Source organism: Tauraco erythrolophus, chromosome 1 (genome assembly GCF_009769465.1).
Source record: "Tauraco erythrolophus isolate bTauEry1 chromosome 1, bTauEry1.pri, whole genome shotgun sequence".
In the NCBI taxonomy this organism is placed as follows: domain Eukaryota; kingdom Metazoa; phylum Chordata; class Aves; order Musophagiformes; family Musophagidae; genus Tauraco; species Tauraco erythrolophus.
Window position 1 is genome coordinate 47,877,753 of NC_141465.1, and position 144,179 is coordinate 48,021,931.

The window sequence follows — 144,179 nt, forward strand, 5'->3', positions numbered from 1 at the left end:
TTGGATAATGTACAAAAGGAAGGGAAGAGTAAGATTGATAGAGTAGATGATTTGGCAGGTAGCTTTTGAAGAGGCCAAGGGACAGAGGTCTGGGAGAGCACAAATCAGGAAATTGAGGTAGTAAGGTTAGATCCAAAGGAAGCTGGATAAACTGGGCTTTGCTTGTCAGTAGACTCTTTAAATCAGACCTAATTTGATAACAATAATAGAAAGGTATGTGACCCTTAAACTCCTAGGTCTGGGGAAGGAGACAGGTAGCATACACATAATGCTATGGCTTCCTCTACGCCTGGTGTGTTTTATAGCAGTGACTTGTGAAGCTGACAAGTTTGTTATTGCTATACTATCTTGCATAATATAATATCATATTCTACCTCCATCACTTTTGTATCTTTTTTTTTTTTTTTTTTTGCTAGCTTGTGTTGTATTTAATCCAGGAGAACCCTGACCCTCGGAGATGGATCCTTCTTTATACTCTACTGTTTCCTTTTTGTCTCAAAATATCTAAATCTGAAATTATGATCTGCTCCTCAATATTCCACCATAATATGGTGACAACTCGTATTCAGTATTTGATAGCAGGTTTCCATGTAAGATTTCAAAGCTCAGCAAAAGGATTCTTATACTCTGTGGTGAACAGGATAAGCTTTGTCATTCAGAAGATAAATCTGAGCTATCTGTATGTACAGAAACACTAAAATGAGAACATATGTTGGAGACAGGTATGCTGTAATGAGACCATATTTTATTGAATTCCAGATTTCCACTCAGGATGTAGAAACCACAGGCATAGTACTTCCTGCTAGTATAGCGACCACAGATAAAACTTAAGAGCAGTAATACCATCAAGCCTGATCCATTATGCTTTACTTCTTCAGTGCAATTTTATGTAAACATACATAGGTCCAGAAAAGCTAGAGTTTTAAGGAGTGAGCCAGATGCCATATCTCTAATATACATAGGATTTAGCAGTATTCTTGTTGTCGTTACCGCGTCTTCTACTACGCTTGCAGGATCAGAACTTCAAAGAAGAGCCTGCCAGAGGAAATTGTAGGAAATGTTTGCATTCCTGTACGATTCCATCATCCAGGGGCCTGTAATGGTGAAAGCACTCTTCAGCAGATGTTGTTTGAAAGGTCACGTTAAGTCTTAATATATGATAGACACTCATAGCTGTTCTTCCCTTTTTAATTATTGATTATAACTCTCTTTAACCGTGCTTCATATAGTCAGTCCTTCTGGTGTCTCTGCTATGACAACTCACACCAGCTGGAAACTTCTTGCAGCACTTTGTCTCTCTCCCCCTGGTCTTTGTCAGCTTTCCAAACATCAATAAAACCATCCTTTCAATATCCCAATGAGGTTAAGGAGATGTTCTTTACATTTGCAACTAAAGCATGGAGCAACCAGTTCTAATTAGCACTAAGGTTTCCTTAGACTACTTGGCAGGATGTATTTACACTTCTCCAATCAAGGCCTCTTCACACTTTTGAAAACATCATTAAGAAAGACTAAGTCTCCTTTAGTTGAATCTCATCTATCTTAAGTGACTGACTAAACTACACAATTGTCCTTTGTGATCCGCTAGGAATTGAATCCAGGTGTCTTGAGACTGGAGAGACTCTGCATCTACTAGCTATACAAATAAATGTATTGATTTTTTTTAACTCCTTGGGAGTTTTTTCCATGTAAATTTGGACAGTAACTTCCATGTATTTTCTTGCACATTAAATTAAAATTACACACCTCAGTACTATAGTTGTAATACTTGAAACTGAATTTCACACTTTTGGAATGCATTACCTTTTTCATGTTCTATTCATTTTAATTCAGATACTGCATTATAACTCACATCTAATACACTACTACACCTTCTGGATGAGTGTCAGCTTCTGCTCTTTGCTGGCATAAATAGTTTTCTTTGTTTTTCCCCCCTTTTATTTGTGTTTTAAAAATGCAAATTCCAGCTCTCAAATATTATTATAATATTAGCAAACTAATCCTGTTTTATACTTTAACTTATTTTTTGAGTGTGACTATGGTAATTTACTAACTCTGCCATGAATCCTGCCTCAACTGCAAAGAGTAAGTAGGTACGACTTCAAAGCTAGGCAAAATATTAGGTATCACCGACCATAAGCAAGCTTCCCCAATTTGTGGTACTCGCACATCTAGACGCCTTCTGTGTGGAATGACAGGCAAGTCCTAATAAGCTGTTATCTCCCTTTCAATAGGGTGACATTTTAGCAAGATTTGTTAGATGTGAGATCAAAAAATGGTACAGCTTGTGAAGTCCGCCTCATTCATGTGATGGCAGGTTAATGGGATTTCATACAGCACTGCACTGTCATTTCAGAGCCACATGCTATCCTTTTCCTAATGATCGTGATCAAATTTTCCAGTGCAATGCATGTAAAACATCTGTGTGGATGTACTACGATTGCAACCACTTATGCAAAGGTGAAATCAACCCCCACAACTGAGTCTGGTGAGAGACAGTTATTAGTGGTGACTACAGTCAAGTAGCAATGGCTGTGCCTAAAGGGAAAGAGGGCAAAAGGAAAGGTCTCTGCCACAGGTGAAAGCATGATCTTGTTTTGGCCTGAGACAAAAAGAATGAAAAATAGGAGCTGCTGTCTTGAGGCAAAATATCTTCAGCATCTTACCTCTCACTGGGAGGACGATCCAACTCTGAGCTTAGCAGGATCTGAGAGTCAGAATCCCCTGCATCTCCCAGAGATTAACTGGTATGTTTCTCTTCCCTGTAGAGACAATTTCCAGATGATTTTCTTGCCCTGAAGTCTGTTCTGGCATAGTAGCTCCTATTAAAATCCTGATGCAGCTTTCTCCTTTATAAAATGTAAATGTGTGGTGTGATAATACTCAAATCTCTGAGCAATGAAATGGCATACTTCTCTGTACTTCAGTGCCTGAGAAAGGGTCAGGTTTCTATTGTTTGCAGCCCTCTTACATGATAGCGCGTAAGATCTTTGCCCTTGTTTTTTCTGGATTTGTAGGAAGCATACAGGGAAGGACAAAAGATGACCAACATACAAAATTTAGAGATGCTAACTGAAATGTGACACCCACTCTCCTTCTAAAAAGAGTTTTCAATTCAAACAAGTAATTTGGAATAGGTACCTATGGCAAGAAAGGTCTAAACAACTATGAAAGGAAAACAGGAGATCATGGAAATTTTTACTTAGAGGAAGGAAGTCTTACAATATAAAGAGGGATTGCTTGAACTATGTTAAATGCAAGCTTAGGTTTATGGTTTTTTTCCTGTTGTAGTTGCCACCTTTCAGCTTGTCAGGTTCTTCTCCCTAATGACACATCTCAGATGTATGTACCTGCCTGTACAGTTGATGTAGGTACAAATGCATGAGCTTTGATAACATAAAGTGAATTATCCCTGTGAGGGAATAGAAACTGATGCTTCCAGAGGGATGGAAGGAAACATTTTTTTCATAATGGATTTTTACATGAACTCAAGGATTTTTAAAATAGTCCTGATTTGTGTGTCAAACTCATAATGTACGACTGCTGTGAATATTACTTTTCTATTCAACATTCCAGCAGCCAGTTTGAGACAGAAGTTACCTGGTACTGATCAGACCAGTAAAAAATTATTCCTTGCTATTAACATGATGCTATTAAGCATAAAGGTTGCCAAGCACTACTGAATTCTCTGTTTTCTATTACCTTGTTCTAAATCTCATACCCATAACTGGCCAGAGTTTTGAAAATTGTCCGGTTTTGAAGGAAGCAGTCCTGACCGCTCCTCAACCTTTAACTCAAAATTTGATAAGGTTGGTTGGTGGAGGGTTTTTTTGAGGAACAGAAGGTAAAAAGAGTAGAGTTAGTTTTGACATAGATCCATTCCCCGGTCTAACTCACCACGTGGAAGCACAAGCAATTGCACTTCAAAAGAGAGGCTGATACAAGGGGCAGACTGAACAGCAGTGAGCAAGGGGAGGGTACAGCTGCTTCTCCTGGCAGTGGCGATGGCTTCCAGTGATCATTCATGACCCTTTACTCCAGATAAGGAAGTCTGTAGTACCAGCTGAAGTCTGATTCATTATGAGCAACTGCCTATCCATTCCTTTGTACCTCTTTGTAGATAGGTATTTATGCTTACATGAATATAAAGTGGGATCAAAAACGCTACCAAGCAGAAACAGAAGTAGCCTGTTCATCACAGTAGTGTGTGAATGCATGCGCACACACACACACATTTAATAACTAGCACTCTTGCCATTCCTCCCACCCCCAAAAAAACCTCCACATATCTAAAGAATGTTAACTTGTATCAAGGACGGAACAAAGCATGTGACCTGTCAAAATCTAGAAATGCTTCGGGACAGTGGGGGCTGTTGAAAACGAAGTGGCCTTCTCAAACACAGTTCTGAAAAATCTGGCTTCGACAGCAAGATGTCTGACACCAGTACCCATCTTCAGTTGCTGGTCTAACGTTTCAAGGATTCTCTGCATCAGCCAAGGCATCTGACATTGCAAAAGGATGGGTGTTTATTACAGTGCTTAACATTTTAAGAGAACCATGTAAGACCGCATACATTCGTGGATCTCAGTATATATTTGTTAGCTGTTTGTGTACTAGCTAACAGCTGAGGATAAAAAGTAAAATAAGGCCTGTTTTCAGAACCTGTGGGGTTTTTTTGACAGCTTTATCTTCATGTCTCTTGGCCTGCAGAACTATGACTTTCCCGCTTCGAGGCAACTCTTACTCAAGCAGTCCAACCACTACTTAAATGGTATTGCTCTAAAAACAAATTCCTGCATCTTAATTCCTTTTGCTCTTTGCCTAACGATATTCTGCACAACGCTACTTCTTCCTCTCTGTCCTGACTCACCTCCCAGCTTCTCCATGCGCTCTTCTCTTTAGGCAAACAAACTTTTCTCCTCTCCCAACTCCTCCCAGCTCATCTGCCTGAGCAGCGGCAGCTCCGGGCCCCGGCCGGGCTTCCCAAGGCGCCTCTAACAGCCCTTTCCCGTGGGGCCGGCCTGACCGAACCTGGCAGCGGCTGCGCGGAGGGCGAAACCCCACACGGGCGGTTCGGACAACGAACCGGGCCTCGGCTGCAGCCGCCCCTCAGCCCCGCCCGGCGCTGCCCTGCACGACGCTGGGCAAAGCCGACCGAGAGCAGACAACGGCGAAGTACAGACAGGCCCCACCCCCGGGCGCCCCGGCCCCGTACCGCACCGGCCGCTTGCGGTCACCGAGCGCTTCGCCCGCCCGCTGGCCAGGGGCAGCGGCATGGCCGCCCCCGCTACTGATCCGGTCCCGCCCGGGCCTCCAGCAGTGCCGCGCTCCACCCTCTCGCCCGCGGCCAGGCTCGGCTCGGCTCCGCTGTGCGCGACCGCCGCTCCCCGCAGAGCCGGGCGTACCTCGCTGCCCCGTCCCCCGCAGCCCGGCTCAGCGGCCCACCCCTCCCCGCCTGACGGCCCGACCTGGCCCGGCACCTGCGGGCGGCGACAGTCAAGGCGGCAGCGGGCCCGCCCGGCTGTGGCGCGCGCAGGCGCCGTCGGCCGGGCAGGTACGAGCCGGGCGCCATGTTGTGAGCGGAAGCCGGGCCCGAGCGGCGGGCCGGGGGGAGGGCGGAAGCGCGGCTCCGCCTGGCAGCGGGGAGGGGGCGGGCAGAGGGACGGACGGACGGCGGCAGCGGGCAGCAGTCGCCGCAGGAGCCGCCGCTAGAGCCAGCCGGGGTGTCCCGCGCCCTCCGGAGGGCTCGTTGCCTGCCTCGCCGCCCCCGCCTCGCCGCTGCCGCCGCCGAGGTGCGGGAAAGCGGAGCGCGGAGGCTGTGGGAGCCGGGCGGGGAAGATGCCCCTGGCGCAGCTGGCGGACCCTTGGCAGAAGATGGCTGTGGAGAGCACAGCCGAGAGCAACACCGAGGTACCGGGCGGGCAGGGTGTGTGTGTGTGTGTGGGGGGGGTGTTGTGAGTAAAGTTGTGAGGAGGGGACGGGACCTGGGCTGCCGCCGCCGCCGCCTCTCAGGGGTCGGGCAGAGTTTCCTCTCGCGGGCGCTCGAGACGGGCAGCGCCGCCGCTGCGGGTGGGGGGCCGGGAGGGGGCCGGGGCGCGGCGGGGCGCCGAGCTCCCGGGCCGCCGGGGCGGGCAGTGAGGGGGGAGCGTTGGCGCCTGCCGCCTGGCCGGCCCCTGCGCGCCGCTTCCTCTGCGGGGCACAGACTCGCGGCCGGGACCGGCCGGGACTCCTCTCCCGCGCAGGAGCTCGGGCGTCTTTCACGGGACCGGGCTGCTCCCGGCTCGTTCCCTCCCCTTCCGCCCCTTTCCCCGGGAGGGAGTAACCTGCTTCTGCGGCGGCCGCCGACTCGGGCGCTTTTGTTCGAGCGCGGTGTCTGGTTACTGTCACGGCGAGTTTCCCTTCCCGGGGCGGCCCCGCCGCCTCCGCAAGCGCGGCCCGGGGCGGGGGGGGGGGGGAGCGGGAGGGCCGGGGCCTGCCCTCACCTTGCCCGGTGCCCTCGCCTTGCCGCTGCTCCCCCTGCGGCGGCCGAGGGCCGTCTCCGCCCCGGTGCCGCTGCCCCCTTATCTAAGCAGGATGGGGTTGTCTCTGCAGTTTCGCAAGCGTTTGGGAAACCGCAGGGACGTTTCGCATGGGTGAAGCTTTGTGCTCGGCGGCGTTTATGGGAACATCCCTGAGATGCAGCGCAGTGTGGTTTCCTGCTGTTGGTAGCGGGGAGTTCGTGTTGTGCTCCTGTCCTTGTTAGTCAGGACGCGTGTCAGCTTTCCTGGGCTGAGATAATGAGAGCGGCTGGAAATTAGATTCGCTTGCATCCGAGGCCATAGGGGCTTTCAGTTATTTTCATTTTTTCCTACAGTGTACTACTGTGTTGGTTTGGATCTATGTAAACATTACACCTACACAGTCAGTTGTGCTTGCTCCGTGATTCCCTAGTAGCCCACAATGCATGTGCTAGTTTGCGGCCAGACTCCCGTTTGAAAAGAGAGAGCTTCCTCTGACAGTGCAGCTTCTACTTGAATCTGCTCCAGCTGACACGCAGTCAGGCTGCTTCAAGTGATGCTGATCTTGAATGGTATGGACTCAGGCCAGCTCGCAACAATTAGTCGTAAGGTTAGGACTTATTCCTTAGTAAGCGGAGCAAAGAGAGACCGACACAAAGTTTCTGCAGTATCAGAAGTATTTGTCCTTTTGATGTTTGTCTTCTCTTCCTTCTGTTTAAAGGGACTGTATCGCTGGGGGTCAGAAGAATCTGCAGTTCTGATCTGACAGGCAGATCTGCCTTTTAAATTCCTGCCAATTACTGTAGTTACTTTTAAATTCGTGCCAGTTATTCACAGACTTCTGAAGTAGTGATCTTAGGTGATTTTTTTTTGTTTTTTAAATGGGGAGTAACTACAATAGTAGTGTGATGCTTGGGGGCGGGGGAGAAGGTGGTAGGGGAGATGTTTCTGCAAGAACACTTAGACTAATGATTTAGAGAAAAGACCTTAACTGTTACTTTAGTCTTCAGGGCTCACTGCATGTAGTCTATGTGACTTCAATAATGGCATATATGCTGCAAAGTAGCAAAATAGATTACGTTATTTGAAATGCCTGTATGTACATGATTAATTATACTTTGTTACTTGTTTTAGTATATTTCAAACATGATTTGTTTTTAAACTGCTGTCATAAATTTCTTGAAACAAGTGTATTTTACCTCTTCCTAAAAAAATCATTAAACTCTTACATCGACGTGTCTACAGCAGTTTATCACTAAAAAATTTTTTAGGACCAGAAACAAAACATGAAACATGTAACTGAACTGACAGTTTTGCATCCTGAGGCCCTAGTCTAGGATAAACACTCAGTTCTTGAAAAGGCCAGACTGCACCCGTAAAAGCTCCGATGAACCTCACATGCAAAAAGGTAGACTTAGAAAGGTTGCTTACCTGAAATGAGTTTTTTAGAAAAGATGTTTTAGTGAAAATAGGTAAGTTCAAGTCAAATACATAAACAAATGACCTAAATACATAATTTACGTTTTCAATTTGCATGAGTTGTGTTTGTCTATAGCATAGCAATATCCTAGTTACAGACCGTATCCTGCAAGAGTATCCTTGAGCAAAAATACTTTATATATCTGCCTGAAAACTCATTGTGATTTCAGTCATAGTTTGATGGCAATAATGTCTTTAGCTGTAATAGTGAGGTAAAGAGTTTCCGCTAACATCTCAAGATTTGCTGACACAGTTCTTGTAACACTGTGTTATCTAAATGGAATTACAAATTATTGAGCTTTAAAAACTCAGCTCAGACACTTTCTTTGTCTTAACAACTCTGTGAGTTTTTATATTGGATTATTTTTTTCCTTTGTTTCCCTGTGCAGTCCTGTATTTGATTTTGTAGTGGTACCACCGAGAAGGTGATTTGCTGTGATGTGTGAGCAAGTTTAGTAGGAGGAACAGAATTTCTTTAACCAGTATTACTTTGGGAGATGGTATTGTCAACCATCAACAACTGCTGTAACTCTAGGTGTACATGACAGCACATCTGTAGAACATGGTCCTTCTTAAGAAATATGCAAACGATTTTTTAGATAAAATAGGGATTTATAGCTTTCAGAGATCAGTTGCAGGACTTCTGTTTCTACAGATACAAATAGGTCAGTGATCCACCTTGCGTCTCTGACAGCTTTTTCAATGTGTGAAGTTGTTACTATATAGCCAAATTATTTTTAAAGTAGTGTATAGTGTGGTTTTGTTTTGTTCTTAAAGTTTCATGTTTTAAATCACAACACCTTTAAAGCCTGTGGAATGAAGCTGTCTTTTATTGACTCAGGGTCTACTCAAGATTTATAACAAGCATAGGTTTGTTTTTCGTGGTGAGAATGTGCTTGTTAGTTCAAGTCATCTGCTTTCAAGCAAATTAGGTATTGATGATTTGAGTTTGTATTTGAATGCCTGAATAACTAGCCTGATCCTTTGTTCTGTACACCCAACTATGCATATTAATGTCAACTGGAGGAGAATGAATGCAGTTCTGGCAGCCAAATTTGGGGCACTGGTATGTTGAAAAAGCTGGCCATCATAAGGAGATGCCATTGGCTAGACATTCTGGGAAGCACTTGTGCCATCTATCTTTAGGAGTTTTAATTTATGTGCTCTAAGTTGGCTGTAAGGAAAGTTCGGTTTTTTTCTGCTGCTCTTGACAGGGGATTTATTATTAGATGTCTTTTTAGGTGTCTAAATAGATGGTATGAGTCTCCTTTCACAGAATTCCTTGTTTTATCTTCTGCATCCAGAATTATTTGAACCTTGCATGGGACAAGGGGTACTAGCATTTAACGGTTGTGCTGATGCTTTAAAGAAACTGGTATAATGTAATTTTTGCTTTGTAATTCCATTCTGATGTCAGTGTGACATTTTCTATGTCAATGTATGCTTCTGGCATGGAATCTGAAATTTATCAGATGGCTTGCCACCTGAAGCCATGAGGCTGTGCTTGTCTCTTTACATTTTGTACTAGTCTGTGTAATCAGTGTTGTGCTTATGTTCCCCAGGAACAAATGCTATTTTTACAATCATTTCTTGTATAGCCAACACAGGTCAAGAATTCAAAGCCAAAGTGGAATCATCTAAATGGGCTGGTCCATGTGGGTTTCGAAGATCATCCATCGTCCCTCCATGATAGGCAGAGTTCTCTGCAGTGCTCTGTTATCGCTACTTGTACATATTTGCTGTCAGTACAGTGCATTCTGGAGTCTGGGTTTTTCTCAGATTTGTGGAGTGACGTTTTCTTAATGCTGGGTTAAAAATCGCAATTGGCAATTTAATTTTCGTCTAAATAAGTAGTATACTCTGTAGTCCACAAACTGCTGTGATAGAGAGACAGATAACAGATGTTATATATATCTGTAAATACTGTCTTGAGAAACATGTCATCTGCATGAAAGATGTTTAGGTGTGGGGTGGGTTTTTTTCTTCAGCTTTTTCAGATCCTTAATGGTACAGTTTTACCTGTACTGTTTTCTAGTTAACACATTCCTTCTACTTGACGTGGTACTGATGTCCTGCTGTCAGCTGGATGGGATAGGAGGGGGCAGGTGCTTTACTCTGCTGAATTCAGTATCTTCATGCAGTATTGTGCATGCTCTGCAGCTCTTGATTTCCTCATAGAAAGTGTTGAGTTTGGCTTCTTGAATTGTTTTGTTAGGATTTTTTTTTTGACATTGGCAGGTCTTAGCTTGTGATTATTTTGTTCATTATAGTGCATGTAATATTTCTCGCTAGAGCTGAAACATCCAACACAAAGTAGATGTAAGCAAACTGACATGTTTAAGGGCATGTCCATTGTCTTTGAATTATTGTGATATGTCGCACTAACTGTAGTTGTTTGTTATTTGAGATGCTTGACTTAGATTCACAATGATACATAGACTAAGGTGGGCATTTAATTATTTCTGCATGTCAAAAATATTGGCTTTATGAGTCGATTGATCTTGGCAGTTGGCAGATCTATCAACTTTAAGAGCTCATTCAAGATACTAGTTTGGGGGTTGTGGGCTTTGGTTTGGTTTTGGTGGGTTTTTTTTAATGTAATTTAAAACAGTATTCCAATAATGAAAATTTTAAGCAGTTTTTCAGACAATGATAAAACATGGCGATTGTTTTTTCAATCTTGGTGACTTCCAAGAGGGGAATAACTTAATCAGTAAAACTGGAGAAGTTAGAATGTCTTCAGGGAACTTTTTTGTTTAGATGGACTAAAGTGGTTGATTACTGCAAGTATTGTGCTTTATGTTTGCATACATATTACTGTGCTACTTATTCTCTCCTTATTCTCTGCAATGAGATTAAATGTCTCACCCCTTGGAAATAGAGGGGGGAGATGCTGTGTAACAGATGGGGAAAATGAAACTCAACAGCTTAGTGACTCCATCTAGCATAATTCACGGGGTCTGTTCCAGAGCTTGAGATGAACTTTGATTTCCAGGGACCTACTCCAGTGGCTCAACCACAAAGTTGCTGCTAGCTCCTTCTTATCAGTAACAGTTACCATATGTTCCCTTTGATGCAAGGAGCCCCCTGTGGTATGCTTAATGCTCCAGTTTAACTCTTTTTGGAGGAAATGTGCTGCTTTTTTTTGTTTGTTTTTAATAATTTATTTATTGAATGAAGCAATTCAGTTGTGTAAAAAGTAGTATGTCTTGTACATTGTTATTGTCTAGGTCTTTTCTGACACAATTTCTAAAGTTCCATTAATTAATTCAATTAATTTACATTTAATATTGATCATGAATTTATTGGAATAGTTCATGTTTAAGTGTGTACAGAAGATGTGCAGGAATGGTATTTTGTTGTGATTTTAAATGTCCAGCAAAATGTAGATTTGAAAAATAAAATCTTCTTTATCGTGCAGGCTCAAAAGGTGATGGTTTCAGGGTGTAAACAGACCATGATGAATAATATTTGTATTATAACTTACATAACATGATTGCCAAAATTAGCTGCTGTTAGACTTCCATGTTAAACAATTTTTAACATTTGTTAGGGGGTCTTTCTGTTCCTGTCTTCCAGCACTTGACATTTGTTGTATATTCACCTTCTAAATCCTGAATTTTAGGAACTACATAGCTTAGTCTCTCTTCTTAGTACAATTTATTGAAATAGCTAAATGACAAAATGAACATAAATGAAGGACAGGCAGGGCAGGTGAGGAGGAGGTGTTGTTCTCTATGTCAGTGACCAGCTGGAGTGCATGGAGCTGCAACTGAGGATGGATGAGGAGCCAACTGAGAGCTTATCGGTCAGGATTAAAGGGAGGGCAGGGACAGGGGGCATGGTGAGGATCTGCTACAGGCCACCTGACCAGGAAGACCGACTGGATGAGGCTTTCTGTAGACAGATAAGAGCAGCCTCGCATTCATGAGTCCTGGTCCTCATGGGGGACTTCAACCACCTCGGTATCTGTTGGAAGGACAACACAGCAGGGCATAGGCAATCCAGGAGGTTCCTGGAATGCATGGATAATAACTTCCTTCTCCAAGTGATAGAGGAACCAATGAGGAGAGGTGCTTTGCTGGACCTTGTTCTTACCAGCAAGGAGGGGCTGGTGGGGAATGTGATGCTCAAGGACAGCTTTGGCTGCAGTGACCATGAAATGGTAGAATTCAAGATTCTTAGGGAAGCAAGGAGGTTGCACAGCAAGCTCACTACTCTGGATTTCAGGAGAGTAGACTTTGGCCTCTTCAGAGATCTCCTTGGAAGAGTACAATGGGATAAAGCCCTGGAGGGAAGAGTGGCCCAAGAAAGCTGGATAATATTCAAGGATCACCTCCTCCAAGCTCAGGAGCGATGCATCCCAACAAAGAGGAAGTCAGGCAGGAACACCAGGAAGCCTACATGGATGAACAAGGAGCTCCTGGACCAACTCAAACACAAAAAGGAGGCCTATAGAGGATGGAAGCAAGGACAGGTAGCGTGGGAAGAATACAAAGGAATTGTCGGAGCAACCAGGGATCAGGTTAGGAAAGCTGAAGCCCTGATAGAATTAAATCTTGCCAGGGACATCAAGGGCAACAAGAAAAACTTCTATAGATATGTCAGTCATAAAAAGAGAACTAGGGAAAATGTGGGCCCTCTCCGGAAGGAAACGGGTGACCTGGCTACCCGGGATATGGAGAAGGCTGAGGTTCTCAATGACTTCTTTGCCTCAGTCTTCACTGGCATGAATTCCAGCTGCACAGCCCAAGTCACGGAAGGCAAAGGCAGGGACTGGGAGAATGAAGAACCACCCACTGTAGGAGATCAAGTCTGAGACCATCTGAGGAATCTGAAGGTGCACAAGCCTATGGGACCTGATGAGGTGCATCCATGGGTCCTGAGGGAGCTGCAGATGAAGTTGCTAAGCCTCTATCCATCATATTTGAGAAGTCATGGCAGTCTGGTGAAGTTCCCACCAACTGGAAAAGGGGAAACATAGCCCTCATCTTTAAAAAGGGAAAAAAAGAAGACGCAGAGAACTACAGGCCAGTCAGTCTCACCTCTATGCCCAGCAAGATCATGAAGCAGATCCTCCTGGTGACTATGCTAAGGCACATGGAAAGTAAAGGGGTGATTGGTGACAGCCAACATGGCTTCACTAAGGGCAAAAAATGCCTGACAAATTTGGTGGCCAACCCCCTTCTACGATGGGGTTACAGCATTGGTGGATAAGGGAAGAGCAACTGACATCGTCTACCTGGACTTGTCGAAAGCATTTGACACTGTCCCGCATGACATCCTTGTCTCTAAACTGAAGAGACACGGATTTGATGGATGGACCACTCGGTGGATAAGGAATTGGCTGGATGGTCGCACTCAGAGAGTTGTTGTCAACGGCTCGATGTCCAAGTGGAGGCCAGTGACGAGTGGTCAGTACTGGGGCTGGTGCTGTTTAACATCTTTGTTGGTGACATGGACAGTGGGATCGAGTGCACCCTCAGTAAGTTTGCAGATGATACCAAGCTGTGTGGTGTTGTGGACATGCTGGAGGGAAGGGATGCCATCCAGAGGGACCTTGACAGGCTGGAGAGGTGAGCCTGTGAGAACCTAATGAAGTTCAACAAGGCCAAGTGCCAGGTCCTGCACGTGGGTCGGGACAATCCCAAGCACAAGTACAGGCTGGGCGGAGAATGGATTGAGAGCAGCCCTGAGGAAAAGGACTTGGGAGTGCTGGTGGATGAGAAGCTCAACATGAGCAGGCAATGTGCGCTGGCAGCCCAGAAAGCAAATCGTATCCTGGGCTGTATCAAAAGAAGTGTGGCCAGCAGGTCGAGGGAGGGGATTCTGCCCCTCTGCTCTGCTCTTGTGAGACCCCACCTGGAATACTGTGTTCAGCTCTGGAGTCCCCAACAAAAGAAGGACATGGAGCTGCTGGAGCAAGTCCAGAGGAGGGCTACGAAAATGATCCAAGGGCTGGAGCACCTCTGCTATGAAGACAGGCTGAGAGAGTTGGGGCTGTTCAGCCTGGAGAAGAGAAGGCTCCGGGGTGACCTTATTGCAGCCTCCCAGTACTTAAAGGGGGCCTGCAGAATGCTGGAGAGGGACTTTTTACAAGGGTGTGTAGTGATAGGACAAGGGGCAATGGATTTAAACTGAAAGAGGGCAGATTTAGATTAGATATAAGAAAAAAAAATTTCACTCTGAGAGTGGTGAGGCACTGGAAGAGGTTGCCCAGAGAAGTTGTGGATGCCCCATCCCTGGAAGTGTTCGAGGCCAGGTTGGATGAGGCTTTGAACAATCTGGTGTAAGTGGAGGGTTTCCCTGCCTGTGGCAGGGGGTTTGGAACTAGATGATCTTTGAGGTCCCTTCCAACCCTAACCATTCTATGAATAATCCTTTAGTTGACTTCAATACATGAATTGCAGCCTTTGTCATTTATCATGCAAAGAGATTCGAAGAAACTCAGGGCTGCTTTGTAAGGAATTGCAGCATCCAGCCTTGCTGTGCCTGTTAGCTGTCCCTGACTCATGAGGTAAGGACCTGGCATGTACTCCGATGTGTGTGCCCCTGTCCCCTTTGGAAGGAGCTCAGGCACCGGGCATTTCGGTGGGCCTGGGACTGCAGGAGGCAGTGAAGGTGAAGCACACCTGCCTTTTCATGCAAATATAGGCCTGGTAATAAGATTCGTATACTCTCAGGTGCTAGAGTCACTCTTAGGACAAAATGTGTGACCAGAGAAGGAATTTATTTTATTTTCATGTGTGCAGCAATGGTTGGATATATTGAAGTAAGTGATTTCTACATGTATGTTTCTTCTTCCACTTTGGAGCAGATGGACAGAGAATAGATGGTGCGATTTTTGGTTTTGTGTTTTGTTTGTTTTTTTTTTTCTTTTACTAAGGCTGCTGAATTGATATGTTAAGTGTAATAATTTACCACCCATACAGGTAGGGAACTAAATGAAAATTTCACTTGTCTTTTTTTTTCTTTTTCTGAACAAATGAACATAGACAATTTGGAGCTTGCTTTAGCTACAGGAAGTGGTTGACCTGGACAAGGATTTTATGATACTATGTGTCCAGCATCTTGGATAATGCCACAGCATTTGCCTGACTTCAAGCTGAGTTAATTCAGAGAATTAAACTCACTGAGATCTGCAAACTATTTTTTAGCTTCCTTTTCTGACCTAACTTGACATGGGACTGGACAAATGCCAGTGCCAAGGAAGGCATCTCAGGGGAGGAAAGGGGACTGCTTTTCTGTGTTGTTAAGCTATACTCTTGAGTCATATAAGATAAGAAGGTAGTAGTGTGAAGCAGACAGGGTTTACGAAATCTCATAGTTAAAAGTCACCCAAGTATCCTAACTTAAGGAAGTTTGGCTTTGTACCTCAATGATTTGCATGTTGATTGTCTGCAGAGAGGCAAGTTTCAATGTCCTGCTGTTTCTTTTAATACTCAGCAAAGGAAGAAGTCAGTCACCTTAGTCAATAAAATTTAGAATAAATTATGTGGAATTAAGGGAACTTGAGGTAACAAAGTTTTATATAAAGAAATACTTGCAGTAATTTTATGTTTGATAAAAGTAAAGACTTGTATCTTCAGGTTTTTGTTTGATTTTTCAAAAAATTTAAGGAGTTTTTAATAGTTGCGTGTACTATTTTTAACATAGTATATGCAAAATGTATTGAATATACACTATGAGAGAACAGCTAAAGAAGTCTAAGATGATAGCTCACTTCTGCTACTTACATATAATATGCTTTAATCAGGTCAGGATTTAGGTAAGTGCTTTGGATCTGTGTGGCTTCACAGCTCAGGGTTAGAACACAAGTCATTAATTCAGATCCTATTAAAGCCTTATATTTCAGTTAAGCACTGGAATAGATTGTGAAAACTCCGTTACTGAAGATTTAAGTAGGAGTTAGACATAAACATCTTGTTAGTGATGTTGTAGGAGTAGCTGATCATGCCGTGGTGCACTGAGGTAGATTGGATGACCTCTCAAGGTCCTCTAGGTCTATTTTCAACTATTCTTCTGTGGACCTACAAATTTTTTCTCAGGGTAGCTCATTGCTGCGTAGAATAGCAAGTTTAAGCGTGTACAATTCGAAAGGCTCTTGCTGAATGTAGTTCCACGCGGCACCTTGTGTTCCTAACAGCAAATTTGTTCTGAATGTTTTGGTAGGTATGCTGTGTTCTGTGCGTCTTTGAAACAAGCCAGAAGTGTTGTTGCAGCTTTACTCGATTCAGGGATCACATGGTTGATAAGCTTTATCTGTTGAGAGTCCCTTGAAAACACCAGAGTGTAAGTGCTCAAATCTATCTGTGGTCAGTGTTTTAATAATTAAATAAAAAATAATACTGAAAGTTCTTGCATGTTTCAAAATATTTATTTTTGGTATCCTAAGCTTTGTTTCAGAAGATTTAAAGTGGGGGAAAAAACAGTTTTTATTAAATCCAATGAATTGTGTTTTGAAGTTGTTGGGTAAGCCTATAAGTTTTGGTAGATGAAGACTAGGAATAACCTGGGAGAAACTTCAGACTTATCCGGGTAATTTATTTAAATTATAATTACAAAGCATTGTTAAATCATTGCCTTTGTTACTCATTGGCATATTAAAACTTCAAGGTAATGATTTTTAAATGTTGTGATTCAGTCGTCTTATCTTGTCTGCTTATTTGTGTACTCAAAACATCATCCTGCACTGATACACAGTTCTTAATTCTTGATTTGTCCAATTGTGAAGTCTAAGAATATAACGCTTATTTATTATGTCTTAACTGGGGAGTATGGTTCTGCTAAAAGGCACCAATTAAACTTAAGAGTCAATAGTTATCTAATGTACTGAACTCTGTTAATAGTATAAAGACTAGTTACTAATTTATATGCTCAAGCCCAACATTAATAATTAGGGAATGTTGAGGCTAATGGCAGAGGAATTACACCAAAAGCTATAGCTGGTATCAATTTCATAAAGGGTTTTAAAATAACTGACAAACATAGTCGGGTAAAAAAGCTCAAAAATTGACAGAAAGGCTACTTAAACTTCTCAAAATAGTCTAGCAATAGTCTAAATGTAAAGCAGAGATGTTTTGAGGGTTGAAGATAATATTTGGTAGTGTCTAATATTGAAGAGGCTTTGGGGACAAACTTACGTCCTTCAGAAAAAAAATTATTAAACTGTAGGAAAGAGCATAAAGTTCAGCAAGGCAAGTCCAAATTAACAGAACTTTGTTTGCAGAAAGAATATGAGAATGGAGATACTAAACTATATCTAAAAACGTGCTAACTGTAATATTATTGATGAAACTAATGGAAAAATAGGAAAAAATGAGTACTATGGGAAACATAATGATTTGTCCATTTAATATTTCAATTAATATGGTTTAGATAACTATAAAAAAAACTGTGTGAAGGGAACAATGAGTGCCTGACATTATTATTAAAACCATATATTCTGCACCAAATTGGAAAGTTTAAATTGCTGTTATGGATGCAAGGTGGTGTATTTTACGTAAGAGATTACTCGTGTGGGTCCAGTGCTAATCAGAAGGACTGCAGGATCGTCAGGATAGATTGCAGTAGCATTAGATTTATTGTGCGGATGCCCAAGATAGTACAATTTTGCCAGACTTCTGAGATGAATTGGTTCTCTTGCAGTAAATGTTGGAACCATAATTGTTTAAAAAAAAAAAAAAAAGGCAGCAAGCTGCCTTTAAACTGTGTATTTGCCAGGAAAATCAAGTACTTGATTATATCCTAACAGTTCAGTGGGTTTAAGCCTGTAATTTTTGAGTGCTAGAAATATTAATGGTTGATTTCTTGTTTTGTAGTTGATTGACTTTTGTGTCAGAGGCTCTATCAGTTCATATGGGGGACATTCATATACCAGCTGCCTAATGCAGGTTCCTAGTTAGGGAACCTGTAGAATCTCTTCTGTTTTCCTGTCTGCGTGCCTTCAGGAAAACTGCTGGAACCCAGCTGTGTTTAAGTATTCATTTCTACCACTTTAGTGCAAAGCGGCAACAAGTTTAAAAGCTTTTGGGAGTGAAACAATGTGAAATGGGAGTGAAATGTTTTTGTAGCTAACTTAACATGACTGGAAATGGAAACTGGAAACATCCGCTGGAAAACGGAATAGGAAATGGAATTTGAGTGGATTGGAAGAGCATTTTGTAGGTTACCTTGATAAGGGATGTGCACCCTCTTTTCATGGCGTAAATTGATTGCTGATGCTTTTAGGTGTAAGTAGACAATTTCTGTGGACCTTTTTTGTTATTTTTCTTACAATTGTCTTGTGCTGTCATCTGAAATATATCCTACTTTCGGAGCCAGAGTACTAGAAATAACCAGATTTTTGGTCCATTCTGCTTGCATAGTGTCCCACTACAGGAGGAGAGCAGTTGAAGAATAATCAAAGTCTAGTGTCTCTATCTTCTGAATTAGACCAATCTGTACATGTGAAAGATAGAGTCAGCTTTCTCTTATTCTGCATTCATCAAACTATTCCATCTAGTCCCAATCTGTTATGTCATTGAGACGTGCCCTTGGTTCTAGTTAAATACTAGAGCGAGTCTGTGCCCAGCAAAATGGAACCTATTTCATTCGCTCGCCTCTTAAGCACGCTGCTGACCTCCTCGCTCCACAGTGCTTTATTGCCTTTTCCGATAGGAACCTTTGGGCCTTAGGTTTTAACTCGCAAGGCAGGCAGTGCGCTTTGTAGACTTTCTGAATACACAGCTGCTTTCCATTTCATAGTATCTTATACCAGCAAACCATAAATCAAATATACATATTCTTCTTTACCTTACATGGCTCAGACTGTTCTGAGAAAAACTGGTTCTACCATCCAGTGATTCCTTTAGCATAATCATTGCTTGGGTAGACCTATTTAAAAAGATCTTGCTAATCCAGTGATCTGGCTCAGATATGACCGCATGGTGCCCATGCTGATTTCTTAAGTTTGTTCCTAGTTCCAGTAGTGTGTTTGGAATGCATTTGTTGAATTCAACTGAAAAGTAACTGAAAGCAATGGAAGATTAAACAGGAAAAGCAGATGGTACAAAACAGTTCATTTGTGTTGAAAAAGTTTGCTGTGCTTTTTCTGGTAGACTTACAAAATGCTGAAAAAGTCAATGAGGTTAAAGATTAGAGCCTTTTGAAAAACAGAGGTTGATCTCTCCTTTTTATCTTGAGAGGCTTGTCTCAAGTTTCTGATGGTGTGTTCCACTTTCAATTATGTTTCAGTTGCCTTAAAATAGTAAGCATGAAATCTTATGTAGTGTGTAGTAAAATCTTACTTAATTTGCAGTTAATGTACATTGTTATTCAGTGCAATAATTGTTGTAGCAGGAATCACTATTTCTGAAAATCTGCATGTGGAGTCAGTTTAGAGCACGTGGCTTTGATACACAAATTGCCCTATTTTAGGCCCCAGAGTTTAGCCATCATTAGTTGTTAGGACATTATAGACTCCTCCTTTCCAGCTAAAGTCAATTGTCTTATTTGTTCTACTGGTTTTTGTTTCATTTTTTCCTATTGATGAGATACTTTGGATGCTATCTTGTAGCATGAACAGAATGTAGAGATGTCTAGCTAAAACACAAATATTAATTTAATTCAAATAGATGCCATAGTTTTGAGAAAAGGGAAAGTATGTGACTTGTGGCCTTGATGGTAATGATACACATATACACAATATGCTTCCTTGTAAACAGGCTTTATTAAAAACACTTGTTTCTGTTATTTAGCTAAACTGGTAGTTTTATGGTCTTCTATTTGATAATTTCAACTTTTTATGTATCTTAAAGAAGGATAGTACAATATTCATATTCACTGCTTGTAAGCTATAAGTAAAAGATGCTACAGTAGGGGAATTTAGACTTTTTAGAGCATCATCTTACCATATTACCCTTAGCTGTACAACTAGAAGGTGTAATGCTGACTGCCCTTAACTGAGACAGCTTATAAAGATTGTATTCACCTCTGCATTAACCTAAAGCATGTGAAACTGATTTCTCACTAGTTCTCCCTCATGGAAAGATGACTTCTAGAGTAGACTAGAGTTGTACTAGAAGTCTTTGGTATCTTGCTGAAGCTGGTTAAGATGAGAAAATGACAGTGTTAACCATGTGCCAGAACTCTGCACTGGAGAGACAATCAGAAGCTGAACCTTCTTCCCCTGTCCATCCCTTAAAAAAAAAAAAAAAAACAAACCCAAAAACAAACCAAAAAACCTCAAACGTGTCATATAATTCTCAGACTTTAGCTTTATCCAACTGCATCTTCTAGCAAAAAAATGCTCAGCTCTGGTAGAGAGCTGGTAATCATCGGAGATTGAACATTCAATGTATTTGCAATATTTGAAAATTAGAATTCATAAGTTGTTAAGATTTAATCTGTCACTTCATATAAAAGATTCTCCTCTAGTTATGTGCAAGCTGGAAGACTATATTAATCAGAAGTTGTTACCAAAAAATGTTAGGAAGGTTCCACACTAGAAGTCTGCTGAAAAACTTGAACAGTGGGAAGGAAGGTGTAGAACGGAGCTAAAAATCTCTGAATCTCTGAGCAGCTTTTATTATTTTTCCAACATCTAGAAAATATGTTTCCGTACACGCGTGTAACTTTAAATTAAGTTTTGAAAAAAATAGGTTAATTAGGCCTTGTGTTCTCTAGGGAAACAATGCACAAATGAAATTATTCTGCCTCCAGTGGTAATGGAAACTAACCATTTTTAATAGTTTTTGTTTCTCAAATCACATTGAATGGCTGTTAAACTTTAGGAGCAAACTAAGAACTAATTCCCCAGGTGATATCCTGTACTATAACTTAGGAAATACATACTTTTCCTTACAACTTGCTAATATTCATGCTTGTTGTGTAAGCAAGGTCATTGTTAATCTTTCTGCGAAAAATGTTTTTTAGAGATTCTCCAAGGATAGCATCACTGACAAGAAAAAGCATTTGTTGACCAACAAAGTATTTAATGTTTTGGGTTTTTTTAAATCTGTATAGCTAAACTTCAAATTCAAAAGCCTGTTCCTGTGTGGCTTTTTAGAATGACCCTTAGAAAAGTATAGAAAGTAGTAAATGCTGGCTAATAAAATTAGCATTGCATTCGTAGTTTTCATAAGGCTGTATTGTAGTTAAAAATGTTTTTGAAGTAGTCATTGTAGAGTAAGGACTGATTGTTGCTACCTAAGGTCTTGCTCTTAAAAAGAACCTGTTTATCTATTTTTTTGTTGTGGCTTTTTGCTGTTCAGTCTTCATCAGGTTTAACTCTTCCGCAGAAGTTGTAGTAGTGGAAATCATGTCTAGCTGTGTAGTGGTAAGGCTTCAAATGCCAGATTGTTTTATGTAGTTCTTATTGTGATTTCATCCGGTTGATAATACATGAGGATCAAAATGAACATGGCATTGTGTGCCAGCAATATGCAGTCTTCTGTGTTTGCTTTCAATGGTTTATTTTTTTTTTAATAGAATATGGAGAAGAGAACACTTGATCCTGTAGAGTAGCATGCCATAAAAGCACATCTGCAATATATTTATTTCTGTGCTTGCATTCAGCATTTCTAGTAACTTGCTGCGTCTGTTTTTTTACAGAATGGACAGCAAATTGTGGATGAACCTATGGCAGAAGATGATATCAACCCACAAACTGTGAGTAAAAGATGATTGTAATGAAGATAGTACAATGTTGTAGCACACTGACATCACTTAATTTACAGGCAGTTTGCCACCAATGTTTTGCTGTTTAGGCTTACTTGACATGAAATGCATCTAGGATCCTGATATTTTTGAGAAAGATTTCCTCACTAACTCGCTCTCCTACTGTTCGTTTTGAGGAACTTTTATGCTTTCTCTAGTATTTTTGTATGATGTAGAGTTTCCCTAGTATTTTTAATATGAGGTAGGCTTTCCTGTGGAAATCACAAAGATGAATATGATAGAAATTATAATTGGGCTGGGAAGTGAGAAGGTTTGATAGTAAAATGTGGCTAGTTAGAGCATTCCTGAACAGGAATGGAGATTGAGCTCCTATTTTCTTATCTTAGCAAACCTTAAAAACATGTAATTCTTCTTTACTGTCCACTTTTCCTAGTGCCAGCAAGCAAAGCACTTCTATTGGCTTCTGTTAGTCTCATCGGTGCATAGGTGAAAATATTTTACATCTATGAGTTCCAGAATATGCTTCATTAATAGGTTGTGTCACAGCAAAGGATTCTCTGAGGGTTAAATTCCACATTGATTCCGTTGTAGACACCTGCACTTCCTGTATGAAATACGAGACTTTCAGAGCAGCAGTGTACACTGTAGCTTTTCCCCTTCTAGTTTGATATGCAACATGTAACAGCAGCTCTCACCTTTGTTTTTCCATAACTGTCATAAGATTTCTCGTCAGTATCTATCTATGCCCTTTTGTTGTTAGCTTTAGTCATTTCATATTTTCCTTATTGACCTGTGTAAAACCAGATTATTTGCATAATAAATCTTCATTAACCTAGGAGATTCTTTCTGTTCCCTTTCTCTGTAAAACCAAGAAACCAAGATAAAAAGTTCTAGCTCTTCTTCCTGGACTTCCAGTTGAAAAGTTTAGAAGTGTCACATTGGAGTGCATTCAAGAATAGCAAAGCTAGTCCATGGAGGCCCAGAGGTTTCCTAAATTGCTAATCTGGCTAAATTGGAGTGGCAGAGAACTTCTATTCATTCATCCAGAGCTGACAAAGCTAAGGGCTCCAGAAGGGTTTGCTTGGAGATACTCCAAGATGATAGCTGTAGGTATCAATTTAGATGGTGACTTAAGACCCCTTCCCTGGCTCGGTTAAGTTGCTAAATGCTGAAACATACGTAGTGAAATTTTCATAATGATGGAATAGCCAAAGACACAGACTGAACTATTGACGTAGATATTGATTGTTTGCTGTAAACTGGATCTGGACAGTATTAGAGAGCTCTGAACTAATGCATTGTGAAGCGTGCATAGGTGTAGAGTGGTCACTCTGAGCTTGAACTAGCAAGTGAATACAAAAAAACAGGTATCTATCCCTTTTTTCTTCCTTCCCAATAACTTTTTTTTTTTGTTTCAGCTATCTGTAAATTCTAAAAGCCCATACCTGATATTCCTTTCTGCTTTCAGCTTTTAATAGTCTTTCAGAAGAAGATCAAGGGTGAGGAAGGACTGTGAAACTGTAGTTTCCATTGCTCTTGTAACTGAGAGGCATTAATCAAAGGAATTCTTAACCCAAGCTTCTTGAAAATAGAGTTTACTGCTAAAGGGAAGATCACAGTCAGGAAGGTTCATTGATAATTTAAGTTCTTTACCTTCATGTCTCTGGTGGTTTAACACCAGCTGGCAACTAAGCACCACCCAGGTGCTTGCTCACCTCCCCCCTGGTGAGATGGAGGAGAGAATCAGAAGGGTAAAAGTGAGAAAACTCGTGGGTTGAGATAAAGACAGTTTAATGGGTAAAGCAAAAGCTGCGCACACAAGCAAAGCAAAACAAGGAATTCATTCACTGCTTCCCATCAGCAGGCAGGTGTTCAGCCATCTCCAGGAAAGCAGAGCTCCATCACACATAACGGTTACTTGGGAAGACAAACGCCATTGCTCTGAATGTCTTCCCTCTCCTTCTTCCCCCAGCTTTGTATGCTGAGCATGACATCATATAGTATGAAATATCCCTTTGGCCAGTTGGGGTCAGCTGTCCCAACTGTGCCCCCTCCCAAGTTCTTGTGCACCCCCAGCCTACTCGCTGGTGGAGTGGTGTGAGAAACAGAAAAGGCCTTCACTCTGTGTAAGCACTGCTCAGCAGTAACAAAAACATCCTTGTATTATCAGCACTGTTTTCAGCACAAATCCAAAACATAGACCCATACTAGCTACTGTGAGGAAAATTAACTCTGTCCCACCAAAGCCAGCACAGTGTCAAACTGACAGTTTACAAAATTTCATAATGTGAAGATACCAGTGAATTCAGATTTCTTATTGTGATGCTTGTGACCTTTTCTAGACATGAAGGCAACTTTAGTGTTTACCTGTAGTTTTGTGTTAGAGACTACTAGCTGACTGTTAAGCCTGGCTGTTGTGGTTTAGGCTGATCTGGCAGCTAAACTCCTCACAGCCGCTCTCTCACCTTCCCCCACCCCCTGGGGATGACGAAGAGGATTAAAAGAGAAAAAGAAAAGAGACCCGTGGGTTGAGATAAGAACAATTTACTACTACTGCTACCAATATATATATCTATATGTACAGATATGTACCAGGATAAATATATACAAATGAGTGATGTACAGTGCAATTGCTCACCACCCCTTGGCTGAGGCCCGTCTTGTCCCGAACTAACAATCCTGAAACAGATAAATCCCGATACTGCAATCCCGGATGAGTGAGAGGCCCAAGTGACACAGAGAGAGCACTCTGAGAGTCTGAAAAGTGAGTCCCGGAAGAGCAAAGGCTATTCTTTCCGGCTGTCCCTCACTTTATACTAGGCATGACGCTGCATCATATGGAATACTAATTGGCCAGTTTGGCCATCAATCCTAAGTCTAAGTACAAATCATAAGGAGAGTTGTGGACTCCCTGTCCCAGCCATGCTCCCCCCTATCCTGTTGTGCTCCTGCACACTGGCAAGAACACGGCAGCTGAAAAGTCCTTGAGACCTCAGTGCCAACTACAAACACCAGTGCGCTGTCAGCGTTCTCAGAGCAAGTCTCAGACTAAAACCAAACCACGGAGCTCTTCTGGCTGCTAAAAAGAAGAGCTAACTGTCCCAGCTGAAACCAAGACACTGACAATATAAGGCCTTACCAATAAAACACAATTTTTGGAACGCTACATTTGGTTTCAGTCCAGGGTTCATATGATGGTATTGCATGTTGTGCAAACTTCAGTTTGTGATTAGATGGTCAAAGCTGCTTCCATCTATGCAGTATGGATATAATTGCAATGCCATAGCAGTTTCTCTGCTGAAGCTGTGGACAGAGCCGGTTTAGATAATGTGTGCAGTTGCCGTTTCCATGCTTGTTTTCAAACATACCTGTAATAGATGTAGCTTTTAAGCCAATATGAGCCAATAGGAGATAAAAAGCCCGCACTGTATAATCACTTTTGATTCCTCCTCATGCCATGCAAGGCTCTACTGTCTTTAACACGGTGAAGAAACAAAGCAAGTGATGACAGATTACTCTAAAGTAGTGCAGTGTTAAGAGTAGGAAAGGAACAGTATTTGTGTGATTAGAAAACAACACCAGAAAGAGATCATTTGTTGTAATATTCTGCACAACATAGACTACAGTGCTTAATTGAGTTCTTGTTTGAACAAGAACATTTGTTTTTGGGAAAGTGTTCAGTTTTGGTTTGGTTTGTTAATTTATTCTGACTAGTGCCATCGCTTGATGATAATTTTTTTAAGTCTGTAACTTCACCTTCTTCCTATGAGCTTTTTTGTTTTGTGTTTATCTGCTAAAATTATATTTTTCATCTATTGTATTGGGTTTACATGACAAGGCTTTGGTAGCAGAGGGGGTAGCCTCTGTGAGAAGAGGTCAGGGGCTGCCTCACCGTGTAGGACATAGACAGTTCTTCTGGCTCCAAAATGGACCCACCACTGGCCAAAGCAGAGCCCATCAACCAGGAGATGCGGTCAGAAAGTGGCTACATGGGTGTCTGGCAGCCAGCCAAGGTTAACCCACCACAACTATCAAATTTCTCTTTCGGGATTTGATAACTGCTGGATTACTTACAAGTGGTTTCCTGTACTTTTCTTCAGACATTTCCAAACTGCTACTTTTTTTGGGGGGAAGAACCTATTTTAACACAATATCATAGGATCATTTAGGTTGGAAAAGACCCTTGAGATCATTGAGTCCAACTGTAAACCTAACACTTCTAAGTCCACCACTAAACCATGTCTTTAAGTACCACATCTGCATGTCTTTTATAAATACCTCCAGGGATGGTGACTCCACCACTTCCCTGAGCAGCCTGTTTCAGTGCTTGACAACCCTTTCGGTGAAGAAACTTTTCCTAACATCTAGTCTAAACCTCCCCGAGGCAACTTGAAGCCATTTCTTCTTGTCCTATTACTTGTTACTTGGAGAAGAGACTGATGCCCACCTCACTACAACCTCCTTTCAGATGGTGTAGAGAGTGATAAGGTTTCTCCTCAGCCTCCTCTTCTCCAGACTAAACAACTCCAGTTCCCTCAGCTGCTCCTCATAAGACTTGTGCTCCAGACCCTTCACCAGCTTCGTTGCCCTTCTTTGGACACACTCCAGAACCTCAATGTCTTTCTTGCAGTGAGGGGCCCAAAACCGAACACACCATTAGAGATGCAGCTTCACCAGTGCCAAGTACAGGGGGATGATCGCTTCGCTTATCCTGCTGACTACACTATTTCTGATACAAGCCAGGATGCTACTGTCCTTCTTGGCCACCTGGGCACTCTGCTACTCTGCTGGCTCATATTCAGCCAGTTATTGACGAACACTCCCAGGTCCTTTTCTGCTGGGCAGCTTTCCAGCCACTCTTCCCCACACCTGTAGTGTTGCATGGGGTTGTTGTGACCCAAGTGCAGGACCTGACACTCACACAGTTGGCCTCGGCCCATTGATCTAGCCTGTCCAGGTCCCTCTGTAGAGCCTTTCTACCCTCAAGCAGATCAACACTCCTGCCCAAATTGGTGTCATCTGCAAACTTACTGAGGGTGCGCTTGATCCCCTCGTCCAGATCATTGACAAAACGTTAAACAGAACTGGCCCCAATACTGAGCCCTGGGGGAACTCCACTTGTGACCAGCCACCAACTGAATTTAACTCCATTCACCACAACTCTTTGGGCCCGGCCATCCAGCCAGGTTTTTACCCAGCGAAGAGTACGCCAGTCCAAGCCGTGAGTAGCCAGTTTCTCCAGGAGAATGCTGTGAGAAGTAGTATCAAAGGTGCTACTAAAGTCCAGGCAAACAACATCCGCAGCCTTTCTGTCATCCACTAAGTGGGTCACCTTGTCATAGAAGATCAGGTTAGTCAAGCAGGACCTGCCTTTCATAAACAAACCCATGCTGACTAGGCCTCGTATGACCACTGAAAAATTGAGACATTTCTCCAATATTCTTTCTGTCATGCTTGAGTCACTTCATTAAGATTGGTTTATCTTTTTAATGCCTCAGAGCAGTATTTTAGAAATTTATTTTGCATTCATTTCTAGATTGTGGTGAGTAAAAGGTTGCCAATAGTGATATAAAATAGTCTGGATTTTTTACACAAAAAATTATTACAGCTACTCAGCGAGTTATAGCTAGAAGTTAGACTGTGCTGTCTGTCAACTACTAAAATACTACTTCACCTGGGATGTGATATTCTTTCAGTGTTTTACGTCTGTTTTGGTGCAAGATAAAGACTAATTTTAAATTACCACTGAAATTTGTTTAAGTTCCTCGGTTTAACTTTACACTGAAATGGACTTAGAGCACTTAAATGATCACTGACAATTTATGAAATTTCTCAGCTGTAACTGAGTACAGTAGAGTAAACAGGCCTAGTGTGTACGAGTACATCAGGTAAGAGACAAAATATTTTGGTAGGTGTGCAAGATATGCAAGATCAGGATAGAGAGTGAGTTGCCATAGTTCTGTGGAGATAGAAGGTGAATCCCTTTGCTGTGTTAAGTGTTTGGATAGTGTACTGATAATGCGAAACAGATAAGAAATTTAAAATAAACATTAAAACCTAACACAGTTTTGTCTACGTAGGAAGTCTCTCTAGTATTCTGTGTATCAAAAGATAAATTTCATTTTGTTACATCTCTGTTCCTTTGGTCAAAAGTAAAGTTAATTGACAGGAGAGTCGGAGTTGCATAGCTTTGATTCAAATTTGGTAGTTTGTTTAAAGAAAAGCAGGAGCTATGACAGTACGTACCTGTTTCTGAGGAGTCCAATATGCTGTATGGTTCAAAGTCTTGCTTCTCTTAAGAGGAATCATTCAGTATTCTAGTTTTATTATAGTGAATATACTGGTTATATCTGGGTTTATAGCTTGCTGTCAACATTTTTTTTATCTGATGTAGCTCATAAATGATCTGGGTCCATCAGGAAATAAATGTAAGAACAAGTGAACAACTGGCTGAGGCTTGACCTAATGTGAAAGCTTAAGTGAACATTACTGACAGACAGGAAGCTATTCAAAGCCTTTTGTTTGCTACCTTTCTCACTCTTGTGCTGTCTGTCCTTGCTTTCTGTATCTGTGTCCGTAGAGATTGAGTAAATTAACTGAGCAGATTAATTGTTTGAGCTCTTACGGTCATGATGTATGCTTTTCTACCAGCTAAAGCTAACCAGAAACTACAGCTAGTACAGCAAGTAGCTTCCTGTTTTGTATATATGTGAAGAGCATATTGCGTGTGCTGTGTTCTTTGTTCCATTCAATTTAGCTGTTAAAACACTTACTACTACTGATTATTACCATTGCACTCTACTAGTTTAAGAATAATTATTAAACATACAAAAATACTAGGTTCCAGCATTTGTGAAAAGCTGTTTTCAGTAATATTTTGTAAGTTGCAGAAAAACTCACATATATTTCATCTTGGTAACCTGCAAGGACTGAAGATTACTTTTTTTTAAGTATAGGTAGGAGTGGACCCTATTCATACTGAAACAACTGGGATGAAAAAGTAAACCCTCTCTCCAGTGGAGGTGGTTGGGTAATATTATTGCACTTCTGGTATGCTTTGGTAAAACTTAAAACAAAACACTACTTTTAAATAAGCAGAATTAAAGCATACATAGAATTAAATAGAGCTAAAGCATAAAGCAGTATAGTAAAATATGCTGATCTGCATGATGAAAAACTAAATCTGAGTAGCTGTCATCCTCTTACTAAAAATACATAAATAAGGTAACTAAGACTGTAGTTGGTAGGTAGTCAAAAGGTAGTGTAAGAAATGCTCACACATAAAAGTCAGTAGTTAAAAATGTCTTTTTCATTTAGTTTTCTCTAATAGTATTTAAATAAAACAACTGTTTGCAGTCAGGAGAGATGAAAATTATGACCTTTTTCTTGCCAATCAATGTTTTAATAGAAGAGTTTATAAGGAAAGCATCATCTTAGAAAGGCTTTAAGATAGATTAGAAAAATAATTTGAAGTATGTAGGCAGTATAGTCTCTTCATCAAAGTATTGAATTTGATCGGTCAACATCGAGATTCTATAGTCTGCATGCGTGTATACTGTAAAGTTTACCATGAATCTATAAAACACTGGAACACTGGTCAATGGAGGTGGGCGGGCGCGGGAGTGGGAGTGATGGGGAGATGTCAAGGTAAGGACAGGGAGATCGCTCACCAATTGCAGTTATGGGCAAAACAGCCTCCCATCACTCAGCCAACATTACTAAAACCAGAGTAATGTGGGATAATCTCATTTGTTGTGTCACTGTCCATCAAAATACTGAAAGATAAGAATGTTAAAATTATTTAATTTAGGAAAAAAAAAAGCGTAATTAAACTGAAAATGTTTAGATTTTAAAACATTTGAGAGAGGCTTTAACTGATTTTTAGTTTCACCTCAATTTTTAATATTATAATAACATTATACTAGTGAGAACTCTTAGTTTCAAAAACTTTGCACTTTGGCAGGTTGAAGCACTGTTTCAGGATTGTTCCAAACTTCTGGTGGATATTGCTGTTCAGGTGCTCAGTAACAGTTTCCAATGACAAGAAAAATCATGTGTGTTAACATGACTGTGACCGTATTCCTGATGATTGTTTTTATATGTTTGCTTTCCTTTTGCTGGCATAACCGTTACCTTTCGGTTTTCTCTGTGTGTATTTTTTGTCAGTATTTTGATATAAATTCTTGGCTCTATGGTAGAGGTGGTAAGACATAGTTAGAATTTCTTAAATATTACATAAATATTTGGATTCACAAGTATTCATAGACTACTGAGTTTGGGTTTTCTCACTTTTTACAGACTGATATTTAATTTTGGCTGAAACAGCTCCTCGGATAGCTTACCAGTAGTAAATGGCTAGTTAATATTTTGGTGGTTTTACTGGGAGGTGAGGAATACAGTCAAGTTACTCTTTCACATTGCTTACACGTTCTTGCATGTGTGATTACTGTCCGTTCATGTGGAAATCAAACTGAGGAAGCTTTCCTTACAGCCATAGCAATGCGATTTTTTGAAACTGTAATACTACATAATTCAATATAACACCGTGTTCGTTGTTATGAAGTAAGTTGTAGTTTCTGTTAAAGCCAGACTACAACCTGGCCATATAATGAAACAGTGTGCACCGTGTAATGCAGTGGAAGAAGCAGTCTGGGTTATGAATACTAAACTCAGACTTTAAGGTGGTCCATAATTCTTACATTCCTTCTAATGTATTTTACTAAGTATGTTTAAATGTATGTACACATGTATTTAATTCTATTTTACAATTAAATAACTTGACTCTTGGACAAATAAGTTTCCCAAGCAACCTGTTTACATCTGTAAAACTTGAATCCAGTTACTCCTTGTCCATACCCAGCTTTTCCTTTGTAAAAGGCAGAATACTGTTTTTTCCTTCTAATGTAATGAAATTGGAAGTTCATTATCTTCCAGTGCAGTGCTGTGCTGCAGCTTGGATGAATTTGGTAGAATCTTAGTGAAGTACATGAATCTTACCTTTGTAAGAATGAGCATAGTGCTCCTTCGTGTGAGAAGCTACAGCATCCTTGTAGACAGTGCAAAGGATGAGATGTTAGCTGTTAGATATAAAACCCATATAAAGAAGGCAAATCCTGGAATATTTTTTCTCCGAAGATGTCATCAGGTTTTGAGGCAAGATTACAGCAAAACTCTTTCATTGATGTCTTCTAATGGATTTTCTAAGTGGCTTATTTTGCAATTAATGTCTTAGGTGCGGCATACTTTCCGGATTTTGGTCAGAAATTTGAAGAATATGAGAGTGTAAGCAACATTAGAAGTCAAGCTGCTTACTTGTTACATGAGGAGAAAACAGATGGTAGCCCTGAAAAGCCTGTAAACTAGCAGATGGAAACTGCCACACCCCCTGATTAATAGAATATTGCTGCTATGGCTATACAAACATATTTATCATGAAGAGAAGTATGTTACTCAGCTTCTGAAAACTCCAAAAACTAGCTCTCTGTTCCTCAACTGTTGACCTTCATCAAATGAGGGCTTTTCATAGCTTACATACACTCCATCTTTGTTTTTTTCCAGATAATTGAAGGTGATTCATACTATAGAGCCTTGCTTGTCTAGCAGCATAAAGACTTGATTTGCATTATTACACTTCTCAGACTGATGGTATAGGAAGATTGTCTGTCTACCTAATGGACTACACCTAGATGAAATGCTTCAGCTTTTCCTGGTTATGTGTAAAAGTGAGCATCCCACTGTGGCATGCACATTTTATTCAGTAAAACTTAAGGATTCCCACATGTTGTGCGCTGCTTTGAGAGTTCCTCAGGCATCTTTCACATCTCCTGCTCTCTGTGGAGACTGTGAGCCCCATTCTCTTGAACGTCTGGACAGCAAGTCTGATCACATTTTCTCTTCATTTTTGTGAATTCAGAGCATCCAATTTAAAAGAAGAGGAGGGGTAAATGAGAGATGAATTCACTTTATATTTCTGTACGGGAGGACAAAATGCATTGTGCCAGTGGAGTTCTGCAATTGACAGACTTTCACTGATGGGCATAGCAAATTCCTTTTGTTTTGGAGACAGTTATGTTTCATGATAAACATATATCATACAAATCCTTATCAGAGCCTTCAAGGTAAGGGGAGCAATTTGCTGGAGTAATTTGTCCTTGTTATCACAGACTTCCCTGTTGGGGACTGCTGCCCTCTAACCTGTCTCGTTCTCATACGAAGGAGTGTTTAAAAGGGCAAGCTCTCTTCTCAGAGATTCTCAAAATGAATTATGTAGTATATATCTTAATGTTTCTGGTTGGCCAGTAGTGCTCTTTGGGAACCATGCAGGCTTTATTCTCCCAGAACACAAGAAATTTCTTCCACCTGCTGCAGACTCATGCCAGTTATAGGAGAACTATTGTTGTGAAGTAACCCCGCTGACCCCTGAACACTGTGCTTTGTACTTCACTGGGAGGTCACATAAAAGGTTTGGAAGAGCAGTAGTCAGTAATTGCACGAATGCTGCAGTTGAAATGCCTTATTCCTGTCACCCTTAGCAGATACAGCTTATCTGCAGCAGAATACACCCATACCCTTACAAGAAAAAGAGAAGAAAATGGTTATTTACCGACAGTATCTTTTCAGCTTTAAAGAACCTCCTCGATAGTGTAGGTCTTACCACTTACTCTCCATCTCTGCTTTTAGCTCTCCTTACTACCATAGAGTTTAATTTAGTGATTTGGAAATTCCTGATCACTCTCCTCTTAGCGCATTCATACATGTTCTTGACAAGGTAAGGCAGAGAGCTTGAATGGTCTCCCGTTTATTCATTGAAAATTTTTTTACGTCTTCAAAGTGTAAACAACTATATTGCTGTTAAACTGCAATTCTTGAGATATTTCAGTTTGAGGAGGAAGTAGCTGGAAGCTTAAAACAATTGAAGAGAGAAAAGCTTCAAGTAATTTTTGTACCATTTGTGAAATACTTGAAATCCTTGTGTTCAAGAAGCTTTGTTTATCCCGAAACAAATATCGAATCATTTTTCATGCTGTATTACTGCTGTTGTAGTAGAGGCTGTTTCTTCCAAAAAGGCTGTAACATGCTGAAGTGTAAGAAGTACATGGTAATTGAGGGCTCAAGGTGTAGTAGTTGTTACTGAATGCCTGTGTAATCTATCATAACAATTTTATATATTCAGTATATAAAATTTGAAAGATTCATCCTTGTAGATGTGATGTAAATAAAGACCTAGAGAACAAGAGAACACAAAATAGTTGCATTGTTCTTTGTGGGGTCTTGAGAAAGCCGTGAACGAGGGGTCTTTATTTCATCTCTGCGTTCAGACAAGAGGGTCTTCGCTCATACTAGGGAGGCATATAATCCAGGTTTTAAAGGCAAAGTTAGAAACTGATGCTGTAGACAGCCAGGATGTGATATAGTGATAGAAGCAATATGTTCTGTCACTTAAAGTAAGTAAATTACTGGCTTTGTCTTCTAAAGAGAAATTAAAATGTTAAAAAATTGCAGATATTTGTTAGAACTCGCTCAAGGGAGGTGGTTTGGAGGGTTTGTTTGTTTTAATATCTTGTGCAGGATGAAGTATAGTATTTTGCTGTGTGTTTCCTTTGGTACAGAGTCACTAAATGGAATCACCTGGATCTGTTTATAGCTGAATACTTGTATATGCCTTTGACTAAATGTAGTTACTTGCCTTTATTGCTTGAAGAAAAGCAGTCTTGCTCCATATTCTAATGGAGCATTCACTGTGTTATTCAGTGTTTTTAATAAATGTCAGAAAAGCTAAAGGTACTGTCAATATTCAGAGCAATAACTTCTATAGTAAATCTAGAGAGCGATCAATTAAAAACTTCATCTCTAACTGTTCAAAGTAATTAGATTGAATTCTAATTTTTAGAAACATTTGAAGTTTTTTTAAACATTGAAAGAAAGCTTAGGTGTTTTATTACTTTAAGAAATTTTTCACTCTCTACAGAGCAATATAATATTGGTGCATAAGTCAGACATTCGAGCTGCATGATCAAATTCAAATAATTTCTGCAATCTGTCTTGGCCTCAGCTCTATAACGTCTGTGTAGCATTTTCTATGTGCAGGATTTCAAAGGGCTATGTGCAAATAGTCCTCCAACAACTCTAGTAAATAAAAATAGTCATTAAGCATAAGCCTATTGCATTCTCTGTAATGAAGTCTAAAAAGTAGTGATATGTGATAACTTAAAATATTATGTAAAATGTAAAATTAAGTTAAAATTCATAAAAATACAATTATCACACGTAGGACTTAAAATAGTTGCTATTCTCCTTATCTAGTGAAATGTTGCATAGTAGCATGATTTCTGAAATAGATGTTGATCTTTTTTGTTCTTTTCTGGGAACCAGGAATAAATAACATCTGCAACAGCATATTGCTATCAGGCAATCTGTTTAAGTTTCCTGTTCTGATCTCTGCAGCATCAGCAACATGAGTACCACTGCTGCCCAGTTTTTCTTTACCACGGAGGAGGGGGGGAATTTAAAAAAAAAAAGTTTCTTTCTTTCTTTCTTTCTTTTATTTTTTCCTTTTTTTTTTTTTTTTTTGACCTTTTTTACCCGCTTCTCTCTCCCCACCCCCCAACTGTGTCTGACTTGCCTGACAGGAAATTTTCTAATTGCCGGAACAGCTGGTCACAGCAAAAACGCCAGGGTTGGTCTTCCCTGCTAGACTTATGATCGCTCAGTCAGAAAATCTAAACATCATGGTTTCTTAGTCATGTTTAAGTTTCTGGCTCTACGTGTTCGTTCTGTTCGGGTGAGCTTAGTTTCTTATTAAAAAGAATAAGGGGGAAAGGGGGAAATTTTATTGTAATTAAACCTCTCATTTCAAAGCAATTTTAGTCTTTCACGGCTCTGGGATCAGTGCTATTTGTATACGAAGCCTTTTGTATATTGTTTTAAAAAAATAATGTTTGTGTTGTGCTCGCATTTTGTAGAAGTTTCTAAGGTTCCTGTTGATAATTTAGCCTTATTGGGAATTTTTTACCTGTATGTAAATACTGTAAAACTTTTTTTCTCCAGAAATGTATGAGCTTAGCTGTATGTTAAGTTTTCTTGCTGAGAGTCTAGTTTTATTAAAAATGTTTGTATTTTTAAAATTAATACTTAGCGGTTGTTTTAATAGTTATGTTTTCTTGTAGTACTTTAAACTGTCAAATATAGTTATGTATGGAGTGACAATTAAAATAACTCAGGCTTACTAATATCTCAAATTTACTTCTGGAAACAGTATTAAGAATAGTGACGCTCTTGCTTAAGTTGCAGTTAATGTTATTTCAACTTTTAAGTAATAATTTAGTCATAGCAGACGTTTAATTTGTATAATTTGTCTTGTTGTTGAGCATATATTTAAACATAAGAGGCTTTTTTTAAGTTGAGAAAAATCTCTGGTGGAGAACAGTATTATCCCAAACACTGTTTCTGAACTATTTAACAATACATGGAAATATGCAACATGATAGAGCATTTTATCATTGAAACTCAAATCACTTTTCATGTTTCTCCTCCTGTAAGTCTGCGAATACTTTTCAGTGAAAAAGGAAAAACAACCAACATTCATGTGTACTGTCTTAAGATCTTAAGTGAAGCAGGTCTAGTAATTTCTAAATAAAAGAGATAGTAATTTAACACCTACTAGCCTATGTACTGGTTTAAACTTTGCAATATCTGTTACAAAATGAAATTGAATTTGCTTGCCATAACTGAAACACTAATACAAAACATGCATGTAAAACAGTAGAACATAGGCTGCATTATACCCCGCTTTTTTACTGTAAACTTTGAGTCAATAAATGTTGATTTTTACATAGTCCTAAATTATAATTCTTTTCCCCAGACAACATAAAGGTAGTTCTTAGAATTCTCTGATCAAAAAAAAGGCATTATTTTATCTTCTTATGGCAGCTTGATTACATTGTCTTTAACATTCTGTTGATTTTAAAATACTAGGTGGTGCAGCGCTTATAAATTTCAGAGTATATTTAGGATATTATCTCAAAAAAACAGGAATCATAGCTTTCATAAATTAGTGCTGAATATGCTTGTGGATTTTTTAATTGTTTAATTTTTTTTTACATGTAATTTTTTTTTTTTTAATTATGATGCTCTGAAATGTTAGTACTCACAAAGTAGGAACAAAACTTCTATCAAAGTTACTGGGAAATGAAAGTTCCACCCAATGAGTATTTTTTTCCAATGCTGACATGCACCGTCTAGTTCATGAGATAATTTCATGGTGTTTGATCAAAAGAGAATTGCATTACAAAACTGCTTTTAGTGACCAACATTGAGCTTTTAAAATGCTTACAGGAGTTCCTCAGCTTTACCTGCTAAACAACCTACTGCTCACAGTTCCTTTGAGAGGGAAGGAGTAGAGTCCTACTTCTGGCCTTTGTATTTTCATTCTGAGGAGGAAAAGCATCTTCAGAATTACCCTCCCGGCCTGGCCAGTCATATTTATCCAAAGGGCCTCATCTTTCCTTTGACTTGTTGCTCTGGGACAGGACTCATTCTTCAAACTCCTACCTTGCTTCATCTGTAACACCAAAAGAATGGGAGGAGTTCAGTCGCAGTAACCAGGTCTGCAGTCATCATTACATGAGTGAGGTGGCTACCTGGAACACAGGTGGACATAGACATCCTTCTAGATCTCAAAACTCTTGTAGTAGAAAGCCAGGAATGGGAAAGAGTAGAAGGTATAGAAAGTAAGGAATAAATACAGTGATTTTTCTTTATTATCTCTATGCGTTTTTTTTTTTTTCTTGGAGACTTAACAATTTAAGAATAAAAAACAAACCCTGAAACTAAACATTTGCAAATAGAGTTTACTTTTAGGAAATCTTATTTTCTGTCGGTTAAAGCAGGAGATGCTGTCTGGAAAAAGTAATTTGATGTCAGTTGGAAGTGTAAGTTTTTCCTTAAAAAGAAGCAAAGACATTGTGAAAACATGTATTTCTGACTTCAAATGTCCATGTTAATTAGAACTTACTTCTGCTGTATTCTTGCTTTTCTTTAGTACTAGTGTAAAACAGATAACATACACAGAATATCCTTAAGTCAGCTTCACTTAATTTTATGCATGGCAGTGCTTTGCTTTTTGTTGTATTAGGATAATTGCTACTTCAAAAGCAGCGTGTTTAATCAGCTTTTTAGAACAATTGTTTGTGTACAAGCATTTAAGTGATCATAAGTTCTATTAAGTTACTCAAATTGAATATTATTCACAAATATATATAGTAGATATATTTATTAGTATATAGTATATATATTTATATATAGTATATTTATATTAGTATATATAGTTTTATTCTGTGGTTTAGCTCACTAACATTGCTTACTGAAGTAATGGGAAATTGTGAAATGCTTGTTGGACATTGCATCTTTTTTCTTTTTGTTAAAGGCATTTTTGAATTTAAAGGTAGGAGCATAATGAGTATAGAATACATGAGTGTATATAGAATGTGTTTGAGATTTTTAAAAATACCTAGACTGATGCACTCCTCACATTTTTAACTCCTCTTTTGAACTTCATAAAGATTTCCATAAGCCCTTACACAAAAGGTAAAAGTAATTGATTTTCAATTTGTTGTCTTCTTTTACTTCAAAAAGCGTAGCTCATATGGGTTTTATTTTTTCTGGTAATACTGAAAATTCATCCTACATTCATAACGAGTTGAGCAAGTAAAAATGCATCTAGGAGACTTCCTGACTCAAGGGAGGGGAGGGGAGGAAAAGGAAATTATGTATATGAGCTGGGGAACCGTGCCAACATTGAGTCATCCTTTTAAAATCACTTGGTAGTCAATAAGCTTACTCTCCTTACAGGGCATAACTGCTTTATGTAACTTCAGCACCAAGGTTTAATATCATAGTCAATATTTCAGAAATGGTCTTTATTTGATTACAGGAATCAACATTATTCTGCTTGTGACAGTCAGAAAAATGTTTTGCGAAGTACAGCAATGTCCAGCCGAGCTCTGATAAGTGCAATGAAGGCTAGCAAAGCAGTGAAAGGAAAAGTGCAATCATGGTGGGAGCAGTGTTAAGTAACTTGCTGGGGAATCCGTTTTTCTGTTTTCAGCCTTATCTCCACTTGTACTGGATGTACATGTGCCTCAAGAACATGCATTTGTCTAGAGGAAGCAAAACATTGCTGAAAAAGAGATTGAGGGGGGTGAAAACAAAGCTGCTGCTTCTGTAAAGAAAATTGAGAAAATCTAGGTAGCTACTTACCTAATACAAATGAAAACTGATAAAAACAGTATTTTTGCTACTGCTTGACTTTCAAGTGGAAAAGAAGATTACAGTTAGCTCTCTATTCATTGGATTTGCTTTTTTGAAAATTACATGGTCAATAGTATAAACTGATACAGTGCTGAGTTTGTCAGATAAGTTAAAATTCATTAAGTGCAACTGAATGGTATTATAGGGAAGTATACTGTGAATTGTTCTTTACACTGATAGAAGTGACTGTTACCTGCCTTATAGAAAACAGGTTGCATTTTAATACTGCTTGAAGTGTTCGCATCTTTATTTCAGAAACTTAATTCTAAAGTTTATTTTGGGGCTGCCATCGTATCTTGAAAGATGGCTAATGTTTGAGGGAGGTATTCACCAGTACTGGCAATATGGATCTGACTTGGTTGTTGTGATTAAAACTAGCAGAAAGATTTATTTTTATTTCTCTTATTCTGGTTCCTGACTGTATAGAAGTTAAAATTCCAGAATTGTGAACTTTCCTAATGATGATTCTGGCTGTTTCTCAAGTGTAAATGATCATCAGATTTTAATCCAATGGAAAATATTCATGAAACAGTTCTGGAAGAGTTTTTGGTGGGATCCCACTAACATTTCTTAATGCGTTAACAGTGTCCGTTTAGAAGGAGTGTTTAAAAATACCAATACTGGCACAGTTAAATGATAACTTGTGTATTAGGAACAAAGAAACTTGCTCAATTTGGGGAGTGGCTTCGGCAGACAGTGACTCTGAAGCGACCAGCAATACCACTGAGCACTCAGCTGAACGCAGCTTCGTGGCCGGTGCCTTCGCGACTGCAATCTCTGCAGGTCAGGGCAGGAAGACTGTGGCTAGGAGAAGTGTGGGGCTGTTGGTCTGTGTGCAGCATAAAATCAGTCTGTTGTTACTATGTCCAGCAGGGATGCAAGGGCTTCCAAAATAACATTAAAAATCTAGCATTAAAAATAAAAAATTATTCAGAGAAGACCTTACAAGACTAAGAGCTGGAAGGTTGCTTTACAGTGAAAAAAACTGAAAAAGCTCTTACTTAATGGGCAAATTAACTCATGACTAAGTCTATAAGTAACTATAGGTAGGAGATCCTTCTAATTGTGCCTTCTTAACTCTTAAGAGCAGTACAGAATTACCAGATAAGATGAAACCTGAGTAACGTTGGGAGCAGGAATATCAGTATTTTAATTAATTTCTGCAGTAGTTACTTAACCTGGATTAGATATTGGAACAGATTTTAATTGTTCATTGAGATTAAAATTTGTTAATCAGTTTATCTAATGTTACCTTAAGTGAATCTCAACTCCATTTCTACAGTTTTTGGTCAGCACGTCAACAATGTTTGCTGTCCAGGAAGAGCTTTTTTTTTTTCATATAGGACCTGCCTAAGGATTTTTTGCATATGCTGGATTTCCCTCCCACTGTGTTTTGATGAACTCAAGTATGTACAGTCATGTCTGTCCTAGTCATCTGTGCCTCTTATTAGAAAAATACAGTTTATTTGAAAGCCCTACTTAGAGACAAGTTGCTTCTAAATTCCAAAACCAAACATAGTTTGTTGTTGTTGCTTTTTTTTGTCCAGAAATCATGTCATAAAATTCAGAGTTTTTGTTTTATTTAAAATGACTATGAGAGTTAATGTTTTATCCTTGTTCCTTTATGTCAGCTATTTCATAACTTCCATCTCCTTTAGATGAAGAAGGGGTTGGTATGTGGCCTTTTACCTTCTCTCACTGAGAAACCTTTTATTCAGATATTACAGGTTCGGTATTGTATTTCTTGATATATTTCATATCACCAGCAAGTGTGCAGAGAGAAAGTTCTTTGATCAGTGCTTAGTCATCTGCCAGCTGAAATTCATTGCACTTTTAAGGGGATTTTCACCTACGCCTATGTAGTATCCGTTTTGTGGGAAAGTGAGCATGCAACCTTGTTTTGCAGTCACTTCTGTCCCTTTTATTAACGTAAGTACGGATGTTGTGTGATACCTCTTCCTGATGCAAAGGACTTGAGATAGGATACAGTTATTCATCACGTCTCACACAATAAGAACTTCTGAAATTTTCTAAATCCATATATTAACTTTTTTATAAAGAGAATTTTCTCAGAAATCTGTTTCTGAATTTGTTAGAAACTTCCCAGTGAAATTCGGGTAGGGTGAAGAAGGCCTTTATTTTGTTTACCCTTTAACTGCTGTTACTGCCTTTTTTTGTCATCAAAGAACACTCATTTTCCACAATAACAGGCATCAGAGTAATCAAAAATGTAATGCCAATCCTTTTGAAGTGTTTTAGCATGTCAAAAATAAACGGAATGTTCTTTCAAAAAGCCTTAATCTGTGGGTACTCATAGCATGTACTGCAAATACTTATCTTTGCTCTTGATATTATAAAAAATAACATACCAGTTGCTGTTATTCCATGCATAGTTGACCATAAGTATATATTTTTTTAAAAACCCGCAGTGTTACAGTCAAAGAAAACCTTCCCAGCCCTCTCCAACCCTCAATCTTGTTGTGCATGAATATCTTTGTTAGAGGTCTTAACTTTGGATATCGTGATTTTTGGTTAGCTTTCTGTATTTCATGTGATTTCATTTCAATTTCAGTGAAGCTGACAGCAGACAATGCAGTTAGTCTTTCTGTTCAGGATGGGTCTAGTTTACTTTGAGTCACGTTCTATTTGACCTGAATGCTTTGGATGTCTTAAGCTGTAAATATTTCCCCGTGTTTCTTTCCTTGCCAATTTTGTGTCACTTTATTTCTTTACACCCCTTAAATGTCACCTATGTGTATGAATAATTTAAATATACCATTCCATTATTGTTATAAAACTTTACATTTTTTAGATAGCTGCTTTTTTTCCCTTTAGTGTAATCTATACATATTAAAATTTTAACTTACACTTTCAGTGTATTGGAATGTATACTCAGATATTTGTCAGTCATTATGAAGCTGATGAACTAACTGCTTTTTTGATAACTGTTACCTAAAATATGCTATCATAAAGAGTTAAGTTTTTAAAATATTTCTACTCATATTAACATCATTTTGAGTACCCAGTAAAGGAGGAATCTGCCTTCCGGGGGTACCTTTCCTAAGTAAGCATGCCATACATGACATACCAGCTTATTCTTTAATGTTGTGTTTAAGTTAATTCACACCTACTTTGAGAGTAAAGTAACTTTCTTGCTGAATTTCCCGTTTCTGTCCCAGTGTTTTGGAATTTCTTTGTCAAGCGCTTGTCATTGTATATGTTCACACTGTGCTTATGCATTTATTCAAGAACCTGAAACTGAAAATTTTAGATACGGAAGGACCCCTATGGTATTTGGATGTGCTAATGTTCCTTATTCCAGATATCCTTCCTCTTCCCGATATGAGTAAGAGCACAAATCTGATCCTGTGCCATCTATTTAGATGTTTCAGAGCTTTTTGCATGCCCTAGCAGTTCAGAGCCTAGTTTACTAGCTCTACACCAGCTTTTCAGTTGTCCCTAGAACATACTGATCAAAAAAAGGTCTGCAGATAAAAGTCATCTGTGTAACAGAGTCATTTTCAGATCGCCTACTGAAAATTCAGAAATCCAAAGGGTAAATTGCAGAAGATTCTATGTATAGATAAACTCACATTTTTCTCTTGCGTTTTTTGACTTTTTCTTAGTGCGGGAGAATACTTTACCTAGTAAGGCTCTTCTGCTTCTACTTCCTTTAGGGTTTGAAGTCCACTTTCCTTTTTAATACGTTATCTAATAGCTGTTCCTACAATGAGATCTCAGAAGCATACAGGCATTTTATGTACAGCAGTGAATTTAGTATTGCGTTAAGAAGTGAACATAAAAGAAATTTGCATAAATTTAATTGATAGAACCAAAGTGAATATTTAGTGTTCGTTAAGTATATAAAATAAGGAATTTTTCCAGCAACATGATTAGCCTATTATTTTTATAGCCTATTAATGGTTAAATACTTTTTCACTTCTTGCCCAGAAGGTATGTATCTTTTTTTTTTTTCCTCTTGACAAGCATGTTTCTTATTCTAATTTGCAGCTGATTCCTGAAGAGAAGAATGAGTCACTCTTGGTGCTGCTGAATATCTCTCTTTTTTTTTTTTTTTTAGCTTTAGCTTTTTGCTTTTAGATGTGATTTGTCTATGAAATATAGTCCATTCAATATTCTTTCCTATGTATGTGTGCATTCCTGTGCATTGACATATGTTGTGAGGTACATTACTAAGGACTTATACTGAGATACTTACTGATCGGAATAGTTCTGACTTGCAAACTGTGTCAGTACAGGAAGTTATTCTGAAATAGTGGTGTTTTCAAATCATACCCAACCTTGTTTGTCACTCACTTCCCTTATAGGCCAGTGTTGATTTAACACTGTTATACTGTTAAGGAAACTCAGAGTAATGTTACCTTCTCTGTGTTTCCTTGTATTCTATATTTAGCTTCATGATAACGGAAGCCACTAGCAACCACTTCAAGTTGACTAACACAGTATTTTTTTTTTAAGTGTGGCTTTCTGCGACAGTTTTACTTTTTAATGTGAAGAAGGCCTTAAGAGAGAGCTGTGTGGCTAGAAAAAGAAAGTTATGTCTTGGGACTTTTATTTAGACATTGCTGCAGTGTAAGGCTGGAGAAAAGGGAGCTTTCCAAGCTTATAAATAACAGAAATACATATATAGTCAGTGGAGTGTATTTATAACTGGAAAGATCCCACCATTGCAACAGTTAGATCACTGGTGAGTGAGTGTCTGTAGTGGTGTGAAAGTTGTCAGGGAATGGAATGGAGGAGAGGACAACCAGAGTCTTTTAGCACCCTATACATGATCTCATTTAATTTGAATTAATCATATGGGACACATGTTTTTTCCGAATATCGGGGAATGATCAGAGGCAGAGCTTAAGACAAATTCAGTACCAGACTGAACGACTGGCTTCTCTTCCAGCTTACCATAAGATGGCATCTAGCAACTAATGTAATTAGTGGAGTTGGCTGAGGAAGAGATCTCTTTTTACAGTGAGAAAGACTTGTATTTTAATTCAGGAAGATAGTGGATACAGTGAAGGTTGATTACTTCTGCATATAATTTGCATTTCTATAAAAGGCTTAGCTTTTGTATTTTTAACTGCATTTGCAAAATACTGTTTAGGTTAAAATAACAAACGTTCAGCAATTATGTCAGAAAAGGAAACTGCAAATTTGTGGGTAACTATTCATCATACATTGTGGTCCCAAACGTATGTTATGGACAAGCTACTAAAGTAGAATATGATCTGAGTTCCATTTCGTTTAAAATAGAATTGTATTAGGTCTGCCTTATAAGGACTGAATAGTATCTGATCCCTGAGAATCTGTGAAGACTGAAAATATTCTCTTAATATCAGGAATGTGAAGTGGTGGTTTGGGGTTTTTTTTAGAGGTACCCAAAATAACCACTGGGAAGTTGGTTGCATAATAATTGCATTAAAAAATATTTTTTGTTTGTGTATAGAGAACAAGTTAATATCTTTCCTTCTTCATTTCTTGTTTCTGTTATGTTTTGTTTTGCTTTTAAAGCAGTGTGCCCACCTGATCACTTTGTGTCCCTGAATCTGAGTAGACAACAGAAAGATTTTGAGGACGTTGTTTCACACACTTTTTTACTTTCCCAAGATTGCTAAGGGGGCTGCTAGATAAAACAGTGAAGCAGAAATGAATCAAAGTATTTGAAGTAATGTATACTTGGCAATCTGTTCAACAGTGCTATTCCCTAGAATTCTCTAAGATTGCAGTGGGTCGTTTAGGTTCTATGTAATCCAACTGATCATATACTAATTTGAAAGACGAAAATACAAATGTCCACCAACAAATAATTCCTTTTGACAAGTAGAAGGAATCAATATTTCTTTCAAACTCTGTAAAGATTCAGCCTTGAGTTGACGACAGTAGCATTTTCTTTTGAAAGGAAAAGGAATTAAGGTGTATTAGGAGTAGTACACAGCACGCGTACATGCACACGCATGCAAAACTTTCACTATCTTACAATGAAAACTGACACCTGTTCTTATTGCTCATCTGTATTTTAGAACACCCAAGACAAATGCAAGTTCTTTACATTAAAATATCTTTTTTTACATTCTAATTTTAAAAGTTGCCAGGATATTCTGTGCATTATTCCAAAGTGTGCATTGGAATCTTTAAATATATATACACACACTTTCTCACACATACATGCTTGGGATTTTTTACATGCAGTTTATTTCCAACTTTGGTTGAAATCCTTTGATAAAAAGAATCTTTTGAAAGAGAAATGTTGGTCTAGAAGAAGCATGTGTTTGAGCACAGAGGCATGTATGGACAGTGGCTGTACACTTATACACGGTACTGAAATGACCAGATGCAAAAGGATAATTTCAGCGATAATTAATGCACATAAATTTTGCTGAGTACTTGAAAAAGGTATAAATTAGTGCTGCAGAAGTACAGCTTTAGAACACTGCCTCTACTCCCTCATCACTGGTACTAGTTAGTGTATGTTTTGGCACATAGAGACAAGGGGAAAGTCTGGAGCAAAGATCATCTGCCCTTGGTGGAAAAGGGTCAGGTTAGAGAATACTGGATGTACATAAGTCTGTGAGCCCTGATAGGATATATGCATGAGTGCTGAGGGGACCTGGCAGATGTCATTGTGAGGCCACTCTTGATTATCTTCCAGCGATCACGGTGACTAGGAGAGGTGCTTGAGGACTGAAGGAAAGTAAATGTCGCTCCTGTCTTTAAAAAGGACAAGAAAGACAATCCGGGGAACTACAGGATGGTCAGCCATACCTTGGTGCCTGGGAAGGTGATGGAACAACTAGTCCTGGAAACCATTTCCATGTACCTGAAGGACAAAAAGGTTATTGGGGTTAGTCAGCATGGATTCACAAAGGTGAAATCATGTTTGACCAACCTGAAGGGAGGGTGCAAAGAGAATGGAGCCAGTTCTCACTCTTTTCAGCAGTGCCCAGTGACAGGATCAAAGGCAATGAGCACAAACTGAAACACAGGAGGTTCCCTCTGAACATCAGGAAGCACTTTTTCACTGTGAGGATGACCAAGCCCTGGCAGAGGTTGCCCAGGGAGGCTGTGGAGTCTCCATCTTTGAGGATACTCAAAAGCTGCCTGGACATGGTTCTGGGCAGCTGGCCGTAGTTGGCCCTGCTTGAGCAGGAGGTTTGGACCAGATGACCTCCAGAGGTCACTTCCAACCTCAATCAATGTGTGATTCTGTGAAATAGATCTCAGACTTCCTCATTAAATAGAGGGGAAAGTATTCTGAGATTTATTTTATTCACTATAGCCCATAGAAGGAATAGGAAGAGAATACACAAACAGTTGAAATTGCAGTTAATGTATTTGTGTTATGTGCGTTAACTTAGTGCTCCCTAGGCATTGCGTGCAATCCAGCCTAGGTAGTTCTTCAGATGACGTTGATAAGAACGCAGTGTTCTACTTCCTTTTGAACAGTTGCTTATAAGTTCTGAAATTCTTTCCTTGTGCAGCAAGCAGTCTTGCTGTTCAGGGGATTTTCAAATTCTGTGCAGAAAATACTGAATTAAGTGCAGAGTGCAAAAAGACTAGAAGGTGTACAGCCCTTTAGAGCTTTCTGGTGACTGGTTTCTCACAGAAGGGGAAAAGTTGAAGACTGAGAGCTTTTATAGAATAGGCTGTCCCTGAGAGGGGAGGCAAGGAGATTGTTTTCCTCACCAGAATTTTCTCAGTGGCAGGTGAAGAGCTTATTGCTCCTGAAGTGGGGGTAGAGGTGTGCTGCTTTGCAGGGAAATGTCTAGAGTCTTACACTGTCTTATAAAGGTGAGCATTAGCATCGCTGCAGCATAGTGGTCCTCATTCAGCTTGATACGGCGATAGGTATAGGAGTAGGCATAAGACTACATAAGACTATATTAGCTATTATTTCTATGGATAGGTATAAGAATAGGCATAAGACAGCATAAGACTCTGGGAAATACATAGCTCTGTGAAATAGCTCTGTGAATTGTTAGAAGTTATCAAATACTAATCCCTGCTTTGAAACACTAACTACCCGAAAAGAAGGCCGGTAAGAGAGACAAAATAAATGATGGCAAGGTTGTAACTCATGACCCATAGGGGGAAAAACAGACAAAGAGGAGAGATAAGGACTAACAAGAACTAACGTTTGTCTTCAAACAATAACAAGTAGGAGACAACCAGATGTCCACTCAAGGCCAGGCCAGGCTGGGAAACGGTTTGGCTCTGCAAGCCCAGCCAAAACAGGAATTTTAGGGAAGAAGTGAAAACACACAGCGAGGAAGACCTATGGCCTTCATCCCAAAGACCCCTGCTCACGACCACCAGGAGGCATGTCAAGGAGGAGCCTGAGGCGGATCCTGAGGCATGGGCTATGGAAATGATCTCCTGGGAGAGACTGCCCTTTTTGGGGGAGGGGGAGGTGATGAGTGTGTCTATATAAATACAAGAAAAACTGCTACGGCGGGTGGGCACGTCTGTGGTGGAGCGATCCCCCGTGCACCCAGCGCTGCAATAAACATACCTACTTTACAACTTTCCAAGTTGTGGAGTCTGTTTCCACACATCAAGCTGTTAAGAAGGAGGGATTTCCTAAGAGATCTGGTCTGTTTGATGCACTCTAGGTGTGCTTTAAGAGGGCTAAATTCTTAAGAAGATTGGTTTCCGTTAATGGGTTGTGAATCTGGAGCGGAGATTATGCACCAAACAATAAGCACAAAAGATTGGGAATCACTGACTTGTTATTGTCAGCTTTGTTATTGTCTGGATTCTGATACATCCCTAAAAGCTTAAGACACATAGTTACTGAACTAATACTGCCTTTTGTAACAGATATAATTTATTTTTAATGTCTTAATTATGCAAATAGTGTTTCTCAGTGGTTTTTATCTACATTTGGGAGCATGTAGTTTGTTGCATTCAGTGGCACAGGTGTTTTTCAACATACTGTGAATTTATAAATGTTTTGGAAAGATGCACCACTAACGTAAACTTATTCCACTCTTCCTCTGTCAGGAAGAAGGAAGTATCAAAGAAATTGCAATAACTCACCATGTAAAGGAAGGACATGAGAAAGCAGACCCTTCACAGTTTGAACTTCTGAAAGTACTAGGACAAGGATCCTTTGGAAAGGTTGGTAACTGAACTCTTGTGAAGCAAATTATTCAGGAATATAGCATTGAATAATGTTAGGAGTGAAATATTTAGAACAGCTACAATCTCGCTTTAAGGCAATGTTGCAGGTGAAAACTGCTTTCTAAATTAGCGTAACTAGCCACTGTAATTGTGGCAGATATTTTTAAAGCAGTACTCTAGTTTGTATGTTATGTAGGTCTAAAAGATCCATAGAAAAATTGGCTTGATATGAAATAATCAGATATTCACTGTTAAAATGGAATGTCATTTTTCTATAACTAATCTTCTCTGTTTGAGGGGATGAGAGTTGAAAGGTTTTTTTGTTAGGTACTCTCAGTTGCGAACTTGCTGATGGGAGGTTATCACTAGTACAAAAGCTATAAGCAGAATTTATTTTCGTAGCAGATGGTAATTGTAAGAACAAATTTTAGACAATAATAGGTACTGAAATAAACATGATATACCCTAGTTGCGTTCATGCTAGGCATTATCTGTCATAATTCAATTAAGCCACAATGTATTTTGATATTCGTTTGAAGCTCTGTTAAAGACTTAATGTTTCTGGCATGTAGTGATTACTGTCCACACTGAGATCTCACCAAGTGTACATGATTCATGCTTTTAATTGTCCAAATCCAACTTGGAAGCAAAACGTTAACTTCGTGTGGCAAGACAGATAATTGAAACAGAATGGAATATGCAGTATAAGACAACAGAGCCTTTACATAAATTTTCAGCCTTAATTGCAATTCTGAATGTGATGTTAAGCTCTAGCATATAATGCCAAATCCATCTTTGATATGGGGGAAAATGATGAGAATAATCGCTCCAATTCTCTCTTAGTGTTAGGAAGTTACTGTTAATGACATTGTTGGAGTAGCAGTTCCAGTTAAGCTTGGAAATCCAGATGTTTAGAAACTGTAAATTTTTTTACTCAAACTGGTAAGAATTCTCTGAGAAACCTGATTCCAAAGGTGGTTTCCTATGTTGTTTGACCTCATCCAGAATCAGTTTTTATCTGGAAATATTCATATCAGGAGAAGTAAGCGATTCGGGGGCAAGGAAATGTAACATAATAAATTATAATTTCAACAATCCCTTTTATTTTATGATATCACTAAATTCAGTGCTATAACTGCTGGGTAGGCAGGACAAGTTTTGAGAAAGCAAAAATAATTGATTGTCTAGCTGTCTCAAAGTATTGCAAAAATGCCAGTCTTGTCCTTAATTGTTTTAGCCTTTATGCAAAAAGGATTAGTATTGCAAAACCTGTAATCTCTTTTTTCCTAGTAACTTGGAAAGATGTCACTACTTCTCATTCAGTTTAAAAAGGCTAATTTGCATGCTTTTCAAGGTCTCTTGATGATGTTTTGGTAATCTCTGGATAGTGCAAAAGGATGTTAACATAATTGGGAATTGGATACAAAACCAGACATAAAACTAATTTCATATAATACGTTTAACATTCTCATATACCACAACACATCTCTGCACTTTTTCATAAATAACCAGAATGGCAGATATATTTTTTTTTCTTCAGTTCTAAATCTAAAATTTGTCTTTACTGGAATTCATTTTGTATTGCAGATATTAAAAAAATCCCACTCAAGAAATCCCATTACACTACAGAAGGAAATGAAACACACTTTAATTGAGACTGGTTGTACTTTATTGATATGTGCAAAACTCAACCAAAGCACGCCATAAAAAATATGGGTTTGTGACACAAGATGCTGGTTCTTATAATTTATAGTTTTTTTTTTTTTTTACTTGTTTTGCATTGATTCATGTAGTTTTCTGGATAAACTTTTGTACACATACTTATTTTCATATCTGACAATTGTTTTATTAGCACCTTTGCTATGCCATCTTATGAATTTTAATAAGAATAAATCTATTTAGAGATTAATACTTAAAAGTTGAATTTTATGTTTCAAATTTGTCTTAACTTCTGAGGGAATCCAAATTCATCCTTTCCTTTACTCACTGGAATCAATTAAGTTAAACCAAAATTAATTTAGCAGACTGTTTGTCTTGAATGAATCTTGTAGATTATGAAATGAAGGAATAGTAGGAAAAAATGCAAGGAAATTTTTGTTTGACTGTCCAGAATTTAAAACTGTCGAAGAACCTAATAATAATATTGGGAGGAATAATAGTGTGGAGTTTCATTTGAAATAATACTGACTACTTGAATTTTATACCAAAGTATATTGATCTGACTTGCCTTTATTTCTCTTAATAACTCTTTTTAATTTTCAATACAGGTCTTTCTTGTCAAAAAATCTCAGGATCAGATGCTAGGCAGCTTTATGCAATGAAGGTATTGAAAAAGGCCACCTTGAAAGGTAAGCACTGTTTGGGGTGAGGAGGAGGGGGAGAGGAATCCGGGACGTTATACCAAAATTTAATCTTTACACATATACTGTTGTACAGATTGTATCTTACAACTTTCTTCTATCAAACAGCAAGTAGCAGAATACACTTTCTTGCATTGTAAACCCAGAAAGATTAAGTAAACAAAGTACTATATTGGTAGTTATAAGGGAAAGTAGGTTCCTTTCCATGCAATGTTTGTTAGGTGTTGGTAGTTTAATAGAGTAGTTGTATTACATCTGCCTTCTGAGCTGTTATTTGAAACTTAATATCCTCTCTTTTTCCGTTTGCTGTGTATCACCAAGGATACAGTTAGTGCCTTTTGCTCGGTTTATAATTAGGTCATGATATTTAAAAGTGCATTATATCAGCTTATTTGTTCCAAAAGTTCTAAGCAAAGGAGTTTAAGTCTTTCTTTGAAACAGAAGTATACAGTACATTTTCCCCAAATTTTTGGCACTTGTTCTGAATGTAGGATATACTTGATAAAATCTTAAGTTAATAATCTAAGTTACTTGAGAAAAAATGGCTTGTAAATTGTCTTGTTTCTTGGATGGTTTTTGTCTTGAATGGTATCAGTAACAAAATAAATTCAAGTCTGAACAACCTCAGTTCTGTCCTGGAGAATTCCATAAGAAAAAAGAAATAATGTATTTTTCACTGTAGATTATTAACCAGAATGTATATTTGTTGCTTTATGCTATTGTTTAATAGTTCTGCCTATTTGTAGTTCTTCTAACTCATGGCTGCACTGAAATTGCCATGATAATTTTGGGATATTTCCAATAACCTGTAGTACATCACATATGTTATTGATTATATTGATTTGCAATTTTAACATACAGTTTCATCTGAAAATATTCATAGAATGATGGAGGGAACAAAAACTTATACTGAATTTTGAACTTCTGCTAAAACGTTGAGCCTGAAATTTTTCTGCTTAAGATCTAGTGCTGAATATCTCTCTCTCAAATCTCATTATATATCACTTTCACTAAGAACTATTACAGAGAGTGTGTTTTTGAAGTTTCCTATGTTTTGATTCCTCTCTGTTTTCTGGCACATGTTATTATTTACTTCCTATTTTTCTGAAATTGATTTCCACTTGTTTAAAGTACTTGATATCCTCAATAGCCTTTCATTCCCCAGCCTGTTAATAGCTCAGAACTGGAGTCAAGAGTCATGCAGCAGTTGCTTTTTTAAGGCGTTAGAGGACTTCTCTCCATCACCTTTTGATTGTGGTTTAACCTTAAGTGTAAAAATTACAGTGCAAGCTGTGGATCTAGTTTTGCCTACAGATGACAGAGACTGATAAATACTGAAATTGGAAGCTTGGCTTTTGGTTGGAAAAGACGACTCATTGAGGCATTAAGAATTCAAGGATGCGAAAGGCTTGAGCAGAAAAGTGACACAAGCAGGAGGACACTTTGTATCTGAATTTTCAGATGATTTTGAGTGTCTTTTGGTTCAGATACATGTTTTAGGAAGAGCGGAGATGCAAGCAAACGAAGGCTACTGCTGAAATCTTAACATTAAATTAACCTACTAATTCTTTTTTTCCATAATTGCAATGTTTTTTGAGATCTAATATTGTAACTTTAAATAATACGCTGTATTACTTGATTTGTCTAAGGTTCTGTAACTCTTTCAAATCTATTTCATAAAGTTATTTTTGTGTTCTAAAATTAAAGATAAAAATGCCCTTTAGGACCACTTCATAATCAAAGGTGGTGTGCACGATTCACAAATCATATTTAGAGGTAGTATTTTCACAGGAATGCAACTATATTAGCCAGAACATGTTGATGTAACTATACAGTCTGACCTTTTAATGTTTAGAGCAAATCTGAGATTATACCCATACAACTTTGTTTAGTGCAGAGCCTAGTTTATTAATACACTGGGATAGAAGATATCGTCTTTCAGTGCCCCTTTATGATGGTGAGAGAGAGAAACAGCACCAGATCATTGCTAGAGTAGGAAAAATCAGTACTTCCAGCAGTACACATTTGGAAACTATGGTCAGCAAAAGTCAGATTTTAAGTCAAATTATGGCTAATACTGATGTCTGAAATGAGCTCAATTCCTAATACTTTTTTTTGGTTGCAGTTTTGTAAATCTGGTCTTCCTCTAGCTTTTCAGATATAAGGCTTGCTATCTGTGTAGTTGTTGCATAGCTATAGACACTTAAAAGTCTTTTGAATTTTTCTCTCAACTGAATCTGCCTAAAAGAAGACTATTCTGAATTTCAGTTTTGTAATTCAGATGAGCCCTTGGAACAGTGAAATCACGTAACTGTCTTGAGACATTTTCATTACTTTAGATGTAAAGCTCAAAATTCAAATGTGATTTTGCTCTGTTCTGCAAGGAGTTGGAAACTTGATAGTTTTATTCATTCATGAAAAGGTATCTATGTAACTGTATTTCACAAGTACCTATATTTAAGTCCTGTTTCTAGGAAAATATAGCTGAACTTCTAAAAGACCCTTTTGCTTCTAGCCTTTCTTCCCTGCCTTATTATGTGTTAGTGTCTGAGAACTCTGGCTTGATAGCTGTACAAGAAATGCCAGCAACTTAAACTTTGGACTGGACTTCATTGCTCTGGGGTGCTTCCTTCAAGAATTTGTAACATTTGGGAAAAGGGCAGTAACAAAACATAGAATAAAGGAAAGAAAGAGAAAGGCAACATCTTAAACTACTGTAGCAAACTTTGCTAGCTGTCATCAGTAAGAGTTTTGAATTTTATCTGTGTCCTGGCAGACTTGGAGCTTCTGATGGGAACGAGGCACTGACTGGAGTGGCAGGGGAGTTGCCTAGGACAGCTGAAGTAGGTGCCGTGCTCAGCTGACTGTCCTGCCTGTCTTCATGGATTGCCAGCCCTGTATGCGGGGCATCTGCACGTGGTCCTCAGTTAGTTTAACCTGTAGTGGCAGATACGTGCACCATTCTGAGCCACCACGGTGGGACAGCACAGGTAGCTTGAGCAGTACCTGCTTCTGATGTCCAGTATACTGCTCCATGCACACTTTTACTCTCAGTAAACCTTATTAAAATCAAAAAGATTCTCTGAAATACACACTACATTGAATGTATGTTCTTTTTATTTTAAGTTGATAATAAAGGAAACAAAAAAAAAAAAAAATTCCTTTCCAAATTGTGGAGGCACTTAGTATCTTAATAGTGCAGGTTATTTGAATGAGTTAAACCAATATAAGCATCTTCATGATAGCGTCATGTTTCTAAGTTTGTTTTGCTGTGATTTAGCTCTCCCTACTTTTCAACAGTGGAGAAAATGGCTGTGCTTTCTATACATAGCTGTGGCAGTTTTGCTCTACTGTTTAAGAAGCTAACTAAGTATAGGCCAGATTGAAGAGTGGTTATGTTTTCTCTTGTTCTTTTGTTAAGTTTATTTACCAGGGTCAGATTTTGCCAATAGCGGAAACTGAAACAAATTTAAATGCATAAAGAGATCTATCAGAAAACCCTGCGCTGTGAAATAAATTCTCTCTTGTCTCTTCTGTGTATAGTGACCTGCAGACGATTGTAGTACTTCACCTTGTACCCCATGGTATATCAGGAAACGTAGGAGAAATACTGATTCACAATGTAAATTTTTTTTTAAATCTTGCATATGTTCTGTTGTAGTTCGAGATAGAGTTCGGACAAAAATGGAACGTGACATCCTAGTAGAAGTTAACCATCCATTCATTGTCAAGTTACATTATGGTGAGTTGCAGAAAAATTGATTTTTAGATCATAAAAGTGAGTGCTTGTCAAGATAGTACCTAATATTTGCTTTGTGGTTCAGAGAATCATAGGAAATTAGTGTGCTATCTAAATCCTGACCGTGCAAAGACTTGCTGTGTAGTAATTCTCATGCAAAGTAAGCATATGGCTAACTTCATGCATCGTATTAAAGCTTTATGGGACTGAGAGTCTTGTAGTCCTTTGCTTTATTAAAAAGCAATTATCTATTTATGTCTAGCCATTCTTTTCCAAAACCTCTTATGTTTTGTATATGTCATTCACTTATTTAAAATTATTTCTTATCCTTACTTTATTTACACTATAGAAAACAAATGTAATGGCATTATTTTTAAGTTAGATCAAAATCGGTGGGAATATGCCTTTCAATTTTAATAGTATGGACAGCCATAAAAAACTGTTCATGTGGAGAAAGGGAGGAAATCAGTACTCTTAACATGTCATGCAGAAATAAACTGAAAAAATTTTCTTTTGTTCATTTTTTCAGTTTGTGTTTTTTCTTCTAGATCCATTTTTTCTTATAGTTCAAACCTCAGATCTCTATCACTCTCTGATGTGGCTTAAATAATGTAACTTTCACTATTTTACTTGTCACTCTTGCAAACTAGATGAGACCTCCGTGTTAAGCTGAGTTTCCAGAGGTTTTAGAATATGTGCAGTAGTTACTAATTTGCCCTTGTAAATCTAGACTTTTTCTTTCCAAAATCTGGAATGAAATGCTGACTAACCTAAGTATAGCTTATTTTTTTATTGATGACTTGCTTTGCATTCACATGGCATGAGAGTTACTTGGTGCATGATAAAGGCACAGTTACTTAATTAATTTAAATAAATTTTTCCATAAAGCAAAAAGAAGAACAATTAATTTGATAATGAAAATAAGGGTGAATTATTTGGTGGTATTCTTCTGATCATGGGTAAAACTAAATGATGTTTAATTTTTTTCAATTTATCTTTTCAGCTTTTCAAACAGAAGGGAAGCTATATCTTATTTTGGATTTTCTCAGGGAGGAGACTTGTTTACACGTTTATCCAAAGAGGTAAACTTTTTAATTTGAAAATTGCGTGTTGATAAAGTTTGACTATAAATTGCCTATATTAGGAAAGTTTCCTTTTTAATTTAGTTTTCATTGAATGACATTTTGAATTATTTTTTTTTAAACAGTTAGGTTTTTTGTTTGCTTGGGTTTTTTGCACAAAGTAGTCACTTCATGAAAATGCTGTTGGTAATTTACATTGTTTCTGAAAAAAAGGCATAGACAAACAGTCTGTGCTGCTTTTTACACCTTGCAAAATTTTCTTCTTCTAATTGTTACTGTGTTTAAAGATGAGTCTTAAAGCATGGATTTATGTAAAGTAGTTGGACTCAGATTAGCTGATTTGTGTCTGGGTTTAATATCCACAATTTAGTGTCAGATTTTTTTTAATGATTGCATAAACATAACCGGAATATGGAGAAAGCTGAGGTACTCAATGACTTTTTTGCCTCAGTCTTCACTGACATGTGCTCTGGCTGTACCGCCCAAGTTGCAGAAGGCCAAGGCAGGGACTGGGAGAATGAAGAACCGCCCACTGTAGAAGATCAGGTTCGAGACCATCTAAGGAACCTGAAGGTGCACAAGTCCATGGGACCTGATGAGATGCATCCGCGGGTCCCGAGGGAACTGTCAGATAAAGTTGCCAAGCTGCTCTCCATCAAATTTGAGAAGTCATGGCAGTCCAGTGAAATTTCCACTAACTGCCAAAGGGGAATCGTAGCCTCCATTTTATAAAGGGAAAAAGGAAGACCAGGGAACTACACTCCAGTCAGTCTCACCTCTGCGCCTGGCAAGATCATGGAGCAGATTCTCTTGGCAACTGTGCTAAGACACATGGAAGAAAAGGAGGTGATTGGTGACAGCCAGCATGGCTTACTAAGAGTAAATTGTGCCTTACAAATTTGGTGGCCTTCTATGATGGGGTTACAGCATTGGTGGATAAGGGAAGAGCAACTGACACCGTCTACCTGGACTTGTCCAAAGCATTGACACTGTCTCGCACTGAATTGGGAGAGACATGGATCTGATTGATGGACCACTTAGTGGCTGATGACACCAACTGTGTGGTGTGGTCAACATACTGGAGGGAAGGGATTCCATCCAGAGGGACCTTGACAGGCTTGAGAGGTGGGCCTGTGAGAACTAATGAAGTTCAACAAGGCCAAGTGCAAGGTCCTGCACATGGATTGGGGCAGTCCCAAGCACAAATACAGAATGGGCGGTGAATGGATTGACAGCAGCCTAAGGAGAAGGACTTGGGGGACCACCTGTTTCAAGTTGCTTATTTTAGTTTGTTTTGCCACAGATAAGTAGAAAGGTACTCTAAAATTGAGATATTTTTTCTTAAAATCCGTAGTTCTTTCTTCATTCCCAAGAAAGAATGTATATTGCTTTCCTACTGATGACTTTTTCGTCTTAAGCCACTCAAATTTTAAAAGATTTAATATGGTTAGATAAGAAATGTTCATTATAGGTACATGAATCTAAGCCAAGTGTTCATAACTAATGGTGTAAAATGTGTATGTTGAGTGCAATTGTCAGCCTCATATCAATTCATGTGATTTTAAAATAGATGAATTGCAGCCTAAAAGTTCCTGCTTTTCCCCCTTTGACTACCAAAGGAAAAGTGACTAATTCAGAGCTAGATGTCTACACTGCAGATGTTTAAGACTAGGAGAGATGAACTCCATGCAATGTTTTTTAAGAACATAATGTGAGTGTATTATCATCCTTATGGGATCTTTCATTATTCAGGATTTTAAATGTTTCTTATAGAGATTTCCCTTCTTGAATGTGCCTGTACTAAATATTGGCTCTTTTGTAGAAGTAACACCACCAACAATCTTTTGTACAAACTTTGATATCACCTTCTCATTTTAAACTACTAAGGGGAAAATATGTAGTATTCTGCATGTGTAACACTTACTTAAAATAATGTTCATCTGTGCTCACCGTTGCCGTTTTTTCCAGGTCCAGATGAAGCATCTACAGATATTAGTCTTAAATTCTTAAAAACAAAACAACAAACAAACAAAAAAAAACACACAAACAAACAAAAAACCCCAAAAACAAACCCACAAATTGAGATACAATTAAATTTTCAGAGAATTTAGAAAAAGATGATTTGATTCTAATGTTTTCTGTTAGTGGATCACAACAGTTGTTGATACAATTGGGACAATATCTTCATTTCATTGAATATAAACAGTATTTAGTTTATCTTACTAATATATAATAAAAATAGAATCATAGAATGGTTTGGAGTTAGAAAGGACCTTAAAGATCATCTAGTTCCAACCCCCCTGCCGCAGGCAGGGACACCTTCCACTAGACCAGGTTGCTCAAAGCCTCATCCAACCTGGGCTTGAACACCTCCAGGGATGGGGCATCCACAGCTTCTCTGGGCAACCTGTTCCAGTGTTTCACCACTCTCATTGTAAAAAAATTAGTTCCTTAGATGTAATCTGGATCTAAATCTACCCTCTTTCAGTTTCAAGCCATTGCCCTTTGTCCTGTCACTAGAAATGTGGAATTGCTGTCCGAGGCCTTACCTGTGATCTTACATAGGCTGTTTCCTTAGTGCGTTCTTTGATCTACCTCTTCTGCGGCTGCATCTCAGGCTACGTCTTGAGGTTTTTACCATCACTGTCACTTCTTTCTCATAGTGCTTAGAGACAATCTGCTCAGAAACAAGATGCGTTTGCTTTTCTTCTCTCTGACTTTATAGATGAAATTCAGGCATTTAGACTTCAGTCCGTTTGTTGTCTAGAAATGAAGTGGTCACATCCAATAAAGTAGTAGTCACATTCTTTAAACGTTTCCCAAAGTTTTTCAGTCCCACTACAATGTGTGTGTCTGTTCTTGAACAATCACATAATCTCAGTTTTGCAGTTTTCAAGTATGTACTGTGAAATAGTGTTGATTATAAAATGCTGGGTTTTGTCTAGCCAAGAAATTTGATTTCTAAGAGTTTGTATAGAAATGAAATCGAGTGTTATGAAGAACCGTTCTGTACATGTAAAATACATGTAAAATACATTGTTTTGCATTTTCAGGTGATGTTCACAGAAGACGATGTTAAATTTTACCTGCAGAATTAGCCCTTGCTTTAGACCATCTACATAGTCTTGGAATAATATACCGGGACCTAAAACCAGAGAAGTAAGACACCTCTGCAGCAAATGCAGTGTATTAATTTGATTTGTATAGCATTTCTACCTACGTGCTTCTCTTTCCAGCTTTTAAACTTCAGTAATTTCTTTATAAACTGAACAGGGAGGGAGGTGGGGGAAGCTTGTGGGCTATTTTAATTAAAAAGATTGGATTTCATTTCTACTTGAACATGAGCATCTAGTTTCAGAGTGATATGCCAAGTATTATAATCCATGTTACTTTAAGTAAAGAGTATACTGCAATGTTCCTACCTTTCATTTTCCAGGTGTTTTAGAGTGTACAATGGAGAAAAGGTCTTCTCAGCCTTTTTTTTGTCATTGTTGTAGAATTTCTGGACTAGAGATAAACTTAGAACAAATGTTACAAAATACAAAGTTGCAGTTCAATGTTGTGTCGTTGCATTTGAAAGCCTAACAGCAAACATTTTTCCAACTCTGATTTTTAAATCCACTGCAGTAAGAGCAGAATAGAGTTTACATTTTAAAGTAAAATATGAGAATAGTAAGTCACACGCTGTATTTAACATATTGACAATCACATAATTACACTGCAAAAATAAGCTTGCCAGTTACAATTCTGGTATGATGTTGTGTCTCAATGTGTTAGTCATCTGTGCTTCATTCAAATGACTGAATTCTGTCTCCTGTTTGTCTTGCCTCCAGTAATTTTTTTAGTTTTAGAAGACGTAAAGAAGAAAATGTCAGTGCTATCATCTGAAACGTTTGAGCCTTTCAGATATAAATATATGCTGTAGCGTTACACTCTACCCAGAGAGGAATCTAAGTGACAATATAATGCGTGTATCTCCTCTGTTGTGCTTAATTAGATAGTTAACATACTCTGCCTCACTGCAAGGAAATCTATATTAACTCTGAAGTCCTGATGTCCTTTGGTGACCCCACTTTTCTGTTATGGCTATATGGAGAACCTGAAAAGTCTGTGTGAGATAACTGTCTCGTGTAAAATCCTAGTGGAAAAGAGCAAAAATGAGTAACAAGTATCACAGAACCTGGCTGTTACGTGGAGCTTCCATTAAGATAGCTTGTTCTTTTGTGCATCTCCTGGAAAAAAGACACAGATTTAAAAATCTTTAGCCCTGACTGACAAGAGGGAAAGATTCTTGGGCAAATCAGATATTTGGAGACTTTTGGCATGGGGTTGCACTTGCAAATGAACAGGGAATTAATTATTTTTGAACTTCGAGAGTGTTCTGTTAACTATTCTGAAGTGAGGAAAAATAAGCTGAACAAGTGGAAAAACATTTTAGAAGGCAAAGCAAGAGAACTGCAGTTATTTTGCTAACATTTACTTCCAAGAGGAAAAGAACGAAATAGTAGTTGTTAGAAGACTAAATAGCTACAGCCTCAAACAGACTTTTTAAAAAAAAAAAATTGAAATTATATGTGTCTCTACCTATTGAAAAGCCTTGGTTTTAAGACTGGGATTTATCTGATTAAAAAACCTTGCCAGTTATCAAGCTATGGATGAGTAACTCTCACAGGCTGTATCTATACTGTGGGGCTGTTGCCCACCATGGAAACTGCAAGGAGGAAAAGGGAAGGACCAGGGGAATGATCAAGTCATGTGTACCTGGGTCATGTCTCATCCCCAGGATGAAACGCTGCTCCCTATAGGAGAAGCTGAAGGAACTAAGTCCACTGTGTAGGTGATGTTATAGATCCCAGTTCTTGAATACTTTGCATGCTTTGAATTGCCATTATATTCAGTGCTGGTTAAGGATAGTTGGCATCTCAGAGAAGCATGACCTTTTTTGTGATTGAAATGAACAGACAGAAGCACAAGTCCTGCTCTAAGTGTAGGGCCCATGGGTTGTGTCCTTTGGTACAACGCAAGAATATTTGTTACTTGATGTTATTTGAAGTGCTCAATACGCTTTGAAACAGTAATTGCAAGTGAATAACTATTTGTATGCATATGCAAACATACATTGTGTTAACAGGTCTTGCTCAGTTTAAGAGAAATAGAACTATATCTCTATTTTTAACAATTGTCGTAATGACACACGCTGCAGATGGCCAAAACTGAAAATTCAAGATAAATGTTACTACTGAATTTAATTTACTGTGCTGAATTTAACCAAATAGTTAGTTAAAACTGATACACTGATTATGTTTCAAATTTAAAAAGAAAAGAAGAGTTGAAGGAAAATAAATTTATCTTCTATACATCTTATACATGTTCAATTTTGCTTATCTTTGTGTATGCTGTTATGTTTATTCTTAAACAGTGTCAGTACCTTGTCTGAAACAACAGTTAAAAGATATTTCAATTAGTTTATCTTATTCTTTTTATTGTTTTTTAGCATCCTGCTTGATGAGGAAGGACATATCAAATTGACAGGTGAATAAAGGGAAATTGCAACACCTGGATCTTTTCTGTTCATAATAAAATCTTTGCATTTCCTTTTTTTGGTGAAGTAATATGGTAAAGTAAGTAACTTTAACTGGTAGATACTTTTGCTGTGGAGCAAATAGTGTAATTAATTTGAAATAAATGAAATATATGAGGATATAAATAAGATACCTGCTTGCAAGTGTATCTGATGTTATGGACCTGTGATAATGCAACGAAGGGAGGAGAATTCTGTAGTTCCCATATGTGTATTTGAGTGTATATACAAGTGATATAAGCATCACATTTCACGTTATGGTGGAAGTATTAACCTCACATGAGTGATTAAAAAAAAAAAAACTTAGAACTATTATTTTTTCTTCCAGATTTTGGCTTAAGTAAGGAGTCAATTGATCACGAAAAAAAAGCCTACTCTTTCTGTGGAACAGTGGAATACATGGCACCAGAAGTGGTTATAGACGAGGCCATACACAAAGTGCAGACTGGTGGTCTTTTGGTGTTTTAATGGTAGGTTTCTGGTAAATGTAAATAATGGCAAACTGTGCTTTGCAAGGTTTGGTGAAACAAATGAAACATTAACTGTAAGGTGAGCTTTAATGAATTCTAACTACTAAAAAAGTCTAAATTATAGAATTAATAACAACACCATAGAGTTTGGGTCAAGAACATGGAGGTTTCATGTCAACACCAACAGTATGCTATATTTTTTATTGTTGAATTGAAATACTGTTCATCTATTGTAGTTTGAATGTTACAGAGACTAATAGGAATACTAAAGTATACAGGAAAAATATTGTCTCTTCCAAGACAAGGAAGACATTTAAATCCAAATTTTAAGTTTTAATTTATTCTCAAGTGGAAAAAAAAAAGTGATAACTTTCTAATTATTCTCCAGTGTAATTACAACTTAGTGGAATAATGACAGCTGTTGCTTTTACTCATCAAAATAATCTAATGACACTGAGCTGATAGGGATATAGTTGCTCAGTGCTTGTGGTGTCCTGCAAGGAGTTAACATGTGAAGCTGCAGGGTTGGGGAAATGATGTGTGTATCAAATATGGCTTTGGAAAAGAAAAATAGATCATGATTGATATTTTAGAAACACTGAATAGCTTTTAATATTTACAATCTTTGCATTTTTGACATACAAGATTAAATAATTATATTTTTTAAAAGAATTGATTTTTTTCTTACTGCTTCTGCTACATATGACTGTAACAGTACAACTAACGTGTGTGCTTTGTAGTACAAGAAGGACGTTTGTGTCTGAAAATAAGTCATCCTATCACCTTTAATCATCTAGAATGCTGTTGTGATCTGAAAACTGACTATGTAAAAGTAGCACCTGATACTAAACTCTCTCCAGACAGACAAGCACGCACACCCCTCTCACAAATGCACATTTTATCCGTAAGAACACAGTCATTTAAAAGATAGTTACAGTGTAGTTGCAGAATATTTGTTATTGACAATGCCAACATAGTTAAACTTCTGGCTTTACCTATAAAGCCGAAAAACACATCTTTTGTGCTTATATAGTGCATATGTTAAAATTGAAAAGTGCTGAAAGATGTTAGACGTGACTGGTGTAGCTTTCACAGTCTAAGTGCGTTGCATTTTAAACACTTTGGCTTCTACTTTGAAGACAAGAATATGACCTTAAGAAGCAAGTTCTCTAAATTAGTATATGGAATACCACACAGTTTTCGCTGAGATATTTTTGTTACTTGCCTTCTAGTTTGCATGGTAATTTTCATAGACAATCTGTATGTATCCACTCTTAAATGATTCTTAGTTAGAATCTATGTTGATTGAGAATTCAAGTGGTTGTTGGTGTGATATGAGTATGCAGTATCTAGATGGAACAGAAGTTATAGCATAGAAATGGAGACTAGAAAGATATCTCAATTCTCAACAAATCATTTGGCCTCTTTTCTGCTGCTGGACACTGAGTATGTTTAAACCATCCTTGAGAAGTATATTCCAATTTGGTCCTTTAAATATAACAGTTACTGTTTTAAGGCATGCCAGACATCTAAAAATATTCATTTAATGTTCTCAGAAGCATTATGTGTTTGTTGAGGTACTCTCCTGCTGAAATTGAAGGTAACAACTAGGGAAGACCACGTTGGCTTATTCTTAAAGTACTATTGGCCTGTTGATGTTGGAATAGAGTATTTTGGGAGGAGGCAAAGAACACGTATGCTGAGTTGTTAATACAAGTGTGAATGCTTGCAACAAATAGGAGCTTGCTAAGAAACTTTTTATTTCAAGCAAGTGTAAGCAAAACGTGCAGCACTACAAATTTACCTTTTAAATTTTTTTTTTGCAAGTGCAGTTGTGAAGCTCAATCTAAACTATAAACAAAACAAAAGGTGATTTTTTTTTTTTCTTTTTATGGTTGTGGCTTATGCCTCTCTCATCTTCCTGACAATTGTCCTTAAGTGTTAAAGTATTGTTTTTTCATGTTGGGCATTGGATTAAATGTAAAATTTAATATAAGTATATATGTAAAGATAATATTTAGAGTAAAAAGTATCTAGCAGTAGTGAAGATTCTGGCAGCTTTATTCTCTGAATACTTTATAGGGTAGTAAGAAATTTAAATTCTTATTTTAATAAAAAGGGGTTTTAAAGAATGCTGTTAGTGCAGTTTCACTCACTTATTGCAGATCTAAATATACTTCCATACACATTATTCACTCCAGTTATCAGTGTACGGTTTTAATGCTTAGAAAGCTGATGTTTGAGTCTTACCAAGAAAGAGAGGAATAAAGGATACCTTGTGTCAAGGATGACTTAGTTTGTATAAACGTTCAGAGGGTTTCCTTTATATTATTTAATTTTGATAGCTTTAAGTGTATGCTATTATATTTCATTAAACTAAATTGTTTTGCAATTCTTAAACCCAAAATCAGAATTTCTGCCTCAGAGCGTTGGCAACTGTGACTGCTGCCAGACTGCTTCAGCACCTGACTTAGATCTGATATCCCTGCAGTGTACTGCAGCCCAATGGAAGTGCCTTTATATTTATCTATTTTACTCAGTCACTTTCAGAACAAATCAGTAGTTTTAACAGTGTCTGTTGCCTACTACCAGCACTGTAGAACATGCATGCACATACTGTGTAGCTCTTATGTGTTCCTTCAGGCTTTATTTCCACTGTATGCATACAGTAACCACCTTTCATTGTGCATGTGTTTGTCAATCAACTGACTTTTTTCCTCTTTCTAATGAAGGCTATGTACATGCCAATCTTGAAAATTTTGACCTTTTAAATTATCTCTGCATGAGGAGAAATCATCACTAACTTTTGAAAGGGGAGTCTTTTTCCCTACCTCCCACCCTCTTGAAAACTAAAATAGCAGTTGTATAGATGAAGTCCTTCCAAGAATAAACTTTTTAGCAGAAATGCAACACAGAATATAATAGTCTAAATTGTTCAGATAAAAGCATGTAAAGCAAGGTATCAATATAGGAAAATATTTCGCATCTTTAAAAATTGCAAAGGCTGCTTGATGTCATAGTAGTTTAAATTGTACAATGAGAAATTGTTTTGCACAGACTTGGTTGTTAACATGCATGAATTTTGGAAGGTTAAGATGCTAAGTAGTTTTGTCAAATTAGAGTTTGTGTCCAGTAATGTGAATTGATGAAAAAAGGTTTGTACTCTATACGTTTGAAATGCTCACTGGACTCTACTTTTTCCAAGGGAAAATACAGAAAACGAAACCATGAACTATGGATTCGCAAAGTGAAGTGACACTCTTAATTTATATATCTCATGCAGGTATTCTACAGGATGCCCTCCGGCTGCCAAATATCTAATTTCTACTCTTCCCGTCATTTCCCAAGGTAACTGGTGAAGTCCTCACTCGCCTATTCCATACATTAATTCCCTTTGCTCCTATCTAATTAACCTTTCGATTCCTTCCCCATGACCAGGTACAAAGAATTTCATAGCAGTTCTTTAATCTGTAATAATAACTTCTCTCAATCATATGATCCTTCCCATCTTATTTCCATAATATTTTTAACTTTCTTATCTTTTTGATAATCTGTGCATTTTTTCTGTTCTTTTAGTTGGTTTTTTTTTTTTTGAGAAAGTATTTTCTCTCCTTACCCTTCTCTATCTTACCAGCTCCTCACCCCACTTCTTTATATTCCTGGTTCTGCCAACAACTTGCTTCCTGACCCTTCCCCTATTTGTTAAAGTGCATCCTCCCTTATGTAATCTCCTATGACCATGCCCAAGCTCAAATTTCCCCTTTGCTATTTCCCATATAGATTTGCATTAGCTGTATTGTGGAAATTGCTTTCCTTCATGCATTAACATTCTCAGGTTTGCTGATGAAGGCCTGCTTTTTTTTTTCCTTGCTGATCCCCTACATATTCATCTGAACTGATACAAGCTGTGACATAACTGTCCCACTTTTGGGACTGTAGCCTAATGCTGTGCAAACAGTTCTGTTTCTTCATATCATAGTTTCACTTCTCTGTTTCCAGCCATTTGTCGGTATATCGTTTTTTTTCCCATGGAAGCTCATAAGACTATTTAATTTTCTCATTCGTTTTCTGCTTTGTTGTTTATCATTGTTCTTGGTTCCGTTCCCACTTACCTACTATATATCGAAGCCAGCATTTCTTTTGCACCAACAGCCTGTTTTGAAAATATGACATTCTTTCATATTTTTTCTGACGTAATTAGAATGTGAAAACCACTAGAAAACAAAAACTCATTCGTTTCATTGCCTTGCTTTCATATGCATACATGTTATGTTATTCTTTGCCCTTGTTTTTCTTCCTCATCTTACATTTGCAAATGTATTTAGTGGTGCTAATCTCTTCTGCTGCCTCACACCATGCCAGTTCAAATCTTCATGTTGTGATTATTGAATGTCTTTAACTAAAAGGTTCTATCTATTCACAGCAAGTGTAAACTCTTTCTGACCACATCCTATTTACAAGAAGCTAGTTTGAGATAGTTCTGCTGCACTCTCACTTATTTCAGGAGCCTGCTTTTTTTTTCCCAGCCGGTCTTGCAAGTCATATTCTTCCTCTTCTCTTCTGTCCTCTACATGTGACTTCACTCTGTTCCTCAACAGTCGTTGCACTGTTGCTAACAAAAATCTTCTGTATTCAGCTGCCATGTAGAATATCCTCCTTGCATCTCCCCAATTAATTGACATTCATAACTACCTTTGGATTTCATCTGAGCATGTATCTCTAATTCCCTTTCCAATTTTTTTCTTTTCTCACCTTCTAGTCTTTGTTATTAGTCTGAGAGCGCTGCACAAAAAATGTGGTATGAAATAAAGAAATTTTACCTCTGTTTTAAATGTTCTGTACGCTTATGATTATTACATACGTATGAATTTATTTTGCTGTTGGTAGTATGAACAGCTGAAAAACAGAGGATATTTTAAAGTCTTTTCTGATAAGTTCGCATTTTTGTCTGGCCCCATAAGAATGGCAGTACGTTTTCTTTTTATTTTCTGTTTACTAGTAAATGTACTATATCTTTCCTTAAATTTTTTGTAAAACTATTTTATGAATAGGTATGCATATGAATTCGTATTTTCATAGTGTATCATTTAAGATATATTGTTTTTCTTACCTTCTGTTCCTGAAAATCCACAGAAAATGTATTCTTCCTACAACACATCTTTTCCTGGGCTCTTTATTTCTCACAATATTGCAAAGACCAGATTTTGTTTATTCTTGTGTGTTTTACTTAAAACTTAGAAACTCTGCAATTTGAAGAAATCATAGTTTGCAGCAATAAAGTTAACTTTTTAAAGCATCTTTTCTCCTTTACTGAAGAAGTATGCCTTCATATAAAATTTTGTCTTCATCCATCAGGAATGTCAGAAAAAAATTGCTGTCACTCATGTAGTTGAATAACCTAGGACCTCTGAGGACCTGGCGATTGCCTTTTCTGCTGTGTCATGTGGCCAGTAAAGGATTTTGTGAAAAGTGCTCCTTCATGATGGAAAGAGTGCAATGACAGTCTTAATCTCTGTGGTTTGCAAAAGGACCTTCAATTCACTCCACTGTGGACTGGTCCTCTAGAATTTCTTCTACATATTCTGTTTCAGTTCATTGAGTCAATTCTCTGTAAGATTAATTGCAGTTATGTTGTTGGCCTGGTTTTAGAATTTTCTAAGCAGTTGACCTGTCATGCTGAACCTCCAGGGCTGCATCCTACTGTTGGAGCTGTTTTGGATTGTAGTAGGACAAAGATTTCCACCCACTCCAGCACAGTCCTATCGTATTTATTTGGCTGTTCTCTGTTCTTCAGTAACATTGTAAATGATACCATTGCGCTTCTGCAGACAATGTGTTCCTTGCTTCCTTCTTACAGTGTGGCTCTCTTATACTTTGCTGTGAGCAGAAATGACATCAAGTGAACATGCAGTGAAATCTCTACGTATAAAGTGCACGAGTAAGAATTCAGCTGCTAGTGGTGCACGGCAATCAGGGAAGCATTGGATGGCCCACTGCCCATTCCTCCGCTCAATTGGTGGTCTGATCTGCCTGTAGGATGTTACTGAAGAGCCTAAAGAAGGCCAAGTTTTTCAAACTTCCTCGCACTTGGCCCTGTTGTTTTTAATGCAGAAAGGAATGGAAAATTTAGTAGATTCAATTATTAGAGTAATGACAACATGTATGCACTTGCTGAAGTGACACAGAGGTGGCCATCTATGAATAGCTGGAACACAAGGCAAGTTGTGTCTTCTGCTTGAAGCACAGAGAAAGCTTGTGTCATGGATTGTTATGGAAAAAAAAAAAACAAGCTACAGGTTGAATGAGACATGGAAGGGAGGGAATTGTCCATCCTTTCCATTAATCATGGTCATAAGAAAAAGTGGGACCTAGTAACAGTGACAGGATAGAGGCTCAACCTTAAATGGGGAGGAGAAAAATATGATGAGAATTACGAAACAAAATTAAATGACAGAACTACAAAACTTAAATTCAAGACTGGCAAGTTGGAAAGTAATATTTGAAATGGATTGGAGAGAAGCAAAAAGAAAGAAAGGAGGGAGTGATATTTTTCTCCTTTTTTTTTTAAACCTGCTAATCTTGCCAGACCTGTCCTACCTTAATTCAATTTCTATCTTCTAGCTTAGATTTCCTGTTGTTTTGCTTGAGTGTTCTTGGTGTGCATTATATTGTGGTAGTTTTCTTACCACTTTTAAAATGTTTATCTTACTATCAAATGGATTTGCTTGTTTGATGTCATTTGGTAATAACTGAACTTAAAAGTGGATCAAAACATATTACAAAAATTTTACAAGTTTGTAAACTATTATCCTATACCTATCTTTTCTACATTTTTCACCACTTCTTCCTCTACTAAAGTTCCTGAGTCATTACTAAAAATATTATACTACTTGAAACAGAAAAAAGGAAATTACCGGTTTACATGACTGACAGCACTTTTGCTCTGTTTCTGATTTCTGAAGGCAATTTCTCAGTGATGCTATTTTGTTTGATGTGGATTTGTTGAATGACAAAGGACAGAGGGAATGCAGAGTTAATTCGTAAGTAAATATGTTTGTATGCTATTAATTATTTTTGTTCTATAGGGCCAAGCTTGGAATGCCTCAATTCTTGAGTCCTGAAGCACAGAGTCTTCTGCGAATGCTCTTCAAAAGAAACCCAGCAAACAGATTAGGTAAAGCGTTTAGCAAAATATTTTAAATTTGATGATAATAATGTTGATAACATCAATGATCATTAAACTGACAAAATAAGTTTACAGTTTCTTGTGTAAAATAGGCTTTGAAGTAAGAACATAGTTTGCCTGTTTGCTCTTCTAATGATCAACAAAATATTATTATTTCTGTTATTTGTACATCTAAAATTAATGCAGAAGAAATAAGAAATATTATTTTGCTAGTCATTCTTTTGACCAAGAAGAAAATAATTCACAGATGTTTTTCCTCCTTATAAAAGGAGCAGGTCCAGATGGAGTTGAAGAAATTAAGAGGCATGCATTTTTTTTCTAAAATAGATTGGAATGTGAGTATCTAATTAAAAAATCAATTCAGTAAATTTCTTAGTTAAATGTTTGGTGGTGCCATCCAACTTTTTAATTCACTCTGGCCTATGCCTTCTCTTCAGAAATTGTACAGGAGAGAAATTCATCCCCCTTTAAACCTGCAACTGGCAGACCTGAAGATACGTTTTATTTTGACCCTGAGTTTACAGCAAAAACTCCAAAAGGTAAAAAGAGAAGAATTAAACAATTTACATATTCAAAAATCAGAAGCATCATTCCTGTTCAGCTTATGTAAAGTGTCTTGTTGGGTTGAATGCTCACAGGTGAGCTGGGCTGAATGCTCACAGACAAGTATTCCATAGTTCATAAAAGATTATCCGTGTCTGTGTCTCTTTAAAGGCTGTATTCTATGGCTTCATTTAATTCATGATAGTGACTACATCCTATGTATATGTAGAAACTTAGTCATGTCAGACTTGAGTGGCAAAGTTGCTGTTTCAGAGCAATCTGTCTCTCCATAGTTTTACACTGATCTATTCAAAACGTGATAGAAGTTTTTGTCTTTACATATTTGGGGTGTTAGCAAATTTGAGTGCTTCTCCTCCATAAATATAACATGGATATGCTCCTATATGTAAATATTTTCTGCAAAGTGCTGGTTTTTGTATAATAAAATATTGTCTGAGAGTAATATGATCTTTGTTGTTATCAGTTGTGTTTCTAGATGGTATATGCAAAACTATTCAGTAATTATTTGTATTTTGGTCCTCAGAAACAATTTCTGCAAGTTCCAATTTCTGTGGACTTTATAGAGTAAAGCTGTCGTTTACTCTTCAAAGTAGGCATGATCTCATCTCTACATTTTAAAAACTCTTCTTCTAAGTAGATCATGTGTTTTTCAGATTCACCTGGTATCCCACCTAGTGCTAATGCACATCAGCTTTTTCGAGGATTTAGTTTTGTAGCTATTGCATCAGATGATGAGAGCCAAGCAATGCAGACAGTTGGAGTGCATTCAATTGTCCAGGTGAGTATATCTACTTTAAAAAAAAACAAGTCAATAAAGCAGTATTGCTGTCTCTTGATGGAGGGATTGTTTCCTCCTTCTCAAAATGAAGTACCATGACAAAGTCATTATCACCTTCATCCAAGAAAAGTAAAGACAGATTATTTTACCCAGACAAAACCTCTGAAGGTGCAGAACCTGTTTAATTACTGAGCAGCCACAGGTGTGAATAAGCATCAACCCTTAAATGAAAACATTTTACCATCTGTACTGTAAAACTCTCTCATATCAAGCCATGATTATAAGGTGAAGGGGAATAACAGACATCTTGGTCTTTTTCCTCTGTGCATGAAAAGATCAGTTGATTCCTACAGTGCAGTTGGAGGCACTGGAGTACAACTGTGATTTGTATCTGGATGTTTTGGACTGCTGTGTATTTTGGAACCCATGACCCAGGACATATTCCATCCCTCCCGAGCTGCTTTAAGTTAATATGCTGATCTGTGATATTTTCTGACCAATTTCAGTGTGTCGTATAAGTCAATGTTACAGCAAGCACACAAGCTTTGGCTTCCTAGCAGTGTTAGGATGACTCCACTAGTCTCCCTTATTAATAATCGTGAGAGTGTTACTTTTAATAGCCTAATGCAGTTGTTGTTCTTATGTCCTCTATTACTGCCATGACTGCTTATTTTGGACAACAAAGCTTTGCTTAGGTACAATTTTTGTGTGAGACAAGAAAGGTGGACCTCGTGCTTGAATGGGGGAGAGGCATGCCTTGCCTCCGTATGAGACTGAGGTCATTCTAAAAGCATGCTTCAGCATGGAAGAGTTTGCAACCAGCAGGGGGAAAAAAAGCAGATGCATGTACAGGAAAGAAAACTAGAAGACCTGTGCACAAATTGTATTTCTACCTCCTCTTTTTGCTTCTAATAATTCTAATTACTGAGGAAGACTGAGTCATGAAAACCAACTGGTGATCTAAATTGTGTTGAAAACTTCTTTCTAGTGTATAGGTAGGAATAGAAAGGTACGCTGTATGATGTGGTTATTTATGTATTCACTGCAAGGACACTTTTCAAATATCTGAAGAAAAAAATTAAAAACCAGTCTATTCAGAACATAAATAGCTTTTTTATTTCTTTAATCCTCTTATTATTTCTCGAATAGTCGTAACATGCTTGTTTGTACACATTACCTGTTTCATGTATAATAAACCATTAAATTTCAAGGAGATTTAGATCCCTTTTTGTTCTAAAGAAGCTGTCTGATATAGTATATGGGTCAGAATGACTTCTGATCCTGAAGTCTTACTAAAAGTTTCTGCAAGCTTTTCTGTGCGCCTTCTTCCCCACATAGTTTGTGGATGAGGTTCTTTCTCTTTGTATATGGTTTCCTTCTCTCGTAAAAGTCTGTTTCTCTGCTGCCTTTCCTCTGTGCCCCTCAACCACTTCCTCACTCCTATTTCCTCTTTTCTGTGCTGCAGGATACCCAGATGGTTTCCTGCAAATGCTTTGCATCCTTTGCACAAACCCCTTATACTAGAAACACCATTTCCTTTCCTTACAAGAGTGAACATTTTTCTGTCTTTCAGCTCGTTATTTCTGTGAAAGGATTTCTGACTGCCATTCCATGCAATTTCCAGTTAATCTGATTCTCTTCAGCATGTCTGCGTTTTCCAGCTGGCATTCGTCTATTCGGATAATAGAAACAGTGATGCTTTAGTTTTTTACCAGGGTTTTTACCAGTTTGTCTTCTCATGTTCTTTGTTTTGGAGATTCTATCTTTAAATTAATAAATCAGTAACCAGAAACATCATGTTGTGAGTTTCTAAAAGACAGTGTGCATTATTTACAGTGTGTCTCATACATAATTTATCTCATACTAATATCAAACAGAAGGTAGTGGCTTTTTAGACCACCTTGACCTAGTAGAGCCATCAGTTTAAAATCTGAAGCAAATCAGTAGGAATTAAAAAAAAATATAATGTCAGCTATATATTTAGAATATTCATTAATTGATCATGTTATTTTGGTAGCAGTTGCACAGGAACAGCATTCAGTTTACTGATGGATATGAAGTAAGGAAGATATCGGAGTTGGGTCTTACTCTATCTGCAAGAGATGTATTCATAAAGTTTCAAACATGGAATATGCTGTAAAGGTAATTACTTATAAAACACACCAACTGTTTTTCAGGTTTTAGCATCATAGACAGTGGTCATCGTTAATTTATTTGTCATAAAGAACGCAGCAAATTAAGACAAATTTTTTTAGTGCAAAAAGATTTTAGATGCAAACATGAATTATACTAATCAACTAATAGAATATTTACTGGCAGATATTTATATAGAATTGCTATGGGTTTTGTTATCTATATGCTGGTTTGGGTGGTGAAAAACAATCTTCAGTCTTTGAAACACCTATGTAATTACAGTAAAACTGATGGGAGTTAAATGACTGCTTCTAGAAGGAAATGTACTATGAAAAGCTTACATTACTTTCCATCACTTTTTTAAAAAATGCAAGTGATTACTTTCATTTAAACATACTTATATACAGGGGCTTTGCTTCAAAGTAGATTCATAAATAGTCAGATAGCTAGGAGTTCGTAACAGTGCTTAAGTCTGGTATACCTTCCAGAATAAACTTCAACTCTTTTGTCTTTGCTTGCTGGTTTTTAACAAGGTTTATAATGTTGCTTTATGTTATTCTATTGGGTGTTCTAGCACTTCTTTGAAGGCATTAAATTCTTAGTAGAATTCCCAAAGTGAAATGATAAGTTTATCTTTTTGTCTTACTGTATAACGCTAGGGAGCTGAATGGTTACTGTGAAAGCAGGAGTATAGATTAGCAGGCTTTAACAGGATGAGGGGGTGTGAAGATTTAAATCCTGTATTGTGAAGCTATTTTCTGTTTGAATTGTTGAACAGTTTACTTCTCAAATGTGTAAAATGCAAAGATACATTGTGTTTTGTTGTATCCTTGTACACAGATTGTCTACTGGAAACCATTTTCAATTTGGTAGTTACGTACTTGTCATTATTCTGGTTCTGGACAGGAACAGATTTGACTTCTGTGCTTACAATTTGAAGTAATTTCTTGAAACTGGAAGAAAGTACTGGCATTGCTGTTAATATTCTAAGCTGTAACACTTATTGCGAGGATTGCCTCACTTTTCTGCTGCCTCTGTTGTGGCTTTTTTTTACCTCAAGGAATCATGAAAAAAGAATAAGGTGATCAGTGTCCAATGTGTTAGGATGGTGCTGGTAGCAGGTAAGGGTTTTAGGATGCCAAGAGAAAGGAGGAGTCAGTCAGAGATGGAGAAGACATTAGAGGAAATTCTGCAGTTCAAAAGAAGAGGAAAAAAAAAAGAATAGAATACATTTTAAGTAGGGAAAAATAATGTTTTGCTTGTTTGCATAGGGAGAACTTCAGAGCCTACTAGCAAGCCTCCAGAGATTCAAATGAACTTTCATAATGGAATGCTTGCCTGAATTAACTCAGAGAAATTTTTCCTTTTTCTTATTTTGATTCCCTTATTCTCCTGCTTTGTCTTTGCTGCACTAAATATTTGTTTGAGATTAGCTTTGTGAAAATGAGTTCATTAGCATGGTCAAACCAGTATATCATGTCAGAGAGGAACTTCCTATTTTATTAACTGAAGTCTTATCTACTAAACAGCCTTGCATTATTATCACAGCTTGAGGGATCAGATTGCTTATCCTCCAGAATTGTTTTCAACTGGGAGACTTTTCCGTGTTTTTCGAACTTTTTTACTTTGACTTGCTGTTCCAATTTAACAGACTTTGATTTGGTTATAATCCATGTCCTTTATCAACAACAATAAATACTGCTTATCTGTTCATGCTAGTAAGCACACCAAACTGTTATGCTATATAATATCACAAAAAGAATTATGCCTATGTGTCTGTTTACTCTTATAGATCATTGACAAGAGTAAAAGAGATCCAACAGAGGAGATTGAAATCTTACTGCGCTATGGACAGCATCCAAATATTATTACCCTGAAAGATGTAAGTAGTGTGTTAAAGACATCCTTTAAAGTGTTATAATTGCATATCACTTTCTAATTTGAGAGGTGATAAACAACGTGGTTTAGATTTATGTTACTGTTTTTGAGTATTTAAAAATAAAACAATGTCCTAATGCAATTTATTCAACAATATCCACTTTTTTACTGAGATGTCTCATTGTCATCTTTTAAAGATGCTCATATTTGATACAACGTAATCCTGCTAAGCAGTCAAATAACTCAAGAGAAACGTGGTCAGCAGGTCAAGAGAGGTGATTCTCCCCCTCTAGTCTGCTCTTGTGAGACCCCACCTTGAATACTGTGTCCAGTTCTGGTGTCCCCACCATAAGAGAGACATAGATTTGTTGGAGCGTGTTCAGAGGAGGGCCACAAAGATGATCCAGGGGCTGGAGCACCTCTGCTACGAGGACAGGTTGCGGGAGCTGGGATTGTTCAGCCTTGAAAAGAGAAGACTTCTGGGGGACCTAATAGCTGCCTTCCAATACCTGAAGGGAACCTACAGGAAGGCTGGGGAGGGACTTTTTACAAGAGTGTCCACTGATAGGACAAGGGGAAATGGGTTTAAGTTGAAGGAGAACAGATTTATATTAGATCTTAGGGAGAAATTCTTCAGTACGAGGGTGGTAAGACTTTGGAATAAATTGTCCAGAGAGGTTGTGGATGCCCCCTCTTTGGAGGTGTTCAAGGCCAGGTTGGACGGAGCCTTGAGTAGCCTGGTCTAGTTGAGAGGCATCCCTGCCCATGACAGGGAGGTTGGATTAGATGATCTCTGAAGTCCCTTCCAGCCTATGCCATTCTGTGATTCTATGATCCTTCATAAATCTAGAACAGGAATAATTCATTTAATGTTGGCTGTATTTTCAAAGGAACAAGCAAGTTTTTTGGTTGCTTGGTTAACTTCAAATTTACCTTTGCTTTCATTAGTCAAAAGCAATTTTCAAGTGCATTATTACATTACTGAGGACTCACTGTTTGAGATAACACAATACCCAAAGTGATTTTCATGGAGAGTAAGGAGTTACTGAGTAGTGGACAAAATCTTTTCATATCCACAGTCATCACTTTTCTTTACCTAGTGTCTTTATCTGGAAGATTATCTAGCTATCTTTTTCTTCTATTATTTGCTCTGACCATGGAAACACTTTGACCGTAAAAAGCAAAGCATAGCATAGGTTGGGAGGTAGAGTTTTTCATAGTGAACAGTAGACACTGATGATCTAACAGGAAAAGAAAATTTGCTTTCTCTCCTTGATTATGCATTAAAGAGGATTAAAAATTAAAAAGGCAGATGCTTAATGACTTTCTTAGTCTGCAGGAAAGTATTCTAGTGCCCAAAACCAAACCTCAAGCAAACAGCTAACCATTTACAGGAAGCTGAGGTCAGCTGGAGGGAGATTCTCAGTCATTTTGAAGTCATTAAAACAGTAGCTTATAAATACTATGGAGGTGACTACTAGAGACTCTGCCCAAAGGTGATCACCTTCTATAATCTGTCTTCACTTCATGAATATGGTGTAATTTGGCCCTTTCTTGGGAGAACAAAATAAGGTCAGATATACAAGGGAGCCCACTATGGCGCTTACCTTATTGCAAGCTAGATAGCATAAATACAAGCCCACTTCTGTTTGTTCTGCTTCATCTGGTTGGACAACAAAGCTACCTGAAAGCAACTGTGCTAACACAGAATCTACATCAACATTCAGGTTACTTTTAGTGCTGCGCATGCTTATGTGTTACTTTAATTCATAAAAGAGGTTATGTAATTGAAGCAGGAAAACAAACATACGGAATGTGAGTGCTTACCTGAACTTAAGCATTATGGATGTTTTTCACTGAGAGCAGAGAAACACAGGCAGCCGTGAAAAGTTGCCACATATGCTGTACCATTCTACTTCGTAATTAATTCATCATCATAATCAGTCATCTTTCAGTAGAAGCCATCTTTTCATTCACACCAACAGTAATATACACATAACAAAAGAAGACTACAAAAAAAGTCTTAAGTCCACAGAGGAAGAGAAGCTAGTAGGCTATAATTCTCATTTCTACTTCACATCAATTCTTCAAGCCCAATTAATGGAAGTATGTCCAATGTAAGGAAAGAGGTATAAGATTCATATTTATTAGAAACTTGTATAATTTCCATTACTGTAAAAATTTAACATTGTTTTAAGTTTTCATTGTCCTAATACAGATGCGTGGGGTGGATTGCTTGCATATCCCACAATATAGTGGTGTGTTATTACAGCTTTCACCAGAAAGAATAAGGAGTACTTGGCCTTCAGGCCTCAAACTAATCAAGGGCACCATGTATTATTATACAAATCAAACTTAATGTTGATTTGACAACATTTTTCATTCAATTTCAAAAAAAAAAAAAAGTTTCTATTTTTAAATGTCAGGATAAAACTGTTCAGCATTAAATGCATGTCTCTGGAATTTTTATTCTGCAAGAAATAATTTCTTTGTTTTCTTGTATTTCAAGAACAAATGCAGTAATTGCATTTAGCTTAGGATGGAAATTTTTATTCTTTCATGGCCTTTTTATGTAATTTAATTCTGAAGGTGTTTGGATTGAAACAATGGATATTCAAAATACCAAATTCTTTCTGCAATGCCCAGTCCTCTGAGGTTTTTCTTTCTGATTGTTATCAGTGGTCTTTTTCAGTTACACAGTATATAAACAAAAGAAGGAGCTATATTGTGCTAAATCAGATGTCCTTCTTATCCAATATCCTGCCTCTGGCAGTGGCCATTAGTAGATGCCTCGGAAACAGTGAAAGAATGGAGGAAGCACACAGCTTCCAACAAACCATTACCTAGAAACTTCCTGTGCCAGACCATTATATGTATTTTACCCTTTTTACCTATTAGTTACTGTTCTCTAACAGAACTTTCGTCCTGTTTGAGTTATTTAAAGCATTGACTGAAGAATCTTTTCAGAAGCATTTTAGAAACCTGAATACACTATATCCAGTCTCTCTGTCCAAGTGCTTATTTATGAGTTAAAAAAACTCCTAATATATATGTGAAATCTTATTCACTTTGCAAAAACTGTGTTCTCTTTCTCCATTACATTATATTTTGTTCGTGTGCCTACATCTGGTTCTCACTCCGGTTTCCTCTAGTTTGCCTGGTACAAAAGACATACTGACTGATTTTTGGCATGTGCCAGGAGTTTGTTTAAAAACCACATTTATGATCTCAGTGTATTACTGTGCACCTAACTGTGAAGAAAACTTCAACAGTATTTGTTCAGTGCAAACAACTACGTGATAATGGCTTTCAACTGAAAGAGGGCAGATTTTGATTCAAGGAAGAAATTTTTTACGTTGAGGGTGGTGAGGCAGTGGAACAGGTTGCCCAGAGAAGCTGTGGATGCCCCATCCCTGGAAGTGTTCAAGGCCAGGTTGGATGAGGCTTTGAGCAACCTGGTGTAGTGGAGGGTTTCCCTGCCCATGGCAGGGGGGGTTGGAACTAGATGATCTTTGAGGTCCCTTCCAACTCAAACCATTATATAATTATAGAAATCATGGTGAGGGAGGGGAATGGTTTGTTTGAGGTGAGTTGTTGTTTTTTTTGGCAGGCAAGACAGGATCAGCAAGAGGAAGCAAATAAAATAGTAACCAAATGTAAATTTTGCTTGAATGCCCCCTGCAGTACTGAGATGCATGTGCTTTGTCACGTTAAATGAAATAAGCTTATTTCCTCATGTCATACCAGGGTCAGGGGGAGCATGCCTATTGAAAAAAAAAAAAAAATCTAAAATGCCAGTTTAGTATCTAGAATTAGATAATTCTGTTTTTTAATACAGTGTGATGTTTACAGTCTTAATACAACCACGTTCAGATGATCAGTCATTTATATTTCATGGGGGGAAAATTGCAGTTAAAAGAAAACATAGAGAAACCTGTCACGGCTTCCTCTCCTTAAGGTCATAAGCTTATAAATACTGCAGAATTATTCTTTAGCACTCTTACTCCTTTTTTTTTTTTTATTTGATGGGAAAATAAATCCTTTTAGTATAGTTAAGAGCACAAAAATTTCTTAGTTAGTACTTTAGTAGCCTGTATTTCCCAGGTAGCTTAAGACAAGGAAATTGGGATGAAACTTTTTTTTTGATTTATCTGGTATCTATTCCTAAATTATTTTACTTTAAGTGTTGATACTTAATCACAAACTAGTTCTTATTTCACATGTATTACTGAAGAGAACAATTCCAACATCACAATAAAAAAATAGGTTGAAATATAATAGGGAACAGAGTCTGTAAAGGTTTCACTAAAACAGGAACCACTTTCAGGATTAAGTTAAAACCCCAAGAAAGTGCAACTGAAATGAAACACTTAAATATACTGTAAAATGCCTTTTCATATAGTTCAGTTTGCAGTGCCCTCTGGTGATAATATAAATAATCCTCACCTGTTGTTTCCTGGAAAATAAAAGCCATGCAATAATTAAGCCGTTTTCCATAACTATAAGTAAGAACTAAAATATACATATTTTATTAATTTTAGACTGAGTTAGGGTTTACATGCAGAGTAATGTGTAAGTTGTAGGTTTTTATCATAGCAGCTTTGTATGCATTAACTTCAGTGTTTAGAGAGGCTTTTTGAGGTGAACTTAGATTTTTTTTTTTTCTTGTCTGACTGTTCCGTTGGAATGCTCTCTGTTCATATTGTAATTTGCTGCAATAATTGCTTCTAGAAGTAGCTCTGGTTTGCCTTTAACTACTTTCCATTTATTACTACTTCTTAATTTTTCCCATGTCTAATTTAATTTGTTGCAGTAGAACTATGGAGGGAAAACAACATGTTATTCACCCTTTTTGTCTTTAAATGTTTGCATGCCAGCATTTTTGTTATTTCATTACTGTACTACCTTTTTGCAGAAGGTTTTGTGTGTGTTCTGAAGATGAGCAATGTTTTGGATAGTGCATGGAGTGAGAAATATGGGAAAAGAATTGAAGAAAACAGCTTGTGGACGTGCCTTCACTATCTCTGTGCGTTTCACAGGAAGGTAGCAGAGAATAAGTATTTTGAAGTTAACATCTTTATGTACTTTTTGCAGGTGTATGATGATGGAAAATATGTATATGTAGTAACAGAACTTATGAAAGGAGGAGAACTACTGGATAAAATTCTTAGGCAAAAATTTTTCTCGGAAAGAGAAGCTAGTGCTGTTCTGTTCACAATAACAAAAACGGTTGAATATCTCCATGCTCAAGGGTAAGTTTTCATCTCAGACAAAATGCTTATGCATGTTAATATTCTTCTCTTTCAGAAACATAAACTTATATCTTGATATGTTCTTCTATGTAGTAATTAAGTAATTTTTTTTTTGTAAATAATTACATTGCAGCAGGAATTTGTGTTGAAATCAAAATATTCCTCATCACTTGTGTAGATGTCTAGATAAAGGAGATGATGCAACTGTTTCTCTTGTCCTGCATGCAGTCTGTCAGCAATTCTGTGGAATATATTGACTAATAGATAGGATATGAGAGGAAATAAACCAGGGAGAAGTGCTAGGACCAGTGCTGTTGCTTAGCCATGGAACCTAACATAATTGCAAACCCGTCCTGTGATAACCCCAAAAATTTATTTTCCACCTATTGCACTGGTAACTTCTTCCACTTCATGGTTTTGAAAAGCATGATTTATAACTGGTAACTCCTGCATCTCAGGGTCGGGGAGTGGTATTGGACTGTTAATAGAAAGAAAATTAATGCTTCAGGAAATTAATTGACGGCAGGGGAAGTAGTTCAAGGTAGAGAAGGCAAGTGTGACAATTGCATGGCAAAAATTAAAAAATGTGTTGCATTTTCAAGTAAACAAGAAAAGGGGGATAGAGGAAAAAGCAGAAAGTCAGGGTGCAAGGAAAAAGTCAACCTGCTAACACCTAATGTTATTATCTAAGAAAAGTTACTTCAGAATGGATAGTACTGCATTAGATCACATGCTCTGTGGAACTTTTACTTTTGCAAATTTTTGGGTCGTCTTATGTTAAGGATGCTTCTGCATGAAAGATGGTCATATATGTAAACAGTAAGCACTTCAGTAGTCTAATTTTTGTCTGGAAGAGTCCTCCCTATCTTCAGTGGATTTTTCCTTTGTAGCTCCTTTGGATACCTGTCATGGTTTAATGGGGAAAATAATTAAAGGGGAAAAGGGAAGTACACTCATGGGTTGAGATAATACGTTGAGAATAATAACGACAAAATAATAATATATTAACATATATATTTAAAAATTATAATAATATATACAAATGAGTGATGGACAGTATAATTGCTCACCACCCCGTGACCAAACACCTGTCCTGTCCCAGCAAGTGATCTTGAAACAGATAAATCCTGACACCTCAATCCCAGACAAGTGAGAGGTCTGAAAAGAGAGTGAAAGCGAGAACACCGAGAGTCCGTGCAAGACCCCCAGAAGAGAGAGAGAGAGATTCCAACTTCCTGGTCAACCCTTATCTATATACTGGGCATGACTTGCATGATATGGAATATTCCATTAGTCAATTTCAGCCTCAATCCTAAACCTAAACTCAAGTCATAAATTAGAAGTTGTGGGCCCTTTGTCCAGCTATACTCTGCCCCAGGCTGTTGTGCTCCTGCACACTGGCAAAACAGGGGAAGCTGAAAGGTCCTTGATGTCTTAGTACCAACTATAAACATCCGTGTGCTATCAACATTTTTCTCATAACAAATCCCATAGTACATCCAAAACACAGCACTATTCTAGCTACTAAAAAGAAAAACTAACCATCCCAGCTGAAACCAGGGCAACACCAGAGGAGCTCATTTGAATATCGTGTTAGGTAATGTTTGGTTTGACAACTCTTCCCAGAAGGATTTTCCTCTTGACATTCATAGGATACTTTTGAACTGAAAAATTAGCTAAGCGAGGAATGAAATCCTCCTCTTCATGGTAAGCAATACTTCCAACTCTCACCCAAACCATTCTAAAAGTATTAGGACCAGCGTACAAAAATTAAGGGTTGGCACAATAGACATCCTAAAAAGGATAAACAAGAAGTATCATGTCATCTTGGAGCAGAGTACTTCTGCATGCTGGTAGATAATCGAGAATGCTAATCAAAAACATGATGCTAAGAAATAAGGAACTGAAATGTCCTGCATATTGTTTTGCTCTTTTCCTTTGCTCTAAAATAAAATGTTATTTCTGTGCAAAATATCGATGTAATCTAAGCAATCTGACATCTTTTTTAAATTGACCTTTAGGAAAACAGCTTAGTACAGGAAGGTATTTATTCTTTGACATAAACATCTCAATTACTTAGGAATTAGTGTTTGGATTTTAAGTAGACTGTTACACTTTCTCTTCCTCCCACTTGAGAATTGCTTCCCCTTCTTCCAAAAAAAGTACAACTCAAGCAGACTGGTCTAGAAGCAGTCTGCCAAATCCTCAGCTTTGTGCTGCTTCCGTTGCCCACCTCTTCCTTTTTACCCCTTTTAGATGTATTTAAATAAAAACCAAACCACCAACTGAAATAAAACTGGGGGTGGGAGGGTGGTGTCTGCCTCTGGAGCAGTAAAGGTTGTTTCATTCATCACTTGGAGAAGAAGGGTTGTTAGCTATCTGAACTTCAAAAACTGAGGGCTACCAGGAGCCGGTTCTCTCCTACACTGACATCTCAGGCCTGGATGATCCCCTTAACATCTACTGTTCCAGCACAAATCCTTTAATACCATTTTGTATATTTCAGCTTACAAGATACCTATTTCCATAATTTTATTTATTTTGTTAAATCTGAGAATTGCAAAGTATTTGCATGCAGAAAAAGCCTCTACTCAACAGATTACTGTGTTAAATGGTTTTGCAATCTGCAGACCCTTTGCAGTCTTTTACTTCTCGGTTTTATATTACTTTCCTGAAACACTACTAGCTTTCTGGAAGAGTGCCTAGAGCTTCTGATTCTGCACATCATTTACTTGCAGGAGTTTTAGGGTATCTTCTGATTCCAATGTGATTACCTTCTTGGAAAAGATTGTGGTGAAACACTTCAAGAAGAAATGAGTCTTCCATTCAAATTTAACCACGAAGAGCTGTATTTAATATTAATCAAATACATAAGACAATCAGGAAGATAAAGACCTTCATAGCAGGTCTATTTAAATATCTAAAAGAGGACATTTAGATCCACTCTACTGTTTTATGGCAGTGTATACCCTTTTTTTTTACAGAGAGCAAAGCCTCTAGAGACTTTATTCTAATTTGTCTTGTGAAAAAATCTAACAGGTCGTCTGATTTCAAAGACTGCACTTGCGCATTCGAGGTTTTATTGAGGCTTGTTTATAACATAGCTTCAAGTAAGATAAGATTCATTCTGCTTGAACTTTGGTAGCCACTACAGTTTTGTCAAACATTTTGCATCTCAAGCCCGTACGAGACAGCCTCTTGGGAATAACTACAGGCTTTTTTTGACATGCTAGTCCATTAGGAGAATACCTTTTATTTTTTTTTTGTAGAACAGTATTAAAATTCCTCCTTAATCAGGCCTTAAATGTTTGTGCTGAGATTAATTCAGGTTATCTGAGTGAAGAGGATGGAATATAGATGGTTACTCCAACAGTAACTAGTGTGTGGTTACATAGCACAGTGGTGCATCAGCAGCTCTGGACATCCATGACTCCAAAGATATTACTAGGCGAAGGTTCGGATTTGTAGGTATCCATGTTAAAAGAGAAAATATATATATTCACCCATTAGAGCAAGACATCTGGAACTATCGTACAGATAAATTTGGGGATAGTCAGATGCCTGGAGGGGCCTTTATAGTTAGAGTTTCCAAATTAGAATTTTAGCACTTCAGACACCACTGAGCATCAAAGTACTGCAGCTGATGTTAGAAGCTGGAAATCTGGAAACTGGTTGCTGATGGGAGATGTGAAATTAAGTAGCAGAATTGATAATTATAATATAAAGCCTTTCCTATGTTTAGCTTATTGTATTTAGTGGTTTGTTTTCTGTTTTTTTTTAGGTTGTTCATAGGGACTTGAAGCCTAGCAATATTCTTTATGTTGATGAATCTGGTAATCCAGAATCAATTCGAATTTGTGATTTTGGCTTTGCAAAACAACTACGAGCAGAAAATGGCCTTCTGATGACTCCATGTTACACAGCAAATTTTGTTGCACCAGAGGTAAATACGAGGATAGCTTATATGCCTTGATTTGTTTTACTGGATTTTTTTTGCTAGTTAGATATTTGTTTCATTCTTGCATAACAAGTGAAATCACTTTGTCAACACGAAAAATTTGAAATCTCGCTATTTTTATGCCATAGTCAAAGCATTTCTAAGTGGGGTTTTTTTTTTCAGAAAAAATATTTGTCTCCCTCAGGTTTTAAAGAGGCAGGGCTATGATGCTGCATGTGACATATGGAGCCTTGGTGTTCTACTTTATACCATGCTTACTGGGTAAGGGTGATTTTAGTTTGTTTTGCAAACTAGTTTGCTTTTTTTTTTAGTTTTATTTATTTTATCAATATAAACAAAAAGAATAATAAATGTAAACAAATTCAACACTGTTGAATATGTTTCTATCGAGACACTGATTAATCTCAACTTTGGCTTCAGTGGGGGTAGAATATGCTTTGCCTTTAGTAGAATCCAAGTTTGCAGGAACTGATAGGAAAAATTCTTGGCTTCTCAGATCTCATCTATTTTAGATGTTTAATTTCTGCTTTATGGTGATTTAGGAGTAAGAATTGATGGTTTCATGTGAAAATTAGCTGATTAAGCAGCACATACGTTGAAGGAAAGACATGTTGCAAATATAATTACAATGCATTGAAGCATGATTGTGTGCAAAATTCAGCCAATGGATAGTTTGAAGTGATGCAGTTAGGCTATAATAAATGCAATAGAAATACATTTATATATGCAACAGAAATGAATTGTATAAAAGATGATGAATAATAAATTCAGCTATAGTTGCACAAGTTCAAAAGATAGTTGCTGTTGCACCTGCCAAATAGATTATCTTTTTATGCTAGATTATTCAGATTGCCATTTTGGTCAAGAGTTAACATCATCAGAGACGTTTTGGCATTTTAAATAAATAAGTGACAAACATATTTGTTTTTAAATATATGTCTTTTTTGGTTGTGGATATTCTGGTAACAGCAAGAATGCTTATAATGAAGCAAGGAAAATTGTTGCACTCCCCTTTCCCTACTATCAAAACAGCATTTGTTCTTTTTCAGACTCATCATAAAGTCTTCATTTAATTTTATAACAGCGTGTTTTATTGCTTCACTGAAATATGAAGGCTAAAGGAATACTTTCTGTAATTCAGTAACCACCAATACTTAGACTGCTTTAGGAGAAATCTAGTTTTCAGACCCGATATTGAGGGAATACATAGAGTAAGAACAGATCTGTAGTCAGTACCATGCATTTGCACGTGTTAAGATTAATTTCTTTTTATAGCTATTGACTATCTGTTGCCTAGAATTATGTTGAACTCACTGAATGTTATGATCAGAGTTATAAGAACATTGAGGTCCAGGTTATGGAAGTTATTAACACTGAAATTGTTTGGTTAAATAGCTACACTCCGTTTGCAAATGGTCCTGATGATACCCCAGAGGAGATTTTGGCTCGAATAGGCAGCGGAAAGTTCTCTCTCAGCGGTGGTTATTGGAATACTGTTTCAGACACAGCTAAGGCAAGTACATGTGCTTTGTCCTTGGGGGATGAGAAATGGATTGCAATGTAACGTGTCGCTTGTAATGTCTATGTTATATCATATATGATTGGGTAAGTTCCACATATTGTTATTGTTATTTTAAAATACTGATCAGATCCTTTATGTGCCTAGAAATTTGTTTTCTATTTATGATCCTTTCATGTTTCAACAGTCACTTGCATGGAGGAAGAAAAACAGGTGTGCCTTGTACTACAGTCATTAACAAGTGTCCTTGGAAATATAGTTTATCAGTATTCACACACATGCACAATCGTCTGTGATGAGAAATGCTATAATAAAACTTCATATGGAAGCCTGACATTCAAAAATCATACAAATAGTCTAAATCAGGATAATGAAAATACTACAATAATTACCATGTGCTCCACTGATTCAGGCTAGAAAAATAAACAGTTTTTCACATTTTTCTGTTTGGGTCAGTTCTTCAGAGCTACCCAAGACAGATTCTCATACTCTTTCAGTAGGATTTTGAACACTCTATTCTTTTAAGTACTTTTAAAAACTTTGGTCCTTAAGGATGTCATATCTACTAAAAAACAAAACAAACAAAAAAACCAAACAAACAACAACACTGAAGTGTTATACTTTCTTTTTACTGCATTTGTACAAAGTAAAAAATTTTAGACAACTTCATTTGTTTTAGGAAGTACATTTTTACAGCAAATAGATTCTAAAGTATGCAATATCCTTTATGCCCTTTCTGTGTAGCTTCAGTAAAGTGCTAAAGTTTTCCAAAAAAAAATCGTTGACATATGTTGTGCTCTTTCTTGCTAATTGATTTATTGATGTGTTTTCTAATGTACTATTTTCATAGCTTAATCGTTTTCCCCACAAATCATGTAATTCATTTGATTGACAAATCAACCTGTTAGAATACATGTTTACACCAACGTGGTAGTATCAGCTTTGTATTTTCTTCAGTGCCATTCTGGTCATTTGTACTTGGGAGTCTAGAATAAACCAAAACCTGTGAGTTATGAAAAAATCTTAGATTCCTTTTTAATACTACCTTTATGTTCGAATTCTTAATTTGAATTACAAAACAAAGAATGTTTTATATTAAAAATGTCCAGTATTGCTAATGTAACTTAATTATCTTAAATCCAATTGTAGTTAACTAAATGTGTTTTCTCCACAGGTAATTGCTTAATGTAGCAATGTTATTTATGCTTTACTCTTACTGACTGACATCTAAAGTTATCTATAAAATATTATGCTGCTGTATAAATTTGTTTTCAACACCTGGAGTGTTGTATGCAATTCTCACTACTATAATTTGAAAAAGATAAATAAAACTGAAAAGGTGGTAGAAAAAGATGTACCAAAACGAAGCTGCAAACCTTTTCAGACGTCAAGAGCCACTTCCATGTGAAGAGGGTAAATAGAATATGTGTTTTTAATCTCAGCAGAGCCGACTGACGTGACAGACAAAAAAGATACTTTCATTGATGATACAAAGAAGGAAAGACTAATTCCTTTTTTGTCATATGATGATTTTATTAGGAAATCAGGAATCATTCAATTAATATGTTCTGCAGAAGTTAAACAAGAAACAAAATTAAATACTTGTTCATGTGGTTCACAATTGTGAAATGGTTGTGAAGTGTTTGAGAAGGGGGGAAAAACAAAAATATAAGCAGCAAAATTAGTTCGGAGGGGAAGAGGTAAAATTCACTACGGGTACTTTTATGGCCAGCAGAAATACTAAAATTCAACTTGCACAGTTTTTGGAAGATTGTTAGACACTGGGGAAACATGCAAAGGAAGGATCATCTCTGTTTTCAGTTGTTCATTTTCAGTACTCATTTCCTACATAGCTACTTATTTGTCATTATTAAAAAAAAAAAAAATACTGGTATAGTGAGGTCTTTAGCTCAATGTGTATATTTTTGTTTGTGTATTTTGCCTAATTTAATTGGATACTTTCCTATTGTGTTACCAAACATCCATTAGTCATATAATTAAAAGATGCAGTGTTGGCATTGCTGGGCAGTCTTTCAGCTGTTTCAAACTGACGTTATGAACAGATTTTTATATCACTAAATTCTTCAGTTTTGAACTGTAGTCTGTTTTTAACTGAAATGTTACTGTTACTTGCATTGACTCTTTGTATGTTATTGACAGGACCTTGTTTCAAAAATGCTTCATGTTGACCCACATCAAAGACTGACTGCAGCCCAAGTTCTTAGTCACCCCTGGATAGTTCACTGTGACCAGTTGCCTCAATACCAGCTGAACAGGCAGGATGCTCCCCATTTAGTGAAGGTAAGTAGATACTTGTTAAGCTTGCTGTTTAGGCAAAATTAGTGTAAACAAAATGATTTTTTTAAAAAAAAGTTACTGTGGTATGTGTTTCCTGTAAATACTATTTCAAAGCTGTGATGACTGGGAGTTGCACCAAGCCATAAAGTGAACTTGTAATAGATTCATAGATTCATAGATTTCTAGGTTGGAAAAGACCTTAGAGATCATCGAGTCCAACCATCCCTAATCGCCATTAAACCATATCCTCAAGTAGATCATCCACCCTATTCTTAAACACATCCAGGGATGGGGACTCACCACCTCCCTGGGCAGCCTATTCCAGTGGCTGACAACCCTTTCAGAGAAGAAACACTTCCTAACATCCAACCTGAATCTCCCCTGACTAAGCTTATGCCCATTTCCTCTTGTTCTATCACCCATCACTAATGTAAAGAGCCCTTCCCCCACCTCCCCACCATCTTTTCCTCAAGTATTTATAGCCGTAATCAGGTCTCCCCCTCAGCCTCCTCTTCTCCAGGCTAAACAGCCCCAACTCCCTCAGCCGCTCCTCATAAGTTTTATTTTCCAGCCCCTTGACCAGTTAGTCGCCCTTCTTTGGACTCGCTCCAGGAGCTCAATATCTCTCTTAAAGCGAGGGGCCCAAAACTGGACACAATATTCCAGGTGCGGCCTCACCAGTGCCGAGTACAGGGGCAGGATCACTTCCCTGCTCCTGCTGGTCACACTATTCTTGATACACGCCAGTATCCCATTGGCCTTTTGGCCACCTGGGCACACTGCTGGCTCATATCAAGCCGGTAGTCAACCAACACCCCCAGGTCCTTTTCCGCCAGGCAGCTCTCCAGCCACTCCTCCCCGAGCCTATAGCGATGCTTGGGGTTTTTATACCCCAAGTGAAGGACTCTGCACTTGGCCTTATTAAAGCTCATGCCATTGGCCTCAGCCCAACGATCCAGTCTGTTCAAATCCCTCTGAAGGGCCTCCCTACCCTCGAGCAGATCGACACAGCCTCCCAGCTTGGTGTCGTCCGCAAATTTACTGAGGTACATTCAATCCCCTCATCCAGGTCATTGATAAGATGTATAATAAGATGTATAATAAGATTTCATAAGAACCCAGTCATGAAGAATAAATCTAATACATTTGAAAAATACTTTCATTGTCTTATGTTTCAAATTTATTGGACTTACAGTGGGAGGCTAAACTTCCTTAAGAAACCAGCACAGAAGAATCATTCTTTTGATAGTGAAAATGTTGTCAGGTGACTATAGGGGAGCTGAAAAATAGTTTATTTTGGCTAATTTTACAGTTTCAGAGGAGGCTAATCATCAGTGACTGAAAGAAAACAGTATACTTCATGATCACAGTATAAGCTAAAAGGAAGTCAAAAAGGCAGTGTTAATTATATGGTATCATACTGTTCGCATTCTGTCTGAAACACAGTCTGGTTTTGACCCAGATAAACTTCTTCACTTTGAACAAGCAGAGAGGAATCAAAAATAATTCTCTGTATTCCACCCTGCCTTCAATCCTACATCCAAGAATCCTTGTTATGCAACACGAAAGAGATCTGAAGAATATAATTAACACTCTGAGTCAGCTATTAGAAATTTTTAGCATCCAAAAACACAAGCGGAAAGAGGAGGAAGTTCTGATCCCATGGCTTACAACTTTTTTTTTTTTAAATAAATCTTCATGTGCTGAATAAAGTGGGAGATTTAAAATATTTTGTTAAAAAACTGAAATGGCTGTATAAGTGATAAGCAGAGACGGCCCACCAATGGGGTTTCATTCCCCAACTATTTCACAAAGCATGGAGAGAGCACTTAATTGAGCAATCTGGGTTTGGTTTTTTAAGCAAGGTAAAATTGCTTTAGATTGATCTGAAAACTATTTGTTACCCTAAAAAACACTCACTCCAGACACTGCTGGTGTTTGAGTAACGCAGTGGCCTGTTTCTGTTTTGTAGATGAAAGTAGACTGGAAGTTAAACTTGTTCAGAATCTCTGGCACTTTAGCGCTGTGTGATCTCTAGCATGTGTGTCAGTCACAAGGTACTCCCTCCTTTTTTTTTTTTTTTTTCCCTCCCCCCCTCTGCCCCACAGGGTGCAATGGCAGCAACTTACTCTGCTTTGAATCGTAATCAGTCACCGGTTTTGGAGCCAGTCGGCCGTTCTACTCTTGCTCAGAGGAGAGGTATAAAAAAAATTACCCTCAACAGCCCTGTGAAGTGACCTCAACCAGATTTTTGGTACCATGGCATAAGATGATAGCACAAATGATGGCGACAGGTAGCACATATCTGACAGATACCTGCAAGCACACTCTGTCCCAGCTGGTACCTATAATGCTGCTGCTCCTGCTGCTGCTACTGCTTTCATCTGTTCTCGCTTTAAAACTGTTAATGGCAAGTTACTGATCTTACTGGAGCTTCAAACAGAGTGACAAGTGGAAACACAAGGAAAACGATCATGTTGACGACTGAATAAACCAGAAGAGTTATGAGCGCCACCTCTGTCAAAAATACACTGAATAAAGCACTCTGCACCACATAGCATTATTTTTATAAGGAATATTTTTTGTCCCCTAAGATATTCTTCGTTACAGGTAGAGATGGACGGTTTATGTTAAGCACTTAGCTTAAACAATCTGTTTATATTAGCACTATATACTTCGTGCCATCCAACATTTTGTATGTTTTTGTAAACAGTTCACAAGCAGTACGTTTCTGTGCTGTTTCCTTTAATGTATACATGCCTTGTTTTACTTAGATATTATTAATCATTTTGACAATTAAGTCTGATTAAACAGTTCACCTGGATTAATCAGTATTGTCAGACAGCTCTAAAAGAAGCCTGACTGTTAAACAGCTATTGAATGTAATACTATGAATATGTATTTCTCCTTGCCTATGTCTTTTCTACATTTCCATGGTTTTGATGCTGCATGTCATGTTATGAAAATCAGGATACTGTTTATAGCAATCAAAATTTAAACAGTGGATCTTTCACCATACTATATATACAATAGGTAATATAACCCAGAGAAAAGATAACTTGCTCCATATCTCACTCTTGTCTTCTGTTCCCTCTTCCCTCCCTTTTATTCTCTCCCATCTAATCTCTGGACTCAGGAATCATTGCTAAATACTTTCTGATAGAGGACATGGTCTGTATTGTTTATTCTTATAATCCATTGTTAATATTTTATCTCTATTCTGTGACTTTTGTTTAAGCTGCAAAGGATTTGTTCAGTGAATGTTGGCATTGTAAGAAGAAAAGCAGCACTGAAGATAAGCAAACGTATTGTCTGCTAATAAGCGGAAGCCTGTGAAAAGCAGGTTTAAGCTGCTTTCATTGCGGTTGCAAAACTGATGGATCTCATATTTTGTCTTTTCTGATAATTTTAATTGACAGCCAAAGCAAAATGAGAATCAACCACGTGTCTGGAGTTAGAGAAGGGTCATTACAATTTCCCGTGAAAATAGTATTGTCCCAATCAGGTAAAACAAAGCTGTTCAGAGTGAGTGTTCTTGCTTTTCCCCAGATGGAAACAAGTTGTAATGAGGGTGAAAGCCTCATTTTAAATACTAATATAAACTTTTAATGCTCCCGGCCTCTCAGTGTCTTAAGTAATTAAAAGCACATCTTGATGGCTGGTCTTGAAAGATCATTGCCCACATGAGAAGGTGAACTGGAATGTGTTGAATTCAGCGAGAGTCCCACTCCACCAAAATGACATGCTACATCAACTCATCCAGATATGAAAATGGCTATTGGGAAATCAAGCTTCAGTAAGTTGTGGGTCTGGGTGAACAGATCTATGTGAACAATACAGTTAAACTAAAAGGTGCAATTTTGTGTTTTGCATAAGAAGGTTATTTTCTTGGTTTAGTGGTATTAAATTTCTTTTATAGTGATTAATTTTATAGTTTCCCTGAAATCATCAGAGGTTTGCTGAAAGGGAGAAACATCTTTATGACACCACAGATTTGCTCTAAATGAAGGTGAGAGTGTCCTTCTGCCACAAGTTTTTCTGAGTTCCTTGGGGAAGATTCCTTTGTTAGACTTGCAAAGAATCCCACTTTTATTGCCCTTAAAAATCTGTTGAATATTTAATCCATTATATAATTGCTAAGAAATTGGTTTTATGAACATGGATTCTTAAATTACCATAGTTCTCAGAAATTTGAACACGCAGCTCTTCCAAGCAGTTAGCGGTTTTCCCTTACTAGGTGCTCTAGCACTGAAGTTCCCTTTAGCTGGACATACACATCTGCCCTTCCTTCAAGAAACATCTTTAAATAGAAGCAGAAAAAGGCCATTTTACTTTTTTCTTTGACAGTGTCTGCAGTTCCAGAGGAATTTAGGAGAACCTTACCTTTCAGAAAGTGTATTTTCAGCTCTGTGAGCGATTGCAAGTCAGGCTCATCAAAACCTAGAAACCGTACCTTCTGGAGTGGCTTTTAAGTGTGTTCATCTTAAGGTTGTCGTATCCAGTCAACAAACAGGATTTAAAACTGCTACTGTTGAAATAAAGGGATGACAGTACTTGGTAGTGTGTCAATAATAGCATTTCAGTTCAGGAAGGAATTCCACGTGTGTTCTCAATGTGCATATATAGGTACCTGGCCAAGAACCAGTCAAAAGGAGGAAGTGTTAAGCTGCTTCACTATTGGCAATATTTATGTTAAAAGAACACAAAAGTACTTCCAGTAATTTTATTTTAGCCATATTTTGTGGCCCTCAAGCTCACTGGTCGTTAGCCAAATGCTGAAGCAAAGTTAACTCCTGCATTTTATGTATCCATGTTCTCAAGCAAGCTGTTAATTTAGTTCTAGACTGTACAGATGTTGCACTATGTCACGTATATAGTGGCATACGATGAGCATTTTAAATGCTAATACAACAGGGCAGTTTAGCACATGCTAACTGGAACGTGTTGAAGTCTAGATCCACTGTATTTTACTTTCTAAACTGAGATATAAAGGGCTCATCTATGCAGGAGGTGTATTTTACAGGCTAGACTTACATGGTTTTATGTACCTTACCTCCTGGTTTAGATCCACGTTCACAGCTTTCACATGGATTTTGTGGGTTTGTGGCTTCAGTTGTTAGAAGCTATAAAGAAATCCACATAATGCTTTTTTGAATGGCAGCGCCTTTCTATTAGAATGTAAGTATATATGACACGCTGTGTGAATTCATTGCTGGACGGCTTCTCGGTCTGCAAAGCATAGCAAGCGACTCTAGGATGCAGTCATAGAAGATAAAAAAGGAGAACTGCAGATACAGGTGAATTTTCTATATGTGGGCCACGGTTTAATTTTTTTAGTGTTAAATTACCACTTACTTGTGCTTGAGAGCTAGAGAGAACAGAGGGAAGAGCGTAGCTGCAATACTCGTTAAATGCCATCTATATGCAGTAAGGGCAACGTTCTTTATTCATAATCACTATAACGTTGAGTGAAACTTACAAGGACTTTTTCAAGAGAATATTTAAAACTTTTTTCTAAAGAGACAAGGGCATAAGAAAATAGATTTATGTGTCTGGGATTTTTTTGTGTGTTTTGCTTTTGTAAATGTGGTGTACCAACTAAAGCTGTGCTTTTCTATTATCGGAAGGAAGGGATTCAAAGTATGCCGGTCCTTAGTAAGCAGCAATGGTTAATAGATGAATTTCACTTATGAAAATGATGTAAATGATTAGCTTTATCTTGATACTCTTGACCTAATCAAAGGGAAGGTGTACTAAGGAGGGATGTAATTATTTTGCAACCTTGGGGGGAGGGGGGCGCGATCTACTTAAAACATTTTTAAAAAATGACAAAATCTCAGATAAAATATTTTTCTACGATTCTATACAATCAATACTTTATACTAGTTTTCTCAGCATGGCATGTCAGTGAGTCTAAGGTACTCTTCCAGGAAGTCAGTGGTATTGTACCTTGTTCTAGACCATTACAATAGCATCTGTTAGATGCTTGGCACTGCTGTCATAGAACTGAAATGCTAGTTAAAAAAAAAATAAAAGTGTACTGAATACTTTAAATGATTGTTTTATTCAGAGTCTGATCTAGGAAATGTTCCAATCATGCTATTAATGTGTAAGTAGAACTCTTCCAGATGTAACTATGAACAGTTCTGGAAAGATATCATTGCTTGTACTCCTGTCTAATGGCAGGTTTTGTAGTCTTCAAAAGAAATTGAAATTTCTACTATGAATAAACTTTCAGACATCTTAAAAAAAATAACGCTTTTTTGGTTAATCATTTGTCCTGCCCAGTTATAAAAGTAGTTGTTTGTTTGTCACTAACAGTGAACTACACTTGCAGCATACCAAGTGTGCATTTCCAACCAGAAAGAGTTTATGGTCAGCGTTTGTCAGTTAAAATGTCGCTCTATTACAGCATATTTATTCAGATCACTCTTAGTAAAGTAGGAAAAACACTAGTAATTCAGTGCATATCCGTACATATATATATATATAGGTAGCAGTAGTAGTAAATTGTTACTATCTCAACCCACGGGTCTCTTTTTTCTTCGATTCTCTCCCTCATCCCTGGGGGTGGGGGAGTGAGCAACTGTGTAGGGTTTGGTTGCCGGAGCGGCCTAACCCAGGACAGTGCTATAGACCCAGTGTATGGCACAGCAAGGCCAAAGTGCAAGAATATTGTATTTTAATATCCTGTAACGACTCTAGTCGGCTGTAGAGTATGACTTCAAGGGAGGCTGCTCAATAATACTTGAGATGCCTGTGTTGCTCCGGACATTGAAAATAAAGGCATATTTGGTAATTAATAAACCTTTAAACATGTGAAAAATGAGTACATAAGTACTCCATGAGCAACATGCCCACGTGTTTCAGCAGCCCACACAACTTGGAAGCTTACAAGGGTAACTATTTTAGCCTTGCCACCTGGAAAAAGATGGAAGATTCGGAAAAGTTTGCATAGTCTACGTACCATTACAGTAATTGTGATGGAGAATAGATGAGGACTGTACCCAGAGGCCTTGCCAGGCGTACCAAAGGAAAGCAGTAAGGGGGCGTGAAGAGAGGCGCGGCAACAGGCAGCACAAAGCCCACGGAGCCGGGGCGAAGAGAGAGGGCAGCGCCACGGCCCGAGTGAAATTCCCACCTCGGACCCGAGGCGCGCACCGCTGCGGCCCCGCGCCCGCACAAGGCTTTATCCTGCCCGCGTGAACTAAACGGGATAATCTGTAAACCTTGAGAAGCTCTGGAAAGGAAGGAAGCGGGGTCGGTACGGCACGGCATCCCGACGGCACCGCCTGGCTTTACTTCAGGCTTTGTAACCGTTTATCACTTAAGCGCGTAACATCGTTTTCCCCCCGGAGGGAGGCTCCCGCCAGGCTCGGAGGGCCTCTGCTGCCCGCTCCTCCGGGCACAGGTGTGGAACTCCTTTTTTTCCTTAAAATCCACCACAAAAAGTTCTCGCAATCCCCATGAGCTGCCGTTCCCGAAGCCGATGCTGGGCCCGGCGCTGGGACGAGGAGCGGGGGGAGAGCGGCGGCTGCCGGCGGGGAGCGGTCCCGGGTCGGCGGGGACTACCGGCACCGTTCTTTGGGATCGTCGTTGTCCAAAAAAAAAACAAAAAACAAATCCCAAACCTCCGCGGCAACGTTTCCGCATCCGCTCAGGTTCGTGGCTGTTCGGCTGAGACCGAAGCGCCCCGCGGTTGCGCCGCCTGGCACCGACCGAGCCCGCCCCTACGGCGCCACCCGGAGCCCCTGATTGGCCACCGCTGCCCGCCCGGGAGCGATGACGTCACCTGATGACGTCGCTGCGCCGCCGGGAGCGAGTGAGCAGGCTGCCAGGAGGGCGCGGGGCGCATGCGCAAAGGCGGCGCTGCCAGGAGGCAGCGAGCCCGCCCGCGCGCCAGGGGGCGCTGTGGGCCCGATCGGCGCCAGCGGCCGGAACGCGCGAGTCCGCCGCAGCCCCAGCCCCGGCCCCGCTCCCGGTCCCGGCCGCGCCGCGCGAGGAGCCGCCGCCGATCCTGCCCGCCGCCGCGTGATAAGCCGAACCGCCGCCCCTGCCCGCAGCCCCCCCGCCGCGGAGCGCCCGACGCCATGCCCAAGAATAAAGGTGAGGCGCCCTCTCCTCCGCCGGGCCTTCTGCGGCGGGTCTGTCCCTTCGCCGTAGTGACGAGGCCGGGCCCGGGCGCGGCCGCGCTGGGGAGGCCCGGGGACGCCCCCCCGCCCGCCGCCGCCTCTCACGTGGGAGCCGCCGCGGCCCGGTGCCCGCGGGCGGGGCGCGAAGGGGGCGGAGGAGCCCTCCCGCCCACGCCGCCGTACTGGCGGGTCCCCTGGGCTGGTCCCCCTCCCCTGTTCCCGGCCCTTCTTGGGCGCGGGTCCCGGCCTGGCCCCGGTCGTACGCGGCCCAGCGGCATGTCGGAGGCCTCGGGGCCCGGCCGGCCGGGAGGCCCTGGCGGGGCTTGGCTGTCACGGGCGGCCCTGCCCGCCGCCGAGGAAGCGGCCGGGTGCGCGTACCCCTGCGTGCACTCGCTGGGAGATGCTCCATCTCCTCTTTTCCCTCATCCCGCCGCTTAAAGGAAAATAAGAAAAAGTGAGAGGGAGGGAACAGCAGCTTTCTAGCAGGGGAAGAGGGAAGTATGAGCTGCTCTGCTGCGTCTTCGTGAAGAGCATCTCATCTTGTTGCCACGTGTGTGCCTTTTAAAAGGACATCTTCACTTGAGGCGGGAGCTTTCCTCGAGTATTTCAGGGATTTCAGCGATACCATAATCCCTCAAGTTGTTCTTCTATTTGTTGGCGGTTACGTGCCTCAGGTTATCCCATTGTTATTTATGAGATATTTGGTAGCAGCCGTTGCAAAAACTGAAAATTATGATCTTGTGCAAATCCTTGTTGAAGGCTACTGTCGCTTCGGAGCAGCCAGAACATCTTAAATAGTGGAGGCTCTAATCTTTTAATTACCGTGTTACTGCTCAGTTAAAAATTGAGAGGTAAAAATGTTAAAAGCAAGCTCTGGATAGGATACTTAAAGCAGCCATATCGAGAACAAGCACAGAAATCCCTGTAAGTCCAGATTATTTCATTTGCTGTATTCACAGATACACACATGCTCTTTTTTTCCTCCCTTTTAATATAGGCAAAGGAGGTAAAAATAGGCGACGAGGTAAGAATGAGAATGAATCAGAAAAAAGAGAACTGGTGTTCAAGGAGGACGGACAAGGTGAGTTTTTCATCTATAGTATGGCAATACCATTGTTTTCAGTCAGCTGTCGTAAGTGGCATACTTTGGAAGTTGATACACAAAGAAAACATCTGGTTGTCTGAGAAATACAAAGTTACTGTGGAATAAAGAGAGATATTCCTATTGGGGTTGTATTTGATACATTGAGTGGAAGAGGAAGACGTTAGGGAAAGGGAAATTTTAAACAGCTTCACCACTTAAGAGTGAAGCTTGCCTCTCCTTGACCTTATTGTGATGCCGTGTGTAATACAGTATGTTTGTAAACATTCCCTAGAAATCCCTGGAGTTGCTCTGTGTGAGCATCTGTGAGCGACTAGCTTAGCTGATGTAGTTCAGTGTTGCCTGTAGTTGTTTGCTGTCTCTTGGATGCACAGTCACGCTTTCCATTTTATGCCGACTGTTAACATTTCTTGGATCCTTCAATGAGCTCCCTGAAATCACTGACCTGGCTGAATAATACATCTCACTGTTCTTCCGCTGTCCCTTGATGGTTTGGTTGAATTGGCTCCTGGGTTGGGATGTCTAACAATACTAAAACAAGAGCAATAGGTAAGATCCTTACTTGGGTGGTGTTGGGTAAAGTAAGCCACAGGAGTGTTCAGCTGGAGGGTGATGACTAGGATTCCCCTCTCCCCCACCTTTTGGTGACAGTGAGCTCACCTGTCTTTTGGCTTACCCTGTGTTCTGTGTCACACTCTTGTGGTTGCTCACACATATGCAAGTACTTGCCTAGTGACCAGTTAATCAGTTGCTTTTTAGAAGTACAGGAAAAGTACTGACTTCAATCACTGTAAAAGAAGTGACAACTAAGTTAATTTTTTAAGATCTTTCTGATATTCTATGAAAGTTGTAAGCCAAAAAAAAAGAGTTGATTTTAATGCAGCTATAAAACTTACAATCCTTTTCAACTCCTAAGCAAAATCTACTTAATCATAGAATTGTTTAGGTTGGAAAAGACCTTGAAGATCAAGTCCAACCACTAACTTAACACTGCCAAGTCCACCACTAAACCACGTCTCTAAGTGGCACATCTACACGTCTTTTAAATACCTCCAGGGATGGTGACTCTGCCACTTCCCTGGGCAGCCTGTTCCAGTACTTGACGAACCTTTCTGTGAAGAAACTTTTCCTACTATCCAATCTATAACCTCCCCTGGTGCAACTTGAGGCTTTTTCCTCTCATCCTATCACTTGTTGCTTAGGGAAAAGAGACTGGCACCCACCTTGCCACAACCTCCTTCCAGGTAGCTGTAGAGTGCAGTAAGGTCTCCCCTCAGCGTCTGCTTCTCCAGGCTAAACAACCCCAGTTCCATCAGCCACTCCTCATAAGACTTGTGCTCCAGACCCTTCACCAGCTTTGTTGCCCTTTCTTTGGACACACTCCAGCACCTCAGTGTCTTTCTTGTAGTGAGGGGCCCAAAACCGAACACACTATTCGAGGTGCAGCCTCACCAGTGCTGAGTACAGGGGGACAGTCACTGCCCTGGTCCTGCTGGTCACGCTATTTCTGATACAAGCCAGGATGCTGTTGGCCTTCTTGGCCACCTGGGCACACTGCTGGCTCATATTCCAACAGCTGTTGACGAACACTCCCAGGTCCTTTTCTGCTGGGCAGCTTTCCAGCCACTCTCCCCAAGCCTGTAGCGTTGCATGGGGCTGTTGTGACTCAAGTGCAGGACCCGGCACTTGGCCTTGTTGAGCCTCATACAGTTGGCCTCGGCGCATCGATTCAGCCTGTCGAGATCCCTCTGTAGAGCCTTCCTACCCTTGAGCAGACCAACACTCCCACCCATCTTGGTGTTGCCTACAAACTTACTTAGGGAGCATGCAATCCCCTGGTCCAGATTGTTGATAAAGGTGTTGAATAGAACTGGCCTCAATACTGAGCCCTGGGGAGCACCACTTGTGACCGGCCACGCACAGCGTTTAACTCCATTCACCACCACTCTTTGGGCCCGGCCATCCAGCCAGGTTTTTACGTGGCAAAGAGTACGCCTGTCCAAGCCATGAGCAGCAGTGAAACATTATTCTCAGTTATTAATATTATAATGAGATTTATTGGTCTATCTAGCTTGTGCTAAGGAAAGATTTTGGAATATTGAAATACAGCTCCAGCTAAAGGAGAAGTTTTTTTTCCCTAGTGAGCATGGATGGTCAAATAATGTTATAATTCTTACAATCTTTATTCTTTTTAGTTAAATGGTAATACATCATGCTGCAAACTTTAATGGTGCGTGTGAAGTACTTCAGTAGTGTTTTCTGGAGCTCAGTCAGGGAGGGAGATTAAATACAGGATGAGAGATTGAGGATGGGTGTTGGAAAGAAGCTTCATAGTTTTCAGCCAAAGCCTGGTATTTGCCTTTCAGACAGTTTCTGAGAATAGCAGAAAGTGCCTGTCCAAGAGGAGCGCTTTTTTGCACAGAGCCTCTGCCGAAGGGATTCAGAGTATCAGTGGGGAATACAAAGTGTGTCGCTTTCTCCTCTTCCCACAATGACAGCGCCAGGTTTTGCCTGTTAGACAGGCGCTGTGACGCTGTCTTAGACTTTCAGCGTCTGAGTGTGGCTTGATAGCTCTAAAAATTATCCATAGTAAGCGTTTCAGAGGGAACAAAAGCATGGATACAAGCAAGAACAAGCAGTGTTTGAAAATGTTAACAGCAGTGATAAGAAAACTGTGATATATTCAGTGGCCTGTGTGGCTCATCAAAGCTGCTGTCAGCTGTTTCTGTTTGATAAAATGTTACAGCAAATGTTGGTTACAGTGGCAAAAGTTATTGGTTGTTTCATGAAGCTGGTTTTGTTTTGAAGTTTTGCTCTATGTTACTGTCTGTTTCAGAATATGCCCAGGTGATCAAGATGTTAGGCAATGGAAGACTGGAGGCATTATGTTTTGATGGTGTGAAGAGGCTATGTCATATTAGAGGGAAACTAAGAAAAAAGGTAATTCTGAAGCATTGCAATAAAGAACAGTGACATTATGCATGATACGTAAAAATTCACGTATGTAGCTCGTTACAAAAGTTAATATTTCTACTCTAGTTAATATGTTAAACTTCTTTTTTGGCAGTAAACTAGTTTGTTCTTCTGTTTGTATTCCCGACACAAAAATAGGCAATCTGACTTTTGAGTGAAGCTTGTAATTGAAAGGCTGCCTTTTGGATGTGTGTATTTCAAGGGAGAATTTTTTTTTTTGCTGCTTATGAAATACTAATTTTTCATATTCTATTAACTTATATGTATATGAAATATTAAAAACCTCCCTAATTGTAGATACAGAGCTTGATGGCGAGCATAGTCGGCTACTAGAGACAACTCCATTCACTTTCTTGAGCTCTTCACTGGGCTTGTCCATCACCCCCTTCATCAGGTTTTTCTTTCATTTTTGCCCTTGTGGAGCTGAGTTCACAGCATGGTGGCTTGATGCATTTTTTTCTGTTTTCTCAGAAGTTATGACTTAATAACCACCTTGTTAGCTAGAAGCTCTTCAAAGAAGTTTGATTTACCTTAGTAATAGCTCTGTAACATGTGAAATAAAATATCTGAGTGTTTATGGCCTTGGTTTTGCTGTTAGATACGAAACTGGATATTTCCAGTTCACTGGTTAGAAAGTGAAAATGGTGGCTGTAGTGAAATGTTTCATGTCTCTCAGTAAACCAAATACGCTGTTTGACTCTCTGTTATACAACAAAAGTAGAATTCCTGCAATATAACATACGTTTTCTCTTTCAGGTTTGGATAAATACATCTGATATTATATTGGTTGGCTTAAGAGACTACCAGGTAAAAATTCAGTGTAATTTTCCAATGAAGAGTATCTTTCAAACAGCTTTATTTAATGTTGAATTGGTACTGTGAAGGAAATTCCCATCTAACATTGAATTTGTATTTAGTTATACTAAATTGTGACTTTTAGTTTCCCTGTGTTACAGAAAGATTATCATGAGTAGATGACAAATCCTGGATCAACTTGTTCCTCTAAATTGCACCCTGAGACTTTATGAGCGAAGGTGCTTATTGGCATCACACTTGACCTTTTTTTTTTTCCCAAGTGTAGCTGTTTGATGCTCGGATCCTGTGATATAAGGGAGATTGAGCCAAGATTATTGTGATAATCAGAATTTTTGGTAATCAGAATTTTGAAGAATTGATGTTTGGGCTTCTACCTTAAGAGGCCAATTGATCAGTGATTAGTTTCTGCTTAAATTTCCCAAAACAGAGTAGCATATTTTTACCTAATGTAAAGCTTAATGAAAGACAGTTGTCAAATTTTCATTAGGTAAATGCTTTTTCACGAAAGTTAGTGTTGCGTCATCAGTTGTTTGAAGATAGATTTTGCTTGTGAATCATACATTAGAGTTGTAAAACACTTAAGATGGTAAACAAAACTGGGAAGTTTTGACACTTTCTGCCTGACCACCAAACACCTTACTACGTGTATTCTCTGAAGAAAGAATAATTTCAAAGGCATGAAACTGAACTTCTCAAATTACTTATGTATAATAGGAGAAAATTAAGCTATCACTCAGAAGAAATGAAGCTATTCTATAAATGAGAATTTTTTACTTCACATTTAAAGGAACTGGAGGGCAAGGAGGAACAAGATACTCTTCTGTAAATAACACAGGTGTTACTAGTCTGCCGAGGTTAATAGAGAGACTTTTTCCCTTCATGGATGACTAATAAATTCTAATCAATTCTTACTTAGGATAACAAGGCTGATGTTATTCTAAAGTACAATGCAGATGAAGCCAGAAGTCTGAAAGCATATGGGGAGCTTCCAGAACATGGTAAGAATCTTTTCACTTGAAATTGGAAGTTCATATTGGACAAGAATACTCAATATATCTTGACTTAGTGTGAGTGTACTCCTTAACTTCTGTAAATTCCTTTTTAGCTAAAATCAATGAAACAGACACATTTGGTCCCGGAGATGATGATGAAATCCAGTTTGATGATATTGGAGATGATGATGAAGATATTGATGACGTAAGTAGTAAACATATATTTCATATCATATGCTTGAAACTGTCATCTTTGGCAATAAGCTGTTTTATCTTGTTTTAGAGTGAGTAAAATAATACATTAATGTTCAGAGTACCTCAGCATGTTAGGGACTGCTTCAGAAAGCAGCGTGGACGTATGCATGCCAGCTTTCTTGTGTCCTGCAATCATCCTCTAGTTGACCTCTAAGCAAATAGTATGCTTAGTGTCATACTATTAAAACATACATGGAGAGCAGTCTTCTCATTACCCTTGAGATGCCTAAGCGAAAATCAAAGTTGTTTGACGCCCCGAAGACCTAGAGTCATGGAGAGCAACATCCATTCAAATGATTCTGTGTGTGTGTGTGCTCACACAAGGAGTTGCAGTTATGCAAGTTGACATGGATGTAGCAGGGTATGTTCATACCGCAGAAACTGAATGTACCTCTCGGTACTGCTCTCCGAAGCGTAAGCTCCTTGCAACAAGCTTGTGATGGGAAGCAAAGTAGGTGATGTAGGAGGGTTCAGCAGACTAGTAGGATTTCCTTGTGTCCCCTGCACAGTAGGTCAGAAAGACCTCTGAGGGTGCAGGCACAAAGATTGGTGGGTCAGCTCCTGTGCCATGTAGGGCAACTATGGCCGCTCTAGTCGGGGCAGAGTGAGCCCTAAACTGCTGGTGCAAACTGCATTGGACACCAGCTGCTGGAACAGGTCATAGGTTATGTAGGTGTTTTGGGGAATTGCACGAACGCTTGTGGGTTTCCCCTTTCTGATTTCTCTGTAGTTTTAACAACCTCACTATCTAATAACAACTACAGAAATAATTGAGAGATTTGTGTTTGTTAACATAAAAATCATTAAAAGCTACATCTTAGTAGTTACTACAGTTAACCATAATCCTGAATTACAGATTATCACAATCAGTTGTTATTGCTTATCACTAAGCCGTAGTAACTGACCATGCACGCTCTTAAATTGTAGTAGTAAAATCGTTATAATTCAAATTATATAGGAAATTGCAGAAGTCGAATCCGCTGAGAAATGTTTGCTAAAGTGATGCACTTTATTTTGCAGTTGAGAGCTGAATGTGTGCAGGGTCAACTGGCTGAGAGGATAAGTAGTAACTTACTGAGCCAGTGAGTTAACTTAATTGGATAGACTGTTCTAAGTATATTATTATGTTTTAATTCTTCATCTTTTTAGTCCTCTCTCTGCGTCAGTAATATGACTAATTCTCTTTAAATGCTTAAATTATTTTGACTTTTTTGAGATTCTCAATATATGATGCATTAGATCAAATATTTTAAAAATAACAAAATCTTGATGAATTTTTCTTCCAACTTTTGAAAATTGCACTTTGGACCTGTTAGTGGTTGAGCTTCCTGAAGATTTAGCTTACTGAAGTTAGAAACACTTTCTAGTACTGCATGCTTTTCATAATGAAGCTATTGTAAGACATCAAAGTGATACATAGCAGCTGTAGGAATATTGAAAGAATAAAATTTGCAAACTAATGAATCTTTGTGTGGGATAACATACTTAAGTGAGCAGCTATGATTGTTTTTAAGCTTCTGTCAGCTATGCAATAGAGTATTAATATCATGCTTTAGGAAAGGAAAAGACAGCGAGAGATAAAATGTGAATAACCTCTCTGGGGATCATCCTAGTCCTTCCTAGAACGAAGTGCAGCTTCCTAGTTCATAGTTAACATGAAAGACTTGGTGGAACCTCTCCTTTGTTGTTTGTCAGAAGAATGGGTAGAAAACAGATCATTTTGCTGCCAAATTAGTTTGGATAGCCACTACTTAGGGAAGTTACTCTTAAACTCAGTTTTGTTTTCATTTTTGAGAATCATGGGCTATTTTATGTCTGTCCTATTTATGCATAATTATATTGGCAGAATCGCTCACCTGCATAACTAGTATCATAACAGTGGTGGTGGGGACATAAGAGGAGGGTAATTGTTCACGTGTTAAGGAAACAGGATATGAGCTGAGGCAAACACTACTGTACTGTAAGTCTCCTGTTGAACCATAAAAATAGCTTAAAGGCAGAGTTGCTTGACATAAAATGCATGTGAATTAAATACATGGTGTGGTGTTTTTGCTTTTCAGATCTAATTTGAAACAGAGGTTTACATTCCGACTTTTTTCCTCCAAGGATTGTTCTACATTGATATTTTGATTATTTTTTGGGTGAAGTCCCTTTCTTTTAAGAAGACTGAAAATTCTCGGTAAAGAGTGTAGTTTGTTACATCAAAAGGATTTATTTTCAATGTTTGTTTTAAAGTATTTATATTTCTTTAGAAATGGATAATGCTGGATTATCACAAAGGTTCAATGAAACGCCACAAATATTTTGTCTCCTCACCAATTAGAACTTTTACCTCTGGATGTAAGTGAGATACAGTGACATGGGCTGTAAAAGACTGCATTTTTCCCTCTTCTGCATTCATCACTACAATTCCAGTTAAACTTGTATTTTGAAATAAATAAAAAAAGTGTTTACCCTGTAATTATCATGGATTTTGAATAAATACAAATACCCCGTTCAGATTAGTATCAAATCATACTATGCAGTGTCTGTCCTTGTACCCCTTGCCTTGATGTTAACTTTAAAAAGATATTGATAATATAAAAGGAAGGCAGAAATCTGCATTTAAATTCATAATGCATAATGAATCTGCTTTTCATGTCTAGTAGCATGCTGCTATTTTTATACTGATTTTGATAATTAAAAACACTCGTTATTTCGAAGGTGTGAATTTGCCACAGTGGAGGAGTAGAGGAGAAGCAAAGATAAAAAGCAAGCAGCATCTCAAATCTGCAGTTGTTGAAAACTGTCTTGTACGCAGAGCTCTTCTGTGTTGTTAAGTGCAGGAATCAAGCTGTAGCTGCAGAAGATGAACTCTGGGTGGCACCCAACTTAACAGGGATACATGGATACAAAACATTAGCAGTTGGGTTTGTACTGAAAAATGCTAAAAGTAGTTTTTCCCCAAAGTGAAAGCTTAACATTCTTGATATGTTAAACATGTAGAATATTTTTACATTATAGAAAAGGTTATGTTAAGAGTAGAGTTTTATTTTAATCTTGAATTCCATACATTGTAAGGTACAACGCTAAAGCTTATTTGAACTTTGAATAACAATATAAATGAGAAAATAAATTTGTGTCAAACGTAGGAAAAGAATCTTTTCATCCAGAATAAATCACTGAAACAAACTAATGGAAAGGTTCTTCTCCACCTTCAGACTGGAGGAGTCAGTTAAGAAGCGGAATAAAAACTAACATTGTCATGAAAATATTATTTTGTGGTAGCCTTAGTTTCTTTGTCTTCAATTATGTATTTAACAACTCTGAAAGCAGGTTAATGGAAAACTTCCTTTTGTGCCATAAAAATCTGATTCTTGACACTTGTATTCGTTATACAGTCTTTTTGGTATGATGTAAAGTGACTACCCCAATAGATAAAAACAAAATGGCTTTAAATATGGAGTGGCCTCATTGCTTTACATGATTTTAAGGAGTAGTTCTGTGCTAGATTTGAACTTCCAGAGCTTTTGCAAAAATATCTTTTCTTTTACTTTATATTTTCATTATAGTGTCTATTTTCCTTACGTGAATCTGGTGTCTTATTCTAGGAATAATGTTTTCTTAGTTTTAAGTAATTTTGCCAAATGTTTTACGCATTTTAAATATTTGTTGTAAAAACTTGCTAAATATTGGGAAAAGATACTATCAATGTAGCATTCTTACTGCACTGATTTTAAAGTATATGAATGTACTGTCTTCGTATGCCTATAAGGTTCAATTGTGAAGCAACATAAATGCTGAAATGTTTCAGGATAAGTTTTATAAACCATTCCCTAGCTTATTGGTTTCCTCAACATATTAAGCAGACTATGAGCAGCTATAAAAATGGTTAAAAGCTCTCAAAACTGGTCTTGAGGTCCAAGGGTAGGAGGCGTCTGTTCTTTCCGTTGTGCTAGCAGAAAGGTTAATGATTAAATTACAATGAATTTTTACTGAAGATACAGATATTACAGAAATTATACTTGCCAAAACCATTACGGGGGGGAAATGTGAAGGGCATGGTCAGTAGTAAGGAGAAATACAGATGAATACACTGCTGGTGCAAGGAACTTAGTTCACGGTACCGGAGATATCCGGTATAACAGAGACTCCAACTGTGGGACAAAGGTGAAACTGTTCCTGGCAGAATTGGTTTGCCCTGAGGTTCCTTCCAGTCTTTATTGCTCCCAGGCTTGTGTCTGGCTCAGCCGAAACTCAAGACTTTTTAAAGAAATTTCCCATGTAGCTATTAATTTCTTGTTCATGCTCTGGCACAACACCATCTGGTTTCTACTCACGTGCCAGGCTGCGCTGCCAGCCTTGCATACCCATCCTTATCTTGTTTCTCTGTCCACTGCTAAAGCTCCTTTCACAGCCCAGCCTAGGCAGCTTTATGTTGTCCCTTCTTGCTTCTCTTTTCTTTGGGGTGGAAAAACAGCTTGCAGAGGTAGCTCTTTTTTGAGAGCCTCCGAGCAAAGAACAGTGGTAGAACAGCAGCTGCCAGGTAGAGGATTGCAGGATTGCTGACTGTAAAGCCATGAAAGGTGCTCCAGCTGTAAGAGTGTTTTCTAGATAAGTTAGGAACAGCTACTGGCTTTTTACCGATTGTGTAAATTGAAAGTAGAGGTTCAAAAACTAATTTCCTGCAGCTGAAGTGTTGACTTTATGTTCTCTAAGATGTTTCCCACTTTGATGTCTTCTCTACGATTAAAACTTTGAAACATGATTTTTGTTCACTGTTCCAAATCTTCTTTGACTCTTCACCTTATAATAGGGGCAGCTGTGCATTTGGTTGGACAGCCCTAGTGCTTCTCCACTCTAATCCTTAGCAGATATAGTGGAGACGCACTAATTGAAAAATTGTATACGGTTTTAAAAAAAAATAAAACCTCTCCTTATGCAAGAGGAGGAGGCCGGTAACCCGTGATGGCTGCGCTCTGTGCCATTTGCTGGTTACCACTGATAGGTTGTATCGTGTGACTGTGCACTCCGTGTGCTAGTATGCACATGTGGTGCTATGTGCCAGTGCCATACGTGTATATGATACATACCGTACATGTATACGAAGTAAATTAGTGTACAGTGTACAACCTGGTAGAGGTTTGGGTGGCATAATGATTGCTCTGTCACCTGGGTGATGTCCATGGATGAAAATGAGTCGATGACTGAGGGTGCCAGTTTGCTCGGTGTGGTGCCCGGCTGTACGCCTGACCAGGTTCTTCGTGACGAATGGATAGGACTCATGGCGTGTCCAAGTTGTGAACTCCTGCTCCCTGTGGCCCTCCAGTAATGACATAAGTCTTGTTTTCAGGTGAGTTGGGATGTTGACTGCTCCTACTGTTGACCACGTTTCAATCTAAGCCATAATCATTTGCTCTTATGGAATATGAATATTGGGGGACTCGTACCTGTATCTGACGGTTCAGTAGAGGACTCCAGGCTAGGTTTTTGTCTGTGAATGCTGTGCTATCTGGGTAGTTTGACCACTTTACAGAAGTGAGGACTTGAAAGTTAAAGTGCAGCCTTTTGTGTGGGAAGAGGAAAGTATTATCTGAAATAATCGTGGAATAGTCTGAGTGCAGCTTTATTTGTCCTTTTAAACTTGAGGCCTGTTGCTGGCTTTTGTGAAGGCCGTTGTTGACAATGCTTTCTCATTTTGACACAAAGCAATGAGTCTTCAGGTGTTTTCTCAGGATGTGCCTGCCCTTTGGGGAAGGAGGGAGAAGAGGTGAGCAGGGAGGACGCCTTTATTTTTTTGTCACAGCATGCATGAGTCAGAGTTCCTATTGATTAATTCAGGTTGCTTGTGCTATATCTTGCCATCAAATTTAATGACAAAGATCAATTTTGTGATAATAAAATAACAATCTCAACCAAACAGAGAGGCAAGCTGAAAGTAGCAAGCACCTTCATGTCGTAATTTCGTATAGGAAGTAGGTACTAGCAGCAGGGTACCACTAGAAGCATCTAAAGACTTTTGTTCCTCCTGTCAAGTGCTTGTTTGCTCCTGCACCACTCTTGGGGTCCAGATGTCTTTCTTACACCAACTATGTTTTCAGACTTTCCTTTAGATGCTTAGTGGGACAAAAATACTCTACAGATGAGACTGCATTGTCTGTCGTCCGAGTTAGCTTTTCTTCATGTTTTTTCCAAGGTGTTTGTAGGCAGAGAGGACGCTTGTACAGCAGGCTTATTTATATCAAGGCTGTCAGTTCAAGAAAGGAAAGCTTAATCAGAAGCTGAAAGAGACTTGGTAACAATTAAGGGGCCTATTACTGCATCACTTGCCTAACAGTAAATTCTCTTTTGAAGTACCCATACTGTACTTTGCAGGCACTCATTCTTCCCTCATGTAAGAGGGAGTAGCTCCAGTCCAGTGCCTCCTATTTGTGTGTCTAGGCTGTGATGGTGTAGGACTCTCTTCTGCGGTCACTAGCATCTGTGTTGCTTACTCAGCCTTACTCTTCTTTATGGTTAAGTTAATGAATTTTATTCCCAATTGACAGAGATCATTAGCAAAATGCCCTTGCATGCTTGGCCTCTGGAGGGAGCAGACAAGCAAAAGAACAAACCAAACTTGGCAGATTAGAGCAAGAAGATTCTCTCAGCTTTTCAGTAGGAGTTTCTATTGCTGGGTTTTGGGGACTCTGAAGTGCCCTGTGTCTCCAATAATTATTGCTGGGAATGGGAAGATTTAAGCTATTTTTTCAAGGTTTTTGAAGTAGATCACCTTCTTCCTAAAGAACAACCTGATTCAGGCATGTAAGTATGCGCTGAGGTGCAGGCAGTCACAGTCACCGTCGCTGGCAGAACACATGATGGACACTGCTGTCCCCAACTGTAGTTGATACAGCATAGAGCAGCAGATAGACTGGAGGATCCCCATGGGATACCCAGACCTGCCTGAGTTACATATGTTTCACCATCAGTGGTACCTGCTGTCAGGGAAGACTCAGCTTTGTCACAACCCTCAAGACAGTGGCAGGACTCTCTGTGGTTACTGCGTTTAGTCTCTGCTTAGAGAGGAAAGCCAAGTGCTGCAAAATGCTTAAGGAAACAGCTTCTGACTTGCAAAGCTTTACATTTAATTGTAGTAGACAGTGGTGGGAGGTGGGGAAAGATGGATTAATGAGGTTTCCGAGAAAAATTTTACTCTTTTACTCCCTGACCCAGAGGAAAGGTCTGCCCTGCTCCTGGCTGAAACTGGAGATGTATACAGAAACTGCAGTGGTTAAAGCTGTAGTCCTGGAGACTTGCCAAGAAGCCAAAGATCCTGAAAAAGTGTGAAGACCTTGCTGTCTTCTGAACCTATGGACAGTGACTGTCCCAACTTGCCTTGTCAAATTGCTCTGGAATAGGTCTGAGGTGTCAGTTATCAACTGATGCAGCAGGTGGCTGACCAGAGGGAGTCTTGCAACAGCTTAGTCGTAGGGAATCTTGTGTCTCTAGCACATAACAGTACACAGCTAGATCCTAAGTTTTGCTGCAAATGGCAGAAGTAGCCAGAGCTAAGTAACTGAGTAAGTAACTGAGCGTGACGGAATATATAGAGATGGATCTTCAGATTGGCGATACAACCTCATAGTTCTCTGCTGCTAGTTGACTGCAGCGTAGGAGCCTAAACAGAAATGAAAAGGAAGAAGCCACAGATCAGTTGTTAGTGTGTGTAGGGACAGGCTTCCCCTAGATTTGGGAAACAGCTAATTGGGAAGCTATTTAAAATCATAGAATCATAGAATGGTTAGGATGTACATTCTTCCTTAGTATTTATCTTTGAATCCCTCAACAAAACTTGGGTATGAGATGCATGCAGAAGGCAGGGTATGTTCTTCCCCTTTTGTGGGTTGCTTGCACAGTATGTGTGCTGGGTTTATATGGTGGGGTTTTGGTAGTGGGGGTGGGGCGGGCTGCAGAGATAGCCCCTGTAAGGATCTGTGAGAAGCTTCTCTGGCTCCAAAACTGGTCAGACCTGCCTCGGGGCCAGGGCTGAGCCAACCAGTGCCTGTGTGAATGCCCTATTTGAGAAGGGGACCAAGGAATTCAAGCCAGGTGGGACCTGCACTGAAGAGAAGAGGGAGGTGAGGGGCTGCCCGCCCACCCTCCAACCTCCTGGGTAGGCAGCAGTCTGTGCTGGGCCACCACCACTTGACTGGAGATGGCTGCTGTGGTGTGGACTGGAGCACTCCAAAGCGCCCTGCTGCTGGGGCACCCACTGGGTGGAGATTGTCCTGCCAGGACTGCGGAGGTTCATCAGGCCTGGCGCAGCTGCAGCAGAAAGAGGACTGAAACCTGAGAGAAACAGCCACACAGACACCAGGTCAGTAAAGATGGAGCAGGAGGAGGTGTGCTGGGGCTGAGATTCCCCTGCAGCCCATGGTGAGATGGCAGGCAGCCCCCCTGCTGCCTGTGGGGATAAAGGGGAGAGCAGAGACCCACCTGCAGCCCGTGCAGAACCCCATCCTGGAGCAGAGATGCCTGTGCCTGAAGGAGTTTGTAGATAATAGTCTCCCATGGGAAATGACCCCACACTCCTGGAGATTGATGGTGGAACAGAGATGCATCTGCAGTCCATAGGAAGGGACTCCACACCAGAGCAGGTGGCTATTCCCTAAGAAGCCGTGACTCCATGGGAAAAGCCTGTGCCGAAGCAACCTGATGGGTAAGGATTGCATCCTGTGAGAAGGACTTACATCAGACAAGTTCATGGAGGACTGTATCCCAGGAGGAGGGGCTCCACGCTGGAGCAGAGGAAGAGTGTAAGGAGTCTGCCCGCTTAAAGAAGGAGCGGCAGAAACCGTGTGATGAACTGACCTGCAACCCTCATTGCCCGTCCTGCCTGTGCTGCTGTGGGTAGGAGTTGGAGCCAGGAAGAAGGGAGGGGTGGGGGGCAGGTGTTTTTAAGATCTGCCTTTGTTTCTTGTCCTCTCTGAATGAACTGATAACAAAATAAATCGATTTGTCCCCAAGCTGAGTCTGTTTTGCCTGGGGCCATGGTTGGTGGGTGATCTCTTCCTGTTCTTATCTCAACCCTCAGGCCTTTTGTTATATTTTTTTCTCCTCTCCAAGGCAGGGGTGGTGGGGAGGAGTGAGCGAGTGGCTGTGTGGTAATTTAGCTGCTGGCTGGGCCAAACCATGACAGTGTGACAGAGGAAAGTACTGCTAAAAATGTTTCAAGCTCAGATGATGACATCTATGCGTAGCACAGTGAGAATATGCCTTTGGACAGCAGGTTTTGAATAACTTCCTTTTTTGTACTGTGAAGTAAAGGCCAGGGGTACTCTAGTCCCTGTTCCAAGCCTCTTGCGTAGATGATGCATGCATGCCTAAAGAGACAAGGTATAAACTACTGAGCACTCCCCAAAGTAGGATGCTGAGAAATTTAAACTTTTGTGATATTTGGGGAGTTAACACTGATCCTCAGAACACACCAAAGAATATGGTATGTGAGGAAAAAATGAGATTCAGTGGAGATCAGATCTGGCATATCAATCAGAGATACAGATTAGGGGTTTCTGCCTGTTTACATAGTTTTTAGTATTTTTTCATGGTAGCAATAAGAAGTCCATCTAGTTTACATAGGTGAAGTACTATAGTCATGTGTCTTCTTCAGCAGATATTATTATATTGTGCTATTATATGATAATAAGAAATCAGTAGCCACAGAAACCTCCTTTCTCGGCCTGAGCTGAATTAGCAGTAGCGTGGGAGTCTTTGCAACTAAAGTTCCCCCACTGTAATTCTCCAGTGAAATTAGTCCCTTGATGGTACTAAAGGGACTAATTTATTTTTATTATATTTATATAATATAAAAATTCTAACACTGATCATTGTCAAGACAATATTTCTGGATAAATGATCTTTAGGTACTTCCCTGGTCAATGCTCATTTTTAGCCTCTGCCATAGTGTACCAATACAATAGTTGGTTCAGCACGTTCTGAACCATCTCAGGACAGTTCAGTTACTTAAGAAAACTTTTTTTTTTTTGGAAACCTATTTTTAAGCTGAGTCACTTTCCCTGTTCAGTTTGCACTAGTGTCAGCCCAGCTAAAGGAGAAACGTACTGGGAAGTGTGAAGAGCAGTGGAGGTACGAAGGTTGTTGTAAGCTGGTATAGCCTCTGCAGACTTTGAGGAAATCATGGCCTTAATTACTTGTTAGACTCACAGAATTGTTCAGGTCGGAAGGGACCTCTAGGGGTTGCTAGCCCTACCTTCTCTGCAAAGCAAGTCCAGTTAGAGCAGATTGTGCATGGCTTTGTCCTATTGCTTTTTGGGTATTTCCAAGGATGGAGATTCCATGGCCTCTCTGGAAAACCCGTGCCAGGGTTTGAACACTCTCAGGATTAAAAAGAAATAACTTCCTTGCATCTCATTGGAATCTCCTTGGTTGTGTCTATTATCTCTTATTCACCCACAGTTTGCAACCAAGAGGAGTCAGGCTCTCTCTTCACTTCCTCTCCACCCCAACTACATAGTTGCAGAGAAGAGTAAGATCTCTCATCATTCTTCCCTGTGGACTGAACAAACCTAGATCTCTAAGCCTCACTTCAGTATCATGTGCTCCAGTCCCTTCAGCAGCTTTGTTAGTCATCTGCGGGACTTGCTCATTTTTCTTGCGATGGGGAGCCCCAAAATGTACACGGTATTTTGGATGCAGTCTCAATGTAACAGTGCTCTTTGCTGCAGTCTGAAGTAAGCATCTGGTGCGTCATCTTTTTTATCTGCTACTGAGCCATTGAAGCGCTCAATCTGAATCACAAGACTTGAACTTCACTCCAAGAATCTGAGAACTCCTGACTCACTTCCCTGTTAGAGAAGGTAACTGAGTGACTCTGTCTCAGCAGAAGAGTTGCATGAAGTGAAAAAATACAATTGGGAGGTATTGTGTAAGAAATTCAGAGGTTCCCCGTTTTGGAAAGCTCCACCATAGACTATGGTACTGGTTACCATCATTATCACGGCTATACAGATCTGAAAACCTTTGGGGGGGGGGGAAATAAGTATCATGTTTTACAGACTCCCTGTGAATTATTTTTTAAGAACTTTTTCAACTGTGTGTTTTTTAAAGCTAGTTTTGTTACTAGCCATTGAACTTAGTTGGGAGAAAAGTGAGATTCACAGCTACTGCAGATACCTGAACCAGATAAAGAATCTTCCACAAGATGACAGATTTTGTATGTGCTTAATGTCTCAAGCTTAGATTGGGACTTTCGTCACATTCAAGTTATTTTGTCTTGAGGCTATTCTCCTGAGCTTTCTTCAACTTCCAGTTGCCAAAGTTCAATCTATTAAAGTTGTTTTGTTTTCTGACAGAACTATATGGGTGCCAAAAGGAACTGGCTGCATAGGATGGTCGTGGAAAGGTTATCATCTATTATTTTGGTGTTTGCAGTTTAACTTAGAGCTGAGATTCAAAGGTCTGATTTATATCTACTGAATCCCAGTTGAGAAAAGTAAATGCTAGTATAGAGGGCAGGACATGCTTCTCATACAAGAAAGACCTTCAGAGGTATACTTGTTTGAGCTGTGAGGTTCTGGAATTATTTTTCAGTTCATGTTTAAGCAAAGTATTTTTCTTAGGTCTATAATCAGTTTGAGCTTTCATTGTGCAGGATCATTTCTTCATCTTTTTATTTAATTAGCTTGCAGCCTTTCTTCTAGGGAGGTGCCTTCTGAGGAAATAAACAAGTGCAACTGCTGGAATAATTTCATTGTTGTTGTTCCCAACAGCCTGTTTGTTCAAGCCCCGTTTTAAACTCCCTGCTCAAAGGCCATAATTATTTGTCACTGCCTTGGTATCAGCAACCCCTGAAGTCACAGTTTTCCATCTGCAATATTTAAGACAAAAGAGTCTAAGAGATACTACTAGCTCCACATCAGTCTTCTAAGTGTCGGAAGTTGAAGAACACTACCATGGCCAAGCAGCAACTGTCACAGACTCGCGAATGGAAACAACAGTCACTGGTGGTTCAAACAGCATCAGCTTTTACTCTACTGCTGGATCAGGCACTGGATCTGCGTGAGACAAGGGCAAAAGGCAGGCAAAAGGAGACTTCTTTTGCTTGGACCTCTACAAAAGAAAAAGGAGGTCAGATACAGTGTTTCAGTACATCCTCAGGTACTTCACTTTTTATCCCTAGATGCAAGACTTAGCATTTCCCTTTACTGAACTTCATAAGGATTCTGTTGACTCACTTCTTCAGCCTGTCGAGGTCCCTTTGGATGGCAGCACACCCAGCTGATGTATCACCTACTCCTCCCAGTTTTGTGTGATCTGCAAACTTGCTGAGGGTGCGCTCTGTGCCATCATCCAGGTCATTAATGAAGGTGTCAAGGAGTATTAACTCCTGGGGTACACCACTAATGATTGGCCTCCAGTTTGACCTTGTGCCACTGATCACAACCCTCTGAGCCTGGCAGATCAGTTAGTTTTCAATCCACCCCACTGTTCATTTATCTATTTCATTAGTTTGTCTATGAGGATGTTATGGGAGATGATGTTGTCCACTGCTGTCTCTTCCTCCTCCATCAAGCCACTCGTATCATCTCATCACAGAGGAGGCATGATAATTGCTTTGTAAATCAATGCTGACTATTCAACATCTGCTTATCCTTAATATGTTTGGAAATCATTTACAACAACACCTTCCCAGGGATTGAGGTAAGGCTGTCTGCCCTTTATATTCTTGGATCCTCCTTTTTGCCCTTCTTCAAGAAATCGGTAACTTGCTTTTTTCCTGTCCCTAGGAACCTCCCCTGACCACCATCAGCTTTCAGAGATTAGCGAGAGTGGTGTCACAATGACATCAGCTCCATGATGTTATAACTCTTACATAATTCAAACCTATAGGAAGCAGCATGTTCCATGAACTGCAGGATTTGCAGGGAGGAAGAAAACTGATCCTTAATTGTATGTGACAGTGATCTTTAACTTTTGAAATTAAGGTAGGTTAATGTTTGATTAATATCAGATGTTTGCTCAAGTTTTGAAATGTATGAAAACTATCTATAAATACATCTCTGTGAAACTTCTGTAAGGCTATGTTATTTTACCTGTTCAGCATATGTATTTCAGATTTCTTTGAATAAACATTCAGTTGAATGTTTATACAATATAAACCCAAATATCTGATTTTTCAGCACTCATAGGTGCATTGGGTGCATCCTGTCAGGTGTCTTCTGGTTCTAGTTTCTCCAAATATGGCTGCTCTGCTCCTGCCCTTTAGATACATCTTGTCCTATCCTTTCTCCATTGAGACTTACTGGATCCAAGGTCAAATCTATCATAGAAGGAAGAATTCAGATGTGTAGAATATATGGACATATACAACTCTCTGACAGTACTTTTTTTGTTTGGTTTGGTTTTTCCTTACAAAAAACAAACCAAACAAAAATTCCACACCTCTAAACAGAAGACAAGCAGATTAGGGTTTGCCTGAATATGGTAAAGCAAGTTCTATTACTCATGACACATGAAAATCATATTGACTGTAAATGATCTTATTGTCATTTGCCTAAGATTATAGAAATCAGGTGGACTCTCATTAGCATGGCCACTTGCCTCTTGCAAGTATCAAAAAACCCTCCACTCATATTTAGATCCCAAGTATGCAGGTCTGTCCAATTAACCCTCTTTTGAAAGCATTCTCCCCTGTACCATCCAGCATTGCTAGAACAAAAGTCTGTGGTCAGCACAGATTCAAAGAGGTAGGACCAGAATTCATGTGTAGGTCTAGTTGCTTCAATGTCTTCTGCCTCAGAGGATGCTCTATAACTCTGTTGTACCAAGGACAGAATCATAATTTTGAAATTATCTTTCTATTAAGATTTAAGCGTCAAATGGACTAGTAGAATTTGCTCTGCTCCATCATGTCAAGCTATATTGAAAAATCTGGCAAATTTATATTTTTTTCAGAAGCAATTGTCTTTCACGTGCAGCTTATTCCTAACTGATAAAGGCAATGGCAGTCTGCAGATTTAGAGGAAACTTATGATCTTCAGTATTTCCTGATGGAGGAAAAAAAAAAAATTAATGCAATTGATAAAAAGACGTCTTTTTTCCTATATTGTGCAGTGTGAGGAACAACTGGGCTGAGATGTTACGGAATTGATATAGTTCACAGCAGAATATGTCTATTTATACCAAAGCATTTCCCACAGAGCAAAGAAGTTGGATAACGCTTCGATTAACAGTAGGCCAGAAAAAGGCTAATTAGTAATTTAGGTTCTCTTTGTTTCAGGTGGGGCAGAAGGAGCAACTGAGTTTAGATCTAGATTTTAATGTGCTGGAAGACAAATTCAAATAAGCCAGAAAGGTGGAAACATGCCAAGGCATGGGAATGAGGGATGTGGAGCAGAAGTATGGCTTTAATGCCCTTCCTTAGCTGAAGTTTCTTGCTGTAGTTCTAACTCCAGAAAGTGGGTTGACGAGAGGTGTTGTCTCAGTTACATAACTCACCAAGGTGTTTCCAATCTGTTGAATCTTCTGTCTTCAAACAGGCCAGGTGACAATCTTCTACCACCACTCATGAAACCAAACAAGTTAATAAATAGTTTGTTTTAACAATAGGGTTTTAATAATAAGCTGTTGTGAAGACCTGAAACTTCCTGCAAGATTGTAAAAATGCTGGTTGGAAGGCACCTCTGGAGGCTATCTTTGAGTCGGACCAGCTCAGCACTAGATTCTGCCACTCTTGGCTTTGCCGGACTCTTGAAAAGCCCCTGATGACAGATTCCTGTATCTGTCTGGACAACCTATTCTAGTGCTTATGTATCCTCTTGTTGATATTATTTTCTGATGCCCAGCCTGAACCTCCCGAGTTGTAAACCATGGCAATTGTTCTTTGTTAGACCAGTTGGCATTAGCAAGAAGAGTTAGACTCTGTCACTTTTGTAATAATACTTCAAACAGTTGTAGGCTGATGTTATGTAATTTCTTAGCTTGCTTTTTACCAGACTAAATAGGTCCAGCTCCTTCAGCCTTCTTAGTAGCCCTCCACTGAACTCATTCCAATTTCATCATGTCCCTCTTGATCAGAGATATCCAAAACTAAACACTCTTTCAGGTATGGCCTCACCAGTACCAAGTAGAGATTATCAGCAAATTTCCCTTTACATGCTGGCCATGCTTCTAAAGTAACCCAGCATGTAGCTTCTTTCAGAAGAGCGTGTTGCAGGCCCAAGTTCAACCTAGTGTTCACTGTAACCCACAGTTACAGCTGACTATGACCCAGCCAGCCACTTCCCAGCCTATACTCGTACATGGGGTTATTCCAGCTGCCCCATGGTGCAAAACTTCATACTTGTTTTAAGGATCACAAGGTCTCTGTCCAATCCTTAAGTTTTTCAGGGTCCTTCTGTGTTGAACCAGCAGCCACTTCCCCAAATTCAGTGTTATCTGCAGATCTGCTGAGCATGAGCTCTTTGTTGCAGTCAGGTTGTCAATGAAGGCATTTGATATGGGTGCCAGTATTGACCCCGGGGTGCTTTGCTGATTACCACCCAAATATTGAGTTACTGACTGCTACCCTTACAGCCAGTTTTCAATTCATCTGAACAGTCTGTTTGTCCAGTCCATGCCTTTGCTGTTTCCAGAGTGGAAGGCTGGGGAAGGTGGTGTCAAAAGCCATAATCAAATTAAGCTATACTACACCCACCACTCTGCCCTTGCCCACAGAACCAGTAATTTTATCGTAGCAGGCAATCAGGCAGCTCAAACATGGTTTGTCTTCCTGGGCTGACTACCGCTTATTACGTGCTCCCTGATCTTTCCATTGACTGAAGTGAAGCTGACTGCCCTGTAGTTTCCCAAGTCCTCTTCCTTGCCTTTTTTAAAGCTGAAGATTGATAGTGGCTTCACACTCAAGCCCACTAGGTCTTCCAGTAGCTTGGGATGATGTCCATCCAGCCCAATGGATCTAAATACATTCAGTTTCCTTAACTCATTGCTCCTCTATTGCTGGCTGTCCCATTCCTTTCCTGACTGTGCCTGTACAGGCAGGGGTCTGGAAGTTGGCTTTGGCTGTGAAGATAGAGGCAGAAAAAAGGCACTGAGTTCATTTGCTTGTTCATTAACACCTGTTGTCACTAGGGCCTTCCATCAACAGAAGCCCATTTTCCTTGAACTTGCTTTTCTAATTAGCATTCTCACAGAATTCGACTTATTCCAACCAGTGCCTCTCAGCAGTCTCAGCTTCAGCTGGGCTTTGACCTTCCTGATTTTGACACTAAGTACTCAATGCTGCTTTTTTTTTTGATGTCTGTCAAGTGGTAGTGGTTTACTTAAGACATTAGAATAATTTTATTTAGTTTGGCTACTCTAAACCACATGGGAGATGGTCTTTCTGACTCTTGCATGCTTTTGCTCCAGCAGGTCAAGAGTTGTGAATGACCATGGAAAAATTGCTTCAAGTGCAGAAGCAATTGTCTACTAGTAGGCAGACACGGAAAAGATGTCTGAAATTACAACCCAGTTAAATGTGGTTAATTTAAATACCAAAAAAAATTGAATGGAATTCTTCTGGTCTTCAAAGATTAGAGAAAAGATGCAACTGGACAGGGAAGACCAGCAGATCACACTGTAGGAAGGTTTAGGGTTGGTCTGCCACTGGGAAACATTCTTGGAAGAGGATCATACACTGAATAGTTTGAGTTCTGGACTGGGATCTATGCTAATTTGATTGATAAGAGTTTAAATTTAAAACCAGGGAACAAAGCTGGGAAAGGCTCATTTAATCTGCATGATGATAATGTAGTGAGAAAGAAATACCAGAAGGTCAGAGGAATGAAAGTGCCAATACTGATAAGAGCACTTGCTGGCTAATACAGAGTGTGAAAGTACTGGCTAAAAATTTGTGGTGGCCAGCATGATGCTATTACATCGGTACAAAAAAACCCCAGAGGACCCAGAACAACTGAGTCAGAACATGTAGGACAGAGACCTGTGGAGGGTTAGCAGTTGTGGCTGGAATATCAAGATAGAAATAAATGCGTTATTTAGGAAAGAGAGAAGAGAAAAATAAAGATGGTAAAATAGCATTATGCATTAATGACTCCAGAGGAAGAAAAGGGACAGTATATATAAGATAGATCATGTTTGAGTTACAATCATTTACAGAAAGGTAGAAAAAATACCATACTGAAGTATCAGTACAGTATTTTTATTATTTCTTATTGGATATAAGAAAGAAATTTTTCACTCAGAGGCTGGTGAGGCACTGGAACAGGTTGCCCAGAGAAGTTGTAGATGCCCCATCCTTGGAAGTGTTCAAGGCCAGCTTGGATGAGGCTTTGGGCAACCTGGTGTAGTGGAGGGTTTCCCTGCCCATGGCAGGGGGGTTGGAACTAGATGATCTTTGAGGTGCCTTCCAACCCTAACCATTCTATGATTCTATGATCAGGGAGCCTGTAGTATCCAAGAGAGCCTGGGGGTTGGATTTAGACAGGGATGCAGGCCTCTGTCATGTCATCTGGAAAAGAAAAGAAATACCCTTAGTAACTCTATAAATATGGAAAAGTTTAAGTTCTCAGATTGGAAGATCTGCCTATTCCTAGACGTGCTAATAGATCACTACACTACAGGAACAAGACATGTGAGAGTGCTACGAAAACTTTCTATTAATTATATGGTTGGGAAGAAATATGCAGAATCCTTGAACATTTTTTAACTACAAGTAAGTAATTTCTATTATTTTTAACTGCTTTGAAATGAAATTTACCATTTAATTCTGAAATGGTAGAATTCTCATTGAATATAAACACTAGTTTTAGCCATCTTAATTTTTTCCAACTAGTTGGATTAGTTGCCTCAATTTGTATCTTCAAATTGAGCTTGAAGGTAAATAACTTCTCTCATAATTATCACAAATTCATTTAAAAACAAACTTTGAACATTCAGATATACAGTAGAAATAAAAAAAAAAAAAAGGAAATTATAAGATACATATTAGACATAACTAGACCTGACTTTCAAGGGGCGAGGCGGGGGAGACTAAATTGTCAAAGAGCTAGAATTCAGAAAACACACTAAATGACTACAAAAAACCCATTATGCATTTGGTACTATCCTTTACATTATTTCCACAGAATCTGTCATGCGTATTTTTGTTAACCCACTAGCAATTACCAGATCTTTTCAGTTTATATTTTGGTCTCTCTTAGGTTGGCTACAGAGATTTGTAAACATTTACAAACGGCATTCACTATATTTACTTAGTTATAACTCCTATAAAATTCAAATCTAAAGGAAGCAGCATGTTCCGTGAACAGCTGGATTGGCAGGGAGGCAGAAAATGGATCCTTAATTGTACATGGAAGTGATCTTTAACCAATGAAATTAAGGTGGGTTAATGTTTGATTAATGTCTGATATTACTCAAGTTTTTAAATGTATGACAACTATCTAAGTACATCTCTGTGAGACTTCTGTATAGTTGTTATTTTATCTTTTTAGCATATATTGATGAATGTTCAGACATTATAAATCAAAACAACTGATTTTTCTGTTCGGAGGCAGATTGTGTAATTTGCTGTAGCTGTGTCGAAATCAGTGGAGCTCAGCCTGAGGATCCATTTCATTCTTGATGAACAAGTTTTTCAATAGACTCTCCCCTTTTGTATTAAAATGTTCAGTATAATATTTTATACCCATTGATTTGAGGCTCAGCTCAACCATTTTTCGAACACTGCTTGCTTCAAAATTATTGATCTCCTTTTAATAACCAGGAGACCTTTAGACTGTAAGCATCTACAGGCACAGCCTGATTTATCTTGCTTTGAAGCAACCACAGAATCACTGTGACCAGCGTCGCATTGTCTAGGTTAGAGTGTGCCAAGTCACACGCGTGACTAAATGTCACAATCTGCGGAAGTTAAGGACGAATGAACATTGGCTATGAAAGTAAATAAAATTTTCTCTCTCTTTAAATAAAAGCAATTGGAATTCAACTTCTATTTCCCTACGCAGGGCAGGCATTAAGTATATTCTTAAGTCGAATCTGGGTCTGTTGTAGATTCCAAATAGGCAGTTAGGAAAGCAGACCTAAACCACGCTGACTTCTCTCTTCCAGTTATTACATCTCTCCCAGAGTTATTCTACGGATAGTGCTCAGAAAGGCTGAGGCACTGGACTTACCAGGCATGCGGGAAAGGGTGAGCATGGAGCACACAAACGGCCTCACTGCGAGTGTGAGGCAGAGTCCTCTGTGCACACACAGTATTCCTCATAAATTTATGTAGTCTCAAGACCGCCTGGCTACTTGGACCTACCTGGTCTGTATGTTCCAGAGGTTTTGTATCCCTATGGTAGTCATGACTTCCCTTCCCTTCAAGGTGACTTAATTTCTTATACACAGGATGCTAGTTTAACCAACAAAGTAAAAAACTCATTCTCTACTGACTGTCTGCCATTTGATGCAGTATAATTATTATTCAATGATAACTAAACTTAATTAGTTTAACGCTATTTTAGGCATTCAATCAGAGTAGAAATATCTTAGGATTTGATATTCCATAACCTTGAGAACAGCTCGGTATCGATCTGATGTAGACATGTTCCTGTCAATGCTTCTTTCATATACAGAATATAACAGAATCTTCCCCTATATGAATAGATGGACTGCTGGGAAAGGAATGTGCCTCTTCTTGGCAAAGTACGCTGGTGCAATTAAACAAAAATACTACAAATAATTGCAAATCCTTCAGGCAATTATCAATCACTTCAGCAGGTGGTGAAGAGAAACGGAGAAACATTTCTATGGCTGCAGGGCAGACATTCTTTCCTTCCCAAGCAAGACTTATCTTCTCCTGCCTCTCCCAGCAAATGCTAAGACTGTGTCACATCCCGTTAAAGCATGAAAAGCTAACAGAGCTTTTGCCTTTTTGCTGCCTAATACTGTAGTAAAGAACCTTTAGTTTAATCCCAGAATCAAAAGCAAACCAAAACTCATCAAAATCTTACTTGTTCATATCCCCCAATGATACCTGGCCACAAATCTGCAAAGCAATTAATAACACAGCTCTTCAGATTCATGGCTGACGAGGTTTTGGATCTGGACGAGAAGAGCAGGTATTTTGTAGTAAATAAGGAAGGCCTTATTTACGAGAAATCAGGAGAAATAGTATATATCACTCTTTCAATGAAACACTGATGAAAAAATATTCAATTTAAATCAAGTGTGAAATAGGTTTGCGCTGCATTCCACTACTGTTTATCCCATTACTGTGCTCAGTAAAGCAGGGTGTGTAGGCAGGGCTATGTTTGTACATGACTTAAAACGCCTGTGCCGTCAGTATATAATGAAGGACAAGGTGATGAGAGCGCTCCTCTCTTTCTCTGTTTTCACTAATTTTTGTGAAGGTTGACCCCATTAGTGTCAACCTGTTCCAAGTCAAATACCTCCGGCTGAACTTCAAAAGATAACACAAATGTGTGAGGCAAGTGAGAATATGTTTCTAGTTCAAGACACCAGGAGTATAAAAAAAATTGTAAATGGCATAGGATAATGAGGTAGAAGATTTGTGATTTAATAGCGCAGGGGGGTTTTAATATATATTTTCATGTGGGGGAGAATTAATATACTTTTCACATACCAAATGACAAATACAAAAGCAATCCATTATGATTCATCCTGAAAACTATCTTAACGTTAGGCTGATATTATTCACTGAATGACACTTAGCTATATAAGTACACAAAAATAAAGCAGACAGATGTAGTTCAGGCTTTGCCAGACTGAGCTGCACGTTGGTCCTGCTCTTCAATCAAGGTAACTTAAAAAGATAGTTAAATTCCTGTGGATATTCTGCCCATGGCTTCTTAGACAGTGAGACACAAACAGAAATCAAAGCCATTTTAATCATGGCAAATACAACTATATTTCATAAAAACTTTCATGACTACAAGGTAGAAGTCCTTTAGAAATACAACCATGACTTTTGATTTCAAAATTGTGGGTTTGAAACAGAGCACCATTTTGCTGTTAATATCTAGCTTCAAGACTGACACCACCAACACATTCTATAGAAAAGTTTCAAGCGACTGGGAAAAAAAGATTTCCTGTTATCATACTGTGTCTCAGTTTACTGACTCAGTGCCTGTGAAATTTTTGTGTAAGACTGATCCCTCATGAGGAAGATTTCTTAGCAGTCACCGTGCTGGGTTTGTGTGGCAGGGTTTTGGTAGCGGGAGAGGGGCTACAGGGGTGGCCACTGTGAGAAGCTGCTAGAAGCTTCCCTGGCTCCCAGTCAGACCAACCTCTGGCCAGGGCTGAGCCAACCAGCGCCTCTGTGAATAACATATTTAAGAAGGGACAAAGAAACCTGTGCCAAGCGGGACTTGCAGTGAAGAGAGGGGGAAGGTGCAGGTGGATGTCTGTGCTGCCCCCACCACACCTCTCCAGCTGTGGCTTTAAGCATCCTGCTTCTGGAGCACCTGCTGGGAGCAGCTTGATCTGCCTGGGCTGCCAGGGTTCATCAGGCTGGTTGAGCCCCGTGCAGCTGCGGTGGAGAGAGAAGTGAGATGTGAGAGAAACAACTACACAGACACTAAGGTCAGTGAAGAAGGAGAGGGAAGAGGTGTGTTGGAGCTGAGATTCCCCTGCCACCCATGGAGATTAACAGTGGAGCAGAGATGTACCTGCAGCTCATGGAGGAACCCACACTGGAGCAGATGGCTGCACCTGAAGGAGGCTGTGGATCCATGGGAAGGGCCTGCTGGAGCAGCCTGTTCCTGAAGGACTGCACCCCGCAGGAGGGACCCATGCTGTGGCAGTTTGTAAAGAACTGCATCCTGTGTGAAAGACTCACATGGGAGAAGTTCATGGAGAATTGTCTCCTCTGGGAGGGACCCCATGCTGGAGCAGGAAAAGAGTGTGAGGAGTCCTCCCTCTGAGAAGGAAGGAGCAGCAGAAACGTGTGATGAACAGACTGCAACCCCCATTCCCCATCCACCTGCGGCACTGCGGAGAGAAGGTAGAGAAATCAGGACCAAAGCTGAGCCTGGGAAGAAGAGAGGGGTGGAGGGAAGATGTTTTTAAGATCTGGCTTTGTTTCTCATTATCTTTCTCTGATTTGATTGGTAAGAAATTAAATAGATTTTTTCCCCAAGTCGAGTCTGTTTTGCCTGTGACCACAACTGGTGAGTGACCCCTCGCTGCCCTTGTCTTGACCCTCAAGCCTTTCATTACGTTTTCTCCTCTCATCCCATGGTGGGGAAGGAGTGATCGAGCAGCTACATGGTGCTTAGTTGCCGGCTGGGTTAAACTGGGGTAAATCACAACAGTCAATTAGTCCATGCACATTTCTGTCATTTGCAAACCTAATTTCTTGATAATTCTCTAAGTACAATTATCATTTATAATCTATTTTAGGGGAAAGTTTAAGGTGGTGTTTAATATTTCAACAATCAGGAATACCTATAATTAGTTACACCTACCACCTTTCTTCATTTTCTGATATATGTGTTAAAACACTCTTTTTTAACTTCTGAGTCTTGTTCTGTTTTTGTCGGAGGACATGAACATACCTGATGAAGAGAAGTACTTCTCTTTAGATGAATTTGTGTTGTCTATAAAAACACTTTGGTGCAAACACTTAATTTCATTCAGGAGATATGAGGCACTGGACTTCCAAGAGTTTCAGAAAAGGAAGGATGATTTTGAAGTTAAAGCAGACAAATACTGCCTGGGAGAACTGGATTTCCCATCTCTGATACGCAGCATTTGCATGACACTGGGTCAGTCGCTCTAACTGAAATATCACAGGCAGCCATTCTGTCTGCCTCGCTTTTTTGGGTTCTCAACTTGTTGGCTATTGATTCAAAATGGTGAAACAGAGCAGAAATTGTGGATCATCGTAGATTTGTTACACTGTAGATTTGGCCAGTTTGCTCACAGTTCTGTTTTTCCTAGGAAGCATTCCTAGGGATAGATGACTTTGGTTGCATACATACAACCACAAGATATAAGAAACATTGAAAAAAGAAGCCAAGCTTTTCAAAATCAGTTTACACTTTTGACAATTTTTATTTTAATGTCTGTTAAGGTGGCAAAATTAGCAGTCCTTCCAGCTCCTTTCTGCTCGCATCCTGAACTGACTTTAAGGCTTTACCTCTCTCCAGATTTACCTCTGAGATTTTCTCAGACTTAGGTTGACCAACATCTACTGTAGCTTATGTAGGAATATTTGCACAGATCTGTTTAAATACAGCAACTGCTGAAAACGTGTAGCGAGAGGGGAAAAATGTTATCCACAAAAGAAACCTGAAGTGGTGTTGATTTTAACAGCACACAACACCCCATAAAAGAAAGAAAAACACTTTAAACTACAATAATCTGGAACAAATATTACCAGACTTTCATTCACAGAAGGACAAACTGGGCATCGGATGAAGAAAGCAGAATAACCAAAGCGTCTGCAATAAAACACCTTCGCAATTGGAGAACGCGACATGCCTTACAGAGATGAAGCTGCACTTGGGAGAATCCCTGCATCGCCTTACAATTCATGCCGGAGAGCTGATGATAAGAGGCTGGCCACAGCCCTGCACACACACCCCTTCTCCCTGCCTGCCCTGCCCGTCTCCCTGCCCTCACAGGCAGCGCTGCAGTAGTGCGCACTCCTGGTCCTGGGGGTGAGGAGAAACTCCTCCCCCAGGCTATAGGGCTGTCGGGTTATGTGTTCCTTCCCCTATCACCCAAAAGTGGAGCCTCACATTGCTCCTGGTGATGTGTCACATCTAGGATGGTTTCCTTCAGTGTAACATGAAGGGACAGTAGAGCAAGATGCGGGGTGGAGAGTTAGATAGGGATATGGTGACATCTCCAACTCTGAGCATGCAGACACTGGCTGTAGTCCCATCACAGCTGGAAAAGCCTCTTTAGCCTCTACAGTCAAGAAAATCATCTTGTTCTGTGAAGTATGGGCAAAATTAAACAGTTCATAACTTCTTTTTTAAAGTTGAAGTTTAAAAAATTCCCCAGAGTTCCTCTATCTGTCATACAGAAAGATATGTATATACATCTGAGACTAGTTCCTGACTCCCGGTTGTAAGTGCATCCCAAAGCTTTGTAGATTTTAAGTAACCAACTATGTCTGGTGTGTGAATTTCCACAAAGTATTTGAAGTTAAACCTGAGCAGGAACGGTTATGGTCTTGTTTCTTAGGTTCTGGCAGATGCACACTGTATGAAATCTACTATTCCCTGCTTTAAAATAACCTGCCAACCTCTACAACATAAAAGAATTAACAACCAACTACGGACAACTCCAGATATGTCACTTTCTGTTAGTTCTTCCCTGTGTGTAAAATATAACAGTACTACTTCAACTTAGAAGGCTGTTATAAAGTTAAATTTATTAATGCTTGAAGGAGTTAGGAGAGTACCACAGGAAAGCCATCATGGAAATTAATTAACCTGCCTTCAAGGCAGGGTTTGAAGAACGTACAGTGAATATGACATGAAAGATTCCACTTTACATGATGAAATGAAGAGAAACATTGAAGAACCACACATTAATTAAACACATCCTTTGCATTGAATGAGGCAGGTGTCTTGTGGAAAAAAACACTCTGCAAAGGTAATTTAAAAACAGACTCATGTCACCTACTACATACAACCTTATAGGGGAGGTTTTTGTATTTCAAGCTTTAATGTTTTCTGTGTGGTTTCCTTAAGTTTTCTTTAAAATATTTTTTTCACTGTATGACTCCCAGTCTGAACATTAGTGAGGCTGTGGGCCAGCTATCAGAGGAAATTACAGTCGTAGGAGACAACTCTCTGTGTGACGTGCCATGCTTACGGCTTCATGACCTTTTGAGAGCCAGCAGTAGTAGCCTCACGTTTCCCAGGGCAGATTCTCCTGTGGTCCTACCTGTGCCTCTCCACCCAACCACAGGCTCCTGCCCAAATGCCCTCCCTGCACACACCCTCACATCCCCTTCCAGCTTCTGGCTCCTCCATGTTTTCCTGTCTCTTTGTATCCTCCACATCCATTCCCTGCTTTCCTAATTCCCAGTCCTGGAAACTCATCCTGTCTGTTTCCTTTCCCTCAGTGCTAAGTCCACATAACTTGCACTGAGACCAGCTGTTCCTTCTCATGTGTTTGTCAGGCACCAAGAGGTTGAAGATTAATTAAGATTACAGGACAGTCTTCCTATGTTCGGTTTTGTTGGCAAAGAAGCCCCTGGAAATCAGAAGGCACAACTACAGTAAGACATGTAGGAATTTTTCTGTAACGTGAACAAAACAGTACAATTTCATCTTCAGACAGGTAGCATCATTTCAAGTGGAGCCCCTTGACAGAAGTTTACCCTGAGAAACACCTGGCATGAAAATGTCAAGTGAAACATTTTTAAATTTAACAGCGTTACAAACAATGAAAATAAAATCCTTCACTCATAAGGCAACATTAGGAATAATTGTTACTATATGCACCAACATAAACTAAATCTGTGTAGCTAAACTTTTATCAAGGTGTGCGAATCCAAACATGAGGACACCACTTGAATGTACAGATGAAAGACAAATCGTCGACCAGCAAGTCCCAACAGAATAAACTGTGCTTAGTAAGAAAGAGCAATTTACTGGCAGACATGTAAGGAATACCAAAGCAAATGCTTTCCAAAAAAAATGAACGGGCAATACCTTCTTCCTCCGCTCCCTTATATTGACTATGGTCTGTATTTTCAGTGAACATCATGGGCAGGCAAAAAGTACAGAACAAAAGGAGTAAGAATGGAAAGTGAAAGGATTAAACGTGTCTTAAATTTCAATTTTGGTAAACTGGCACTGAAGATGAGGCAATAAGGTTTTTTGGTGTCTAGCTCCAGTTCTGGCAACGTTTTGAGGCAGCGGAGCGGGAGCTGCCCCAAGGCCTCACGCAGGGGCTGCGGGTGTTCCTGTAGCACTGCAGAGCGTCCCCACATTGTCAAGAATCCGCAAAAACAGGAAGGTGGGGGCAAAACAAACATGCAAGCTGTGTGTTAAACTTCTAGGAGTTTTTCAACCGCTAGCATATAGATGTTTAGCAGAAAAAAAAGATGATGTTTCTGTATTTCTCCTCTTCTAAAACTGGGTATGAAACGGTACTGCTGGCACAGGGCCGGGCCGGCCCAGCCTGAATGGCCGTCCGCAATCCTGCACGTGGGAACCACCAGCAGCAGCAGCTGGACAAGGAGGACACGCTTGTGCCTTCCTCCGGTGCCACCGATTCAACCGAGGCAGAGCATGGCTGCAAACAGCGCATGCAACCTCTTGGATGGACAAATCTGGAAAAACCTGGAAAAAAAAAACGGCGGGACTTCCCGGAAAGCTGGAAAGCGCGTTGTTTGGCTTTCCGAGATAAACCCATTAAACGTGCCCGCTCATCAATGCACAGCCGCGGCCTCGCCTAAGGACGCGCAGCCCCACGGTGCAAGGTGGCGGGCAGGCGGTGCCGCGGGACGGTGGGCCGCACGCAGGCCGGTGGGCCCGGCCTCCCCTGCCGGCGGCACCCCGCTGCCCTCCGGCCAGGCCCGGACCCCTCCGTCCCACCGGCCGAGATGCCGAGCTCCCCGGCGCAGGTGCCGCGGGGGCCGGGGTGTCTACCGGCGCGACCTCCCCCCCGCCCTCAGAGCCACGGGGCGGGGCAGCGGCAGCACCTGGCGGCGCGGGAGCCGCCCCCCTCACGGCGCAGGCGGCACCGGGCGAGCAGCCGCCGCCGAGTGGCACCAGGCGGTCGTCGGCTGCCGTGCCCGGCCCCGCTTCGCTCCCGCTCCTCCCCGCCCGCCGTGCGGTGTCAGGTGCCGCGGGGCGGGCAGTGCGCGTGTGCGGCGGCCGCTGGGCGCCGCGGAACGGAGCGGAGCCCCGGCGGCGGCAGGACGCGGCGGTGGCCACCGGCCGAGGAAGATGGCGGAGCCGGGGGCTGCGCGCAGCTACCCGCGGGCGACAGGTAGGGGATGAGCCTGCGGCCTCGCCAGGTGCGGGCGGCTTGCCCGCCCGCCTCTCTCAGCTGCCCTCGTCGCTGTCCCGTCCCTTCCCGCCTCGGGCTGGGGCTGCCGGAGCCCCGGGGGCGGCGGGCGAGGGTCGCTCCTCCGCCTGCTCGGCAGGTGCCGGCCGGCGCGAAGCTGAGGGGGCGGCGGCGGGAGGGTCTGGCCGCCATCTCGGGCCGGGCCTGGGGCGGCCGTGGGGGGCGGAGGGGGCGCGGCCCCGGCCCCGCGGAGGGACGAGGCGGGTTATCCTCGGCGGGAGCAGCGGGGCTGCCGGCGCCGGCGGCTCGTCGCGGGGGGACACAGAGCGGGTTTGGCCCGAGGCCCCCGTCGTGCCCCTTCCCCCGCCGGCCGGTGCCGCCTTTGTGGTGCGGGAGGTGTTTGCCATGAGGTGGCTTTTGTGCGGCGGATCGGGCTCGCCCGGCATTTGCGAGTGCCGCCGCGATTTCCCCGACCGCCGGCGGTGCTGTCGGGGAGGGCGGCAGCTTGGTTTTGCCCCGAAGCGGAGAGCGGGGAGGGATTTATCAACCTCATTTTCGGCGGTGCCCGGGCCTGCCCATGCTGGTTGGCCAATCTGGGCAGCAAACTGGTTGAGCTGGTACCGAGCGTGAACGTCTCGCTCCGAGCCCTTATATAGGCACGGCTCCTGTTAAGGTCCCTCCTCGTTGCTTGGCGGATGTAACTTTTAATTTTCGAGGTCTGAGAGGGGGGGTGTGAGATGTGGTGGAGGCTGCTGCTGCGGTGTGTGGAGTTGCACGTGGCATGGGATCGAGTCCTCCAGCACCAGGAGATGTTAGGGCCAAGCTGGTGGTCGTGACCTCAGCTCTTGGCCTCACATGTAGGTGTCAGGGTGGGTCTGGCTGCTCTTTCTTCTCCTCTCCCTGGTTGGACGTGTGAGATGTGAAGTGATTAAGGTGTTAGGCAGCTGCTCATTATACTTTTACCTTAATTATCTGATATGAGAACTTTGAGCTTTGTGGTTGGCAAACCATCTAAACTTGGGGCGTAAGAGGGAATTAATTTCCCTCTTGTCCTAAGCCACTGTAGTTTCTAAAAGTAGCATTACAGTTGCTTTGGGAGATAAGGAATTAGTATTACCCCAAATTTATGGAGTGGGAAGATGAATCCAAGTCTGACATCTTTGAGGTAGTGCTGCGTGGGGAGCCAAGGAGAGAGCCAGGAATGCCTGTTTACTGTTCCTTGCCGTCCTCCTGTGCTCACCAGTCAACTCCCACGGTAAGCTGCTGCAGATGAGCAGTCAAGCACTTCTAGGTCTTCAGTCTCCATTTTTTTCATGTTTCACACGGAAGAGAAGGGAGAAAAACAATTAATGCTGAGAATTTGTATTTGTGACTTTCCCTCCCCACCTCCTGTCTAAAGCGTAAGGAAGTCCGCCCAATATTCACTCTCAGTCTTCCCAGATATTTTTCTTCTTGTGTTTTCCTGCTTTATGCTTTCTAACTTCGGAGGCAAATGTCGCAAAAAAGCTTCACTCATTATGTAGACCAGGACATCATTTTTTTCACCCTGTATGAGATTGGGAATCCATATAAAAGGCAGCATGTGGTATAATTAAAGATGGTATCAAATGGGTCATGTGTTGTAGAGCATGGACAGGCACGGGCAGGTGTAATTACTTGTGGTCAAGCATAAACATTTGAACACTAATGCCCAAGCGTGGCAGTGTAGACTGGTCTCAGCCAGACCTGTTATTTTATTTGAATTGGCTGCTAGAAGATAATATACAGTGTGGTGTGAAAGACTTGTCTGTATGTTTGTGATGTGTTTCACAGACCGCAGTGTGGATGGGATTTGGATCTGTTGCAGCAGAGAGCGAGACTTTTTTTTGTTCTGGGACCTAACTTATCAATTTTGTAGCAATCACAATAATGCAAATAGTTAACATGGGTGTGGAAAGAACACTCCCTTAACTCACGTGTTCGTATCTACGTCTTGGTCCTGGAGCCTTCATCTCGTTCATAGGGGTAGGAAGAACCTTACCTCTGTGTCCCAAATTAAAATGCTCCTTCCCACTGTGTTGTCCCAGTGACGGGTGGTGGCTACAGCCACCTTCCCCCTTCCCAAGCTTTGTAGTTCCCTAGCAGCATCTGAATTTTTATCTCTAGGGTCCTCCAGTGCTGAGGGTATTGCTAGGATGGCAGTGAAAGCGAGATGCCAGATTTAGCGTGTTCATCGCTTCAGACTGTCTGCCCAGATCAAGCTGTAACAACAAGCCTGGAGTAAGGGAAGGTGTTTGGATCTCTTGACTACTAGGGAAGAGACTATTGTTCAGTGGCTTACAATTCTGCAAAAAAGGAGCAAACTTCTGTGGAACAAACCAATAATACTTGCAGAGCTCAAGTGTATCCCTTTGCCAAAAATCGAAGGCATGCAGCAAACAATAGAGATGCTACAGCCTTAGGAGATGTGACAGGAATGGTTTTGTCAGGGAGAGCACTAGGTGACGAAAATATAGGTGTTAGTGCTGCTGCCATCTGTAGTAGCAGAAACGGTTAAATAGCATTTGAAGGACAAGCTGCTCAGTGTTGAATCTCTCGTCTCCCTTTTTGCTGCCTGGTGAAAGTTGCTTAACGTTTGTTCTGAGAGATTGAAATACTGAAGACTTCGGTTTTCAGAACAAAATGTATTTTTTTTTGTTCTTGTAGAAAAGTTGGTCAGCCCTAAAAGGATTTAAGAAAAAATTACATGTTGTGCCACCTTAGATTGCGTATCACAAAAACAGTTTGTGTGAAAGGAATTCATGTGTGTATTTCTTTAAAAATACTGTGTGGGTTTTTCTTCTTGATAGCAGTGCTTTTCCAACCGATTTCTTATCAGCCAAAAGGATTTAAAGAAAGTATACTTATACTCTTTTTTCGTACTGTATTGTTTTCTCTCATGTATGGACGTTCAAGGTTGTTTATGCTCAAGGTTAATGTATGTGCTGCTTTTCTTGCCATGTTGCCATTTGCAAGTACTGGTTTTAGTTCAGAGCAGTTTAATACACTACATTCTCTCCAGGTTATTGTTTTGTTATTTAAAATATTGTAGCACTGACAGACTTTGCCTCTGTCCTTTCAAGAAATAACAAAAAGTCAGATCCCTTTCCAGCTAAGTTTCATGAAATTACACAGAAGAAAAATATTTTGCCTTTGAATTCCAGGATTGCAGAAATAAAAGGAAGGTGTATCACTTTAAATGTACATGTTAAGAAAGTGAAGCAGCTGAAAACTATAGTGTCTGTAAAACACTGTGGTATAATGTCACATTCCTCTGTTTGCTTTGGTGGCTGGCATATCCATAGTAGTAGAAAGGCATCAGGGATGCTTTTTTTAGTATTAGATAGTTATTTCTAGACATGCTAATTGAAGGAGCACGTGCCTAATTAACGTAAATGAAACTATATATTCTGCATGTTGATATTGTATGAAGATTTGTGTAGTAAGGCTTTTTTGTCTCATGAATAAATAAAATTTATAACTTTCTTAGTTACAGGTCTTTTAATGTGTGTGGAGCAAAAACAACAGGGGAAATGCTTTTAAAATCTTATTTATATCTGTCATTCACTTACAAATGTGTTTTAAGGCTACAGAAAAGTAAGAGCAAGACTTTTAATTCTGAACTGTTGAGGTGATTTAAAAAAAAAACACAGCAGACTTATGTCCTTCTTGTGTGTTTTGCCTCTGCCACGAGATCCCAGTGTCAGTGGTGTTGAGTAGCTTGTTTGGCTCTTCTCTGTTCCCAGTTATCTTGACCACTCCTCTTGAAACCTGAGTTTTGCACCAACCCTCTGACAGGGCATTGCAGTTTTCAGCCCTTCATTTACGACTGGCTCAAGCTCTTGAGTGGATCTTAGAATCAGTTATTCTCAGTTTAAGTTCTATAGCTAGTTCTGTGTTGTGTTTTGTTTTTTGAAGTATTGATTGCATAGAATTTTTGTAAATAACTGGACCATTCAGGTTGGGGGCAAATATAGCTGATCAGGAAACTAATGCAAATTATGGGAAAGCTAACTGCATTTGGTAACAACCAACTCAAGTTGTCTTCTCTCCGTTTCCATCTTCCTCTTTTAGTTGGCTCTCACAGTTGTTCTTAGCCTGATAACTTCGTGTTTTGTGAGGTCTATGTGTCTTCTAGGTCCTGTTTGATATAGCTACCTTTCAGGTGATGTGTGTGTGACAGACAGGTTGTACTCAGCTCTCAGTGTACTATGGTACAGTGACTGGAGTCAGTATGTATGTTAAATACACTTGTGTTACACCCCCAAATTTAACTTTTCTGTGAATCCCTCCTACTGGCTGAGAGGGAAAATCTGGATAATATGCTTAAATGATGGAGGGAGTAGTAATGCTGCTGTAACTCAGCCAAGGTTATTGCAGTAATCAAAAGAAAAGCTCTTTCAGTACTGCAACAGATCTTTTTTAACCTCCGTGGTTTATGACGTTTAGATAATTTCTGAGTTATTTTGCTGTAATTGACTTGTGTTTGGTATTTTCGTCACAACTTAATATATTACCTGTGTCTTTTCTGTAGTTGGAATTAGTGCATGTAAGAACATGGTGTGTGTTAGTTTTCCCAATATACTTGTGTTCAAGCAGCTCACCCAGTGAATTAGAGTTGCTTAAGTCGTTTAGTCATCTGCCTATCAAATTGACAAAAAAAAGTGACTTGAAATCTTGGCTAATCACAGAGGTATTTTACAGCATAGTATTACCCTGGACTGACTTTAGATGTTTAGAAATACCTTTCACTGTGTTTTATCTCCACAATGATGAATGATGATGATGTGTGGGGGTGTAAAGATAAGTGGTAAGTGGGTTTCACAAAATGGATATCTATCTAACCATTAAAATGGGGAAAAAAATTAAAGAAACTCAAAATTATGGTTATTTAAAATAATGTAACTCATCTGCCAGACTTTGTGTCTGTCTTTCAAGTAATACACTTTTCTTCATTTGTATCGTGAAACTGACAAGATCCTAAAACCCTAGCACCCAGCGCTCGCTGCAGGTCTGAATGTTGGAAGGATCTTAGTAAAGTACTTCTTGTTGCAGTTCAATAGTAATCAAGATGTTTCATATAGAATTACTTCTGCTTTTGAATTGTCTTGTGTGTTCTATGCATATACGTACATAATGCATTTATATTTCAGGCTTTCTGCAGATATAATGAATTAATATGTTAAAATGCCTGTTGGTCACATCTTAGTTTTCTTCTTCCTATAACTCTTAAATGAATTATTTGCGGTAGTTACACTTTTCCTTAACTCTTTAATATCTATCTCCTCTACAATATCAAGTCTTGGGAAGTTATGTCTTTGTTTTCATTAACTGTATTATTTGTGTATATTGTTTTTGCTTACTGAATGCCAGATGTGTGGAAGTGTTTTGCCCTAGATTCTAGGGCATCAGTTTCTCTCTGGCACTTGAATATCTGGAGGTTTTTGATACTGCTTTCATGTGTTTTCCTTTGATCAAGAGGAAGCTGATCGTTCTTATGGTACTAAGTTGCTGCAGACAAACATCTACTCTGCTGAGATTGATAAAGCATTTCTGTGATCCTTTGCATAAATTTCAGTTGTGTAGCAGGTAGGCTCCTCTTTGCTTTTTAGCAGCTTTTTAATGAGAACGCCCAAAGCAGTGATGACAGCAAATAATCCTGATGTTGCACAGGGTTCACGCAGTTGCATTGTGGCAGCTGTTTGCTTAGAAGTCATTTTGCTTTAAACCGCTCTCAATGTGTCACAGTTTGTTCTTTCACTGTGGTTTCATGTTATTTTTCTTGGTGTAAATAATGGTGCCAGCAGCAAACTCCTCTTATTAATGTTTCACTTCTGTTACATTAATTCCTTTACAGTATGGAAGGTGCAACTTTTTGTGTTCCAGTGTTATGTATATGTGCTTTTATCGATTGGGATAATTTGAAAAACATAGTGTTGAGCTGAATTTCTTTTAGTGATTTAACAGAAGAGATTGCTTCCCGTGCATCACATAATATTTAGCTTTTTTTGAACTTTCTGTTTTCCATTACAAGAGTAAATACATGTTTGGTGCAGTCTTGGGCATTCAGATTCTTTTTCTGGTGTGTGAAAAACCTGGAAACTCTCCTTTTTCTGCATTTTGAGTACAGAAATAGATTAAATTGTTCATGCTTTTGAAGTCAACCACTTTAATTACAGCCGTTGTTTTGTAAAGTAATTCCCGTGTGCTTGCATTTGCCTTCCAAGAGGTCCAGTCCACTTATTACATATTAAGTTGGTTTGATATAACGGATGTTTTAGTCTGGAGTGCCTTTTGAGTTGGTCACTCTTTCCAGAGCCAGCTGCCTGTTGGCCCCACATGCACGTTAATGGATCTTCGTGCACAAAAAGAGGAATGGACTTTACGCCCTGTAACCTTAACACCATCATGGATCCAACATTAAACAACCATTTTGGAAGACAGTGTATGGAGCGTCGTAAGTCTGCTTTCCTTTATTAAGTAATTTCTCTTTGATATTCCTTTTTCCAAGTAGTGATTTTAATAAATAGAACGAGACTCTAGAATTTATCACGTCTACCTGAGGTTTCGATAGGATGGAAAGGATGTGTTGGATAAAAATACATGATACTGTGTATCAGTTTGTGGATGCTAATGTAAAAGCATCTCAAAACATCTTCAAGAAAATAGTAGTAACACTAGTATATCTGGGTTTTTTTTTTGTCGTTTCAGTGCCAGATGCTGGAGGACTTATTGTGGTTTTGTTTTAATTAGGCGAGATATGGAAGTATGCCTTGCTTAGTTCAATCCATCTGAATTACCAAATTACTTGTCTCATGCCAAGCAGAAGCTAGCAGAGCTCTTCTTTATTTCAGCAAAACATTCTTGCAAATATTTTAGTTTGCAATTAATTTTGGTTGTAGGTGTGGTGGAATACTGGAATTCTTAATGTGGCTTTCATCAAAAAAATAGATACAAATTTTGCTAAGGTGGTGCAGCATGTCTGGGTTTGTCAACTACAGCAAGAGTGCTGAAGGGGTCTTCCCGTGCCTGGACAGGGATAGCACTGCTGCTTTTTCACCTTAGCAGTAAATCAGTGATAGTTTCAAGAATACTCCAGTCTGAATAAACTAGCCTTGATTATTTAGTTAGCATAAACTTCAAATATGTAATTATACTGTAAGCAAAGTAAACCTCATTTTGAAAAAACTCCAGTCGTATGAAACAAAAATATTTTCTTATGCTGCTAAGGTGGCCATGTGGCAAATTGCACAAGAAAGGCCTTTCCTTTTGTCCCAGAAGGGAAATTATGACAATACCGCAATATTTATCCACACATTGTTATTGTGATTTTTACGTGTTTTAAGTAAGGGTTTCTAATTACCCTTCCCTCAGGAGGGTGGTATCAACTAATGATCTGGCTCAGCTGAACAGAGACTTGCTGCGGTGAGGTGGGGGGAGATGCCTGTCATGGGACAGCCCCATAGAGAGTGCTTGTCACCAGCTGAAGAGAAGCTTTTGCCACTGGCATTGGATCCACTTTAGGAAGCGCTTTCCTTCCCCTGTTGCGACTCACTTTCTCTTGCCAGTTTCTCTCGCTTGTGTTGAACGTGGCATCTGTGTGTGTGTGTGTTTGTATAGACCCACTCTGCATCTGGGGAAAGAGACCTCGTAGAGGACTGGAAACATGCTGTTGGGGCTCTTAAAATGCTGATAAAAAGAAACCAGTTATGGCTTCCAAAATAAATAATGAATGGACTGGTTCTACTTCCCCTGTCCTAAAGGGAAGAGGGACTAGAGCTTTACTTTTGACTTTTAATATTGTGCTTCAGCCACAGGGCATCTTTTCCCCATACACTTAATGGTCTATTAATAGATGTAAGTATTTTCATTGTTTCCTGGGTTTAGTAGCACTAAGTGCTGTGGTTGTAAGTAAACATGGCAATTTTCAACAGTCATAGGAAGTGGTTTAATGGTGCAGTGAAATAAATATGTGACCTTCCTTTGACATAAATAGTTTTGATGAGGTTCTGGATGAGGATGTTGGATTGCAGGGTTGTGGTCCAGGATGCGTTTCATGGCTCTTTGAGGCCAGGTTATGGCACTGAATGAAAATGTTTGAGTGATGCACAGGGCAGAGATTGTTTAGAGAAAGTATTCTGCAGAAAGGTTGGATTTTTGTAGCATTATCAAGTTACAGAACTGAAAGAAAACCTGAACTATTTGAGGCATTTACAGATAACAGGAGGGATTTGTTTTTTTCGTAATACTTTTTATAATCATATTCCCCTCTTGCAGTACGTTTTCCCTGGTTTGGATGTAGGATTTTTTTTTTCCCCTCTGAGGTTTTGTAGTTTCTGTTCTTACGCTATAGTCACTGCCTGTATCCAGTCTTCCTTTGAGTCTCATTCTGCCAAAGGGTGTTCTAAAAAGAATAGGTAGTCTGTCTTTGAATCTTAATATATTTAATCTGTGATGGAGTTGCCCTAATGATGTGTGAATGGAACTGAAAGTCACGTTACACAATACAAGCACATCTACTTTCAAATCCAATTTTTGTCATGACTGGTCTGCTAGTAATGCTGAAGACAAACTGAAGACTCTAAAGGAAGTCTTCATGCAACCAAGGTTCCTTGTGATGAACACTCCCTAAAGCACAGTGACAAGCTTACAGGCCATGTAGTAATTCAAAAGGTGTTTAAAATAGCACAGTAATGCTCCTGGAAGACCACTGAATTCTCTGTTCATGTAAAACCCCTGCGATGCGTAGATCTTCTGTTGCCTACTTGCTGATAATAGTGCACCTGTGCTGTTGATAAACGGACATCCTACTAGGTTAAGTCATGAATTTTGTAAGATGGCTTTTTATTTTTCTCTCTGATGATGTTTTCTTCCTTCCGCATTCTCATCCACTCACTCCCACCTATGAGGCTGCAAGGACGGCCACTTTAGTCAGAGCAATAGAATCTTCTTCACTGTTCTGTCTTCCCTGATGGCTAGAAGAAGGTGTTGACGGTAGGGTGTGAGATCACAGCATGCATAGAGTATGCTTCCTAGTGTCCCACAAATTACAGTTCCAGGTACTGGAGATGTATCCAGATTACTTGGATACATCTTCCATCATATATGTACATGTTCCCATGCTCTAGTTTCCTCCTTGCTCCAGCTTCATAGTTGCACTCAATGCAGTAACTCATTCTCGCGCTCTGTGCTCTTGCAGAGCTCACCCCGCTCCATCCAGCCTGGGAAGAGGAGGGAGAGAAAAGCATGATGCCTAGGAGGAGGCTGGGCCCATCAGATCAGCTCTGGCAGGAATCGACCTCTCACCAGCCCACCTGCCTCCTGCAGTGAGAGCCCAGAGGGCTAAAGTAGCTTTTAAATTTTTCTTGTGGCAGCTGCAGGGGAGGCAAGGAGACCGGCAAGAGGAAGAAGGTGGCAAGGAAAAGAAAATGCATTCCATGCTGTTTAACCTCTGCTTCAGGCATTACTGTTCAAAAATGGCGAATCACCATATCAAAGAGCTCTTTGAATATCAAAGGTAACAAAAAACCAAATAGGCTGAGGAATGTTTTCCTAGTCTTGGCAGCAGCTATCAGTTAACACATACTGTTACATATATACATACGTAATATATACATGTTATACTTCCTTAAGTTACAGACTTAGGGAAGTAGATGGGCAGAAGTCCTCAAGGTGGTTTTCTAATGGCTATTTGCACTGAAATGAATCTGAATATCTCCTGGTGATGCACACATTTTGAGAAACTCTGGTCGAACCTCCTGTGGTATAAGGTAATGCTTGGAAGATGTAATTTTCGTATTCTGACCTTCAGTCCCAATGGCCAAGAACTGATGGAGCTGATTCTGAGAAGCAGCATTTCAGGCTGATTATATTGTACAGTCTTTCATAAGATTGGACAGCTGAAAAGTCCCAAGAAAGAAAACTGTTAAAGGAATATGGAATAACTGTTCAGCAGGTAAAAGCTAGCTTTAAACTCCAACTAGATTTGAATGCATTCAGCCTCTCCCTTTTGTTTCCAGCTATATAATCTAGTCCATTACTTCATGCCTTCCCAGAATAAACCAAATTTGTTTTTCTTAAGTGTCATTCAGTAAAAAAGTGGTTTCAGCACTGTCTGGCAGATGCTAAGTACTCTTTTCAGGGAAATAAAAAAATAAATATATGGTTTGTTTTTTTTTTTAGGTAGAGCTTGAGTGACAACTGTTGAATGTACAGTTTGGAGTCTTTGGGAATTGAATTTGATGTAGTTTACACAAACTTGTAAGGGCTGATGGTATCAGGTTTGTAAAGAGAAGACCTCTTTCAGTGCGCATCAGCTAGCACTGCTTTGATAAGATGGTGCAGGATTTGGCTCCTGGTTCTGGATTTACCCAAGCACATTATATTGAAGTAATCTGCCCCTCAGTCTTCAAATGTTTCATCGGGCACAAGGATCTCTTCATCTTCTGGTGGTAGCTGACTTTTTCCTTTTGGCTCAGAAATGTTCAGTGCATGAGTAAGAAGGTACTAAAAGCAAAGACAAAAATATTTCTCTCTTACAATTAGATAGTCCTCTTGCCTATGGACAGAAACAATACCAAAATGCGTGCTTGCTTATTTGGGAGAACTTCACTTCAAATACCATTGTAAGAAGTTTGAATGCTGAATTTTCTACTGGTATTTTTTTTGTTGGTAGCATTAATCCTTCTCACTGAGGTAGAGAGGGTGGGTGTAGTTGGCTGTTTGTGACAATATACTTGTAATTTTCTTTGTCCCATTGCCTGCTACCCCAGGTGAATCCATTTGTCCTGCTGCTGTCAGTTTAGGCATAGAGGAAGGTCATCCTTCTTGTGTGCTCGTAGACCTGCTCTTACTTTTTTCCAAGCTTTCCTCCTACATGCACAGCAGGGGATGTAACTTCTGCTGCAACTCTGACTCCTCCTCTTCTCTTCCAAAATATGTGCTGGCTTCTGTTACCTAAGCCAACTCAACCTACTCATCCTTCTCCCCTTTTCACATTCTGTGGATAGGCAGGTTTTTCAAGACCCGACTGTCTTTTGATTTGTATCTACGTGTGAAACAAAATTCTGGAAGAGTGCAGGGTTCCTGTGCAAGTGTTGACTTTCAGCCTGGCTGTGTGGTGATACAGGGTTCTGCGTCCAGCAGTGCTGCTTTCTGTTGCCACTATCAAACAAAAGCCTTTTTGAGCACAGGTGTGTCCTGAACTTTGATCTGACCACAGTTAGTCTGTGTCTAATCCGTCCTTGCAAGGAGCTTCATAGTCACCTGCTTTCTGCTAAGAATGCTACATCTGATGAACGTATCTTTCCAGTAAGGCAAGGTTTGTGGACAGAAAACCTCTTTTTATTAGACCAACCAATTATAGTCCAAACAAGCAAGCTTTCTTGCCCATTGATCCAGAGAAGGAGCAACTGCATCCTGGTTCATGACACGCGGAAGCGGAGAGGAGGAAAGGTCAAAAGTGGATGCAGAAGCCTTGAGACTCCCTTGGCAGCATCGAGTTCCTGCTCTTACAGAGTCATGGGATGTTGTGACCCAGCCTCTTACTTGGGACGCAGTACGTGTGATCTTTTATGCTGCTGTAGGTGTGCTGCAGTATGGCAGCTGCTGCTCAGAGACATTTTGTTCAACTCGGTGCAGGTTCTGGATGAGCACCAGTCAAGAGGGAGGGAATAAAAGTTCAGATATCTAATTTGTTTTGAGAAGTATTCCAGTATGGTTCCTGGATTTGCAAGGTGAATATTGCTATTACATTTCAAGAAGTATTGACTAGATGATGTTAAGACAAATCTCTTGGGATACAGAACAAAGTGTGGAATAAGCAACTGATGTTGTTCTAGTATTGATGGATTTTTGTTTTCTGTGCTTATGTCCAAAACTCCTGCAGATCTTGTTCACTTTCTCCTAATGTAGCAATCCTGACTAGTAGGTTTATTAACTACAGTTATTATGGTGGAATTCCAGATTAGCAAAGGAATTAAAACTGATGTGCAAAAAGAAATGTAAAAAAAATAAAAAAAATTTTGACATATCTTTCATGTCAGTATGTTTTGATCCAAGATGCATACTTCCATGATTTTTTAGTTACTAAACCAAGAGAGAATCGCTGACAGGTAGCATCATTGTATGCAGTTTTCAGATTTCTTGTTGTAAACGCTACAGCTAGTGTATTTTTGAATGCACTCTCTTGCAGTAATTGCTAAACATTTGTTGTTTTCTAAATCTAGCAAGTACATTTAAGTAGGCAGGGCTCTTGTTTTATATATTGCAGTTGATTTGTTACCTAGGTTTTTCACCTCTTTGCACTGTATAGGGAATGAAGAGATAAATGACACTACTGGCTACCTTCCTTGAAAAACATACGCAGTCTCCACTTTCCTTGCTTTGAGACCTTCCTTTGTCAAGGAAAAATGTCAGATGCAAGCTCGTTGGCTTCCTGGAAGAAGTAAAAATGTCAGCCATAGCACTGTTAGCAAGCGTTGGATTTTTCGTTCTGAATGTGGGGGAATTTATGGCACCAGATTGTGAGCACATCTGGAGCCAAACTGCAGCAGGCAAGGATGTTGCTGTGATTCTTTTTTCATGGGCTCTGCACATGGGGACTCTGCTGGTATAGATTTCTACCGTTTCTTTCGTAGAAAGGAATTTAAGTGTCAAGTGTGTTGTATCACTGAAACAGTAGCAGCTTTGCTGTTTTTCTGTAAGATTTTTTGGGAGGATTTTAGGGTTAGGAGAGAGTAGAAGAGATCCTGCTACCACCTACAGCATCACCAAATATCAGATCTATTCTTAGCACATACATGCTGTCCTTCAGTGTTTCAGGATTTAAGTTGCTAAGATAGTCAGGGATATGCAGTAGTTATCTGAAAAAACACCGTTTTTCTTACTTAGCCAAGCTGTACTTCTTATTGGGAGCCATAACTGGAACCCACTGTCAGAGCCTTACAGGCCTGAAGGCAAATTTTTTCAGCACCTTAGAAGGGAAGGGAATATATGAGGCCGTGTACAGCTACTTAGTTTCAGATCTAAGAGTTTTCAAAATAATTATAAAACTAGTCGTGATATTTAGCCCTGTTTTATTCCTCTTGATGAAAAATTCAGGGCAGTGTAAATAAAGGGGGTGAAAATTAAGATCCTGGTTTGAGTGTTGTGTGAAATATCCTTAAAAGTTTCTTGCCTTTGAAAATAGTATATATTTTCATCTCCTACCCAGATTGCCTGCTAAGTATAGAGAAGTAGCAGCTCATTTAACACTTTGCTTGTAGCGCGAGGGCATGTGCTTTTTAAAACGATCGACAGAACAGCAAATTGCAGACAGAAGGAGTGAGGTTTTTTGTGTACAGCTCAGACACTTGTAGGAGATGCAAAGTTAATCCAAGCAGATACAGTAAGCTATTGAGAAACTTGGAGATTTCGCTTACTACTTTCCTGTCTCATCTTTCGCAGTCTAGCTAGCTGAAAGGTGTGTAGTAGTTTCATTTGACTGACAGGGTGAGAGTAGTAGACAAATGCGTGTGGGGAGGAGAGATTTGCAAAACCATTTTAAACTGTGTCCTCATCCATGTGTGTGGAGGCAGAGGTAGACTACAGAGGGGTGCATGTTGGCAGGGATAGCGCAAACAGGTCCACTTTATTTTAGGAAGACTTGGAAGTAATGAGTATGAAACGATACGGTTTTTTGAGAAGCTCTAGGAGGAACATAAAGCTGAAGGTGGTTGCTTCTCTTGGAGTCCTGATTGCTTAGGAAAGATGATAAGGGAAGAAGCTTCAACCACAACAAAGGCTCATCTTGGGCTTGATTTCAGGGAGGTGAAGGAGGTCGGGTGTCTACAGTTCAGAGCTGGGATGCTGAGCATCCATGTGTCTTGCTGATGGGCCTTCTGTTGGAGAGACAGTATAAACAGCTGTGAGGCAGTGTGGGGTTAACCTCAACTTGGTGCAGTCAGGGGAAGCTTTAAGTTTCAAGAACCTTCTCTGTATTTGAAATATTTCTTGCAAAATATTAGTGTTCTTTTTATGCCTGTGTGAACATCACTGTACTGGAAGTCTTAAATGATGACCAACATGAACTACGGTTGAGGTGGCATGCGCAGCACTGACAGCTTTGATGTCAGTAGTAAGGAAGGAATCCATTTACTCTTCGTTTTTCTGTAGGAGCTTTTAGGTTCTTCGGAAAACAAACAAAATCTCTGCTTCAGATATACATGGACAAATCCTGGCAAATTATTTGGTGAATTTTCTGAGTTGCTGCCTATTCTCTGAAGAACAGTGTCAATGAGGGGAAAATGGTAGGAAGCTCACACCCATGTTTCGTTGTGGGGAAACTACAGAAGCGGGAATGCTTATGTAAATGTAACATGTTCTTTTGTGTGGCTGATGCTACCACGACATGACTGTAGTTATGTATATGTTACTAATAATGAGCAATTGGTATTGTTTTCCTTTAGCATGATGCATTATTTTTTTTTCTCTCAGCTTGATTGCTCTACTGTAAAAAATCATTATTAGTTGAAGTCACTAACTCGTGACATTTGCTCTGATGTTTCCCTTTCTACTTAGCTTATTTAGTGAGGTTTGAGTTTTGCAAGGAAGATACATTTGCTAAGCAGTGACTGTGACTTGATCCCCTGGAAGGATACAGAGCTTTTCAAATCGCTTGAATTTAAAAAAAAAAAAAGAAAAAAGAAGGGTGGGGGGGACAAGATATTGGAAAGCAGGTTGGTGTGTTGTTGTTTTGTTTTTAGAGATATTGACTTAAAAGTGAGACTTAAGCTCATAATTTTGGTGTCAAAGCTCTGAGAAATTGTGGAGGAATAAACAAACAGTGACTCTATTAATGTTTTGTAGTGTGTTACCTAGCATGCATCTTGAAAAAGGATTAAGAATATATAGCTGTGCGTAATTACTTTTTTCAAGATACGGTGATACCATGGGTGAAACATGGAACCATAACTTGAATTTCTCAAAGTTTATTCTTACCTCTGTGCCATTTCTGCATCTGTCCTCTCTCACTTCCTCAACTGTTGCAAAAACAGCTTTTGCTGTTAACGTTTTTATAATGCTTTCAAAAGGCTGATACAGTATATTGAGTAAGACAGGTACAGGTCGTTCATTTGGAGAGAGTGATACAATTTTTTCTTGCCCCAGAAGTTTGTCTCCTCTATGGGCAGGAGGATTGTATCTCTTTTATGAATAGCTATAGTTTGCATGGGAAGAATATTCAGGAAGCTATTTTTGAGCAATACTTCTTAATTTACTTATGTTGAGTGTAAAATGAAGGCCAAAGAGAAGACAGTGAGAAGAGGGCATTCCTATTCCCTTGTTTAACATCTGTGAATGACAAAAAACCTAGTGTAAAATCTGCCCTCAACTACAGTTTTTGCAAGTCCTTTTGTTTTTAATAGATCTTGCCTCTTACTGTTTAGTTAGTATGAAGACAGTGTGCAGATATCTATGTAGAGTGGAGAAAATCATCCTAGAAGCACCTGGGACGGGCATGGACATAATTAACTCTGATCAATAGCACAGAATGTGCGAATTCTCTTCCTCTGACAAAGTTGCTTTTCTTCACCAGCTGTTTCTGCCATTTCTAATGAGTTACTCATCAAAGGTATCACTGCTAATATTTCTTTTACAGAAGGAGATTTTGCATCCCAGGCACTTGGCTAAAATTGAGCAAAACCATGCTTAATAATGACATACATTAATTAAGCATAAGGAAAGTCCCTGTATATTCTTATTCTGTGAAGAAATGTCATTATATTAAGAGAGCGTCTCATCGATTTTCCTCATGATCCTGTTACATTCTCATTTATAAATGTGGAAACATAAGGGGTTTGCATATTGATTTTTATCTGTAGTCAGATCTCCACTTTTATCAAAGAATTTTTTAAAAGGAGCATCCTGCTCTTGTTAGATGATCTTGGAAAAAATCAATGAGGTTGTATACCGGAACATCTACTAGATGTATTGACTTAAAAATCTTTCATTCTATGTGTAAACAGGAAGAAGAGTGCAGTTTGGTAAGGTTGTTTATTGATTCTTACTGTTTGTTATTTTTCATGCTCTGGTAACAGGTTTATCTTTTTGCAGTTTTTGTGTGTAAAGACGCATATAAAAGAACTCTTTGGAGGTGTCCTGTATTTTCTTGTACTTTCCATAGAATTCTTTTACACGTAGTCACAGGAAGAAAATAGCATGCATCTCTTTGGTTCAGTGGGATTAATTGTTGTGATGGGAAAAGGAATAATGGGATTAAGATTAAATAAAGGTTGAGCATTTTATGTTAGCATTATTGCACTGCTGTTGTTTCCTAGTGATCTTTTTCAAGCATCACTCTTGCTGTGCTTTCACTAAACTATGAAAACTCTGAGCTCTCCTTGGATTTATTTCCTATCTCTGAGGTTAACAAGGCGCAAATGCCATCTATTTCGTGCTGCTCTGAGCGTTCAGCTCGAGCAGGTGCTCAACCTGAAAGTATATATTGGAAAGCTGGTACTATTTCTGTGTTAATTTGTTGAAAATAGACTCTTTCCTGGGATACGGTACCTGCTACTGAGCATTTACACAGGTTTGTCACAGGAGAGGAAGGTGTCCTGAAGTGCGGATTTGTCAGTGTTATATCAAGAACTAGGTTCTCTTCATCTATTTTAGGCATTCTGCTGCTTAAATGTTTCAGTTTTGATGAAATAGGTTTTGAGGTGATGTTTCATCTCTTTAGCAGTCTGAGGAGGTAATTATGAAATGAAGTGCCTAATATTTTAGTTCCTTTGCTAAGATGCTTTAGCTGGTGTTTCTTCCATTTTTCTCAAAGCCTTGCTCTGCTGTCTTTTCATTCCCTCGAGGTCTGTTCCTCTGGCAGTGACGGAGTGCTGTCTTCATTCAGAAACCCAAACGCTATTGATGCAAGATATAGTCATATATAATGGAACTGAAAAATATGAGCTTTAGATAGTCTAATCTGTTAGAAACTCTGGTTTTAGTGTGTTCTTTTAGAAGCCTGTACTTCTGAGCTGGAAATTCATCATTAAATGTCCCTTCCCTGAAGGGA

General features: G+C 39.5%; 2 protein-coding genes across 2 annotated transcripts; both read left to right on the top strand.

The window, feature by feature from the left end:
• The first annotated feature begins 5,815 nt into the window (after positions 1–5,815).
• On the top strand, positions 5,816–92,066 carry RPS6KA3 (ribosomal protein S6 kinase A3). The gene is given in 27 exon segments (XM_086615496.1): positions 5,816–5,911; positions 21,571–21,627; positions 46,960–47,080; positions 49,347–49,427; positions 53,101–53,181; positions 54,182–54,223; positions 54,226–54,260; positions 57,314–57,344; positions 57,347–57,419; positions 59,755–59,792; positions 60,170–60,256; positions 60,259–60,311; positions 67,389–67,485; positions 67,767–67,816; positions 67,818–67,832; positions 67,935–67,962; positions 67,965–68,036; positions 68,715–68,839; positions 70,857–70,896; positions 70,899–70,981; positions 72,765–72,854; positions 77,945–78,106; positions 81,884–82,045; positions 82,245–82,321; positions 83,456–83,573; positions 85,740–85,880; positions 87,986–92,066. Coding segments are annotated over 27 exon segments (2,160 nt in total). The 5' UTR covers positions 5,816–5,839; the 3' UTR covers positions 88,115–92,066.
• Positions 92,067–93,921: 1,855 nt separating this feature from the next.
• EIF1AX (eukaryotic translation initiation factor 1A X-linked) lies at positions 93,922–103,400 on the top strand. The gene is made up of 7 exons (XM_086608980.1): positions 93,922–93,983; positions 95,007–95,090; positions 97,948–98,051; positions 98,841–98,891; positions 99,817–99,898; positions 100,006–100,097; positions 102,208–103,400. The coding sequence occupies exons 1-7, from the start codon at positions 93,968–93,970 to the stop codon at positions 102,211–102,213; spliced, it is 435 nt and encodes a 144-aa protein (XP_086465106.1). The 5' UTR covers positions 93,922–93,967; the 3' UTR covers positions 102,214–103,400.
• Positions 103,401–144,179: the final 40,779 nt, after the last annotated feature.

Excerpts from the sequence above, each read along its gene's own strand:
- EIF1AX (XM_086608980.1), top strand. Across the intron at positions 95,091-97,947 it reads GTTCAAGGAGGACGGACAAG|AATATGCCCAGGTGATCAAG; the intron begins GTGAGTTTTTCA and ends TGTCTGTTTCAG. Across the intron at positions 99,899-100,005 it reads TGGGGAGCTTCCAGAACATG|CTAAAATCAATGAAACAGAC; the intron begins GTAAGAATCTTT and ends ATTCCTTTTTAG.